This window comes from Coffea eugenioides, chromosome 2 (genome assembly GCF_003713205.1).
Source record: "Coffea eugenioides isolate CCC68of chromosome 2, Ceug_1.0, whole genome shotgun sequence".
Lineage (NCBI taxonomy): Eukaryota > Viridiplantae > Streptophyta > Magnoliopsida > Gentianales > Rubiaceae > Coffea > Coffea eugenioides.
The window spans coordinates 1,445,955-1,581,809 of NC_040036.1; the positions used below are offsets into that span (position 1 = coordinate 1,445,955).

Here is a 135,855-nt window from a genome sequence, read left to right on the forward strand (position 1 = left end):
TTCCCTTTTTCTTTTTTTTTTTTTGGGGACTCAAAAAAGGATATATATATATATTTTTTCTTTATTGTCATGTCATGGGGACAACATCAATCAAATAATTTTAGCTCACTTCATTCTCTTTTGTAGCCTACTATACTAGTAACTAATAATAACAAGTCGTAGTTGTACATCGTGGATGCTCCTCCCAACCACCGCTTGGGATGTATCAAAAATTAGAACTACCCTTCTATACTCGGATGCTAAAAAAAGCAAGGGCGGCTAAGCAAGGCCATTGGCCCCTGGCCCAACTTGGAACTCTTTCTTGGGTTGGACACGTTTTGACTCTTTTGCCTTTCCCACCCAAGCACCCCACTCAGGATCCTCGTGTCTTCAGCAATCGCAGCTCAAGCTAAGGCAGCTGACACATAACTACCAGCGACTATGATTCCCATTAATTCTTGAAGTAAGTAATTTAACTAATTTTTTCTTTGCTTTTTTTTTTTAAAAAAATAATAATAATAAATAAAGCGAGTATGATTAATTTGGTGATTTACCAAGTCCACTTGTGGATTGATTATCGATTCAATCCTCATTTTTCTCTTCTAGAACAGAACCTAAGGTACAATTGTAAAAGACTTTCAAACAAACGCATTTCATGTATGTCCAATGAATGGATTACCTGTTAGAAAGGGTTATCATCCGTTTGTTCTGCCGCAGAAACTAGTCTAGTCAATGGAGCAAGTCCGTGTCCGCTTGTTGACTATCAAACAAATGGTACTCAAGTGCCAGTCTCATCCGAACAAAGAGTGGAAATAACGGATGACAAAGGACCTACCATTCCAATTCTAACCCAAGTTGAATTCGCGGTCAATTCTGCTTTAAAAAACCTTTCTTTACCGTAAACAACGAGTCAAGTAATTACAAGAAGAGGATTTTTTTTGTTATGCATCTTTTTCTTTTTTTTTTTTGGGTTAGGAAATTAATTGTACGTAGTGATGATATTAGAGGAGTCGGGTTTCCTCACATGGTTGCTAACAACTATATTACCAACTAATTAACATATTCCCTTTTTCTCGCCCAAAAAAAATAAATAAATAAATAAACGATGAGTTAGTTACTTTTATTGCAAAAAAAAATCGACTCTTGTCCAACCATGCAATACATTTCATCTGTTAAACATACATTTCATGTACGCCAAGGAACGTGAGAAGAGCCGCCCAAAAAAAGGTAGTACTACTTTTCTATATTTCTTGGGCGCGGCAGGCAAATTGCATGTGTTGAATGCATGCTGAACACGTTATATATTTATTTGAGAGTGATAAATTGAAGCGAGTTTCAACTCGCCTAAAAAACTTATTAGTTTTATTTATTTAATTCAAATGTTCTATCTTTTGTTATCAAATGCATTTCAACATGTTAAAATTTGAATTCATTAAATTTAAGTGATGGAGTAAGTTATACCAAATAGTGTCTTAGTGCTGAATAATTCAATATGTTAGCGGGTTCAGATTTCAAATTTCAGACAGATTTCAGTTTTATCAAACAAATCCGTAATACAGCTAGAAAATTAACAAGCCATAGGAAGGACTTATCACCTATATAAGTCGTCTGGTGCATGAGGTTGAGGAAGTGATTAAGGAGTTTCAGTTTTTGTAAAGTGCCTCGTGTTTGTGGGATTGAAAATCTTTCATCCCATTTACTTGCTTAATATATATGCCTTTGGAGTTGGTTGTGCCATGATACGGTGATAATTTTCCTTCCCATAAACGATTCGATGAAAGAATGGACATCTGGTTTTTCCTAAAAAAAAAGAAAAGAAAAATCAGTAATTATTAATACATTTAATGGCGCACTTACTAATAATAATAAAAAAATAGTATTGATACAATAACGTGTCAACGGCGCTAACAATGTGGTACCTGCTTAAAAGGAGCATGCAATAGCCTTCCTTTAGGAACAAGGAAAAAATAAATAAATAAAACAGAGCACAAGTAATTCCGTATTGGTGGAGCGGGGATAGGGATTGGGAGAATAAATATGAAATACAACTAACAGCGGTAGAGCGTGGCAATCTCAAACTTAACGCTCTCGGCGGCGGAAAACGACAAAATGAGCTGCAGTCCCCCCGCCGCCCCCGGGGGGCTGGGTTTGGATGTAACCGTAACGGTGAATAATCAGAATGAGCCAGCCATGACCACGAGCACGAGCCAGCCAAAAAAAGAGGAAAGCCACGTGAACCGAAGACGTAAATACAGGGCGAGGTCGGGGTTATTTTGGTCTCCATGAGATTTAATCTCAATGGCAGCGCAAGACGACAAAAACAGTGGCTCGCCTCAACAGATATAAAGTGTATTAGGAAGGTATTGAAGGGCAAAACGGGGAAAGGCAAGAAAAGCCGCGGCCAGTCTCTCTATCTCTCTCCCTCCCTCCCTCCCTCCCATACAAGGAAACGGAATGGATGATTGTGGATTGAGTGAGATGAGAAGCATCGGCGGCAGCAAATACTGCTACTACTAGCAAAGACGACGGCGACGATTTATGCATAAGACTCGACCACACCAGAGTAAGAAGTATATTATTATTCATTCTCTCATATAGAATACTAACGAATGTGTAGTAGCAGTCTGGTATTATAATCATAAATAAAATAGTATGTATCCTCCAATAAAAATTTCGGTCCCGTTAGTTGAATAGATATTGCTGAGTACATACATGGAATAAAAAATATATATATTTTGATAAATAAAAGCGTGATTGCGTGAATGTTATTGAGTGCCCGCAATTTATATATTTTTAATTCCTGAAGTGATAGAATAATAATGATAATTTTAAGCAGTTAGTAGCAAGTATTATTGGGAATTGGCGATGAATTGGTGAATTCAATTACAGATTCAAGTCCTTGCTGCTTACTGCTGCTGCTGAGTTTGCAAGCCTTCGTCTGAGTTGAGTTGACTCGTCTCCTCTGTTCTCGTCTCCTTTGCAGCGTCCAAGATTCAACCGTACTTTCCTCCTCAGTCGTTTCTTCTTTAGGAGCAGTCTTTCGGCTTCGTGCATTACGGATACGGAATAATTTCGCCGGCGGGTCGTTGATTGTTGGATGTCAAGATGAACGCGGCCGAGAACGGATTTAGCGGAGCCGAGAGAGAGTACATTAGGAAGCATCACAGTCATCAGCCGGCTGACAATCAATGCAGTTCCATTCTCATCAAGCGCATCAAAGCTCCCGTTCATCTCGTATGTTTTCCTTATCCTTTTAAGTCCTTTCTGTCTTCCGTTATAGGACTCTTGTTTGTTTGTCTGCTCTGTGACTGCTTCTTGTTGGATCGGCTGATTGATTAGTTTGATTTCTAGATTGAGCAGATTCGGATGAGGCTTTGTTTTTTGTTCTTTTCGACGAGATTTCTTCACGTTTTACTTTGCGATTCGTGAGTTTTGGATGATTTTCTTGTTCTTGAGTCTTGATGTTTGTGTTTCATCCGTTGACCTACTTTTACCCGGTGCTCTCTGTTTGCTAGAACGGGTTTGATTAGAACCTGCGACCAATTGGAATTGAAAGAAAGATTAGGAAATTCTTCTATCCTTTCTATTTTTTCAATATATTGTGATAAAGTTAAAATAGAAGCCAAGGATTTGGATCAAGTGCTGCTAATCTGAAATTATTGCTTTCCTCTTTTGTGTTCATTAAATTCCGTAAAATAGGAGATGAAGGGAGAGATTCAGAGTTCGTGTACTTATTAAACGTGATGAGCGGCATGCATTGGCTTTTTCTACGGGGACAATTACAAATTCTTGACACTGTACTACATTTCATGAAATTCATACGAAGACAATATTGTAATTTATATCAAAAATAGATTGAGAATTTTTACCATGATATGCCATATTTGTTGAGAATCACTTATAAATTTGTTGAAGAAGTGCAGATGAAAGTCGTAGTTCATTTGGAAGGCCAATATGTGTAATTTTCAAATTTGTTACCCTGTGTATTTAATTTTTATCTAAACATGAATAGATATTAATCTTTTCTGGTAATTCTTTTCTTCCCAGAGTCTCTTTTATGGTCTAACATTTGGTATATGCTGGTTTCTTAAGGTTTGGTCTCTGGTTAGGAGGTTTGATCAGCCCCAGAAATATAAACCATTTGTCAGCAGGTGTGTTGTACGGGGAAATCTTGAGATTGGAAGCCTTAGGGAAGTGGATGTCAAGTCAGGGCTTCCCGCCACTACCAGCACTGAGAGGTTAGAGCTTCTTGATGATGAAGAGCATGTGCTCAGTGTGAGATTCATTGGAGGTGATCATAGACTCAAGGTATAGTTCCCCATCTCTGCTCTTGAATTTCTCTTTCTTATGACCTCTTCACAATGACTAGATGTTTTACCATTATGGTGATTGATACATACTCTCTTGATGGAGTGGTCACTTTTTCTTGAGCGTTATGGTGATTGATACGTACTTGTGTATCAGCTTTCTAGTGGAGTGTGCAATAGTTTGGGCCTTATGTTGATGCATTTGTATAACAGTTTTCTAGCACAGTTTGAAATGGCTTGAACATAATGATGATTCATTTGTGTATCAGTTTTCCTACTTTCATGAAGTTCATTGAACATAGTATTATATTTACAGAGTTTGTTAAAGGAAGAAGAAAGGGGGGGGGGGGTGGTTGGCCTTCTAATGCTTAAGTGTGAACGTTTTCCTTTTTGTATTCTGGCAACTTGTATTAGTTCCTTGAAATTCTGTTAGACTTCAAGTTGCTTGCCTTCCTTCTTCAGTAATACATCCATGGCTTAACACATAATTTCATGTTCCCTGCCCTCTTTCAGAACTATTCCTCAATTATTTCAGTCCATCCAGAAGTCATTGAGGGACGACCAGGAACCCTCGTCATTGAGTCTTTTGTTGTGGATGTGCCTGAAGGAAACACCAATGATGAGACTTGCTATTTCGTTGAAGCAGTGATCAAGTGCAATCTTAAATCACTTGCTGATGTTTCAGAGAGGCTTGCTGTGCAGGACAGGAGTGAACCCATTGATCGGGAATGAGGAAACTGGGAAGATCTATTTTAGGCTATATTCGCCAAGGATGAAGCTTCTATCAAGAGTTATGATTTTCTGAGGCTTCGGAGGCTGACTGGTGGAAGCTGGTTGTCCATATTGCAGAGGCTTATGCTGCTTTCTCGTTCCTCTTTTGTTCACTATGTTACACTTTTTTTTATTTCAAGTCTTATTGAACTCTCTGTTTGTAGTAGCCCAAGAACCACAAATTTTATAAAGGTTTCAAACCCCAAAAAGAATGTCAAATGCACGAGCAAAGCAATGCTTGATGTGTCTGTCTTTCTGGTTTTGACTCTGTTGGTATGTCATACTTTTTAAGAGTTGTAAATATAGATGTATGTGGCGGAGGGTACTAATGTAGCTATATTCTCTCTGCTGAACTTTTACTTCGCGTTACAATTGCAGTTTGGAGGAAACTATTCTGGGTGTCGGAGTAATGTTGTACATGCGTCTACTTGCATGCAATTTAGTGATTTGTGGCACTATGTGAACAGCTACATCGTCGACTTGCTGTACCCGTGTCTTATAATATCCATTCTTTATCAGTAGCTTGAGACTCGACTTTTAAATTTTTTTTGTACTTGAATCAATTTAAAGATCATGCACTTTATAAACCCTAAACCCTTGGGGTTATGCTGGATGAAGAAAACAGGCAACAAAGGGCCGCACTCTCTTGAATTGTCCTCGATCTTATTAGCATTCGACTAAAAAATGTAATTGAATCAAAATAACCAAAAAAAAAAAATTTCCGAAAAAAAAGACGAAAGAAAAAGTAATTGAACCAAAATGACAAAAAAGGCCCAAATACTAAAAGAATTAGTCATCTTCTCCCTCAAATACTAAAAGAATTAGTCATCTTCTCCCTCAACAATCAACATAACTAATTAATGCTGTAACAGTTAACCATTTAATCAACCGCAATAGTTGTTTATCATCCCTTGTGATTGTGAAAAAAAGACTTATCAACAAAACCATGAAAGTCAAGTCAAATATTTCACGATTCTCTAGATGTCCGACCACTGAACTCTTTACTCAAAGGCGAACAAAGTAGAGATAAGCTCATGTAAGATTCTATTCTTAGTAAGAAGAGGTTGAAACATTAGAGCACATTTTTTTCAACTGTAAAGCTAGAGAAGAGGCTTGGAAGACATTCCCTATCAAACGGGATGGTATTCAAGAAAGCTCGTGGAATTTCTGGAAGTGGTGGGAAGCGTTACAGGGTGCTAGAAATGGAGTTAACGGCATCAGTCATATAGAAGCCACAACAAACTTCTTGTGGCAATTGTGGAAAGCAAGGAATGCCTGCAACTTCAACAAGGAAAGTATAAAAGGTAACCTGATCTCAAGTAGAGCTCTAGAAGAATGGCTGGAGTACAAACAGATGTGAGACTTGGAGAAAGGGGAAAGCAAAAAGGATGATCCAGAAGCACCAACGATGACCATCACAAAAGAACTTCAAAATCAACATGCCATTCTAATGTTCACGGATGCAGCAATGGACAAAAAGAGAAGTAGAGGGGGATTGGGCATCGCAGCAAAGGACCATAATGGAAAACTTGTGAAAACTTGGGCAATCCCTACTGGAATGATGAAGGATGCTGCCATACTAGAAGCTGAAGCAATCAGATCAGCCATGCTCAAAGCTCTGGAAGAAGGGTGGACATCTCTACTCATACATTCAGATTGTAAGTGTCTAGTGAGTAAAATTAATCACAGATGTTTTGGACTATCTCTGTTAGATGTGTTGATAGATGATACGTACATCTTAGTCGATCCTTTTGGCGATGTTCCTTCATATTTATTGGAAGGGAATACAATCGCACTAGTTATGGTTTGACAAAATTTGCCATTAACCTAATTGATGAAACAAGGTAAGAGCTTGACTTCCCTGTGTGGCTTAGAATTGAAGCCCAAAAAGATGTCCTGGCCGTGTGCCAGTGGTATGTATATACTAGGAATATTGTAACCTTGCTCACATATATATTAAATGATGACATTTTGACAAAAAAAAAAAAAAGATTCTATTCTTAGTAAATAATTTCAACTTCGTCAAACTGTAAGCGTCAAAATTTCTACCCTAAAGGTGGGCGTATTATAAACGAATATCAAAACTCTATCAACCTAATCGTTCATTTACAATTTTGCCATGAAGAAGTTCCTTAAATATGCTATAACAACAAAGAGGGCAGGAACAACTATAGACGTTTTATATGAATATTGCTGTGGGGTTTCTATACGCTGTACACGTCTGCCTGCCGCTGCAAAACAACCAGAAGAGATGCAGTGCCCAATTAAGCCAAAACAAGCTCCTCTTCTTCGTTTTGTTGCTGCTGCTGTTGATCTGTTAACAATCCTTCACCATATGGAAGGAGAAGCCGTTTAATTTGCTCAGAAGTTAAGGTCTCGTACTCAAGAAGTGCATTGGCTAGGACATGCAATGCTTTCTCATGCTGGCAAAAAGAACATCGAGAAAGATCAATTAATGTCCAGTTAATAATCAGATAAAGTTGATGCTACAAACAAATACACATGCAACGATATGTGACGTAACATGCAATTCCTTGGGTGACAATGTTTTGGCCAATCAGTTTCAAGGTACTGACTACTTATTTTCAGTCGTCTCTTGACTCTTAGATCTGCAGACAGATTTACTATGCCAAAAGAATGTCTCTCTTCCTGGCTCTCACTCTTTCGATCAGTTCAAACACATTTCAAATATCAGAACTTCACCTTTGACTCAATAACCGCATCCGTGCAGGAAGACTACAACTTTTCTCTTAATTACAATCCTGAAACCTGACAAAAGGATTCTACCAGTTGAAGTTTGACTGGCCAGCAAGATGTAATACATGGGATCAATCATTGCTGCAACGTTGTTGTCAACATTAAAATATAAGCTCTTTTTCCTCTACATTAGTCAATGAAATTGTTAAGACTCGGACATCAAAAGTTTTCCAAACACAAATATAGCATCTCTTTTGGCCATCTTCCCCCAAAACTCCCTTTCACAGATACAGAGACGTGAAAACCGTACCTTGTTGGCATTGGAAAAAAGCATATAGCAACCTAGAGCGTAACCATCCACTCCCTTATCCTACTTTTGATAAATGCACATGTTTTTGTTTTCTAATCTTAAAAGAAATAGCCCATGTTTAAATGCTCAAGGATATTTACTACTTCCCAATTAGGCATTTTGCCATGATGGTGACAAAATTACTAATTTGACTACTACAGAGATTCAGAGTGAAAATTTGCTAATGTGTAATGCATTTTGCATGAAAAGCACTTTACAACGTTTGCAAGAATCAAAGAAGAAAGGTCATATAGTCATATGTATCTAAGACCAACCTTTTTTAGCAGTGCTTTTACACGATCATAAGCTTCTCTCAAGAGCTTAACCACCTGTAAATGACCAAAAATACAAATTGATTACCAGTGAAAAACATTTCACTACACCCTAAAAGCATCAAAATCCAAAAGCATACTTCAGCATCAATCCGTGATTGCATTTCTGAACCCGGCCGCTCTTTGATGTGGATTGGTCCAATTGCATCACTCATCCCACAGGTAGATACCTGAAAAGTAAAGGAAGTACATCTCATACAGAAGAACAATGGAGCTTTTTCTTAGATGAGGCAGACAGAAGAACAAAACTAATATTAGCCACTAAGTTTGGAGAGAGATAGGAACATGAAACAAGCATCAACCATATATTGAGCTAATTCTGTAGCTGTGTGGAGGTCACTACTAGCTCCAGTAGTAACATGGTCCTGACCAAAGATAAGCTCTTCTGCAACCCTTCCTCCCATACAAACATCAAGTCGAGCTAACAACTGCTTCTTGCTGATTGAGGTCTCATCATTTGATGGAAGCTGTGTAACCATGCCCAAAGCAGATCCACGAGGCATGATTGTTGCTTTGTGAATTGGATGTGCACCTTCAGTATTAAAAGCAACAATTGCATGGCCACTCTCATGATATGCAGTGAGCTGGAAAGATAAGTTCAAAATAATGTAACATTATAATGCCACATAACCTACATCATTCAAGCATTAAAATAAAGGTAAAGCAAAAATGATAAATTCAGGCCTTAACTGATGCTATTTAATATAAGTCCACCGCAACGCATCAAACAAGTCTTTTAAATACTCCTGTTTTCAACAAATCCTTCTTTACCATATTCTTTGACCATTAATACTTTCTCTGTACCATCTCCAATTTATCCAGCAAAAATTAATACAAAGAATCTGCAGTACACTTAAGCTGTCTATGTTGGTCCTGAAGCCTAATCCAGAACAGATACAGGAGGAAGCAAGAAGCATCTTGAATTTCAAGTACAAACTAGCTTAAAAGAATGAAAAGCTAAACTTCAGAAAAGCTGTCTATATTCTTAGAACCTACTGTTTGTAATAGGGATTTGGCACACCTTTTTTGACTCTTCAGACAGATACATAGTTTTCCGTTCCGTACCCATGATGATCCTGTCTTTAGCAAACTCCAACTGCGTTGATGTTAACTTCTCAGCACCTTCAACTGCAGCCTTGATAGCAGCAATGTTAACCAAGTTTGCAAGATCTGCTCCATAGTCATGTTTTAAGAAATAAGATCAGATGTAGTTCCTCAAGTGACTCACATGATCACAACCCCTTCAAAAGAAAGGGTGAACCAGACCAAATTCACAGAAGTAAAATTCAAACTATGTCCAGGTAACTGATTTTTATACCCTTTTTAGACAGATTATTAGCAAAGTAGTTGGGTTTGGAGGCAATTGACAGAAATTAAAGGATCAGGGATGTGATCAAGCATAACTAGTTTTGTTGCCAACGAACCTCAACCATGTCTAGACAGATAAAATGACCCAGATCAAGCAACTGGTCTCTTATGTGGCCCTAATACCACTATATGGTGAAAGTAACAATGACATCATTGGCGAGATACTGACTTTAGGAAGGAAAAGTAATTCAGGCCCAGAACTTCAAATTAACTCAAGTTGCAGAGATGGTTCACCTTGCAGAACTTAGTGAGGAAAAAAGAAAATGAAAAACATGAACAAAAACATGCCTGCCCCATTGAACCCTGGTGTACCGCGAGCAATTGCTTTCACATCAACATCATCAGCTAATGGTTTATCCTGTAAGTAAAGCTCCAATATCTCTTGGCGACCCCGCACATCTGGACTTGGAACAACAATCTAGAAATATTTCATCTCATTGTTAGTTAAAGAGACCTGAAGATAATGATTTAATTGTATCTCACTTTCATTTTTATTTTTGGTAAATAAAATTACTAAATTCAATACAAACATCTAACAACGTTGCAAGGTGGTTATTGCTGGAGAACTCAGAAAGACGAGCCTAACAGTTCCCTCAACAGGTAAAGAGGGTAAAACCAGAATGCCAATTTACTGCAGCCCAATAAATTGTTCAAGAGAGATGCTCAATAAAATAAAATACCTGAAGAAATAAAATTTTGGAACTTACATCAAGATTTCACTGTCAGAGCAAGGAAGTAAAAGAAATTTTAATGCAGTGAAATCTTTTCAAATAACAGGTACGTCAGTAGAGATTACAAGTCATTCTTGAAATGACAAAAGATGGGCTAATGAAATAAAGATAAAGAACTTTTTAGAATGACAGCAAAAAATTTTCGGTGTACCATCTTGCAGATGTAGAACAAAACAGATATTGACTAAACTTTAAAATTGACCTGACAATGCCCTATATCAAGTTCGATAGTAATCAACGATGAAACAAGAAATACTCAAGATCTCATGTCATCGTCTTTGTAGGTTTATTAAAAGACTTGCATGACCAGGTTTATCAAAAGACTTACATGACGATCAAATCTACCAGGTCTTGTTAAAGCTGGATCAAGTATATCAGGCAAGTTTGTGGCAGCCATCACTATTATTCCCTGTAATGCACAAGGAACATATTTGTACTCCACAAAGGATGGAAAGAGCTAAATTTCTTAATGTCTAAATCAGTGTACCTCATTCTGTTCAAAACCATCCATTTCAACAAGTAGTTGATGAAGTGTTTTCTTCGTGTGACCTTCCCATTGCTTTCGAGTTGATCCAACGGCATCAATTTCATCAATAAAAATAATGCACGGAGCCTGGTGAGCCAAGAAGTTAAGGTTTAAATTTTGGGAAATTGCACATCTCAAAAAAAAATGTTTCACATGTTTCTCATGCAGTCAAAGGGATTTAGCGCATCTCAAAGTAAAACATTCAAACGGTTTATTTAGAGAAAGAAACACTTTTTATGATGATTAGTTTCATTCATATATCAAAGAAAGAAGCAGAGACAAAATTTACCTTTTTCTTAGCTGCTTGGAACAAGGATCTTACACGTCGGGCACCAACTCCGACAAACCTAGGATAAAGAAGAAAAATGAAACTTTTTCCCAATAAAATGGAAATTAATTAAACCCAATCACCGGAAATATTGGAATACATGAATTTAAAAGTCCTGTGAAACTGATGCATGTAGTAATCCAGCAATTGGCGGCATTCTTGTCTTCCATAGTTCCATTAACTGAAAATATATTCCCATTGTTGGAATGACTTAAAAGGAGGCTATTCCACCAGATATGGAATTACTTAATGAATGATATTCATTTTCATTTCCAGTAAAGCATCAAAAGTCGATGCTCATTCCTTAATCTTTAATTTTTAAGACAGATACTATCGAACATGGCAACAAAATGAAAACTTAAATTCTGGGACTCATACAAAACATCCAAAACGCATATGGCAACATGAACAAGCAAGATATCAAGGGTCATTATTGAATGGTCTCACTAAATCATCATGACTTACAAAAGAAATTACTCCAAGCCACAAAGACATGTAAAAAAGAAAATAAAATAATCAAACAAGTGGCTTACATCTCTTCAAATTCAGAGCCTGCTCTATAAAAGAACGGTACCCCCGCTTCTCCAGCGATTGCCTTCAATTGAGACACACAAACCAAAACTCTTAGAAGGTAATCAAAATATCAAGAAAAGGACGATAGAAATTTCAAAAATGGAAGTTTTGATTAAGTATCCAAAATGAGAACATGAGAAATTATTTTAGCACCAATAACAAAGTAAGGAAAAAGCATGTCTCTCAACTAAGCTTGAATAAATGTGTTACTCCAACTCCAATTTCTTGCCATTTACCACAGATAAATTTTTAAGCATACACTTGTAGTTTGAGATTGTGGTTTTTATACAAAAATAATCTTGAATTCCTTGCACTTTCCAGAAAAGTGTACTTTGTTTCAGAATCCTCAAATTAGCAAATCTTAAGCCACATAAGTTTAACTGCTTAAAAATGTACTGTGTTTCAGAATGGTAAAAAAAGGGAAAAAGAAAAGAAATTACTCTAAAAGTGAAAAAGACAAAGCAAGATCAAAAATTTCAATTGATAAAATGGGTAACCTTGGAAAAAGTTCTTACTCTAAAAGGGAAATAAACAAGAGATTTGGCATATCAAAACTTTCAAAAATATAAATAGGCATGCACTAATTCATAAAGCACGAGCAAAGGAACAAAAGGCAGGGAGCAAATAACCCGCACATGAACACTAAAAGAAAATACCAATTGTATGAGCTAACAGTTGCTACCCTAAATGGATCACAATAACACTTTGGCAAAACACACACACACACACACACACTTGGCACTGATCTAAGGTCATGAAACACACACACACACTTGGCAGTGATCTAAGGTCATGAAGTCTAGTAAATATTTTCATAAGGTCATGAAGTCTACACTGATTCCATATACTTCTTCAGGAGTTCCTATCTTTTTTTATATTTATTTTCATTATTTCGGGAACATGATTTACACTGATACGAGAATTTCAAATTGTTCAAGTGTAGATAAAGCAGTTCTGTTTTTTTTTCTTTTTCATACAATAGTTCCGTTAGCCAAGAATAGATTCCAAACACATAAGATCCTATGAATTGAAATTGTAAAATACCATGGACCAATGAAACATCACAAAAAAGGCAACTGCACCAACGTATGACTGAAGCTATATCAGGGGAAAGCAGGAAGCTGAATGATAAACCTAGCGATAGCCGCATCCAGATGTTCAAGCACACACAATCCATTATAAACAAAAATTTCAGGAATGCAACAGCTTACCTTGGCCAGTAAAGTTTTTCCAGTCCCAGGTGCTCCAGTTAAAAGAATTCCCTGAAACCCATTGCAATCTAGTGGATAACAACTTAGACAGACAGCTTTGATAATGGACAACAATATACAAATGGACAGACCTTTGGCAATTTGCCTCCTAGTCGAGTAAACTTTGAGGGGCTCTTGAGGTACTCAACAACCTCCTCAAGCTCTTGTTTAGCATCATCACAACCTTTAACATCCTTGAAAGTTTTAACATTCTGCAATTAAAAGAAATATGGAAATTTGAATTTCAGTTTAGTAGTCCAATACGTGCTATAAACTGAATTAAAATCCCATATCAATTCAGATCACATGCACTACCTTTGCAAATTATCAGATGCAATGCAGTACTTTATCAAATCACCATGAGCAGTAGAATTCGTAAGAGCAAAAATTTTGTAATTTATTATAGAATAGAACCAAAAAGATATGACAATTGTCAAGTTAAGAATCCACATGGCATAACATGCTGTGCAATCATCACATTTTAAGATATTGAAGCATGCCTTGCTGTGAAGCATTTTCAAGTGGAAAGTGTAAATGAAAAATCAGATCGAAAGAAGGGGGAATTTTAAACAGGTGAAATTTCCAGCTCTCTTCTGCTACTTTCATATATATATATATATATATATATATATATGTAACTATCAAGAGTAAAGAAGGAATGAAAATATTCCTTTATGATAAATAAAAGCGAGAAAATTCAGGTCAAACCCGAATTTTCTTACTTAACTTTAGGTTAATTTACTTTGACGAAAGGGCAGAAAAATGTCCAAACCCTTTTTTAGTTTAGTTAGGTTTAAGTCTGTCGAGAATAATATTCTACGACTAACAATTCATTTATTTTCAAACCGACCCATTTACTATCTATTATTTGATTGACTAATCCTTTATATTGGAATGGGTGAAGGGTCAAATGGCTTGGCAATTCCTCTTGAGGGGATGAATCCAGAGATTTTTGAATCAGATCAGTTAAATTACCAAGCAGTTCTCTTATATAAAATACCAATAATTTAAAATAATGTGAGGCAGTGGACTCTGCCAAAAATGGAAAAGTAGACTTTGACTTCATATGAATTGGATGAAGGAAACAAGTGAAGAGAGTTTGACAATAACAGGTCCAAATACCCACCTTTTCAGGCATTACTTCTTTATTCAATTCTTTCGGGGCATAGGAAGAACTAGATCCAACACCTGAAGTTCCTATCCCACCTAAGCTCCCAATATATTTCTGAAGCGCAGCAGCACCCATCAACCTAAAACCAACTCAAGATTCCATAGACATTATAATTGCGCATATATCAAAACAAATTTGAGGAATAAACACAAAACCTTACCACACCAAACCAACAGCTATAGTGAACAAGATAGTAGAGATAAGCTCTTGTGCAAAACGTGATGATCTGTTGGAGACTTTAGGATCAACCTACAACAGAAAGCAGTTACAACCAAGATTCAATATAACAGATAGTGAAATGTAGATCAAAAACTATGTGGAGCAACTAGAAGGAGAACGAGGAAAATATAAGAATCCTACTCCAATGACCAGAGTTATGCTAAAGAGTTCTTTTAACAACACAAAATGCACAAGACTTTGCTCTTAAATGAAGAATTGGTGACAGGAAATTCCTGCAATTGCACTCATTATAATCATTACCATTACAACATGTAGTGGCTGCTTATCAGATATGCCAGGGCTAAGAAAAGGTTCATCCATGTTGCCTGAGGCACGTTGTTTCAGCTCTTGCAACTACATAAATTCAAAGGTAACCAAATGAGAGAAAACTGGCAGATAAATGGAACTAGTTAGACGAACAACAATGGAACATCTTCGGCTAATTGAATAGGAGCAATGGCAGCAGTGGAAATATTAATTGAAAATTTGATGGTTTCTATCCAAGGCATTGCAACAAAAGCTCATAACTGAGACACATCAAGACACAAATGGACTTTGATTTAGATGAGATTGGGCTCAACGAGCAGTCCCTATCACTTCCTTCCACTTTTGACGTTGCCATTAAGTCAGAGAAAAGGAATGGAGTGACTGAAGCAAAAATGGAATAGACAATCTACAAGCTAATACCAAGGAAGGAAGACTAGAAGGCTTTCCAGATTGCTCATCAGGAAGATAATCAGCAATGGCATTAGTTGCCACAAGAGCTCGGATGTACTCTGCAACCCCCCTACTATCAACTGCATGATCTCTTTGCTCAAAACGGCGAATAACTGACTCAGGGCTGAAATACCAGAACAGAAAATTACCACCAGAACCTAAGAACCAAATCAAAGGGAATAATATTCTAGCTGCAGGGTATTTGCTTTCGCTCAGTTTCTTTGTCCAAACATCAAAACCAAAGTAAATAACAAAAAAGGATATGCAGTCAACATAATTCAACACTTGATCCATGTATTCATCATCCTATTAATGTAAGCAATACAATACTCCAGTTAAATTTTTTTTTTTTTTTTTAAAAAGTCCACCCTTAATTCAAGCTCCGAAACCAATAAGTAACAACAATATAGAAAAGCCAGGGGCCAAACCTGTGCTTATTGAGCTCGGCTAACAAAGCACTCTGCTTGGCTGCATCCTTGGGATTTGAGTCCGCCTCTGCAATCAAGCGCTCGAGGCGCTTCTCTTGGCGCCAGAAGGGCCACCAACTAAACCAGGCTGGCAACATAAGCTTCTCGAGCCCTTTCCTCGCCGTTGCAAAAAGTCCCATGAAAAACACCACAATTGGCAACTTACTCCTCACCCCCGTGGCGCCGCTGGCATTATCATCAGGTGGCCCCTCGGTGGCCTGAGGCGGTGCCGGTTCAGTCCCCGTAGCTTCACCAGAAGAAAGTTGACTACTAAATAAGGATTCATTACTACTAGTATTAACATTAAGTAGTTGTTTTTCAGAACCTGAATACAAATCATTCTTATCGGAAGAAGAAGAAGTTAAGTCAGTAAGGTCATCGGGATGAAACGCACAGGCGACAAGCAACGGACAATGGCGGCAAAATCGAGAAGTTGAAGCAGGATAACGATGAAGATGATTAGTGAAATATAGTTTAGAAAGTAGATACAAATGATGATCAAAAGGAGGAGGAGGTAAGGGACTAAGATGGTGGAGGCGTTTATAGGAAGATGACGAAGAAGATACGTTACGGCTAGAGGGGATAGGGAGAGAAGGGGGTTTGTAGAGAATAGAAGCCTGAAGCGTAGTGGTCATGCCTAGGCCTTCACTTGTTCGTAGGTTTTTAAATTAGTTGAATGCCGGAATAATTAATGTGATTACCGACGGTAATTAGGGTTTTAGGAAGAAGAAGAAGAAGAAGAAGAAGAACTAATAGGGTGGGGTCACTTAATTGAATTCCCAAAGCAATAAATAGAATTTTGGTTTCACCAGTGGAAGTATATAGGAAGCGAGTGGAGGAGGAGGAGGAGAGGGTTTTGCAGTGCGAGCCAGACGACCCACACGAAATATTTTCTTTGTTCAACGCTTAACAGGCAAAGTGGAGTGGGGACTGGAGGCTGGGGAGCGGATCCGGTGAGGAAAATCTTCTACTACTCGCTAGTCGCTTGAGAATTGAGATGGACAGCCAGAGAAGAAACCTTATCCCCTACTCTTTTAACTCGACTGACTGAAATTGGCGGTCTGCCTTCGTGCTCCTTTCTCTTTACTTCTTCATTTTCTTTCTGGTTTCCTTTGTCGTTTCTTTAACTTAAGCTAATCCTACCATTGATTTCCAAGCGCACATCGCTGCTACCTCCAAAATCCCTTTTTTCCCCCCACCCTAGTGAATACAAGAACCTCGCCACATGATAGTCCCAGCCAACTCAATCAATTAGGTGATGGGTACGTCCCATTTGTTCTATTCTACTCTTCTTTTGTTTTTTTATTAAGCTTATTGCGTTCTATTTAACTTGTCCTTTCGCCTAGTGATTAAAGGAGAGTTCTTAGGGTTTTCTTTTATGAAGTTCAAGTTCAAATCCTGTGCTTAACAAGAGAATTAAAAAAAAAAAAGTTGAAAAAGGAAAGTTGCCCTTGATTTTTTTTTTTTGGTGTCAATTCTCATCATATCCTTCGATTTTTAGACTGTAACAATTAACCGTTGTAATGTATACAACTGTTAGTCTCAACCCCTGATACTTTGGTACTTCTCTAAATTTTACCAGCGGCATTTTCTTGAGTCTTCTTCTGAAGTTAAAACTCGGGGTTCTTATAGCTCTGATTCATTCACCTCAAGGCACAAGTGATTTAACTGCTGTCTACTCGTTAACACTACTATCACAATGAAAGAGTGTTACGTAATTTCTTTAAATGTTAAAGTCAATCTTACATCTCTGCTTACACAGAAAGAGGTATTGCATAATTTTTGTAAATCTCAGGAGTTGTTTGGTAAATGAGTTTCAGGTCCATTAATGGGGTATCAAAGGCAATGATAGACGGAATTTTTGTTTGGTTAATGTCGATTGGAATGAATTAATCGGATTGATTACCCTCCACTGTGGGTTTTTTGATTACCTACTTTTTTGTCTACTTTCAACCTCATTCACCTTACTTTATAAAATATGAAAAACAAAAAAAAAATTCAGAAAAAGCTCCCCTCTTTCTACTCTCTGATCCAATTTATTTTCTCCCTTTCCCTCTACCTCGATCTCTCTCACCCCATCGCCACTCTTCCCCAATCTTTATCTCTCTACCCCTCTCCTCTATTTCCTTCCCTCTCCTCCAATCTCTCTCTCCCTCGCCTCCTCTCATCACGCGATTTTTATTTGTTTACTCCCTCATTTTTTTTTAAATTTTAGTATTTTCTCCCCTTTCTCTATGCCACTCTTGTTGACCTTCCTATCTTTTTTCTCCCCTTTCTTCCACTTGTGAAATTCCCCCCCCCCCCTCTCTCTCTCTCTAAACACCTTCGGGTGGATGACAAACAAAATTTTATCAACCAGAGGCAAATTTCGCAAGCTTGATGGACCGTTGTTTTGGTTTCAAATTTTTATGATTGAATCTTATTATTTGGGTTGATTTTGATGCCTAATTGGCTATGGATTTTACTTTGTACGGTGAGGACCATTTTTGTTCGAAATTTCAAGAGTTTGGTCTTAATTTAGTTGGAGCGTTAGTGATGCTGCTGAAATTCATGATTGTGTTAAAGATTTTTATTTTTTTTCAAGAAATCAAATATGTATATCGAAGTCAGAATCGATGGCGTTGGGAAATATCCGACGATCTATGGCCGCCACTGGTAGTTGCACTTGTGGAGGTTATAGTACTTGTAATGTTTAATGGTCAAAGGGGAGGAGGAGGAAAGAGAATAAAAAGGCGGGGAAAAGAGCAAAAGCAAAATCAAAACTCTTGAAACTTTCTCCTGAATTTATATAATTACCAAACACTTTATGAGTTTTTATGCAAAACCATTGTGATTAACTAATTAATCATACCTATAGTGATTGTGATTGAAGAACTTTAACCAAACACCTCCTTAGCATCAATCTTACATCTCGACCGAACATTCAGCATAGCTACGTACACAAAACGCACACAAAGAAAACTTCAAGTGCCCCGTCATGATACTCAATTGGTTCACCAATGAGCCAGAACGAGTCAGAGCATAAAATTAGAAACAGCAGATATGCCGAGGGACTAAGAAAATTTGAGCTTGCCAGCCAAGGTCTACCGCTTTGTCAAGCACTATGAACCAAAATGCATGCTTACTACTACTTGGAAAGCTGAATCTGGGAATATAAATAGGAGAATTCCCTCCCAGAAGCTGGTCCAAGTAACAAATGCGGCCGTGCGGGGACTACAACTAAACGTAGCCGGGAAGAGGCGAAAAGTAATAAATTAACTGCAAACTAGTACGCCTGACGGCGAGAAAGTTATAAAAGTTAATATACATTACACCCAAGTCTACCGAGAGTTTTCAAAACCCATTTAAATCCACAAGAAGTTGAAGAGCAGAATCTTGCCGTTGAAATCCTAGATAACAGGTAAAAAGGAAAAAATATTTTATATTTTAAATTGACATCTCCCCATATCTGCCAGGCTTCACTTTACCTCTTCGAACTCTGCTTATCAGACGAATCACTTCAGCCTGCTCCAAACAACACACAAATCTATGATATCAAGAAGATGCAATTAATTGCAATGCTACTGTGGATGATAAGGAGGCATTGCTGCAGAATGTGGCAGACCGTTCTGGCCGTGCAATGGCATCATCCCAGGGCCCATTTCAGGTGGCATGTAAGGGTGATTATGCATTTGCATGGGCATTGGTGGAGGTACTGCCGGGGCAGAAGTGTTCCAGCCTACTGAAGGCTGCGGCATTGCAGTACTTTCAGGAGGTGGAGGATAGTGGGCTCCATTATATTGGTGAGCAGCAGGACCACCCATTGCAATTGGCTGCTGCCCCAAAATTGAAGGCTGAGAGCTCATCATGGGGGCATTTGGAATTGTGTAATCTCTACTGCGATCGTTGTTGACCTGAAATCAGCTTACGCAAAATTTAGGTACCAAGGATCGTAACAAATAAATTGAAGTTGTAAAGAGAAGGCTTTCTTTGCCTAAAGATTTTGCACCACAATTCTCCATTATTAATTTAAACAATAATTTATAATGCCAACAATTCACTTTCATGCAGAAACAGTCGTAGATTATCCACGTAAGCCTGAGCTCAAATTTTGCCATGCATCTGTGTGAAGAGCTAGACATGATTATGTAAACCACACCAGAAAGATGTAAGCAAGCTGATTTGTTTGCCTAGTCTTTTATTGAACCGATAAATCATGCAGGAAAACTATCCTTGATCGTGATATTTAGATGCTGCATCTCAGGTGGACTAGCATCAAGGTTGACAGAAATATTCCCCTACTCAAGATACATCTCATGAAATGACACTGTAAACCTCCCGATCTGTGGATTATCTGGCAACAAGATCGAGGAGGAAGAGTGATACATATGAGATGCAGCATCAAACTGCAGTGTATCTGAAAGAAATGTTCTGCTCATTCAAGAAAAGTAACTCTGGGGAAACAGTGAACAGGTAAGCCTTAATTCTTTCAATTTGCTGGAGATGAGTCAGATTTACAGGCAGAAACAAAATTCGATTATTAAGTTGTCATGTCATTTATTATCAAATCCTAGGCCACCTGAATGTAGCAGCAGAACAAAGTCTGACAAAAATTTTAACCAAAAAACATCTAGGACACATGGAAGATCTCGCTGATGTAACTCCATATCCTTCTCCTAACAGCAAAAGAAACATCTGACTCTAATTTCCCTTTTCCTCCTTTCAATTTTCTTCTTTTTTATATATTAAGAAATTTTCTGTCTCTTTCCCTTCTTGTTTCCTTTTTTGTTGGGCAGGAGAAGAGGAATAAGGATGAGGGGGAATTCTTCTTCCACTTTAAATAAAAAAATGCAAAGATAGAGCACATAAAATTCTAGTAAATTGTTGCTGATAAGAAACAAGAATAGCCTAATCAAAACTCCAGGCTACTTCCCCAGTTTAAGAAATATAACACAGCATGTTCACTACTATATTGCTCAAATATGGAGATGCAAAGCCATATCATTAAAGCTTAATTGTAGTACCATCTCTGAGGTTTCTTGCCTTCATGATAAGAACTAGGTGCAAAATGCCAACCATCGTAGGATGTGGAGACCAGAAAAGGAAATATGCATCAAGTGCTAACCTTTCTCTCATAGGAAAAGCATTTCATAAAGGATTTTCATGAAAGATGAAAATACTTTCTTGCTGACTAATGGATTCAAGATAAGACAATTGATCTAACTGTTCAGCCACCAAAAAAAATGGAACGAAAGAGAAAAGAGTGATGTACCTTTATACTGAGATCAGTGTGGCGAGAATAGGAAATATGAAGCTTGCAATACCCACCATCATATATGCAGTGTCCCTCTAGGGCTTCCTTTGCAACAACAGCAGTCTGGACATCTGGAAGACTATTGGTTAGTACTTACTGCACAATCTAAAGATATGCTAGCAATCAAAAAACAGTTTTTGCATTTTATATGTTCCTTTTCTTTCTAAAGTTGATTGGACCAATGATTGATGTTTAAGAAAACATGATATTCAGATAAAAGTACCAAGAGTTTTAGACATCAGAAGAATGAAATAAAACTGACAAACTGAAGTTAGATGATCAGATTACTCTGTTAATATTTTTCCCCTTAAAGCAATCAAGAAACCATAATAACAAGCATCTAAGCTCTTTTCTCAGGAAAGCAACCATGAAAATAGGAACTAAACACATCATCTTACTGAAGATTACTACTATTTCAAACTCATTACGACCTGTGCAGACTTATTTGGTTAGTCTCAATGCTAAAGAGAACCAAAGAAATCTAATCCCAATAACCAAAAGAATAAGTATAGGCTCTATGTTTTATTACCAGGATACTGTATCAATGCCTGAACGCCACCATTCTTATCAAACATCGCAATCTTTAACACAGGGCCAAAAGCAGAAAAAACCTGAAAGCAGATTAAATACAACAATCAACAATTAAGCAAAGTTGAAAGTTACGAATTATTTTAAAGCTTTCTCACAGCCATAGGGCTTACCATATGCAAAACATCCAAGGTCACAGCATATTGCATGTTCTCAATGGAAGCAAGAAGAACATTACTCTCAGGCTCTAATTTCTTCCCATCTAACCCTAAACTGAGCTGAAGTCAGAAAAACATTAATTAGATTATAGTACCAATGGAGTCCAATATTGAAGAGGCCATTTGCTATATATACTTATATCACCAAAAGCAAGCATGTAAGTTTAGAAATTAGAAGAAGACATCCAAGGCTGAAAGAATAAGTGCAATTAAACTACTGTATCCAAAAAGGAAAAAAATTAGATTACCAATTTAAGTTGGTCGAAATCTAATTTTGCAAGTATGCAAAAGTAATAAAAATAACATATGATGGTTATTAAGCCTGTTTCATGCTACAACGGGTGGACAAAGAGGCAATAAGACGCAAAATAGAGGGCATAGTCCCAAATGCTATCCCCCAGGTGATACTTACTATCCATGACTAAACAAACTTCAAGTATTGTAAGAAACAGCTCTTCCAATTGCTTACCTGACCACTAGCATCTATTGCAGAAGGTGCCACAGGGAGGTTAGGATTGGTGTAATCCCTGAATAAAAGAAGTTATGGTGCAACACTTCAATCAAGAGACATCCAGCATAAGACAGGCATAAGAGAAAATAAAAAACATGAAACAGGATGAAAAAAGTATGAAATGATTGACAGAAGAAATTACCATTAACAATACCTGCTACGATGGGACTGAAATTTAACACTCAAATCAGTATGTGCAGAATATGTGATTCTAAGGGTACAAGGTCCCAGCTGCGGAATTAAATACCTGATACATGGAAAAAAAAAAAAAAGAGTCAATTAATGCACGTGTCAACAGGCTGAGCATTTACTAGCAAAAATAAGGTTAAGAATGTACTCTGAGCACATAATTGGGATGCAGGACGCAGATAAGTTAAACAACAGGAAAATGGCAGTTCATTTTCAAGCAATGAACGAAAATCACTTGGATAACCTATCAGGTATATTTTCCACGGAAACATGATGATGGAAGAAATGATTTATAATCAAGATCATTCCACACACAAGGAGCATGCACAAAAGAAGGCAACTGTGAAGACTACATCAACCAGAAAGTTATAAAGGCCTCTCTATCAGTTTACCATAGCAGAAATGTGGAGTTACAGGGCAACAGGGGGTATGCTAAACCAATAATAATTATCATTACTCAATAAAGTGATGTGAAATGATAAAAGAGCAAGAGGTAAAATGGGGTAAGGAGCATGCATGTACCCCGTTATGGTAGATTCTTAAAAAAAGCTCCCGAAAGATGTCCAGCCCCTACACATTAATGATCCACAAGACTGGGCTACACCCCAAGCCCAAAATTAAATTCAACATCACCTGGGAATGCTTCTTCCATCAAGGGCATCCTTCGCAGAAGAAGCAGTTTGAGCATCAGAAAATTGGACTAAAGCCTGGAAAAGAAAATAATTCATAAATGTGACAAGTTGGAACCAAAAGTACCTAGTATTAAATTCCAAAGTCGTAGCAGTTACGCAAACCTGAAATCCAGCTGTCTTCTCAAACGTTGTAATTTTGTGCACAAATCCAAAGGCAGAGAATACCTGAAAGATAAATTTAACTTTCAGGAGAATAATCCAAGTTGGAAATTTTCGAGAGAATAAAACAACCAGAAGTACACAACACATCCTCTGCAGTTAAACAGGTTTTTATCCATGACCACGCTGAGGATATCGTACCCAAAGAAACCAGAAAACTTGTGGAAGTTCCAATTTCAGTGCCATAATCATAATTGAACATTCAGCTTCCACAAGAAGTATTAACTACAACGGAAACAGAAACAAGGCAGAAAGCTGGTAACATGCAACTGGAAAAAGATGAAGGGCAAATAGACCAACTTAACTGTACCCAAGCCAAAGGAAATGAAAGAAATTTTAAGTTTCAGGAGGGTTATCCGAGTGGGAAAAATTTTCCAGAGAATAAAACAAGAAGTACGAAAATATCCTCTGCAGTTAAGACAACTTTTCATCCATGACCATGCTGAGGATATAGTACCCAAACAAACCAGAAACTTGTGGAAGTTCCAATTTTAGTCCCATTACCATAATTGAACATTCAGCTTCCACAACAAGCATTTACTACAATGGAAGCAGAACAATATAGAAGGAAGAACACATGAAACCGAGAAAAGGCAAACAACAAATAAACCAACTTAACCATACCCAAGGAAATGAAAGAAATGGTTTTAACAAGAAAAAAGAAGCGATAGTAAGAAATTATTTAGACTACCAGAGAGAAGAAAAAAATAATTCTCCTTTACAAATGTTAAAAGTTAAGAGAATAAAGTGTTGAAATATTCTTTTTCTGTATATAGTTTTTCTTGATCGAAAAAAGATTTATTTCAGTGGCATTGGTAATGAAGAAAATAAAAAATTTCACTAAAAGACCAATTTGTGTCTCATGACTTCTCTTCATTAGATCTTTTTCCCTGTTCCTAGTTCTGTCAAATAAAGTTTGAAACTTGAATGATAATTAATCCAGAATCTAAGGATAACACTGCACCTGGATCATTAAACTTAACAGCTGCACAATGAAGTCTATCAAACTAAAGAGCAAGAAAATTGCAACAAAAAAGAGGACTACGACATTACCCTACAAAGAGATGGAACAATCACATTGTTTATATTCAGCATCTAATAATTCTGCAACGAGGTGACGGGAGAGACAGGGCGTATACAGGAAACAAGAAAAAGAGTTAAAAGTATTTCACACCCTTCAAAAGAACTAGTCACGGAAATATGAGTAGGAAGTAGGGTAGAAAGAGCCAGGAAAGAGAAAGAAGACAAACACACATTCGCTCTTTCTCCCGATGCAATAAGCTGCCATTGAAGATATTTCCTTGACATAAGCCTGCTGATCCATTCACATTCTAGTCAAACAACAGCTTCACAAAGCAGGACATATACTACAGCCAAACCACCAAAAACCCTAGACATTTGGTTCTACTGAAGATAAACCTTCTAATCAGGAACTAATAACAAAAGGTACGTTATTGCTTACCAAGTGAAGAACATCAATGCTTACGAGGCGTGCATCATTACCCTCAATTGTCACCAAGAGTACATTCCCAGCAACATCTGCAGTAGTTTTGTTGTTCACTATTTCTTGCCTGTTCGAATACTGTAGGTAGACGGTTTTCCCTCGTACCTGAGCTGGTTCGGAAGATGAAGCATAGTATGATATCATTGCAATTGCTTGATTCAATTCTGCCTGCACCATTGATAGAGAGAAGTAAGAAGATTAAGGTCGAAAGTAGAGCAGAAAGAACTAGGGCAACCAAAAAAAAACAATGAGTGGGAAAACTTACAAACTCTATAAAAGCTTGATTACGATTTGATCCAACATTACACTTTGTATTGACGACTTTACCAAATGGCTTCCCCAATTCAATCAGTTCCTCCTCTGTACACTCCCATGGTAAATTTCTTAAGTGGAGAACCTTGGATGGGGGCTGTGTGTAGCGGAATTGAGGCTGACTGGAAACAGATGCCATTCCGCACCACAAAGCCTAGCTACAAACAAGAGAAATTCATGGTTTTATCTTACTTGTACTAAAGATCGTTAAAACTCATATATCATCCATGAAAATTGAAACTTAGAATCGTTTGACCAATCAATAAATCAATCACAAATTACATCGCAAGTTATGCATTACAGATTCTCTTACTACAGTGACCCCCACCAAAGCCACCACACTCAGATTAATACGAATATGTCAAAGTCGATGGTATAGTTCAGCGGTAAAAGAAGGACGAAAAATGAAAATCAGACCACGTCAATAACCTCAAGTAGAGAAACCAAAAAACTAATTCAAAGAAAGAAAGCAATCGACACATAAAACTGAACAATAAGCAGCAAATTACTTCGGTACATAGCAAATATTTAAGAATTGACAGATTATCGACGTCAATCCAAAATCGATCTTGGATAAAGACTTCCACATTCAACGGCAAACAATATACAAGTCCGTAGACGGGACCGGGAGGCGGTGCTTAGGCGGAAAGGAGAATAAATTGGAATAACTGAAATTAGGGCACCAAAGGGGAGAAAGGAGGAAATTGGAAAAATTCGGCTGAGGGAACTTTTACCTGAGAGATTAGAGACGAACGTAAAAGTCGATGGAAGCTGCGAGGATATAGACGGCTGTAAATCGGTAGGTCGGAATTGCCGAATCGGAAGTGGGAGTCGAGATGCGAAACTTGGCGCCGGGTGGGGCGTAGGTATGCACCCTGCGGAGGTTAGCGCAATGAGATAGGAATCTCGAAGCTGGAGTTTCCAAGCACAGGAGGCCCGGCCTTATGGAATGAGAGTCCTAATACCTAATACCTAGTTGTTTCTTGGGATAATTTCAGAAACCTCCCTTGAGATTTCTGACAATTTCATTGACCTCCCCTGAGGTTTCCACAATTACACTGACCTCCCCTGACAGAACTTGGAACCCAATTGCTGACATCATATAATGCAAAATTACTATTATACCGAAGATATTGTGTGGTGTTATGAGACTAAAATCTGATAAATAAGTCATTAGGGTACAAATTAAATCTTTCAATTTCATTAACCAACTTACCAGTTAGAGTTCATCCTTTCCATGTTCTGCATATTAACAAGATGTTGTCATTTGTTGGGTACTTTTATGGGAAAAAATTGAAACAGGAATTTTAACAAGATGTTGTAAAATCAATAATATATCGATCGATACTGTAAATTGTTTCATTTCACACGCGCTCAGCCATTATGGATATCCCTCTTACTTGATCTGCTACAGCTTTGCTCGGCCCATTCCCTGTTAAATTTCTCTAATTGGGCTTCAACGAGCGGAAACCCAAAATAAGGAAAAGGGTTCACTTTTTGCCCCGAACTCAACCTATTATTAAATATTTTTTTTTTTTGTCAAAATATTATTAAATATATTATATGCAAAAAATACTAAGCTTATATATTTATGAAGTATAATTTTAAATTTATTAATTATATATTACTTAATTAAAAGAATAATGCTTTAAGATAAGCACACAATTATTTTACACACTCTTATTTATTTTGCAACATGTATAAGTATTAAACATATGAAATATTTAATTCACTATTATTATTTGAGTCTGACATAGTTTATGTTGAATCCACTATTATGCAATAACTTCAATATTATATTGAATCCTAAACTCATCAATTATTTTTTTTTCACAAATAAATATGAAGGAAATTAACGAGTGTTCTCATTCTCGCCACCAATGGCACATTACGAAGAGCCAACTTGGAGAAGCATTCAAATGATTAATCATAAGGAAATTGCATGTACAAACGAGCGCTAGGAACAAATTGGGCAGTATGATTGGTTACATATTTCTAAAATATTACTACTTCAGAATCATGCGGAGAAAAAACAGGTATAGACAGACGATATTGAAGCACCAAATACTCAGGTCTGACTAAGGAGAACATCTTTGTAAGGAGTTGCAGGGACAATAGCAATCTTCCCTTCCTCCGCAGGCCTTTCCCTCCTCCTAGAGGACTCCTCTAAGATGAACGGCACCTGGCCTTCTCTCAAGTCAAGCAGTCGCTCTTGTGCTCCACCTCGCAGTTTCTCCAACTCTAATCCATCACCTTGCTGCATCTTGAACACTTTTACAAGATTTGCTAGGCCCCCAGCGAAGAATAACAGGCTCCCAAATATGCCAATCCATACCCACGTCAAACCCTGCGAACCAATACGTGAAATATAGAGATCAACTTCCCGAATAGAAGCAAAGCCGGAAGATCAGTCAAAAAAGTTTCAAGCATGGGTACTACTCTTGTCTCTGGCCCAGGATTTTGTGCTCAGCCATAAACAATTTGACTTACCAATAATTTCATACCGTGATGGATATGTCCTGTCTGCTCTCTGCTGTTAAGGATTGCTCCTACCAGAAACAACAAGCTTCCCATCAAGAATGGAATCTGGATGCTCTCTTGCAAGATCTGAACATGCCCACCAGCTCTCTCATAGATCTGACAGGAGTTTTGGATTGAACCAAGTAGCCATAACGCTGAGCCAGCAATCAGCATGTTCAACGCATGCCGCTCTTCCTTGTAGTAGTAGCCATAGCCTCTTTCATCCTACGCTTGTGAAAAGGTTTCCACACGAAGGAATTACCAAATTAAGTTATCGAGTACAGAAGCAATGTGTAATAAACGTCTTCGACCTTTATTATAACCTTCACACAGCTTCAATATAATTAAAAATGGTTACGAACCTAAAAAGCAGCTTAATTAGCTAACATTTACACATGCCTTTCAAGGCATAAATTGTGCGTATGAAAAAAATCAACGAAATGCAGTCTCGCAACTCTTCAAGAACTGAAAAATTGTGTTGCAACATTTATCAACAGTCACCACGCATTGGATGCAATAGACAGGAGCTAACAGTCAAATGTAGTGTAAGGGATTAGCTTGGAAAAAAAGTTGATAATGCAATTATATGATCGAATTCCAGGAGATCACTGAAATTGGGAATCAATATTGCAGCTATATGTTCCTACCGGCCAAAAAAAAAGCAGCTATAATCAGAAATGATAAACCCTAAATTGGCAAATTTCCTCCACATGTAAGCCCATTATGGGGTTCGAGTTGGAATATAAAACATCTCAATCCCAAAAACTATTAAAGCTGCAAACAGAAATTGATCTAATTGATCCTAACTAGCAACTGGAAAGGCTTTCTCTGCTTAAAGAAAAGCTGATGATCTTCTCCTAGTCGTAGTATAACTTCTTGATTTACCCCGTCAGACAGTCTGCTCTGCTTACATGTAACCAGACTGTAGCGTCAGATTTGATGCTTTTGACGCTGAAGAAAGGGGCATCTTTTAAATTCGAAGCCCTTGGAGAATAAGATGTCCATGCATTCCTCAAATGATGAGCAATAAAAACAGGAAGTGCAGTGAATTACAGTGCCGTCATTTTGGCTGAAGCCAATCGGTATTTGCTAACCAATTCACCGGCAGGGAGAGTATAATTGGTTCCCTATCCTTTGGATTTACCAAAACAAACAAACAAATAAATAAAGACGTAGCGAAGTCGGAGAGTTACCCGCAAGAAAAGAAACAAAATTCCTAGGAAAAAGAGAACGGTCCCGAATGTCTGAAGTACAGGTGCAGCAAACTCCACAGCTGCGAACTGGGTATCAAACTTCAATATGTTCAATCTACAATCGATCCCAGAAAGGTGAGCAATAAGATCGTGTACATTCACTAAAGCAATAACCGGGAGGGCTACGAGTAAAAGAACCAGCCCTGATCTGGGCTCTCCGGAAAGCTGAGCGGCAAACCCACTCAAAAGCACGACGGTAGCAAACGCGTATAGCCCAGCGTTGATGTACTCTAGCCTGTTCCGGGAAGATCTTGGCCCGTACATTCGGTTCTCCCGGGCTGATGCAAGCTTCACCATACTCAGTAAACACGCGAGGGATTGTGAATGTGAATTCGCGAGGAGGAAAAAAAAAGAGTGCGGCAGATGAATGTAGAATTAGTCAGAGATCGAGTCTTGTGAGCCAGAGGAACTGGAATGCAATATCCGCTTCAAATGGAAGAAAGAATTGAGAAGCTTGGGGGGGGTTACGTGTCTTCGTGCATGTAGTACATCAAAGCATCCTCCTCCTCATCCCTCACGGTTTTTTTTTTTTCTTCCAATATTATAAATCGAAAAAAAAAAAAGAAAAGAAAAAACCTGAACCCGGGATTCCGATTAAATACTACACCAGTACTTAAGACACTTATGTTATGTGTTATCTTGAGAATTTTGTGTTTAGATACACCAATTAACTCTACTCCTCTCTTGTCTCAAATTCATTCGATACTTCTCCAAGCTAGCTTTGATTGACAATATTAGTTCATGGATTTCTTAAACCATGACTTCCTTTAAAAACCGAACGAACGTACACAGTCATCATCTTCTTAGTAGTTTAGTAAACTTTATGGACAAGCGGTACAAAATTCTTGAATCCTTAACATTTGAACTGAATTTCACATAGCCCTTATTCAGGGAGAAGTAGCAGTAGATTAATTTCATATCTTGGACTCGGCAACCTCACTGAGCAGAAGCTGCATGGAGTTGCTCTTTTGGCTTCTCAACATCTGTCGCTTCACTTTTTCGCCATCCTTTTGCTGCATCCCGTTTCAATGCTTCTTCCATGAATCCATTTTTCCTGTACTTGCAGTAGAGCAAAAGCTGAAAGATGCCTAAAGGGCTGCCAACCAGATTTGGGGACTGCAAATATCATAATTGAATTACTTTCTTAAGTAACAAATTCGGCTGGAAAATCCATAAGGAGAAAAACTATTCGTTGAGCTCCTGATATTGAGACAAACCGCGAGGAAAAGATCATGGCTCAGTAATCCGTAAGTCATCCAAAGGGAACTGGCAAGAAACGAGAAAAGGGACAAGTAGAACGGCATAAATTCAACGCTCTTGGTTTGTATCACTTGTTTCTGTCGCACCACACAACAAATATTAGTGGTCAAATTAAATACTAATGATAATAATAATAATAACAACCCAGCTGATAAAAATGTGCCTTGTTTCCAGAACTTCCCTTGAAATGAACCCCCCCCCCCCCCCCAGCCTTTTCCAAAACAACAACAAAAAAAAAAATCGTTAAAACCACTATAAACATGTCGATTTTGAAGAAGCTGAAAGACCTGAAACTGGATTTTGCATTGGAAAATGACTCACCACAACCACCAGAGGAGAACCATACATTGCCACTGATGCTATCAATCCAATGGTTCCTACGAGTATCTTTCGGTGGGAATGATCGTGAAATGCAAAGACTGATAGTAAAGCAATGACGCAGAATCCAAGGATAACTGATGTTGTTAACATTGCAACCTTCTTCTGCACAGCGCTCATCAAAACAAAGAAAGATCAGAACTTTGTTTGTTTCAAGAAAAGGCCAAATGTTACAGTGCAAAATCATCACAATGGAATTGTGTTGTCGCAGGGTGCTTTCCATTATTCCTGGGCTAGAAGTAGCTTGCCTTGGCATTTGCGGGGGCAAAACAGAAGTATATGAATACGAAGGAGAGCTCCAAAAGAATTCCTAAGCCATTGATCGTGACCACAGGGACGTTTTCCCAGCCATTACTCACAACCGGCAAGCCGTACCATGTATAGAGGAAACAGTTCAATAACGCAATGGTGTATGGAATGCAAGAAAACTCTTCAGTACTTCTCTTTCTCATGACTCGAGAAAAAGTCAATCTGCAAGAATAAGTATGAAGATAAAATATATATCAAATCAGTAGAATGTTATAAATTTCTTGAAATATTTTGGAAACTTGTAAAAAATTAACACATGCACGAGCATGTTTGGATCTTTCAAACAAAAAGAATGGTAAAACTTTATGAGATTCAATTTGCCCGTTGAAGCTATTCTTTCCCAAACCAAAATATTAACTTCAAATAAACATCAGAGCAAATCAGTTTGAGTTACATAGGAGCAGCATAGAGTAACATGGAGGCGGCATTCCCTGCAATAAGAAACACCGTGCAGCCAATAAATTCCTAGACACAAAAACCAATTGAAATTCCATGTCATAATAATTACCTGGAAGACAAGATGAAAAAAAAAAGAAGATACGTAGGTATACCCATAATTCCCACAGCCAAACGCAACCTATCTCCCATGTTATAATCTTTGGAAACGAAAAGTCGAGGAAGAACAAACACACCAGAGGAAGCTGGGCAAATGGCAAGGTATGTTGGAGTGTTGCGCCTTCACAGTTTCAGTGTCAGGGTCATATATATATAAAACCATGAAAATAATATATTATCCAAATACATAAATAAAAAAGAAATTAAGTAGAAAAAATTGTGGATGGAAATAATCAGTGTTTTTGCATCGCCCGCCGAATTTATACATGGAAATGCTCCATAAGCAATAGTGTTAGCTTTTGATAATGAGACAGAGAATTTATTTTGTTGCTAGCAGTAATATTTTGGTTGCGTCAGTGGAAGTGTCACTGGACTTCCCCTAATTTTTTAGGTTTTGTTTGGCAGATATAGCACAGGAAAAACTAGAGACCCAATACTTAACCTTTGTCATGGCACTGGTTAGCATGTTAAACATTTAATTTCAAACAGCTCTTCTACAACTACAGGATCAACCTCTAGTAAAACTTATACAATTAAATTGGCAAATTCCGCGTGTTGAGGTCTAATATTTGCTTCAATTTTCCCAATATTCAGAACAAGCATCATAATTGAAGATGTAGCTCTGAATTTTCAGAACAGGTATCATCCTCTAATGTTTAATTTATGTTCCTCCATATTGTATAGAGAGATCCTCAGATGCTTGGCGGCCAGGAGGAAACAGTTGTCGTGGTTCCTCAGATGCTTTGCGGAATCCATTTGATTCTGCAAGTGATCAAAGAAGAAATTCTACAGCAGCGGATCAAACTTCTGGTGGGTTCTATTCCATGGCGAATTGGATTTAACTTTTGGAGCAGAAAATCAATCAGAATGAAACCAGAGTAGTAGTCTACTAGTATTAATGGGCTATTATTCATTTACAGGGAAGAAGCAGTTGCTAATCAAATTCTATTATGTACTGTACGAACTGCGAAGATGGGACACCTTTTAAGGATGTCTTTTTCATCACTTCGGGACTCTGATGCTATGCAGCATTTCTTCTGATGCCTGTGAGGACTAAACAAAGGGAAAAAAAAAAAAGGAGATGATGAGATATGGTTCCCTTTAGTTCTTCTACCAATAATAAAGAACATTCTCTATCTCTTCAAGCCAAGCATCAGCAGCAATCAGCTGTTCTGATGCTTGATGCCAACATTATATTTAATTCTGGTGCTTGAATGTTATTCCAAGAAATAGACATATTAACTTTTCTAGTAATGATATTGTTAATATCCCCTTTGGGGCTCAATGTCATTGTCAAATCTACCATAGTGATTCCGGGTTCAATATCGTTAAATTACAGCGTGCTTTTCTGCAATTTTGTGGTTCTTGACTGGCTGAACCATGTCCGCTTTAAAGTTGTATAGGTGTCATGCAGCAGTTAGTTGAGTCAACCACACTCCAATTGATATAAAAATGTACTAGTAAGGGTTGGCACAGCCAGTGCCCGCCTTGAAGCGTTTTTTTTTTTTTTTTCCAAACGCTTGAAGCCTTGAAGCGTTTAAGGTTAGCAAAATTTGATGGAATGTTTGTCAGTAGAGTCTCGAGTGTGAAAGAATACGTAAAATATGTATATTACTGAAATTGAGAGAAATTGGATTATCAGTATTTAAATTTGAACAAATTAACTTTGTCATTTTTTTGTCAATTTTTTTGAGTCATTAATATATTAATATTTAGTTAAAATATGAGTCATTAATGCTAACTGAAATTACCACCAAGTATACCATGCAAATTTGATGAGAAAAATATATACGTCTTTATTACATTTCATTAAGATACTTTTTTTTCCTCTTTTAATGATAGCTTTCAAATATACATTTTTTTGTCATTGTTACTGGATTTATAATTGGCTACATTTTTCATTTAACAAATTTAATTCAGTGTCCAAATTAATAATATACTTATATACTCTTTTGTTTTAAAATTATATATATAATTTGTTTAGCAAATATACATTGAGAAATTGAAAAACAGTAGGATTAATAATGGTTAGCATTTTTGCAGAAGTTTTTTTTTTTGTTTGATAGAGGGACATCTATATATGAATTGGATTTATAGCTTATCAGTAAATTTGCTTTTCAAGGCAAAAGAGAATAAATTGAAGTACATTAACATAAAGGATAGACAAATACAAGATAACAGAATTAAAACATACGATAGGTAGCAAGTCAAAGCAGCTAAGTCGAAGTACATTAACACAAATGATAAATAGATACAAGATAATTAAATTAAAAAACAAGTAGTTCAATTATTAAGCACATAAGCATTATATTGTTCGAAACTAATTTTATGCATAATCATTGTGAAGGTTCATTTAAGTCTTCTGGCCAGCTGGGACTTGTTCAGCTTCATTAGGGTTAAAAACGAATCGAGCCGCTCGTTCGAAACTAATTTTATGCATAATCATTGTGAAGGTTCATTTAAGTCTTCTGGCCAGCTGGGACTTGTTCAGCTTCATTAGGGTTAAAAACGAATCGAGCCGCTCGCGAGCGGCTCGATTCAAGCTCGAGTCGAGCTCGAGCTGGAACTGGCTCGAGTCGAAATCGAGCTCAAAATATTAAGCTCGTTAGCTCGCGAGCCAGAGTATATATATATAATATTTTTTATTTTTTTATTTTAAGTATATATATATTTTTTATTTTAAGTATATATATATTTTTTATTTTAATAGTAAAATTATATATATATATCCTTAATATTTTTATTATTTATTAAAAAAATATTATTTTATTTATTTTTTAAAAAATAAAATAATTATTTTTTTTTATTTTTTCGAGCTCGAGCTCGAAATTGCCGGCTCGTCGAGCTTGGTAAAATTTAGTCGAGACTCGGCTCGATTAGCCCAAAACTCGATTCGACTCGGCTCGTTTGCAGTCCTAGCTTCATAGCTTATGACAATGGTAAAAGATGTTCCTTTGATTACTTTTTCTCTTGGAGTTGTTTTCTTAACAAAGCACAGGAGTCTCTTTCTTTGGAATATATTAAGTGGCAATGTTAGTTCAATTGTATAACTTTAAATGACAATAAAAACATGAATAAACATAAAGTCAAATGTTACTAAATATTTGAACATGAACAAATCAAAATAAATTTGACACAGAAAAATGTACATTGCATTAAGCAAAAATAATAATCTTGTTCTTTATAATAGGATAGAATAAATTTTAAATAATATTTTTCTTTACATTAACTTTAAACGATAACTTATTTTGACAAATATAATTTTAAATAATAAGGTTGAAAACTCGAATAGAAATAATTAAATCTTAAGTTAATTTGTCAAATATAAGTTGAAATGTTAATGTAAATAGTAATAAATATAAATTCTAATTGAATTATATGTGTTCAAAATAGAGAGATTGAAAAGTCTACTCAAAATAATTCAACCTTATAAAGAAATGGTAAATGCAATATAATTTGGATCATTGAGCACATTTAAAGCAATGCAAATCCATAGAGAAAGCAAAAGAGAAAACTCAAAATTCAGACAATAAAAATATGAATAAACATAAAGTCAAATGTTACTAAATATTTGAACATGAACAAATCAAAATAAAATTGACACAGAGAAATGTACATTGCATTGAGCAAAAATAATAATCTTGTTCTTTATTATAGGATAGAATAAATTTTAAATAATCTTTTACTTTACATTAACTTTAAATGATAACTTATTTTGACAAATATAAATTTAAATGATAAGGTTGAAAACTCGAATAGAAATAATTAAATTTTAAGTTAATTTGTCAAATATAAGTTGAAATATTAATGTAAATAGAAATAAATATAAATTCTAATTGAATTACATCGGTTCAAAATATAGAGGTTGAAAAGTCTACTAAAAATAATTCAACCTTATAAAGAAATGGTAAATGCGATCTAATTTGGGTCGTTGACTACATTTAAAGCAATGCCAAGTCCATAAAGAAAGCAAAAGAGAAAGCTCAAAATTCACGCAAAGTGCCATGTGTCAGCAAAAGGGATTGCTACAGTAACTATGGCCTTTTGTTTATGTTATAGTACTAGGAGGTTATTGGCTGTGCTAAGCACAGCCTAGGCCCCTATAATCTGTTGTCATATCCAAACTTTTTGCATGTTTGAAGAGGGTTGTTGACCTGCTGGGTTTGGTAGCATAGGCGGCTGGAATTGGACTTGCTGAGGATAAATGTGCCGAATTTGTGCTCAGAAAAGCCGTGTGGTAGAGAGAAAGAAGGAAAAGGGTTCAACGGCAATTTGGGAAAGAAACAGTGCAATGGCAAAAGAAGGAAAAGAAATAGAAGGCTTGAAGAGGGGTGTTGACCTGCTGGGTTTGGTAGCAAAATCTCCTCTTCTCCGTTTCTTCCACTCAGATAGCCGAATATGAACCTGCAAAAGATGCTACTGTTCTACCAATTTTCTGAACAAAGCATTGTACTTTCTCTCGGTTAGAACCACAAAAACCCTCCACATGCACGTGATTGCACTTGCCCCAAGAATCAGCTTCTTTTAGGGATTGTACTTGGTTTGAATTTACCAGTGAATTCGTCCTTTTTTCTGCTGCTACGAAGTGATTCAACGGCAATTTGAGAAAAAAAACATTGCAATGGCAAAAGAAAGAAGAGAAATAGAAGGCTTCGGACAAGAGAAGCTTTAGATTCAGACAATTTGCAAGAAACATTTTACCCTGCCATTCCTTAAAAAAACAAAAGCATATATTTTTTGTCATTTAGAAATTATTGCATTCATTTGCTCAACAAAAATTTTTTTTGTCAAAATAAAAGACAAATGTTCACATATCAATAAATTAAAATAAAATTGATTCGAAAGTGTGTATTCTAATAGTTGGCTATTTCATTTTTGCATTTATAACAAATTGGAACCAATTTCTTTTCTTCTTTTTTTTATCGTTTTCCCACTTTGAAGATATCTTTTTCTTTTCCTCCGAGTTCAAAAATAGCCAAGGTTTGATTAAGAAAGTTTAAATATTTTTTTTAGCATGTAGATTAAAATAATAAAATTCTTGCTATCAAATTTGGATATTTCTTTTAATTTTTGAAAATGTGACAATTTTTCTATCATTTTTTGACGGCTTCTAAAATAGCAAAAGTTATATTAACAACGTAGCAAAAAAATAAAAAAAAATATAAACTTTCAAAAAGACGAATAGAATTCTATGATTTTTAATAAAGTCAAGTTAATCTGTGAAATATAAGTTTAAATGATATTTCAAATCGTAATAAATATAAATTCAAATAATGATAATGATAATAATATTATAATTGGATTACATCTGTCCAAGACCTAGAGCTTGAAATCAATTTTAAATATTTCTTTTTGTTTTTGAAAATACGATGATCTGAAAAATACTCTCTCAAATTGGCATCATAATAAATATAAATTGAAATAATGATAATAATAATAATAATTTGTAATTGAATTACATCTATCAAAAGCTTACAAATTGAAAAATTCAATAAAAATAATTGGACCTCATACTTGAATGCCAAGGCCAGACCAAATTTGATCATTGTGCAATGCAGTCCAATCTATCTATCTACCGTTGCCTATAAAAAGAAAAGGAAAGAATGAAAGCTCAAAAATTCACCAAGGATACCATGTGTCAATGAGACAGCATGCTACAGTAACAGTGCAATGGCAAAAGAAGGCAAAGAAATAGAAGGCTTCGGACAAGAGAAGCTTTAGATTTAGACAATTTGCAAGAAACATTTTACCTTGCCACTTGTCAGATAATTAAGAAGCCATGTGGCAAGAGGAAAGAAAAACACTAAACCTTGCTCTTTTCTTATATACAAGGTAGACTAGGAAACCATGCTGTGCAAGGCACAGCTTGGGCCCACCTGAAATGTTGTTTAAAATATATATAGAAAAATAGCAGCAATATAAGAATTAAATATATGGCAAATATAGTTTCAACATGATAGCGCTTTTGTTTAGCATTGCTAATTCGAAACATTAGCCCAAAAATAAGATAGTCCTAAGTTAAAAATTAACTAAAAAAATAAAGCATGAATTTTTTTTTTTTGTAAAATTAATTCTAACAAATACATATACCTTCACATGTCCTTATTTGAAAATATAATAATAGCATGAAAAACTGTGTCGATATCGTTAGAAAAAAATAACTCATTCAACTCGCAACTTAGAGTCTAAAAGTATCATTTAACATATAATGTCCCACTGAAAAGTATAAATGAGAATACATTGACCTCATTTAGAAAGAAAATTAACAATATGAGTTATGTTAGCAAATTCGTCTCATTTAGAAAAAGAAAAATGAAAGAGAAAGGTTTAAAGCATGGGAACAGTTACAGAGATAAAGGGTGGAAAGGAATGAAGGACGAAACAGTGGTACATTAAGATTTGTGTAGGTTTTTTTCATCGTAAAAATGGAAAGAGAAAATAAGGAAAAAATTAAAAAAAGAAAGAAATTAAATCACCTTCCTCAAAAAGAGTATGCCACTTGTCAAAAAGAAGAGGAGCCATGTGGCAACCATTGGGACTGCTACAGTAACTTCCCTTCTCTTTTTATTATACTCGAGGGATAAGTAAGTTCCAGCGTGGTCTTACTTTCTCAATGCGCAGAACAAGAAATCGAAGTCCATTTTACAGCATAACTAGTCACATTTTTGGTTCATTTCTGCTTCAAATCAACTATATTATAATCCGAGTCATGAAGACAGCAAGGGCACCCCACGAATCCGACGATGGTCCTCGGTTGCGCCAATCACTTTTCCTGCTGCCACAATTGCTCCTATTGAATTGAGAGTTCGACGAAAATTTGGCATCCTCTCAAAAACCCTTCAGTTGTGTGGATGACTTAGGAGATATTTGGATTTATAGCCCCTCAATTATATTAATAGTTAAATGTATTTAAAGAATTGATAGATTACATACCCAAATGCCTTTTAAAGTAATCAAAACAACTTAGTTGCGATAAGATTGAGGGATTTGATAATTGATTTGAAAATTTTCTCATATCTCTCATGTTGTTGTTTTGATTACTTGAGAGACATGGATTTGTAATTTGTAATTCACCAATCATCCAAACACCTTTTAAACACTAAAACAATTGGTGAATTACAAATCCAAATGTCTGTTAGACAATTCAAACAATTAAAACGAATTGGTTGAATTCCAAATCTTCCATCAAATTTTTTCATCCAAAAGAAGCCAAAGAAATTTAAGAAAATTCTAAATATCTTCACGGAATCCATCAAAATGAGTTTGTTTGGACAAAGAGAATTTGGAAAAAAAAAATTTGCCTCACAAATCTCAATCACCTTTTTATCTCACATATATCACATCACAAAAAGTACTACAATAAATATCTCAAATAAATCATCCAAATAAACTCTTATCCAAACAAAATGTAGGAGATGGAGAGATGACGGAAGCTAGCACTGCCAATTATTACTAGGATGATGGTCTCAAACTATGCTACGAGTATACATATATTAGGGATAATTGCAGAAACCTCCCATGAGATTTCTGACATTTTCACTGACCTCTCCTGTGGTTTGAAAAATTATACTGACCTCCCCTTAGGTTACTAATCCTTTGCAAATTCAGTCCAAACGATTAAAATATTATTTTAGGGAGTGAAATTAGAATTTTTTACCAAATTTGTCCTTTGTACTACATGTCCAATGAATGACAAAATACTACAAATCAATTAACAATTAATAAACTTTAAGGAGTATAGTTTATAGGTAAATACGCATTACCTATTTAAAGTACCGGCTCTTTATGGGTATTTTACTTTCAAACATTAACCGTACCTGATTAGTAACCTCAGGGGAGGTCAGTGTAATTTTTCAAACTACAGGGGAGGTCAGTGCAAATGTCAGAAACCTCAGGGGAGGTTTCTGCAATTATCCCTATATATTAATCCTACACGACCAACTTGCATTAATCACTTTTGTCTGTCAGAACCCCTCAAAAGTTATCCAGTGCCATTTTGAGATTCGAGTATTGAAACAGCAAACACTTGACGTAAAATCACTATCAGGTAAGGATAATGCCGTATACGATAAAAATGCACCATTCTTCCTATCTTTGAGCATCAATCCCCGAAGGAATGTAACAGAATTAGCGTAGCCTTTGTCCAATTACTTCTTTACATATAATCTAAAAGTATGAAGAGAAAAGAAAATGAGAACAAAGAAATATATGCCACCAGAAAGAAAATAAGAAATTTTTGTGACTATGATACAAGTGTCTAGTGTACAACAATTAGTAGTATACGGCTACAATGGAAGACTGCAACGACGTGGAGCAGTCTCTGCGTAGATGGATGGAGGTGTTCTTCTAGTAAACGTAACGGCGAAGATAATCCACTCGAGCTGGATGCTTGAGCTTCATGAGAGCCTTTACTTCATGCTTCCGAACCATTTCTCTGGAGATATTCAAGTTTCCTGCAATCTCCCCCAGTGTTCGATCACCTTTACCATCAAGTCCATATCTCTGTCTGATTACTAAACTCTCCTTAGGCTTCAAAGAATCAAGCTGTTGACCGCCAAAAAAATAATAATGATGATAATAAGCAGGACATTTAGTATCAAGAGGTGGAAATCAAGCAACAACATTTCCAAATAAAGAGAATTGAAGGAGTAAACTAAATGCAATGTAGGTCTAAATACAGGTTAATTAATTAAGATTTCAGTCGCTTGCAAGGAGCATACAAAGCAAAATTACTGATAAATACGCTACATCAACCACGGTAAGTAAATCCCAAGAAAGAACATCCAGTCTATAATATCATTAAACCCTTTCTCCACAGGAAATACAAAATACTCTATTAGTATTATCTTGAGCAACACATTGATAGAGAATGCAAGTACGATCAATCTGGCAAAAGGTGATGAATTTGATCAAATTAAACCCAAATGACTAGGCCAAAAAAGATAAAATTACCACATCATCAAGAGCAAGCCTGAGAAGAGCAGGTTGCCTCCGCTTTTCTCCTTCAACACCATCAACATCCGTAATCCCATTGATGAACTCTTCCTGAGTTGTTGAATGCCTTGCATGGAGCGACAATATAGGTTTGGACACCCTCATCACTTCATGGTATCTTTCAGGGGAAATTCCAACCCTTTCTATTATTTCGTCATCTGTTGGCATTCTCTGAAGCTCAAACAACAATTCCAACTTGGCCCTTTGTATTTCTATTCTGACCTGCAGCAAAGGATACCTTAAGGGTTTGTTTCATATAAGAGGTAGTGGAATATACAAAGGAAAAAAAAAAGAGGCTGACTATCTTCTACAAAATTTTGAGAAAATGCAAACACTTCATGAGAGTACAGTGTATTATATCTATAGAGAGATAAACAAATTCCTTCTCAATTTCAATGTTGATGGGGCCATTTATCTGTATATTTCTTGACTCAGGTGGTGAGAACCAAATTTGATTTTTCATCCGAATAAATATTAGAAACAGTTTCATTTTCTCTCCCGCACCATCCACTCATGATTTTAACCACAAAAAGAAACCCCAAGACGTGATTTTGTTTACTTAAGATGAGATGACTGCCCAAAGATAGAATGGAAACTGATATATCATGTCTAACGAAGAGAGTATTTGACCATTTCAATCAGTCATGACCAGAAAAGAGAAGATTAAAGAAACTTACCGAATCAAGACCAAAGGAAACCTTGGTGAAGCTTGAAAGTGTCATTGAACGAATGATGGCATGTCTGATCCAAAAGAGGCCATACGTTGAAAGGCGGAACTTTCGTTTCGGTTCAAAGCGGTCGATAGCCGTGATAAGTCCCTTTACTCCTGCCTGACAGAGGTCTTGGAATTTAGGCCCATTCGCAAAGTCTTGAAAATATTTGTTCATTACAAACAAGACGAGGCGGAGGTTATGCTGCAATCAACGAGGAATGGTGATCATGGCTTTTCAGCATTACCAAAAAAATATGATTCATAGGGCACGTCAACAACTATTACAACTGGCTTTATTTGAATCAGTTATATTTAAAAGTAATGTGGAGGTTCAAATTTAAACTCAAACAGGAATAAAGGTCTAAACAGATTTGCATCACAAGCTTTTTCAACTATCAGATATCCTGTTTCCTGACTATCATGATACCTAATGTCCAGTATTTTAAACTGAAACCTGTTGAAATTACAGAAAGATATCAGAATCCAAAATCCAGTAATTGACAACCAGGTCGAATGCTATACTAAAATATGTTAATGGCTTTGCTTTACTTCAAAATAATAAAGTCAAAAAAGTAGTCCACTAAGCATCTCAATGTGATACCAATGGAGTCACGACTGGTAAATGCCCCGCTAGACCACACTTTCCTAAGCAGCTTGTACAATTGCTGACGACTAGATGATTCACATTATTTCTGATAAATAATTGAGTAGAATTCGTATCCCATCAAAAATACGTGCAGCACACATCTCGATTTTCATTTTGAAAAGGTCAAATTGAGAACTGTGTCGAGACTTCCCCAGGATCTGCCAAAAGTTTCCATATTTGGCAGCTACATCTAATAAAAACATCATGCAATGCGGAAATGCTCCCCAGAATAAGTAGATACCTTAATCAATTTGTTTCTTGCCGCTTGACCAACTTTGATGTCTTTCCTCAGACGAAGAACGTCCAAGTTTGTTGCCTCAGCTAATTCACCATCGGTTGGTTCTCTTCCCAGATCATTTGGCAAGTTCTCTTTCACTTGAATAATTGCCTAGATTATTGTAAACCCAAGTTCAAAAATATCAAAATCTTGCGCTCATATACTCAAGGCTTAGATAGTTCTTAGCGCGCATTTCTGTTTCTTGCATAAAGAAATTTGTTCTCACCTTCATTGGTTGCATCAATTTGAAAAGCCACGAGTGCTCAGAAGAAGGAAGAACTGGCGGAATCTTCATCTTCTTCCAGTCTAAGCTAGTAAATTCAGTAGAACCCGAATATTCTCTTAAAAGTCTATTGATTTTTTCATCTTCATCATCCTCACTTGATTTTCTATTGATTTTTTCATCTTCATCATCCTCACTCGATTTTCTTTGCTGGGATGAAGTAATCGCTTCACTATCTCTTTTCTTTCTCATAGCAACTCTTTTATCGAGACTCAATCTTTTTGACTTCTTCCTCAGACTTCTTACCACGGTGTAATTAGCTCCCTTCTCTGTCTCCACATTGGCTTCTTTCATCCTCTTTCTTCTCTGTTGGTCTCTTTTCATGCCGAGGTCTTTAACTTCCATATCTGAAACTTTAGTTGCCGGACTGAGCTTATAGATATTTTCAAGCCTGGCAGCAGCCTCATTGTAGTCTAGTTCTAAGGTACTTGAAGCGGCTTCCTGAGCAGAGACGGCCTTTACTCTTTCAGGACGCTTTACCACTCGCTTTAATCTCTTCTCGTTTACGTTAGATCCCTCGACAGGTAAAGAAAGAGATTCCCTAGGGGCAACCAAAGCAGCATTTTTTGTTTTACCATTTTTGAATGACACTAGTGATGGTCTTCTGGGCTGAGATATGCGTGTTGCCAATTTTGCATTCAATCCCAATGGACTTCGTGCAGCAGAGCTAGAAACAGTCACAACTCCCATGAGCAGTGCAAATTAACCTGATAGTTGGTACAGAGACAGAAGATCTTCTCGAGATTCCTCAGTCCTGCAACACCATTTACATCGAATTACGAAAAAAGGAAAAGCTTTATACTGAAGAAATAAATGCCAATGCCAATTTTCATTGAATATTCTAGGACTTAAACCAGATAACTTGCCCCCAGTGCTAGAGAATCACCAGCAGCAGAATCATATTAGTCACAATACCAGTGGGTGTTCCACTGGAATCCTTAACAACTTTGGTTGCATATAATTTGCCGAGCAATTTGAATTGATAAATAAAAAGTATCTGCACTCAACCTGCAAACTAAAATATTGCTGTAGAAGTACTGAATTATGACATCAAACCTCGTGCTCTAACACATAACGACCTATCTGCTCTTCTCCCTTGAACCCATGAAAGATCAGACAACAAGAATAAAATCAACAGCTCCAGTCGGATTTGCATTCATCTCAAAAATATCCCAGACATTTTCCTTCCTCCTTTCTACTAATTAGAAGTAACTTACGGCAAGTAAACAACGCTACAAGAATATCAAACTGTCCTACACCGCTCCGGAGGAGAACAATGGTAGATCAGACCCAGTTAGTACTTGAGTAAATAACTAAACATCGCATTCATCCCAGAGGTTTGTGTGACAAGTAATTGCAACCAAATACTTAATCCCATACAGTATTTTTATCAAGATTATATTAGTTCTTTTGCTACTATTGAAAGATTGTAGTATTTATCAAGACGGATGCAATTAAAGCAAACCTTTGCAAGAAAATAATCACAGAGAAACAAACCTCTGGGAAAGAAAAATACTATCGCGCGAAAGAAATGTTCTCCTGACTTCTGAATTATCGCGCGAGTTGAAGCAGTAATTGACTGGCGATAAGAGATTCCGGTCGAACTTGGTTATAGAACGAAGAATCTGGACATTCTTGCACTGGAAAAATACTATCTTAAATCGAAAACACACGCCAAATTACGGTATCCACAAGCACTTTCCGTGGAAAAATCGACGGCGAGAAATGGTGGGGGTTTAGGACAAGCGGTAAAGAAAGTGTCCACGAGGGAGGGGAGTAGGAGTGACGTGGGCAGTGCCACAGCAGAGAAAGATGTGTGGGAATTTCGTCGTGGCAAATTGAGAGTGGAAGTTGAGATATTTTGTGGAAGTTCATGGATATTGTTCTTCACACGTAGATAGTCCTCGCTCGGGTCAAGATTCTTCCAAAACACCAGGTAGGACCTACCTCTTGTATTATGGTGGTCTGGTTCATTCGTACGTTGAATAATACCAGCCACTTAAAATTATAGAAGACAGGTTCAACCTTTTCCTATTTGCTATTTTTCCTGTCCTGGTGGACAGAACTTTCAACCGTCAACCTGTTTGTCATGCAAAATTTCCCCAAAAAAGAAATATAAGGACTAACTCGACTTTGCATACACCAAATTCTATCATTTTCCTGCTTTTTGTCTTAAATTTTAATTTTAAACACTTTGTATCTTAAACTTCTAATTTTTGACAGTTTGCATTATAAACTCTCAAGTTTGTCTCGATTAAATCTAATTAATAACAACATTAGCAAGGTTAAGAAATTAATTATCATAGAAATCAATAACAATATGTTAAAAATGATCAAAAGGAGCAAAGGGATTGTAATCTAGAACAAATTGGTCAAAAGTTTGTCCCATTCAATAAAAAAAAAACAAGACTAACAAGATAATGCATTTTTTTTATAATGTACACGTTTAATTTAATGTATTTTTTATGCTAATTGCAATTCCTTTGCACTATTTGACCACTTTAAGAATGTTGTCATTGATTTTTATGATCCTATGGCGTTGTTTGGCATTTGAGTTTTTTGCCAAGTTTGTCTGCCACAAGTTTTTTAAAAACTTTAGCTACAGTAATCTCAAAAAACTTCTTAAAGTACAATAAAGTTTTAAACAAACATCCAAAAAACTCACTTGTCAAACGGGGCCTATGTTTCATTAATTTTGCTAATGCTATTATTGATTGGACTTAAATAAGACAAATTTGAAAGTTTTTTTTTTTTTTTTTAGCTTAACGGCACATCTAACCTAGCCTATCCTACTCTATGGGGTGGCCCAACTGAGCCGGGGGAACTTTGATGGGGACTGAACCACCATCAGACCAGACGAGTGCACACACCCGTATGGATTTAGAACAAACCTCATATTGTAACGGATCTTCTGTACCACACCATGTCTCACATTCTATCCCACTCCTTAAAATCTCGCCAAGTGTCCCTTAATAAACCAAACCCTCAAATAACTCAACTCAGACCATATTAAGTTAATTAATCGATTAACCGGACAAAGAAATTTAATCTCTTTAACCAATATAACCAAAACCAAGAAAAATAAAAACTCTTTAACCAAAATCACAATTTTTCAACGGAAAAAACCCTAAAATATTAAAAAACCTCTGTCCGAGTTCATCATCTTCACCATTCAGCTTTGACGAAATATTCACGGATAAAACTTCGAAGCTCTTCCCAGAGGTGAGAAACAAGTTATTTCTTAAAAACCTTGGTGGGGTTCTTCCAAGCTCGTCGCAGGCCAATTTGATGTGATTTGCTAAGCTTAGGCACTTGATCTAGTTTTCAGCTTCAAATTGGTCTGTTGATACACACCTTTGAATTAGTTTTGCTATATCCTCAATTGCAGGGAAGAAGTAAGAAATTGGTTATATTCTCTAGTGTCTCTGTTTTAGTGTTTTGGAACTTAGGTGTAGATGATTTTGGGAGGGTAACAAGTTTGCGTTTATCTTTTGCTGATTGAGGGAATTTTTCTTCTAATTTGCAGCTTCCAGTCTGAATGTTTCATCTGTTAAATTGTCTGAAAATTCGGTATCTGCTGGACGAAGCACACCACCTGTTCGATCAAATGCCTAAGAGGAAGATGAATCAAACTGTAAGGTAAAAGTCTGACTTGGTTGCGCCCATATTTTTGCTAGTAGAGCAAAACCTCTACTTCAAATGTTGTCTACCATTTTAACCTTTTTTTCCCTCAAATGTTAAATATGTGCCATTTGGATAAATTGCCATTTTCATATTTCATTTGTTTCAATCAATGTTTTCCGTAGCAGATTTTTTGGGTTCGTCTCGAACTTTCTTTTCCTCCAATCAGCTCTGTGTTCTCAATTTTTTCTAGTTTCATCTTGCTAGAAAGGAAAACGGAGTGCAATATTGAAAACTCTATAAACTCTGAGAAAAAGTGATCAAGCTTTTAAAAGAGAAAAAAAAAATATGGTCGAGTTTACATTATTTTTTTTTTTGGAAATTTAATTTGTTGAGGAGCAAAATATGTGCTGCTGGCATTCAATCCTGAACCTGATAAAAGTAAAACACGTTACACGAAAGCGACAACGTTGGATTATTTAGTCACTCTGCCTTGCAAAATGAAGCGCAGAAAACACTAAGGAAAGCCCATTGATCAATAGCCAGAAATTTCCACTTCTTCTGAAAAAAGTCTTCTAGGTGATTCAAATGTAACCAAATTCGTACATTGGGAAAAAGCAAGAAGAAGTGAAGTGATGGAACAATGAGCATGATTTAACAATGGACCAAAACAGGCTATAATTGATATTTTGCAGATCTTAAATGCCTTTCTTCTCATTATACTGCACTTGAGGTTCAAACATTGTTATAAATTTTGTGGAAGTAATAAGAAGCAATATATCTCAACATGTTGAGTAATTTTTTCTCAATTCTGGACATTTTTTTTTTACTTTTGTGTTTTTGATTTCCCGTTTTCCTGTGGCTGCATTATTCTCAAAAATTACAAAGGTTATGTAACCTTAGGAGTAGATGTCTAAATACAAATTCTTACATAGCAGTTGTGAATATGTTGGTTTTGTTCAAGATCTTCTCCACTTTTTTTCTGGATCTTTGCAAGGTGACATTTTTTCTTTTTATTCCTAGCCGTTGTTTAGGAACAAACATGGCAACTTTTTTCCAGGGAATTTGTATTCATGCAAATAGGGCTGTAATGTTCTTCAGTTGCATGTTGATTGATGGATGAATAGTATTGGTCTTATTCCAGTTTGAGAAATTTTTAGGATTTTTAGTTTGGTCTTATTTTTCTGACAGACGTTGGACCCTAACTTCTACTAAGGCTATGATTTGATGTCTTCAAGTTCAATAGCACAACAGCATGCATCAATAAGTTTTGTCCAAGTAAGGAAAAACCTTGATTAATTATTTAATCTTATATATATTAGTTTGATAATTTACAATTATAATTCAATATATTTGCTAACTTTGGGTCTGTTTTTGTAGGCGCAAGAACTTGAAAATAATGATGATTCTGATCAACAAGTTGTTGAAAATGGGAAAATTGAATGAAGATGCTTATGAAGAAATGGAGGACAAGACTCTGGGATTGCGCTCATGGATTAATTAGACCTTTAAGTGGAATAATACTTTGTGCTTATACTTATTGATTTTGATATTTTTGTTCAAATATCTGTTAATAAACGTTCTTCTGACTAAACTGTAGAACATGAGATATATTAGTTGAGCTGCCCTGGATTCTTGATGCATACAAGAAATCGTCTTTTGAATGTTCCTCAGCTTTGCATTTGTTTAACCATACAATAAGAAAACCCAGATTTTTGTTTGGCTTTTAGATTAATTTTGTAACTTGAGTAGACAGAAATTAGAAAAAACCAGCAAAATAAAGCTGCATTTCGTTCCTTTTTTTTTTCTTCTTCTTTAATGTTTGAGCTACCACGCTATTTTTTCAATGTCAGTAAGATTTTGCATCGGACTTTATTCTGCAGGAGAGAGGCTTGTCTTAAGATTGATCCTTAGACTCACAAGTCAAACAGCTAAAGCTTATAACCTTACCAAGGTACTCCGAAAACTTGTTCTCTGATTCTAAACAACTCGGGACCAATCTCGTATTTGACTGTTGACACCAAATTGTATATATAATCCATATAACAATGCTGAAATTCCCGAAATATGTCCATAAACCAGGCCCTGTACACCTTTGCACCCTTCTCTTTAGCACATTGAGCCATCCAACTCAGAGACTGGCTCTCATGGTCAAACATATTCAACAGCCTCTTGTTCGAATGGGAAGGATAAGATTCAACAACAATTTAAATGCAGATCCTCTACTAATAGTAAAAACAAGTACAAACTCATTCTCAAGAATGTTCAAGTAATCCATAATTTTGGTTTTAATATCATGCTCCACAGTACCTTCCTCTGCACCCCAATGAAGTACATGATTGCTCAAATTTGCAGTAATTTCCTTTAAGCTAAATATAGATGAATCCCAATACTGTAGCGTTTGAAAACAAGAAAACAACCCGTACAAAGTCAATTCTCAAATGGTCAATTGTTTCTCAACATTGGAACTTTGGGTACAAAGTCAAGAACCAACAAGAAGGCTTCATTAAAGCCATGAATGGATTCTTCAATGCAAAATGTCCTTTCAGACAAAAGAGTAGTTGCCCTCAAGAATTCCTTCTGGGCATTAAGCCTTGCAAGAGATATTGACCTTCCCAAGCAGCCATCTTGATTCAAAGACTCAGAGTGAATTTCATGTGTTTTTACGAAGTGACCCATCTTCAGAAGCCTCCTCGAGAGCCTCCCTTAGTTTGTTCTCTGGCGAATTCTTGAGAGTTGATGGCTCTGCCTTACCCCACTCCTCCTCCTCCTCCACGCAAGAACCTTTTCCTCTCCTGCTCTTCTTGTCCATCATCAAGGTTGCACAGAATGATATAGGCTTCCATAGTCTCAGATGCAGTAACACGAATCAGTTCCAGTTGACTGCAAAAACCTATCATCATATCAGATACCCCTGCAGTATTAGGGAAAAAGTTACAAGCTTTACATGATTGAAGCTTCATTATGCATAACATTCTGCAAATAAGAGATTACAATTATCTAAGTTACATAATTTTCATAAACATTGAACTTTGTAGACAGTAACAATGAAGTGAATGAATACATAAACCCTGTAACTAGTCACACTAATGCATGTCAAGATGGCACCTCTATCCATATAGACCAAAACCAGAAAACCATTTGAGAAAACAGTGATCACACATGTTTCTTGGCTTTAATTCATAGTTACAGAATAAAAAAAAGAGCTTTTTTTTTAGAAGCACTTACCTTTAGGCCTTATCAGGTTTTAGATGATCTCATCTGCCAAAGACAGAGATAGATTTCCCAAATGAAACCAGCAGGTTGACCAATAATACTACTACGACTAATCAAGATTATGAATCAAAGACCATCCATTCATTGTTGATCAATAATACTACGACTAATCTAAGATTATGAATCAGCATTTGATAAAAATTTCAACTCATGGACTAATTATCAAATGCATCAAATAAAATTGCGACACGAAAGAGTAGAAGGGAGACAAGGATCGCATGTGCCAGCACAAAAAAGTAACCATCATGCAAACTTTAACATATTTTCTAACTACTAATTACAAGCCTACAGGTAGTCCTAATAAACAAAATCAAACGTATAAAACGCAAAACACCCTCCTAATAAATATGGGCTCAACCAAGTCAGACTTTTACCTTATAGTTTGATTCATCTTCCTCTTAGGCATTTGATCGAACAGCTGGTGAGCTTCGTCCAGTACATACCGAATTTTCAGAAAATTTAACAGATGAAACATTTGGAGTGGAAGCTGCAAATTAGAAGAAAAATTCCCTTAATCAGCAAAAGATAAAGGCAAACTTGTTACCCTCTAGTTTCATCATCTACACCTAAGTTCCAAAACACTAAAACAGAGACACTAGAGAATATAACCAATTTCTTACTACTACACACATGCAGTTGAGGATATAGCAAAACTAATTCAACGGTGTGTATCTATACCGATTTGAAGTTGAAAACTAGATTAAGTGCCTAAGCTTAGCAAATTACATCAAATTGGCCTGCGTAGCTAGAAAGAAAATGCCCTGAAAGCAAATTATTTTTTAAAAAAAAAGTTGCAAAGATTACCGGAACCGTTCAAATTCTGGAGGTAGCAAAATTAAATCGCATGCTCAAACAAAACTTCGGAAGCGGAAGTACCCATTACCCAGTACAAATTTACACTAAAACTAAATATTTGTTTCTCACCTTTGGGAAGAGCTTCGAAGCTTTATCTCATCCTCGTAAAAAAGTTATTTCTCATGGGAAGAGATGATGAAGAGGACAGAGGACCTTTGGGAAGAGCTTCGAAGTTTTATCCGTGAATATTTCGTCAAAGCTGAATGGTGAAGATGATGAACTCGGACAGAGGTTTTTTAATATTTTAGGGTTTTTTCCGTTGAAAAATTGTGATTTTGGTTAAAGAGTTTTTATTTTTCTTGGTTTTGGTTATATTGGTTAAAGAGATTAAATTTCTTTGTCCGGTTAATCGATTAATTAACTTAATATGGTCTGAGTTGAGTTATTTGAGGGTTTGATTTATTAAGGGACACTTGGCGAGATTTTAAGAAGTGGGACAGGATGTGAGACAGGGTGTGGTACAGAAGATCCGTTGCGACTTTCAACCGTCAACCTGTTTGTCATGCAAAATTTCCCCAAAAAAGAAATATAAGGACTAACTCGACTTTGCATACACCAAATTCTATCATTTTCCTGCTTTTTGTCTTAAATTTTAATTTTAAACACTTTGTATCTTAAACTTCTAATTTTTGACAGTTTGCATTATAAACTCTCAAGTTTGTCTCGATTAAATCTAATTAATAACAACATTAGCAAGGTTAAGAAATAAATTATCATAGAAATCAATAACAATATGTTAAAAATGATCAAAAGGAGCAAAGGGGTTGTAATCTAGAACAAATTGGTCAAAAGTTTGTCCCATTCAATAAAAAAAAAAACAAGACTAACAAGATAATGCATTTTTTTTATAATGTACACGTTTAATTTAATGTATTTTTTATGCTAATTGCAATTCCTTTGCACTATTTGACCACTTTAAGAATGTTGTCATTGATTTTTATGATCCTATGGCGTTGTTTGGCATTTGAGTTTTTTTGCCAAGTTTGTCTGCCACAAGTTTTTTAAAAACTTTAGCTACAGTAATCTCAAAAAACTTCTTAAAGTACAATAAAGTTTTAAACAAACATCCAAAAAACTCACTTGTCAAACGGGGCCTATGTTTCATTAATTTTGCTAATGCTATTATTGATTGGACTTAAATAAGACAAATTTGAAAGTTTTTTTTTTTTTTTTAGCTTAACGGCACATCTAACCTAGCCTATCCTACTCTATGGGGTGGCCCAACTGAGCCGGGGAACTTTGATGGGGACTGAACCACCATCAGACCAGACGAGTGCACACACCCGTATGGATTTAGAACAAACCTCATATTGAGGGACATTGATGGGAGGCAAGGTTTAAACCCTTGACCTCCCACCCCACAATTAATGTGATGGCCAACTCCACTAAAGGAAGTTGGTTGACAAATTTGAAAGTTAGAGTGTAAAGTTTTAAAATTAAGAATTTAGTATAAGTTTAAAAGTGCAAAATGAAGTTAGCCTGAGCAACTGTAGGTTATGTTGCGAATAGCAAGGTTGAAAATAGAATGTCAAGGGGGTTTTGGTCAGCATAACAAAGATTCTTTCCTTCTAACTTATTAGATAGTAGGCCTCATAAATTAGAGGTTTTGGGTTTTAATTTTCCTGCCTTCTTCCGCTTTTTAAATGACACATCTTTTTTGATAGAAAAAAATTAAAAGAAAATGTATCAAATAGCATAAGGAAGAGTAATTTGAGTGCATATCAATATCTATATTCCGAATGGAACAGATAAAGTTGCTCAAAAAAAAAACACAAATAAAGTAACGTCGGACCAAATTATTAATACCTCAGAGAAAATTAAAGTTTTGTAATAAACGCATTCATTTGGCCCGGAGATTATGAATCACTAAAAAGTGGCGTTTACAGCATAAGGGTCTTAACCATGAAACAATTAGTCTGGATTAAAGTTTTTTGATAGAAAATATCATTTCATTGAAACAAATCTGCACTAATGATAAAAAAAATACATCAAATAAACATGACATAGATACATATAAATTTAAAATCAATAGATATAACAGATCTAAGAAAATAATACAAATAAAGATAAAATTAATGCGCCTATATATTTTTCATCCGAATGAGTCACTGTAGCACAATACATCAGTGCATGTCTGCTGACAATCAGATCTGTTTAAAACTGGTTCAAGTTCAAAAAGAAATTTCAATCTGACAATAATGGAGAAATTACAAATTTGAGAAACTAGATTCTAGATATACACAATCTCAAATTTCATAAAGATAAAAACTTAAGAGAGAAGAAACTCTCACTAGGAGATCATAGGAGAGAAAAATCTCTCATTAGGAAATCTTAGAAGAGAATTTATTCAAATAAGATAAATTAAAAACTATAAAGAGTAATTTCTCCCATGGAAAAAGACCAGATTTGGTCTCTTTGCCCTGGAAGAAATGCAGAAGATTTTGATGGAAGAGTTAAAGAAAAGGGAGAGAAAAGAGTTTTAGAAAGAGAAGGGAGAGGAATGAGTCAGTCACGACTCACGACTCACGACTCATGCATTATATAGTTAGATATAACAGAGATATAATAGAGATGCCTAATCCTCTTGTTAGTTGTTACTGTTGTTCTCGTTTAAAATAAAACGTAGGCGTAACTTAAGAAGTTAGACCTTTTTTGGCATTGTAATCTCCCGGAGACGTTGGAATGTAGCGCATTAGGTTACATATATCGACAATCGAAATTCCTGTCCCACAGAATTTCCGACCTCTTGAATCGAATGGTTGGTTACATAGTAGACACACCTGTACTCAATGTTATCCTTGTTCCTTTCCTTCCCCAAACAGATTTTAACTTTCCCCATAAATATTAATTTGTTGACTCGGGTCATTTTGACACTGAAGTTACAATCAAATTCCACCAACCACAAGGGAAACCAAACCAAACCAAAAAAAAAAAAAACAGGAGGATACTTCTATCATCAAAACTGAGGAAGAGAAAAAAAAAAGAGTGCAACCATCCATGGCTTGTTGTCCCGTGAAGTACTTCCGTCTTTGTACCAAGTCAATGGAAATGAATTTACGTCTCTAATTTATCTTCAAATGCTGTGTTTTTGTTTTGTAGAAGGTCCGCTCCGCTGGTAGTGGCCCACGTTTGGATTCTGCATCCTGTTTCATTTCAGACCTTTTTTTTTTGAATTTCCAGAACTAACGACCGACCGGCATTTTACTTTTCAACTTTGAACAAGTCCAACTGCCAAATGGTAAGTGGTAACAACAATCAATTCCTTCTTGTTGCCAATTAATAGACTGGTGCTAATATGTAGTCCTAATAATAAGTATTCTGATTGCAAATCCTTCAGCACGAAGAGTACCCGCTTCTAGACTCGAGACACGTTAGTTAGCGCAAAAAAAAAAATGCCACGTGTCATTTATTCTGATTGCAAATCCTTCAGCATCATCATCATCATCATCAATACGCCCGTGGAAAAGTCATCCCCCAATTTTTTTTTATTTTTTTTTAAGTGGAAAAGTCATCCCCCACTTAATGGAGTAAGTTGTTAACAACCCTTCACAGAGAAAGCTACTTTTCGCCCTACAGACGAGCTCAATTTGTTAATTTTCAAAATTCCTTTTTTTTTTTTTTTGGGGTAGCAAGAGATAAAGAGCCGTCATTGTCGATTTCATCAACACAAATATGATGATTAGCAATCAGCTAAGTTTCATAGTTTTCGTCTCAAGATTAGACACCAAGCACTCTTTTGGGTTTTATTTTTTTTTAAAAAAAATTGTAATAGTAGAGGGTGAAATTTAAAAAATGAATAGGAAAAACGAGAATCCAGAACTTTTAAATCGAGCAAACACTCGATTAAGAGGATGGCGGAGCTTTGTCTCTTGCAAGTAAAATAATCTTCAGTCCAAGAAGAGAGTTCTGTTAGTCATCTTGACAAATCCGGATTTTATTGCAAGTTCATAATTCTGGGATTTGTTACAGTTTCTTGCAAGTTGAGATGTTTTGTCCATGATTTGTATTTGGAGACCTGATCAAACTTCAAATACATGCACAGCGAGACAAAAAGGGTCCAACAACCAACAAAAAAAAAAAAAAAAAAAAAAAAGAAGAAAAGAAAAAAAAGGCTCAAGCTGTCAACCTCAACGTAAGCCCGGGGGATCGAGTCTTACGCCAATTGCGCGTCATCGCCCTCAATCCTTCTTTACTCAGGAGTTGCTAACTAAATGTGTTGGTTTGTGGCATAAATAATATGGTAATGGTACCAGCAGAAGCAGCAGTAACGCGGAAATCAAATTGAAAATTCTCAGTCGTCCCCTCCGAAACACTCCCCTTCTTTCGTTTCTTCCTCCTGGTCTTCGGCTCGCTACTTCCCGGTTCCTACAATTGAAGAATCGTGGTAACTTTTACTCCTCATCATTGAATCCATCCTAATTCAGTCCCACAAAGAAATGAATTAAGTGGAAGAAAATGGGCACCGTACAATAAGCAATGGAGTACCACCACGAACAGCAAGTAGAATGACACTCTAATGCATGTATTAGAGCATGCATGTATTTCAGGTTTTTGTTGAATTAGTCAGCAATTGGACTCCCCCATAGAATTTATGCCCTTATTAAAAGGCCTAAACCCAACAACACTTTCGCAATTCTCACGGTTGACCAAAGACCGCTGTTTGAACGAAGAAAAATCACTCGCTTTCCTCGGTCAAATTTTCAATTCTTCCATTCTGCTTCTGTTATACTACTCTACTCTTTTCCTCAATTGCCTTCCTCTTCCAAAAAGCTCGTATGTATATATATACATATATATGTATATATAGAATAAACCTCAGACTCCTCCATTCCACACCTTCGAACTCACAATCGTCACCTTAAAAGATAGAGCGCACAATCTGATCAGCATCCCATAAATTTTCTCTCTCTTTCTATCACTGTTGGTTCCCACAAAACAAAATAAATTTGCAAAAATAATAACTTGAGCATTCCTTTCCTGCCTGGTTGCTCCTTTCTGCTACTAAGTTCCGGACGCAGATTGCATGATTTCAAAAGCAAAGATCGATTTTCCTCAACTCAGAGGCTTCCAGCTTTTCTTGCATGTTCATTTTGCCCGCAATCGCGCAAGTTCTGGCATTAAACACTGGTTGACGTGCCCGCTGCGCGGTGCTGGACTTGACATACACTTAAAACCTTTCTTAGCGTGCACAGCTCGCTTCTGCTTATTGGACAGCATTCCAGAAAGAACTATACTGGTGCTTCTCTCTTTGTAATTTGAGGATGGAGAATTCAGCAGATTGGGAGCTTGGGAATCTGATAAATGAGCTAATGCTAGGGAGGGAGTTGGCTAAGCAGCTTCAGGTTCGTATCAATGCCCCATCTTCTTCACCCGAGAGTCGTGAATTGTTGGTTCACAAGATAATCAACTCCTACGAGAAGGTGTTGAACATGCTCAAAAGTAATGCCGCTGTCAGAGTGGGAGAGAGGGAACAAAGTACAGGGACAACCATCGCAATGTCTGAATCCCGCTCCCGCCAAAATACAGGGTTGGCAATTGGAATGCCTGATTCCCCAAGATCCTTGAGCGCAAGTCCGCACAGTGATGATTCTGATAGAGAATTCAGGGATCAGGACTCCAGAGACGTCACCAGGAAGAGGTAATCAAATCAACTGTTGCTCTCACTTCAGCTGTTTTAAGAATTTGTTTCACAAAACTTTGTTGTATCATCACTTCCTATTGCTGCTAACACTCCGGAGTCCCTGTTGCAGGAAGACTATGCCACGGTGGACAAAACACGTTCAAGTTTGTCCTGGGATGGGACTTGAAGGGCCTCTAGATGATGGCTTCAGTTGGAGAAAGTATGGGCAGAAAGATATTCTTGGAGCCAAACACCCAAGGTAAGAAACATTTTCACTGCCAGCATCTACCATTGCCCCTTCTAATTTGCTGATTTCCTGGTACCATTGAAGTACAAAGACCAGCATGTTGTCAGAATCTACCTTTCAGAAAGTTGCTAGGATACCCCTTCTTGAGAGGGAAAAGCCAAAAAATGCCCAACTATATGCAACTTCATTACATCAAACAATAGGCTTCAGTTCACTGACTTTTGGCTCGATGATCCCAAAATATTTGCCCAACTACCCTGCCACTCCTACCATGCAGAGTCTTCTTTCTTTCCCCAAGCTGTCATTCTTTTGCATTGAACATCTGGCCTGGTCATTAGGGCAGTAACTGGAGGTAAATGCTGGAGAATAATCAAAAAGGCAAAATAGATTTTACAGCAGAAAAAAAAATGTTCATCCATGACTTGATGGAACTGCGAAAACACTTTCTAGGGTATTAAAATTAAGCATACCAATTATTTCTCATGCTTTAAGTTTGTGTAACCTTGCTATCTACAAAGAAAACATAGCTGACTTCACCATATTCTTGCAGAGGTTACTACAGGTGCACTCACCGACACGTCCAAGGCTGTCTGGCTACAAAACAAGTTCAAAGATCTGATGAGGACCCAACAATATTCGAAGTTACATACCGTGGAAGGCATACATGTAACCAGGGTTCTGAGCCAAAACCACCTTCAGCAGCAGCTGAAAAGCCTGAAACTAGCTCGCAAGGGAAACATCGACAGGTGACCTCTCAACCGCAACAAAATCAACAGGGAATACTCTTGAGTTTCCAACGAGACCTAAAAGTTAACACCAAGGACCTAGACTCCCACAACCAACATTTCCCTACATTTGACTTCGCTCCAACATCAACTACAAAGCCAGAAACTCATCCTTTCTTGCCATCTCTGACTGATAACAACTTTGCAGGAGATTTGTCTCCTCCATTCATGACTCCCCTAACATCAGGGTCAGACTACTTCCCGGTTTCACCAACTCACATAAGCAGTTATGCAGAAAACCAAAACTCGTATGCTTCGGAGTCAGAATTTACAGGCTTGATCTCAGCAGCAACTTCCACTACAAATTCTCCCACTGTTGGCTCAGACTTCCCATTCAGTCAGATTGGCTTTGACACGAACTTTACATTTGATAATTCAAGGTTCTTTTCCTAGTCGTCACAGTAAATTTGAGAAGAAAACAAGAGTAGAATCGTATGAAATTGTAATTCCAGGTAGTGGACAAAGAAGGCTTTTATAACATCATCATGTGAAGACGTAGTCTGGTGGAAACCAGCTGAGTAACTGGCATAGAAAGAATATTGTAAACTTAGAGTATCTAGACAGAGGTTAGTGAAGAAACGGTAACAATTTTGTTGGATTCATGACCCGAAGTCCTTTTGATTTTCGTCTCATGCAGTTGTCTGCACTCTGATCAAACTCTGAAATCAATTAGAATTCAGGTAAGAACTTTGTATCTGACATAACATAATCTTGTTGCAAGCTTAAATACCTAAATACAAATAGTTGGCAGTCTTTAAGAGCTCAAAAATTCAATGGGCTCTGTATGTTTTCAATCTTATATTCAAAGTTAGCGCTAGATGCATATTTTCTTCACTTCTCAATATCATTAGATAAACGGAAGTTAATCAACAAATAAGGTTTCCCCACAAAAGACTTCCAAGGAAATCTCTTAATTAAGCCACTGAATTTGCTTCATATTTTTTTCCCAAATGCGGAACCATGCACGTCCTGGGTATCTGTCAAATCTGTATGCAGCAGGACGAAATTCAGCCTATGTAACTCCAACTTCAACCATACAAGTACAACAAACAGCGAAATTAGCGTTTTGTCTCATCCACTTTCAATTCCAAAAAAACTAACAGTAAGCAACTGTCAAGCCAACAGGAAAATCACACTAAAAATCGAACTAGTCGACTTCTCAAATTAGTTTCAATTTAGTACGGCCGCCACAAATTCCATCTTTAAAAATTCGTGATTACAACGGCACCCAACATTTTCAGGGCAAAAGTCTTCATATGTGTGTGAGTGAGAGAGCGGAGGCAAACAAAAATTAATTCTAGATTTTCGGTCGTCAGAAAAGTACGAAGCAGGAGAATAAAATTTACAAGAAAACCAGCGGAAAATGGAGAGGAGAAGATAGGGTAGAGCTAACCCTAACTTTTTCTTTCCAGAATATCGAGCTTGGCCCTGCCCATCTCCGGCTCATTGTCGTTGTTACGGTGCCGCTGGGCGGGGTGGCGGTGGTTGCTGGAGCCACATGGAGCAACTTGATGCGACGTCAGCTCTAAACTCTAGAGCAATTTATTTGGGGCTCAGCAGAGTCCAAGATGAAAACCTTTCGGCTCAAGGACTCTCAGTGAACTGGACGGCCCCTAACTTGACCCAATCCAATGTGGATTTTTGCCCATTCTTAAGCTCTGTACTCGGATCATGTAGCGCGGGAATGGACAGGGGCAATTTGGAAAATCAGGAAACTCTCGAGTCAGCGATTAGGTTTCATTGTAGGAAAGAGTAATGAAGGGATTTTGATATATGTAAAAGTTAAAAAATCTGAAATACATCCGTTTCACTGTAAGTATACAGGTCAATTAGTAGTTTAGAGTATATATCGGGTCGATCCTACGAGCTTGGTTTGAACAATTATCGGTACTACTAAAATTTCTCTATTATTTAGACTATCAATGAATTATAAGAAATGAAACCTACTGAACTTATGCAAAATAACAAATGAAAGCTCATTAGGTTATGGTATCCCTAATTACTCATGCAAGTGCTATTTTTTGATTATTGAAAATTACTATCTTGGCTAGCTATGATGTAATTTCCTTATGCATATGAATCCTACTTTCATAATGAATAAATTATACTCATAACTAATCCATACATATTCTCATGATTATGAAATTAGCTACAAGTTTATTTCTTCTGTGAAATTACATGAAATGAATCACTAAAACCACATAGGTGCACCTCTACTCTCGTGAGTATACTCCCTATATTTAGTACTTATTGAACCAATGTTAAATCTCAATTTTCATTGCAGAAACAACACCTTAGATAATCACAATTAATGGTACCAGATTAATCATGATTTAAAGAATTAAAGTGCTAAATAACTTGCTCAAATAATAGCATCAAATAACCAAATAATAAACACTAGCAATTATAGAAAATTTAACCAAACCCAAGGCATAAACTTTAGAAACACATAATAACATATAAATCCATAACTTGTATATTAACTAAACTTAAAATTAAGTACAAAAGATAAAGAGTTGGAAAGGAATGTAACCCTTGTCACATGAGTTCATCTCCTTGCCTTCTTCATCCTCCAACCTCTTCTTCATCTAGCTAATAAACAAGATGGATGAACTAACTAACTAACTATCCTATACTATACTAACGTAACACTCAGAAAATGGAAGAGTTACATTTCTGCAGACTTCAAGCTTTCTCCCGTATGTCTCTCTCTCAATCTTGCAATGGTTTTGGCTATATAAAGATAAAGATGGTCAAAGAATGAGGCTTACACCTCTCTTTTACAGCTGCAAAGTGTTTGTCACATGTCTAGCATTACATGTGACTTGTTGGAGGTGAAAACAAGCTGTCCGCGTAGAGAGCAGCCTTTTCTGAGCACAATCCGACCAGAAATCCGGCCAAATTCTAGCCAAATTGCTACAGTGACTTTTTTGTGCAATTTCTGTTCAATCTTCACTGCTGCTCCGATTTTGCTTCAACTTCAACTGAACTTTTCTTGATGATAGAAGCTGATTTAACTATTGACCAAAACATAAAACTTGTAGCTCTTTGAGTTAACTTTCCAATGCATTAAGAATCACCTCATTTGGACTTGTGTAGGCTGAGAAATGACTGAAATACCCTTAATTGCTCAATGCCCTGTTTTAGTTTCGACTAATAGAAATTAGCTACTATAATTCAACTTTTTGACCTGAAAAACCTTCAAACTGGATTTCGATGTCTTCACCAAAGTTGTAGGTCTATCTCTTATCTTCGAATTGGTTCAAGAATCATCTCAAACCAATCACTGTAACTCAAGTTATAGCCGAAATACGAAAATGTGTCAAAACTGTAAAAAATGCACAAAATACAAGTAAAAAGTGATAAAAGCCTCATTAAATCACTTAAGACATTTTTCCCCAATTATAGCCAAAATGATTCATTTTCTTCCAATAATATAACCAAAGTGATTAAAAATAACATAAAATGTCATTCAACTATTACGTAAATTAGTCACTTATCAAGTAACAATATCAGTGGCCAAAAAAAATGACAACGAAAATTATAAGCCAAAATGATGATCATAATTTGGTAATCTCAGGGCTATATTAGAATATCGAGAGAGCAAGATGGTGAATTTCCAAATGGTGGATAGTAAGGAATATTTTGTGTTGGGACCATAGCTCTTGTGAGTTTTTACTTCCTCTTTGTCATTTGTAGCTTTTGCAGTCATGTTTACGAGACTATGGGAATCGGGAATTAAACCACCATCGAATCATACGGATGCAATAAGCACTTATATGGATTTAAGAGAAATCATATTAAGTGACAACTTTGATGGGAGGTAAGATTTAAATTATTGACCTCCCACCCCACAAGATATGTGGTGGCGGATTATTGTAAAGATAGTTGGTTAAGTTATGTTGTCACTTGCCACAGCAATTTTGCTCTCAGTATCTATATTCTATAGTACCTTTGCTGTGTGAAATTTTGTTGCTCATATTTCGAGATTCTAACTTTTTTAGAATAGCAATTTTGATAATGATGTTATTGGATTTATTTTTAAAATTTAAATTGAATATAGTATAAAATATAGATAAAGGTAAAATTAAAATTAAAGGAGAGATCAAAAGTAACTTTCACTTCAATAAAATAAAAAATATTTTGAAATATTAAAAAATGAAAACGTCACACTTTTAATTGACTGACGTAGGAGTAGTATTCAAAACAAACAACTCTAGCATTAAAACTACAGGAGCTATTGCAATATCATTTGTCAATAAGGACTATTACGAGCCCCCCACGGGCAGCTCAGCTGGCTTGTGTAGCCTCTTCAGGTGAGACAGGTCTGGGGTTCGACCCCAAGGCTGAGTGTCTGGGGTAATACTCTCGGGGATCGGTGGGGCCCGCTCTCCCCGGACGATGGGAATAGTGGCACAGACGGTATTATCAGTCCGGAGTGACCGATACCCAACGATAAAAAAAAAATTTAAAAAAAAGGACTATTACGATCCTATTTATAATCCCATTACTACCCCCTAAATGTTACTCACAAGTCTCGACAATAGTTGATTTGGTCCCCTTGGGAAGTGGGAGCAGTCCTCCGTAATAAATTGGTCGGACGGCCCAACACAACACTTGCATCCCCACAACTCAAGTCCATGCATTTCATTGTGTTGGCCATTCTGATTCATCTATGTGCTATTCTGCACCAAGATTTATTAAAGCAAAAGATATATAGGATTTCTGGCTTGATTCTTAATGTGTTCCTTTTTAACACGTACCCCCTTGTACCTTATGATACACTGACTAATTAAGGAGTAGGCCAAGCCTGGATTGGACCCCGCATCCTGTTGTGGCTTTTCATGCAACAACCGGCTCTAGCAAGAGCTTTTACGGTCTCAAGAGTACTACTGCTTGGGGGACCATTTTTTTCTTTGACTTGCTTATTAACTTTTTGGGTCTGGCATAAGGGTTCTCAGACGCCACGAACTATGCCCGCTCGGTAAATGAGTTTTTTTGATGTTTATTTAAAATTTTATTATAATTTATCATAAAAATTATAGAAAATTTTTTAAAAGTGTGTAAATTTTTAAATATTTTGAAATATATAGTTTAAAAAATTTAAGAAATATTTTGAGATTACTGTAGATAAAATTATTAAAAAACTTACAGCAAACAAATTTAGTCAAAAACTTGCTTGCGAAACAAGGCCTATATTACTAAGATGGAACCACTAAAAAAGAAAAATAGTTATCGTCTTCGAATATATATATATATATATAAGGCTGGCTGCATGCACGTTCATGCCTTGCCTGCCAACCCTAAATATTTTTTCGGGTAAGCTAACCCTAGAATGAGATGCCAAATGCATTAAGAGAGGTCCAATCTTGGATTGTATCTATTTGCTTATACATATATAAGAGCATCTCAGTCCATTTCCTTCAAATTGAAATGATGCAATATGTGTCTCAGCCCTGAAAATATACATAAGGAATGCAGAATCTCTTAATGGTAACAGTAACAGTCCAGTTGTTACTTGCATTCAAAGATCCTATTAATTACCAGTTATAATTAGTCACTCGTATCTCATTTCATGAACATCATTCACAGAGTTGTTATTCCCAAGTATGATGATATTACCTCTAGTAGAAGTGGTACAAAGTGAGTTAGTTGCTGATTTATGATAAGCTCATGCCAAAAATTGATTCCTCGGTGTGTTAATTGCATTCATTCGACGGGATGGATCACTTCATGAGACAGATTTCTTTTGGTTCTGGTCATTATTTTCGCAAAGTGTAAATCCGCATGACCATCATCACTCTTGAGTATTCTCGTGAAATCATTATAATTTCTTCATGAAACAAGGTAGTAAAACGTGGGGCATCCAGTCTTGTCAATGGGAGACTGGGGCAACAAAGTTGCCCTTCCCTCCCGAGAGTACAATAAAGAAAGGACTTGGCACCCTTGACGACCTCTGCGATTTTCTGTTTTGAATACTTGTTTTTCGAATATCCTTCATCTGGTGTGCATCATTCACTTGATCTTACGATTACATCGATGAGGCAACACTTGAATTAATCCGCTCATGATGCTCTTTTTTTTTTTTTTCTTTTTTTGGGGGGGGGGGGGGGGGAATTACTTAAGCGTACCGTACAGGATTGTGACTCATCATCTTAAAGAGGCAAGAAGAGATGCTCCAGAGTCCAGACCTTGCATTGCTTGCTCTTATTTCATAGGATTTATATAGGAAGATTTTATAGGCCCTTTTAAATAAATGTATTTTACTGTTAGCTTGTAACAATTTTAATTAAAAAAATATAGATCAATCTCATTTTTGAAGGATGTTAATTCAGGAAATGATTCCCTAAAGGGATCATAGAATATCCAGTACGAAAATTAAATGCCTCTGCAAGTCTTTTTTTTTTTTGCCTACTCTATTCTCTTCTTCATTACTTGGCTGATTTCAGATATTTTGGAGTTAAGATATAATTGCAGCTTTACAATATGAGGTATATATCCAAATAGAAATTTCCAGACCAAAAGTGAGAACTGATATTTAACCATGGTGCAGCAGTTTTGCTTGTGCAGTAAAAAAAAAAATGCTCTAGCGCCACATTTCTCACGTTATAGATGATAATTAGGGAATCAGGGATTGCTATATCCTTCTTTCAGCGTAAGAGAAAGTACGAGAACAGATGTCTTCAGTCTCTAGCATGCATCACCGGACCAGTTCCCATTGTCTCCGGCATGCAAAGCCACTAAAGCTGCTATTGAATGGACATAAATATCGTAGTCCAAACTGTTGCTTCCCGCTAAGTTCGCGGCCTATATAGGCAGAAAAGACCTAACGTTCTTGGTGTCCAGTGCCATCTAATTACTTCATTCCTTATGGTAATAATATCCATGTTAGTATATTAAACTTCTCTTATTCTTGTAACTGGAAGAAACACCCCATCTAGAACTGAGATCCGCCATACTACGACGACAACAACATTTACAATAAGAATACTAGAGGAGGTTGTTTCTTTATTATTATTATTATTATTATTTTTTTTTTGCCAACTCGGTAACAGAACTTTCGTTAAACCAAAACAACTGTACAAGAGTTCAAATATCTGGAGCAACTGCTCCTACATCTTCTTTGACTAAGGTCACTAGCCAAACTGGGAAGGAAAACCTCCACTCAATCTCAACTGTTATGGTAATCACATTCCCTTCTCTATGATAAAAGGAAAATAGACAGTTACCAAAACCCTTACTCAGCTTTAATATATCTTCAAGAAGCACTCGGGTAGGAAGAATTATTTAGTCATTGAAAAATTATTTTCGTCTCGAACTCTATCCATCCTATAAGCATCATATTCATTTGTAGGTTCTTGGGATGGTTTGATGTTGTCGGGTAGTACTGATTTGAGAAAGAAAAAGAGAGTGCTGAGTGTTGTACAAGGGCTTAGAGCCTCTACGCAAGTGTTACTAGCAAAGCAAGTGAAAGTTGCAAGATTGCTCTATGACAGATTAGGGAAGTGGAATTTATCTAGTACAACAAGTATATATATAGAGAAGAAGTAGGACCATAAAGAGTGTGGTCGCTTTTTATCTTGGTCTATTTACACTTTCGTAGCAGTTGCATAGTCAGTCGTAACTAGGTAGTCATCTTCCTTTGAGGTTTTTAGGTCCAAGTTGCATATGTTAAGCATATTTCATTTCTAACCAATTTTGTACCCTAAAAAATCATTCGTCCCCTCTTCGCTTCAAATTTTCGTGTGGGTGTGCATCAAAACTCTCCACGAGCAACTAGCCACGAGGGTACATCAACTTTAACAGTTCAAACAAAATAAAAGGGCAAGCTAGATTTAAGAGACAAATTAAGCTAGAGAGATACTAGTACAACTAACGAGCAGCAAATCCACTAGAAAATATTAGAAGTCAAAGTTGATCAGCCAGTTGCTCTATGTCAACCGCATATGTTTCAATTATATATGTATCTTTTATTGAGAGAGATCCAGAGAGCATAACTGTGTTAGAGTTACTGAACGAAATGCAGCAAGACAATTAACCTTCTGTTAAACGCTGAAGGAGGACTGCTACCCGGAGGATTTGGGGGAATCTTAATTAGCAAAATGTTTGCTGAATTTGTTGAGCCAATTCCTCCGCGCTAAGTTGGCACTCAATTCCAATCTGTGAAGAAGAAAGATGAAAGGAACGCGTACGATCACATCAGTCAAGCGAGTAACATTTGTTGGCAACAAAATGCTTGTAGTAATTATGGCCCCTACCCAATTCATTAAAAATTTACTGATGGAAATTAAGGACTGCAATGGTTTTAAAATTCAGTTTTAAGGACCATTCAATAAATTGCATAAACATTTATAGCATAACGTTACACAAAAAGGACCATTCGTGATTTACTGATAGAGAGATAAGATTTGATAAGATTCTTTGTTGAATTGGAAAAAGTAATTTCTGGTAAAGCTTAAAAGATTACTTTGACGGTCAGTACATGTATTCACCCTCGCCATGTACCGTCAAGGATTAGAAGCTAGAACCCCAAGTGCAATCTCATGCCAAAAAACAAGAAAAAAGAATCCCAAAGACAGTGCTTCTTTAATCCCGACGAGCTGAACAACCACAAAAATCTTGGTTCCACTTTTCCAATATTGGAATATTAACCAAGGTCTAACAACTTTTTAATCTACAGCAAAAGAATATTACGTAAAAGGTAAACAGATGCATGATAAATAGCACCAGGGTTCAGTGTTTGCAGACCTACCTTAATGGTGAAAGAATTAATCATGGTTTGATCAGTAGCGCTCATTTCCACCTGGAGGATTTCGAGGGAGAGGTCTTCAATAGCAGAGACTATCTTAACCACTTGGCCCGGTAAACGTGGGGACAAGGTCTTTAGGAGGACATTTGGGCCAGAGAACTTCACCTCCACTTCGGCAATTGCCGATTTGGAATTTGCAACCAGCTCGTTAACACTGTCAACAGTGGAGGAGGTACTGGAAGAGCATGGAGATGGTAAACCATGCTGCTGCAACCTTGGCTTGTAGGGGCTGCTGGGTTGTGGTGTTCTTGGGCTTATGGGTAAGCTTAATCTGGGGCTTAATGGTGGCTTTCTAGGGCTCAGCGGCGATGACCGTGGACTAGAAACAAGTCTAGGACTTAAAACCTCGCTGTAAACTTTTCGTTGCTTCTTGGCCTCGAGGGATTGTAGAACCTGCTGCAGCTCGTTGATGTAATCCACAACCCCACCTATGATTGACGCTTGGTCACCCTACAGTATGCACACAACAATAACATATAACCAATGAATAAAATACTTCAGAATATCAACTTTCTTGAGCCCTCCAAAAATTAGACGCACGCATCATACTGGAAAGCTGCCTTGAAGAAGGAAGTACCAGCCTCCTGGACATGCATGCATATGTGGGATGTGTAACACGATTGCCAAAAATGAACTACATTAATTGGGATAAGAAGCTCAAATCTGGAGAAATTATTGTGATCAAATGAATGAAAAAGAAAAGAACTCACTTAGTCTTGATCTTTATAATTTAATAATAAAAGTAGTACTACTTAGTTTGTCAAGGAAAAAAATATAGAGGAAAGGATAGTAGTAGTACTATCACTTACTAAGAGAAGCACTTACCCTTTTGACATAAAAGCAAGGCATCAAAGAACGCAAGACGGTTAAGTGCTCGTTCATCTGCTTCCTCCGATTCCTCTCCACTGTTATATGGGACATCCTTTGCAGTCCATCTATGTTGGCTTCCTCGGAAGAAGCCGTTGCTGTTGGCTCTACTGTGAGCTTCCGCCTCTTGCTCTTTTGCGAAGTTTCGAGCTCATTCTCGGACTCCTGTAGAGCACTTGAAGATGTGGATTTCTGGGAAACCAACCTGGTGCTGCCCGTCTCCTGATCCCCACGATCTTTCGGGTTCGAACCGCCTGCAGCTTCATCCAGTGGGGTCATCTCATTAAATTCCGAAACCCCTTCCAGAGCCTCAAGAACACTAAAGATATCATCAGGAGAAGTTGGACCAGCCAAGTTGGTTTCGTCGAACTCAAAAAGCTCAGACAAATTTTCTCCATCCATTTCGAAAACGCCCCCCAGGAAAACAGCCTTGTTAGGCGCGGGTGACTCAACTCGAAGACGGCGCTGAATGCTAGAACGCAGCAGCTACGGCAGGCAAAACTTTAAATTTAAAAAAAAAACAGAAGAAGAAGGTAGTGACGATGCTTTTGTTGTCAAGATCATGAAAAGGCAATTTATTAATATAGTAATAGAGTTGAACGTACTGAATGGGACTAAACTATCACCATCAGCACTCACTAGCCTTCATGTGGGCCTGCTAGGAGCTGGCTGGTTACGGATTGTGTAGACGATGATGTTCCTAAATCTGATGTCCCTTCTCCTTCGAAGTTCGAAATGGAGGAGCAAAGAAACTGGAAGAGACAAGGGAAGCAGCAGCAGCAGCAGCAAGGGGCACTGACACTCAGGGTTAGAATTGAAGCAGACTGCACGATGGGAAAGGATTAGAGAGCCGTTAGACTTGCAGTCTAATGGGTATTTCCCAAAACGAAATTGTGAGGCCTGATGGGGAATGAATAAGATGGGGTTTATAAAACCCGATTTAATGTGCACAGGGAAAAAAAAGGTTTGCCTACCTGACTGCTAGAACTGGGTGAGAAGGTATTTAATGTTAGTTTTTCGGGTGAGGCGAAATTAAAACAAAAAAAAAGGTATCTAAAATGGAATAGGAGTAATAAATATGACTTTGTACATTTAAACATCAAATTAAAGTATGAAATGCATGTAGTAAAGACTAACCGGTGTCCATTGAGCATCCGTTGAAAAATTTTATGAAAAATATAAAAAAAATATTTAGATAGATTGCAAAAGTCCATTTGCTCTTCTTCTTCTTTTTCTATCCCTTCTATCTGATAAATCCCACACAAGATATCTCTCAATATATAATACTGAAGCAAGAATGATATGCATTGTTTGAAACTTTTCAATGCGCCACTATCCAGCAATAGAAATTTAAGAGGACAAAAAAAAATGGTTAATCGCAAAGTATATGGTACAAATGCCAAATTCTTCACAACAATTGTAGGCAGTGATATTTGATGAGAAATTATACGGTACTTTTAAAGTACCATTCCTTTCGTTTCAAATTCTGTCTCTTTTATTTTATCCGTTCCATGTTTATATAGCTGTCACGTGTATTGATGCATTCATAATAGGTTTGTTTGAATCATGAATGCATCAATACAGACGATAGCTATATAAATACAGGATAGAAGATAATTTCGGAACAAAAGATATGAAGTGCATTCCTTTAATATCTATTTTTGAATGATGATAGTAGTTTAAATTTTAAAATTTTGATTATTACAATCTAAAGATGAAAAATACTTATTTCACCATTCATAGAGAATTTAACTTGAGTGAATGATACCCAAAAGTGATGTTAGAATCTCTCGATTATTGGATATCCTTGCATTAAATTGTTTGACGTTTTAAATATAGCTAAATGCAAAAACTCTCTCCAATAGTGATCAGTTTTTTATTTTTTCAAAATTTGAAATAATCTAATCATAATAACCAAGTTTTACTGCAGAAAATGGTTAAGACAATTGGTACCACAACCTTTTTTTTTTTGGGTAAATGTACCCAACCTTTGAGCATCTATTTCAAATTTAGCCAATAGCATGATCACATGTTGGACCTTCAAGACTTGAGCACATGAAACCCACTTGAGATCCTCAGTGACATATTTTGAGTGCCAATCCAATGCCACCTCTAATATTGTGCCAAGTGTCATAGTAATTCTTGGTCATTTGAAGCAGTACAAATAATAACAAGACACTTGGCGCAATATTAGAGGTGGCATTGGATTGGCACTCAAAATATGTCACCGAGGATCTCAAGTGCATAAAACCCCGACAGACGTAGGGGATGTATATATACCTTGTAGGATGTATATCTACCTTGAACCTTCGTTCTCATCAAATGATACTTTCATATCACGATGACGGATTACGTCGAACAAGAATCTTTCCCTCTACATGTTTGAATATCTTGTCACATACAAACCTAAGCTAACAAGAATCTTTTGGGCAGCGGCGGAGCTAGAAAAAAATTTCAATAGCGGCAAAAACAACTCTAAAATTTTTTATCTACTTTTTTTTTATTTTTTCTTTAAAAAATATTTACCAACAAGTATAAATGATGCATATATTCCATAAAAAACATAAAAAGATAAACTCAAAATTATAAATGTAATAATAATTTTATTTCAAAAAGTAAATTAAACTATTTACAATTGTTCATGACGAGTTTTCATATTTTGATAACGGTTTACAATTTTCTCATTTTGAACTTCACGAAATACATTTTTCTTAATGTAAATAACTAAACAATCATTCATCCAAGTGTCTTTCATTTTATTTCGTAACCGATTCTTCACTTTATTCATAACTAAAAAAGCCCTTTCTATGGTAGTTATAGCAACAGACAAAATTAAAACCAACTTTAGGAGCATATAAATCAATGAATACACAAAATTTTAAGAGATACACTTAAAATTATATCAAAATTCTATGAATATTACAGAAATTCAAGAAAAAGCAATGGCGCCCGTGCCTTCAGTGCCCCCACCGTAGATCTGGCCTGCTTTTGGATACGCTGTCCAAACCCATTTGTACGGAAAATGAATTATGGATTACCTCGAAAAGGAATGTACGTCTAACGCCGTTGGCATTTTGTGACTCCCTAAATACAAATTTTTATATTTGGCAATGGTTTAATTTCTACTCATATGAAGCCTATAACTGGTTTCTTTTTTTTTTTCTTCCCTTTTTTGTTCCAAGGAGGCCAAACAATCAAACAAGCAGAATTATCATAGTGATAGTTTTTGGGTACAAGTTTATGTTGGATTCGAGAGCTGACAAAAGTATCCTATCCCAATGTGTATACTGCATAGCTAGTTAGCCACTACTGCATGAAGAACTTCACAACTGCAACTCATGATGGCTGTGGAGAAGACTGTCATTAAACTTTAAAGAAGAAACAAGAAGAGGAAGCGGACGGCGATACGTTGGCATTTAAAAAGAGAGATGCATGTCTTGGCACTTAAACACAGACCAACGCCAAACAGTGAGAGATAACTGCATCTGAACTGAACGTACGTGGGAGCTGGAAGAACTAATATTTAATCTTGAAGCCATGGACCTGACGGAACATATATATATATATATATATATATATTTATCCAATTTGGCAATGGTCATGAAGTTGTACGATGCAAGGTTAAATGTCGCTTCTTCCAACGAGGATTTAGTTTGCAGAGGATGCCCGAGAGGCAGGGGTTGCAGGAAGCGCAGTCATCAATCCATATATAACCCAACATATAGATTGGTATATGATCCCAATGAGCAGCTTTAGCCCTTTATGTGGACCTGAAGAGGGGCAGTTTTAAGAGGCGCTAAACCCTACATAGGTTTGATTATTGAACCTCAAATGCGTGCATGTTCCTATCTCTGAGAAATGGGAATTACGCTAAGAAAAGTTCAAGTTCATATATATATATATATATATATTCCTACAAGAACTCAACAATTAATGTTATTTTCTTCTTTAAACTTTGGTTGGATGAGTGGTTAACATGATGACAGGAAACCATGATACGATACTTTTAAATGCAATGCGACAAAATGCCAAGCATGCTTCAAATTCATTTTAGTGTGTGTGTGTGTGTGTACTAGTACAATACTGAAAGGGAAGTAAATGGACATGAAGAAGGCAGATGAAGGAGATGAGAACGGGGTACTGGGAAAAATCTGCAACTTGTCTCCTACTACTGCTAGCATACTATTACTAACAACTTTTAAGAGAGAGAGAGAGGGTGTGTGTGTGTGTGTGTGTGTTTTCTGAAGGAAGGTAAGAATGCAGCAGCAGGGTTGGCCTTGAATGCGCAGACACGGCATCTCCGTGCCTCGCATGATTTGCAATTTAATTTGAGGATCAAGTGGGTGGGTTCGATGCATTATGTGCTTCACTCCACATACATACAAATACAAAAACTAGAATGTGTGTAAGGCTGCTGCAGAGATATAAAGAGTGAGGAGGAGGAGGAGAGGAGTAATTGCATATGTCTGTCTGCAGGGGGAGTGCATTGCTTTTTGTGAAGGAAGCAGAGGGCTTCTGATTTTATGATGAACACAACTCACCAGCTCCCTAATGAATCCAATTTTTGTCTATGAACAATCCTTTTTCACATTTACCATCCTCAACCAACTCTCTCTGACACCCCCAACATCCGCAGACCAAAATGTTTTCCCAATCACTTCAAATTATTATCAGATTCGCTCCCTAACTACTCGAGCAATTAAATCGCACCACCATTTATTCCTATGGTGAAGTGCAAGACAGTGTCACCAACCTTCCTTTTTCAAAAAAGGCCTTAAAAAAAAACCTTTTTCAAAAAAGCAATGATATAGCCTCCGACTGGTTCGATAACCTGATATTTTTCAGTAGGTTTCGTGGTCGACTCCGTGTGCTACATCACTGTGTGTATTCTTGGGACAAAATTCTACACGGCCTTAGAGCGGAAAGAAAAGGTTGGGATACCTTTAAGCGCAAAAAAAAAAAAAAAAAAAAAAAAGAAGCAATGATATATATCACGAGAGAGAGAGCGAGCAAATTATATTACAGGTAACATCACACTAAGACGTCTACTTAGGATGTGATACATCGGCGATAAAATTAATTGAAAAGATATTACATGTATCACCAGATAAAAGTTTAGCGGGAGACGAAGACATTCGTTTTTTCACTCCTAAGCTTGAGAATCATTTTCATGGATGGATTTGACGAACTCTAAATATTGTTCATTCATCGAAGCTAAGCTGTTACACTGAGTATTATTTAACTCTTTATGCATAAAGTTGGTATTTTTAAGAAAGTTTACAAAACTTCGATGAAAGTTCCTCCCATTTCTCTCCGGCTTTTGGAGAGAATTTTTTGTTTCATCCAATCTATGCTTCCATTTCTTTCCATATCTTTTCTTTTTCTTCAAATTTAAAACTCCCAAACAAGGAAAAAGTTTCTCTTGTTTTCTTTCCAAACTTGAACTCTCAGCTTTTTGTTGCTATCCTATTCAAAAATAGAAAAATATTTCAAATTCTAACAACACTCGTCGGTCTCTGCGTGTATATATTTGCTTCGCATGTTCTAGAAGGATCATTATTGCCGGTGTACCATAGACTATTAGTAGTGTTCCGTAATCATGCATCCGTCCCTAATGATATCATCATCAGTAAGTTATCTTCCCACCTTTAATTCTCCTCTGGACTTTGGATTTTACGCATTATGCAACCACATATTTTTCTCGTGAGCTCATCAGCCGTTGCATCAATTTATTACTATCAATATTATTTTCTTCTGAAAAACATCAGAAAATAAGTCATGCACGAAAAAAAAAAAATCAGGAGGAGCAATTATATATATACTAATAAGCAGGGGATATCCAATGCTCCAAATTAAGATCATTCAAAGGTGTTTTGGCCAGATTGTGAGGAGGAGCAAATGTTGAATTTTAAATTCAAATTTTGCATAATTGGCGTTCATTTGACGTTACTGAGAGTGTATAGATTGTCAGTGTAGGAAAGATTAATCCAATAAAAAAGATTAAATCTTATATCCCGTTAAATTCACGAAAACAAGATTACTTTGACTTAATTTAGTTATTCTCTACATGAATAATTAGCAAACATGAGTGCCAATCATTAATGATATTGCTCGGTGCCAATTTCTTTCTTTTTTTTTTTAATTTTGTTTAGAAAACAAGAACGGGCTTTATTAATGAGATCGCGGGGACACCATTTATTTGACAAAACTCAACGAATTCTGCAAGATTGCACCGATTTTGCAGAATCAGTGCCAAAGGGTGTGGCCGTGCTGTATTAACTACGTAGCCTGTTTCCACGGGACATTGCATATTTGATTAATTACTCCACTCCGTATACGCGATTCAGTAGATTGACTACTTACGTTACGTACACTTGTTTAACCAGCCATGCACATACGAATAACGAATCCAAGGCATTCAAAATGAAAACTCGATCGGAATCTAGTGCGCGCAATTGATTAAAGCCCAATTGTCCTCTGTAGTCTGGACACCATATGCAATTAAGGAAGAATGTAGGACAAATTTTCAAGCCAAAGATGAATTCAATACGTGGGTCCTTCATACTTCATTCATTTCCTTCTGAAACACCATTCAATTCGACCACGAAACCTATGAATTAGTGTTGAGTACTGTGGCACCAAGCATTGGTTCTTCTTCTTTTTCCTTTTTTTTTTTTTTTTTTGCTTTTTCAGTGCCTGCAATAGCATTTAACGATAATTAATCTTGTTGAATCTTCCTCTCACCTCACGCTACCTGCTAGGAAATTGGCTTAATTTCTTTTAGGTAGGTTTCTTGTTTTGTGTAGAAGTAATTAGTTTTCTAATTGATTTTAATTACTTGAAGTAGTAGGTAAGAAATTTCCTATTTTGTTCAGGATTAGAAGTTATTTCTTATTCTATACAAGTTTAGAAATTAGATTTGGTTTCCTGTTGTTGTTTGAGCTTTTGGTTAGATAATGTTCTCTATAAATAGGTGGGTTGGCATACTACACAAAGACACGCAAGGGCGACATGTAGCCTTATACATGGGTGGTGAGAGAGGGTTTTTGGGAGATGAGATGTGGTATACAAGAGTTGGGTTTGGTTTCAAGTTATATTCTTGTATAGGGTTTTCCTCTCAGAATAAAGAACATGTTTCTCTTTGTGGACGTAGGCTCAATGGTGGAGCCGAATCACGTTAAATATTGTGTGTCGTTTATCTTTCATGCTTGTGACTTGTTTGTCATTAAATCGTTGAATACTTGATATCTTAATAGTTATTTATTCCGCGCTTGGATCCTAACACTGCCAACTCCTTTAGTTCCCTGAGCAGTAGAAATACATGGCAGATCAGTTAGCATTAACGAACAACCATTCCTTGCATATTTGCATCGTGGAATTTGTAGAAGTCACCGAGGACCCACCATCAATTGGTTTGATTGCCAAATCGATTTGATGTCCCATTTTTGGAGGTCAAGTCCCAATCCTGACGTATAACGGTTGGGAGGTGGCTGTCGATGTGGATGTTGGCCCTTTTGGGTCTTGGTGCAGCGCCCCGGCCCTCCCTTTCGTTATTCCTCCGTTTTTCTTCATTATTCAAGGCACCAAATAAATTCAGATATTATTGTTTAGCACATCCGAAGCCCGACCATGCTGCTTCCGGCTGTTAAATTTTTGGCCCTCTTAAAACACTTTCGACAGAAAGGAAAGGTTTTCGGGAAAAGCTGTGAATGGGATGGTCTTGAAAACTATGCACGACTCTCCTCGTACGTAGTTGCAGGCCTGCAATGCGATATTTTGTTACTATTTGCTATTGTTTATATATATATTTTTTTGATGAGTCATACGCAATCAATGGCGTCTTCTAATTTCATATGTACCTGTACTAATAAAAAAAGAAAAAAGAGACCGCGAATTTGGAAGGGTAGAATGTTACCGTTCTTCTTGAAAAAAAAAGAATGAAAGGTAAAATCAGTAGGATAATTTGCATTTTTTCAAAAATTTTTTTTTTTTTTATTGATAGCGACTGAAGAGGAAGCGAGGTGGTTGGCAAATGTAAATTTAAGCCAACTGCATATGTTTCTTATTTTAGGAATTTCTGAAACTTTATGGTCCCCAAGGAAAGGAAAAGATTCTCTTTCTTTTCCAATTTTTTTTTTTTTTTTTGGGTGTTCGCTCTATAATTTGTTTCGTTTTTTCTTTGAAAACAAAAACGTTTGGCAAGAAAGATACACAGATAACACAAAGTCAGTCAGTTATTCATGATTCATGACAAATAAATGTCTTTATCCCTGTCGAGAGCCCAGCACGGCTGCTACAATATGCAGAGATCCAGTAACTACAATGACTCCAGTTTGACATCCAGAACCAGGCCCAAGCATCTGACCTCCAGCTTTGATAGAGGCCATTAAGGATCCCTCAGCAAATAATATGGGCTGGCGTTCTGATCTCTCAGCGTGATTAAGATTTAGATCCTTAACCTCAGGTTCATTAACGTAATCCCGAATATCAATTCCCAGCTCCCTTGATGCTTGGGTCCAAGAGCCTCGTAATGAGGATGCTGATGCTGTTCGAGATTTTTCTCCAGCAATGCTGGCTTCAGCAAAAAACACAGCCTCCAGATATCTAGCTGCCAAGTAGAAGACAGAAAAGGCATATATGAGGGGAAGCACATCCAGCTGTTGAGCGGTTAGTTTTCCCTATTCCAGATGTAGTCAAACCTGAAAGCAGTTCTTTTGCAAAACCCAAATGATCTTTGTCATTTGCCATGGCAACAACTAGAACTAATCTTGCTTTCGGAAATGCCATCTCGATGGTGTTGGCTAAAGCTCTAGCAGATTCCTTGGTGTGAGCTGAAAACGATAAGGCAGCACAGCACCATCATCATAATCCTCAACAGAAAAATTTAAAAATCATAACAGCTTTACAAAGAAATATTTGCAAAATAAAGTGAAGACTTCACAAACCAACCTCCATCGAGCAGTATGGTTGCTCCTGATAGTCCTAACCTCTCAGCTTCATTTTGTATCAAAATTTGGCTTCTTCCAATCAAAAATGCATTTTCTAGACCAGCACGAATAGATTCATCTGATAATTCCCATCCTAGAATCACAAAACAAGAAATGCGAAGAGAAATGATTGGAAAAATGAGCATATGCAATCATGAAAAGCCTGTAACAAATAAGATAATATTGTCTAAAGAATCAGCTTGCGACATTGCAAGACTTAAATACTCAAATTTTAAATCTTAGAATGGACGTGATCCTATTATGTTTTCTATTAGAAGCTCTGAAGTCTCAATGATTATGTTACTTTTGAAACAAGTGGGTCATTTCAATTACATTCATTGTTTCTCACCTTGACCACGAAGACATAGTGCGGCACAAGTGGCAGTTGAAGCGTTTTTAAGTTGGTGATGACCAAGCATGGATAGCTTAACATTGAATAATTCAATAAACTGCACAATTGGAGCAATGAGCAGATAAAATGCACAATTACCACGAAGAAGTAGATCAGATGCTAGAGCACAATGATTGATGAGTCACATAAAGCAGCTAAGGAAAGGCAAGTGAGACTTAAAAACGAGTAATCAAATGAATGCAAAATTAGTAACTTATATACCAACTGAAGATCTTTCTCAATCTGAAGCACCAAGTCACAATATTGGAAAGGTCTGCCGCTCATTCTGTCAAGGCTTTTGAGAGTACTTCTATTTCCAGTATCAGATGCTGACACAACAGGAGAAGACATGGAGCATGCTTTATCACGAAGAATACGCTCAATATGTGGAAGGAATGGCCCACCTAGAACCAACTGAGATTTCCCCATAATCAGAACTCAGGTGTCATAACTAATTGCGATGCAAAGGGTAACAGGAAAACATATTCAAGCAAGTACAACACTAACTTATGATTGAAAACCATAACTGAGATTTCCCCATAATCAGAACTGAGATTTCCCTATAAACGTGATTCAACTGAGATTTCCCCATAATCAGAACTCAGGTGTCATAACTAATCGTGATGCAAAAGGTAACAGGAAAACATATTCAAGCAAGCACAACACTAACTTATGATCGAAAACCAGAAGGCAAAAGTTTATAATGGACAGGAAAAAGTTTCCTCTATCATACTACAGTTACTATGAAAGTATAAACCACCTTAGAAAAACAATGTTCACCGAACAACTGATCTTGTATTGAAAATTTACAACCAAACAAGGAAAAAGAACATCTCTTACAATATGTTAGGCAACTCAGGTTGCAGTTAGAAAACTATTTAGGTGGTCTATCCACATAATGAGTCCCTGTTCTTAACTATCTGCTATAGATTTTACCTTACTCTTCTTAAACCAAAACACAAACTTTACAAGCTTCAAAACAGCAATGCAGTGCTTCCATTACAAGAAACCACTTACTCCACAACAAATGCTTAACCAAAGAATATTGTGAGAATGGTATAGTCACCTAATGCAACTCAAGTTTCACGAGTGTAAATCTGGTAAAGTCCACTGCTAAACTAGCATACAGAAGGAATGTGTAGAAGAACCACCTAACTGGTCGCCCATCTTTAATAATTCCTGATTTTGCAACTGCAATACTTTCCAAGGAACCTCCAAGTGCATCCAGATGTTCCTCACCAATTGATGTTATGATTGAAGCAGCAAGAGTAGACCTTGGAATTACATTAGTTGCATCACGTGCTCCACCTAGTCCTGCCTATGTGATAGATGAAAGGGGGGGAAAAAGTTAATACCAGTTCAAACAAGAGCCAGAAGCATTTTATTTGAAGATCACTTTGAAGAAGAGACAGGTGGAAAGGGAAATTAACAACCTGTGAAATGGTTAAGATTTCCAAAAAAACAATTCCGAAATAGAGATAGTATTTGGGACAAAAAGAAAGAGGCATGGAAAAAAAGTAAAGACTCCAAAACATAGGAGTCAAAATAAAGTCGGATACCTCAATAACTGCGATATCAACACTCTCTCGAGCAAATAGGCTGTATGCCACAGCTGTGAGAACCTGACCAAAAGACAGAATAAACACACAGCCAACAGAAATTGGAGTACACAACACAGAAACTCATGGAAAGATCAAGACTGAAATATAAACTCAGGCACCAACTTCAAAATTGCCTAACTGCTCGAATGCCTAAAAAGACATAATCACTCTTCAAATGGTCAACTAAAAGAAAGGTGTTGTACACAAGCTCATACTTCAAAATGACTAAGACAACCATTTTCAAGTTCTATTGCTTTTTCAAGAACCATCCTCAAACTTTGGAAATGATGATTCAATGTCTTTGCAGGTATAGGGTCTCCTGATGCACCCAGTGTTATGCGTTCCCTGATAGTTCGTATATGTGGACTGTTCAAAGAAACAATAATGACTCGTCAAATCCAGAATTCTGAGAGACAGAATGGATATCTGTTCATCTTAATCAGAATGCTAACGTTAGGAAGAAGGGGAAAAAGGGATGAACCGCACCTAGTATAGCAACCGACTGAATACCCTTGTGCCCGTAAAATGCTGGAGAGGAATGCAGCCGTTGACCCTTTTCCCTTTGTCCCAGCAACGTGAACAGCCTGTTTTACATATCAAGCCAATCAAAATTCTAGCATGGTACAAATTAGTGGACGTTCAAAAGGTGCTGTAAGGAAAAATTAGTAGTGCAAAGAAACAAGTATCCTCCGCAACAGCTAAAAACTACTAACACAAAGTATCCGTAGTCCATCAAAGTATCCAATCAGCAGATGTAAAGCTTGCAAAGGCAGAATTTTTCGCATTCGCCAATAATTTCAAGAATTTCAAAAAGAAACAAATCAAAACGTCGTATATTTTGATAATGATAGAGCATTACGGAATATAATTTGGGGGGTTTTTTTTTGTATACCAAATTATATTGATACCTAAACAAAGCAAAAAGAGCGGATAACAGAAGCTAGCAGCTGTTCAGCAAGAAAAAGAGTTCAAGGAATTAAAAGAAGGATGGTAAAGCGAGGAGAAAACAGACCTTAAAATTGCACTGAGGATTACCCAGAAGTTGCATTAGCCGCCTCATCCTTCCAAGATCGAACCCATCATCAGAGTCAGTTCCTGCGCCTTTAGGGACACCAGCCTTTTCATAGTTCTTGAGGTTGTCAATAAAATCTATAAACTCCTTCAGTTCTGGTTCCTCTGAGAAAATACACATGGGTTGCGTCTGATCTAAATTGTAGGAATGCTTGAGAAATTTAACGGCTGGAGAAGCTGGGATTTGTCTGTGAATTGTGCTTAATCTATGAAATAACCCAACAGATTTCATCTTCTTTGTTCAGCTTGCTTCGTGTTCTAGTGCTCTTTGCTCCAGGCTTTTCTCTTCTTCTTCTTTTTTTTTTCAAAGAGTTATTTTTAGGGCTTTAAGGAGTAACGATCTGAACCCAAATACTACTACACAAGCTAAAAGGAAGCCCCGCAGCCCTCTAGGTAATCTCTTTTCGAAACACAAGTACTTCTTGGTAGAAGTGGTAAAATGGATATATGGTTGATAAATGGTTTTAGTTAAATGGATAGTGGATCAAATTGATCCAATCCAATTAAAATTATTTAATAAATGGATCTAAATGGATGTCATTTAAATGAATAGTGTAAATCATGATCCATACATTTATCCATTTACTCTCCCAAATCCTAAATTTAAGATCCAAATGTTTTTTTCCAAAAAATACAAATCCTCAAAGTTCTAACCTTAAATCACCTAAAACCTTTTGGTAATAACAAATGCTTGTACTACTACTCTATTTCAGTACTTCATAAAATTAGTTTAGTTCCAAGAAAATTTAACTGCTGTGGTCAATTTAACCTTTCGTTATTACTTTAAGTATCATTTTGTAAAATAATGAACAATTAAGAACTTGGCTACATTTTTATAACTTTTGAATGAATTGAATACGGCTTTATAGTGAAAAGAAGTTTACGTTTCCATTTTTTTGCACTCCTGTTCAAGAGTGATGTCTTGAATAAAAGTGGAGTTCTAATAAGAAATATTATGTTATTTGACAAGTAAAATATTTTCATCATATGTGCACGTAGTACCTAAAAATGTATGAAACTCCTTATTGTACCGTTGATATACAAGCTATCTTATATTACTTAGTAAATTAGGTGTCTTTTTTTTTGGATAGTTGGATTAGGTGATAAGGGGAGAGGAATTGCGAGTACGAGGATTTGGAAAAAAAAAAGGTGTCATTTACATATCTTAACCAATGTTGCGGAGACACTTGTTAGAAAAATTCTTTTTATAAATAAAAGAATTAAAAAAATAAAAATTATTTTGACATTGCATGCTGCATTCTCGCTTTTTCTTTACTTAAGAATATAAATGTTTGCAATCATTACATGAGAGTTTAATTAAAAAAAACAAGAGTAGAGACTAAAATATAATTTTGAAAAGGATGGAAGAAGTCTAGGAACTATAAGCAAATAAAATGCAATTAATGTTATTGGCAGCTTGGCATGTGAGGAAGTTATGAAGGAAAAAATAGGTGGTCCCACAAAATTAATTTGACATATGAGGAAGTTATGAAGAAAAGAATAGATGGTCCCACAAGATTTTATCTCACATTTTTATAAATGTGTTTTCTATTTTTAAGTTAAATGTATGTATATGGATAAGATGGATAATCCATTTAAATCCACCAACATAATTGGATTTAAATGGTTATCTATTTAAAACCATTAAATTTATATGGATCATCCAAATCCATTTAAGGTTAGTTTATATGGATGGATTGATGGATATGAATCCATTTTGTCACTTCTACTTCTTGGTATCTAAGCTAGGAAAATACACTTGCTTGCTATGATTATACGGAGGAAAATGTTATTCGCACTCACTCTCATTTTTATTAATTATACTCTTATTATTATTTTAATTATATAATTTTTATTTATAGACTATATGATAAAATAAATAAAAATTATTAATTATACTCTCACTGTTGTTTTGATTACATAATTTTTATTTATAAACTATATGATAAAATAAATGATAGAATATAAATAATAAAAAATACAATGGAAATAACATTTTTCGTATACAAAACCAACAATTAATAAAAAAAAATTTGTAATCGGTTAATCATGGTACTTGAGTTTTGCGCATAAAAGAAATGACGTGTATAACTAGTTATCTCCTTTTTTCTATCTTAATTAAATAACCAACAAATTTCCAAAAGTTTCGAAATACTTTAAACCTACTAAGTGCACTTTTTTTGTGTGTGTTTTGGGTGTGGGGGTTGGGGGGGGGGATATGCGTTTAAAAATCATAAAAATGAACTTGCACACCCTATTATGTATTTTGAAAAAAAAAAACACTCAAAAGGTGTGAAAAGAAACTAAACAAGGTCATGATTTAAAAAAAAATTGTGAATAACCTACTAAACCGAGTGTGCTTTAATAGGAGTTAATTTGAGATATTATTTGCAAAAATTACTATTACATTTTTTATAATATGATATATGTAAAATAAAAATATATGTTACAAAATATATTTGTAATACAAATAAATAATTTTTTTAATACATAAATGCTATCCAAACACTTGCCAACTTTTGAATAAGACGAATCAAATATGTGTGTTTGGACAGGAGATTATTTGTCCAAATTTATTTGCTTACATCACCATTACAATTTTCAATACACCTTTTTATTTTTTCAATTACCTTTTTATCTCACATACATCACATCACAAAAAGTGCTACAGTAATTATTTCAAATAATCTCCTATCCAAACACGATATTTCTATTCCAATTTTTGCCTCTTTTTCTCCTGTTGAATCAAACTTTTCTACTTGTAAAATATGAGAAAGTCGTACATGAATATTCTACCAGGTATTCAAGAAATATTTTGTGTTTGTATAGTAAATTATTTGAGATAATTTTGTAAAAAAATATTGTAGTATTCTTTTGATGTGATGCATGTGAGATAAAAAGATGATTGAAAAATATATTGATGATACAAACAAATTAGTATGTTTAAATAAAATGAAAATAATATATAACACACTGATAGCCAATATTACGTTCAAATTTAATCAATACAAAGGGTTTTTTTTTTCTTTTTTGATTGGGGTACTGAATTTCAACTGATAGCCAATATTTTTGTCGCCAACCGGTGTGGATTATACTAGTAAAACATTTTACTCTTGGTGATAATTGAAATTCCCACTTTCACTTTAGCAATTTAGCCCTAGCAATTATTCCCCGCTGCTGCTCCTCCAGTCCTCCCCCTCCCTTACCCTGTAAGTAATTCAGTCTTCTAAGGTACGCCTTTTTTTTTATGCTTTTTTTTTTTTTTAAAGTTTATCTGTTTTGATTTCTTGCCAATAAATTCGTTCCTAATGCGCAAGTTGCTGCCTGGCTTTTAGTATGAAACTGTAATATGAGTTACAGAGATAGAAACAGAATTGACTGGCAAAACGATTTTAAACACTAATGCAGAAGCAAACTTCGGACTAGCTTGCCCTTCTCCGGCCGTCCGCCCCCTCCCCTGTATGTCTCCTTTTTTTTAATCTGTCTTGGACGGGTTCTTGGTTTTAATATCTTATTCTACTTAGTAGGGCATGTTTGCTTGTGGGTTCCATGTGCTTGGATTTTCAGTCAAAGGGTTTTTAGTTTTGTGTACAAACTAGAGTAAGTAGTAGTTTTCTGGAAACCAGGGTTATATGGAATCAGGGTCTGGTCCTGAAAGTAGTTACTAATAGACAACGTATCAAAAGGAGGTTGTGATCCAGACATAAAGAAGATGATGCATATAGGCGAAATACTACCCACGGCTGATGCTGGGGTTAAATTAGAAGTAATGGAAAACAAAGAAAACAATCATGATACTTCGTCTGTAAAGAGAGAATTAGAGTGCTGCAGTAACTGTTGGGGATGGGAAAAGAAGTTCAAGCAGGCAGAAGAGAGGCTCGTGGCGTTGATGTCCCAGTTTGAGAAGAAGATAAGTGAGCTTGAATCTCTGGAGGGAAAGCACAGTGCACTACAACTCGAAAAGCTTGTGACAGAAGATGAGGTTCAATCTTTGAGGAAAAGAAACCAAGAGCTTGAGGAGAAAGTTGCTTGTTCCTCGAATGGTAAGAGGTCTATGGATGGAGTGGAAAAGGGGGTAGAAGGTTTTGTTGATTTAATGGAAGATGCAGGGGCTGACAAGGTTGTGGATTTGATGATTGAGAATCAGGTTTTGCTCTGTGAGAAGAAGAAGGCTGAAAGTGAGGTTGAAGTTTGGAAAGTAAAGTGCAGAGAATTGGAGTCCCAGGTATTGGAGTTGGAAGAGCGTTTGACCTCTGTAGAAGGGGAAGGTAACTTGAATGGAACAGCCAAAGTAGGCATGGCATCACCTGGAGCATGCATGGAAGAGATTACTGGAGCAAAAGGGTTTCCAGGTGGAGTCAATGGTGCTGCCACTCCTAGAGCTGATGCATTTTGTACAAATTTAACACATGTAGACGAAGGAAACAGAGGCATTCCTTTTGAAAATCGTATGGGATCTGGTAGTCGAGCAAGGAAGCAGTTAGTTTTTGGAGACGAAGGGAGCCCCAGTAAGAAGATCGCTCCTACAACACCAGGTGGTGTTAGATCTTCTTCCCTTAGTATTATTGACATCAGTGACAATGAGGCTGAAGAAAATGTCTCTTATTTGAGTACTCTTGATTTGCACACAAGTAAAAAGGCCTGCGAATCAACTGATTACGGAGGAGCGATTACTCTGGATAAAAAGCAGTTTCCTTGTACAAAGAATTTGGCTAGTGCTATTGACCAAACTAATGATGATGATGTGTCTTGCCAAGTTGGAATTGCCCCCTTTATGTCAACTTCTAAAAGGAAAAGAGCTGCCAAAATAGTTGCTAGTGACAGCGAAACTGATACGGATGATTGCTTGCCTATTAGTAGGCTAAGGACAAATTCTAGGATGGCTACTGCTTCCCCAGACAAACAGGGAGAACCTGCAGTTAGGCGGCGCTTGGTGACGTTGAGAAATTTGAAAGAGAAAGGCACTTCAAAGAAAAGCTCGCCTAGAATTTCAAAGAGAATCCGGACTGAGCGACTTTGTGGAATACCAACAAATATGATTTCTTCAGATGATGAAGAAGAAGAGAATGAGTCAGACGGTGAAGAAGATGACTTTATTGTACATGACTCTGAGTCAGAAGGAGGCAGTGCTTCTAAAGATCCTAAAGATGATGACAACTGTGATGGTTTATTGTCTGGTGGTGATTTTTCTGGTAAATCAGATGATGCATCTGATGACAGTCTTGACTATAAAGCTATCATAGCCACCATTGGAAGGCACAAAGATCATAAAGTGAAGTGGGAATTCCAGGCAGATATGCAAGCTGCTTTTGGTAAGGACATTCAGCTCTGTATGAAGGCTGTCTGTGCTCTTTATCGCCAGCAGACCTCTGAGGAAAAGTTTCATAAAGCAACAATAGTGCGTAATGAAAGAGGATTTAACCAGTGTGATGCACGCAGGTATGCAATATGTCAATCTCAAGATATGAATTGCTCATGCTTTAGGAATTTTTCACTCTCAATATGCACATTTTTTGTTCCTAATGTACATTACAGACGTGCGAATGTAAATATACATAATGTGTTTGCTGTTATATATACACACCCGGGCAGATACAGAGCTTGCATTTGGGTGTTAAATTGTACACAGATAGTAAGTTGGGGAGCCACCTGATAGATAATATATATTGGTCATCTTTTCATCCTGGGAGGGTGCAGGTGTTGAGACATTTAGCTGTCTATGTATCTATCTAGGAAACTTTGTTATGAATCTTAAAATGAATCTATTGCATGTATTTGGTTTCTGGTTCTTGAGTGTGCTTCTTTTGCATGCTGGCATGTATTTGCAAAGTAAATTTTTTGCAATAAAAGGTTCTTATATATTTTGTGCTTATTAGTAGTCACTGTGCTAAGGTCTACCAAAAGAAACAAACTAGAGCCCCTGCCACAAGGAGTGCTTCTTACTGATTGAAAATGTAAATGCTGATGTGTTCTCGTCGTCTTTGCTAAAATTTCTAATTGCCTTGAATTTGATGCTACAGGATCCCTTGAGATCTACAGCACGTCAATATTGAGTTATATAGTTTATTTGATGAATGAAGAAGAATGATAGGTTGTATAGATTGCAATAAGCTGTTTACGACTTTGTAGGGGTACGTCATTGGGTGAATTTCTTACTGACGGGGATCCACAAGGTGACCTGGTGAAATCTGTAGAAGAATTGGAAGCACGTGATCCAAAATGGCTCGAACAATGTAGAACGCTGGCAACACGTTATGCTAAACAATTGTATGAGATATATCAGAGCAACGAGGATCCTCTTTGGACGGCCTTAAATGGCTGAGATAAAGGCGTTTAAAGTTGTGCATAAGCATCAAATGTTTTAGACGATAGGGAATTGGAGGCAAAACTACTTTTTGAGGTATCCTATGTCTTGTCAGCTGTTTTGTAAATGTTTTATCCTGTTCGTTTTGCATATGTTCTGCAGATTCTCATGGTTTGCTGCATGTGATTAGACTAGAAAGTGTTTTTTCTCTTCTCTGACGTATTATCTTGATGAGTTACAGAATACCCTGACTGTAGTGCGTAGTACTAACTGCAGAAAATGTACTATCGGCCACTGGGGTTCTAAAAACTTTTTATAGTTCTTTGTGGCAACTTTTTGCATCTCTGGCAGCTGATTCCTGAACTAATATACATGGGTGACGAATCTTATATTTGCAACATGGATAGGTGGATGCATTCTAGGCATGACCTTTGTTACTGTACTATTACGCCTTTGTGTTCCCTTGGCTTCATTTGCACTTTTACTCGAGGAATAATTGCCCTTGTGCCAATCACCATCTCACCAAGGATATAGATTTCCAGGAGAGGTTCGGTTGGTCACTTCTACATCTATGAGCGATGCTCCGGTTCGCAATAAGCCGAAGCCTTTTTAATGGTACATTCATATTTCACCCCTTGAGTGGACTGTCATGGACCTTGTAAGAAGGCATACCTATATTATCCAGAGTGTATTAATTCTATTTCTACTATCCTTGCACATTCACTGAAGAGTACAGACCTTTAGTACTTGCCGTATGAGCTCTAACGTATTGTGGTTTCACTGTAGATTGGTTGGGTTTCTCTGTAGATTGTGGTTTCTCTAACGTAATTGAACTTCAATGTTTAGCTATTTAATCTTTACTGCCTAGTTTGGGAGATGAGATTTGAGCAGAAAAGAAAAGAAGGGAAGAGAGGGGTAGCATCTCCCACGTTTGACAGTTTTAAGTGAAATATAAAGGAAGAGAATCTAACAGATTTGGAAGGAAGAAGAGGCAGCTACAGTTTAAAAAAATTTTCGGCCCAAATCGGGCAGAAAGCAAAGTAAAGGCTGCAAAAAATTTTTAAATTACCCATTCTATCCTTAAAAAACTATTGAATAAATATTTATTGATCAATATGTCCAAAATCACCTCCTTTCTTTCGTAAAACTCCCAAACAACATTAAAATCTCTTCTCTTCTTTTCTTATTCTTTCTTTTCTCTCGTAACTTAACCTTTGTCTTCTTTTCTTTTCTATCCTCAACTCACAAACTAGCTACACAGGTTTGCTTGCATCGACATCTATGATCTAACTATCTAAGAAATGCTTTGTTGATTTGCTAGTCAAAGACGTTAGGCTTCCTCTCTGGCCGCGCCACAATTATCGTTGGCGGCTGTATAACAGTGATAAACACCTATCACACCCAACCCCCAACCCCCACCTGAAAAAAAAAGATAGTGATTGATTCGCAGCTGACAAGTAAGGGGTTCAAAATAGATGATTCGGATATATTTGAGTGGGACATAATTGGGTAATCGATATAATAGGCTCAACCTATTTATGTCCTATTTAAATAAATGGATCTCATTTATATCCATTTATTAAATGGATATGGATATTTCCAATTATCCATTTATGAGTTACTAAAAATTTAACTTTTTTTTTTTTGTATTTTATTGTTATTAGATTGGTAAGAAATTCAAATTTATTTGCTTAATATTCACTAAAAGTTGAGTTTAAATGCATAATTGGGTATAAATGGGTGAACCGAGTGAATCCACTATCCACCAATTAAATGGGTTTAATTGGTTACCTCTTTAGACCCATTAAAAATTAATGGATGAATTTTAACAAGTTATTAGTGGACGAATTTGGACGGATCAACATAGTTGGATATACCTCGATTTTGACATGTCAATTCAACTTTGGGTGGGAAATAGAGGAGGTGGGGAGGGTTTTAAAAAAAAAAAAGTAATAGTTTAGCTAAATACTTCATTTTGGTTTAGGATCATGAACTGCATATCAGTTGTTGGAAGGAGGATCTAAATATATATGGGCATATGACCCAATTTTTCGCTTGTCTACTAATAGAAGCGTTGTTTTGGACGAGAAAGGACTTACTTAAGCCAAGGATTTTTTTTTTTTTTTTTTTTACAGCCATTGTTTCTATCTATTATTATCTAAAAATAATCTAAGTTATTAATGATTAGACGAAATTAAGAAGTAACTTGTCACGTGCAAAAATATATAAGATTCTTCTAATAGAAACACATTCTCTTGCACAATTTTATTTGTTTGTATCATAAACACATTTTTCAACTACTTTTTTTTTTATCTCACATAAATCAGATCAAACAAATGTTGTAATATCTTTTTAAAATATTATCTCAAATAATCTCCTATCTAAACACACTCAATGCTTTGTGTGGACTAGTGATCTTTCAGAGATTACCCATTTGATGAAAGTCTCCTCGGCACATTTGAGTAATTTGGTTCCATGGTTTTGACAGTATTCAAATTCACCCCTCCAAAATATATGCATTCTTCTTCTGATTTTGGAATCCTTCACCTCGTTTTGCATTTTCGGGGCGGCGGCTAACAAAAACAATATGATACAAACCTCTAAAGAAAGAAGTGGTAGCGTTTTCAAATTTTGGTAAGAATAATAAATATTTTATGATTGGGACAGCAATAAGATTCTTGAAAGCTTAAACCTCTAATTAATCGGTTAAAAACAGAAGGTTCCAAAAAGTGGGGAAAAAAAAAGACAAAGAAAGGAAAACATGACAGAGTGGCACTCAATAACAACGCAGCATCAAGTGCTGTAATTCAAAGCGCCACCCAAATTTTGTAAAAAAAAAAAAAAAAAACAAAGAAAGAAAGAATGAAGTTAGGAAATATACAAACAACAATAAACTTATAAAGAAAAGAAATAAAAATTCAATGGAGTTGTCTCAAATATTTGAAAGAGGGGTGGATGGGATAAAAAAAATCAAAAAAAAAACAAAAAAAAAGAAAAGGAAAAATTCAAATAACGGTCACATGGGAAAGTGCGGTCCAGTGCACGCACTGCAATTGCGGGGGGCGTGGGTCCCACAACGGGAATGGAAGGGTGATGGACATCGTTATGCGTTATGCGAATTGGGGGGCTGGCCGCCTTCCTCTCTCAAGTCTCAACCTCTGCGCTGTCTTATATATACTTTGGGGAATCTCATTCGGATGAAGTAATTGAAGCCGTAAATCCCTGGAAGGAAACATATAGCCATATACGTTGTTCCTGTCACCGCTTTCTTGTCTCCCATACTCTGCGGCTGCGGCTCCTCCTCCCCCTCCCTCAACCAAAGGCGCAGCCGCTGTTCGCAGAGGAACGGGTGTAAAGAAATCCAATATTCTTCTGTTCGCATCGCACAGGAACGGAAACCAATATTCTTTCGGAGACAAAACTACTCTACCCAACAATGGAGGTGGTGTCAAGGGCTTCAATTGCATTGGTGGCTGTCATCTGCCTCGTCTTAGCCACTGCTTTCCCCACCGCCGCTGCCATGGCTAATGCCCCTGCTCCTGCTCCCACCAGCAGCGACGGTACAGATTCTTTAACCCCATCCAACATTTTACTTACCTTTAATCCCTCCTCAGCAACACTAGTAATATATTCAATAAATGTATTAATGGTTTTTTTTTAAAAAAAAAATTAATTTTGGCAGGTACAGCGATAGATCAGGGGATAGCCTACTTTCTGATGCTGCTGGCATTAGCGTTGACATACATCATTCACTAAATAATCTTTGACGTGCTTCTTCATCAATTATCATCTTTATCACGGCCTTCATTCAAAATCACTTGTACAAAATCTGAAGGAAGAGGGAAAGCAAATGGAAGAAGCAAACATCCAGTTTTCAACCAAATTCAACATTGATTTTTTATGGCACATTAGACAGAAGAGGCAACATTCATTCAAAAATTTGGACTCGGTTGATGATTTTTATTTTATTTTGTTTATCCTTTATCATTTTCCAGAGTAGCCGGATTTTTTTTTTATCGGGTTTTTGGTCTGTATAGTTTCTTCGTAGTCTTCTTTCCTTTTTTTATTTGATTTCTGGGATTTTTTTTTTCTAATTTTTATCGGGTCTTTCAATTTTTTGTTTAATTAGAAGAGTATATTTACTCTTTTTTTTTTCCTCTTTTGTTAGGGATCAGCAGTAGTACGGACTTTTATTTATTTATTATTATTTTTCCATTTTTTTGGGTTTCGCATCCATCAATTGACATAGTTTTGTGGCCAAGAAGCGTTGGAGTTGGAGGAAATATGAACATTCCCATGTTGAGCTAAGAGAAAAAGGATTCAGACTTTGTCAGACAAATTTACAGATATCTTCAAGCCAAAAAGTACATATATTTTGATTCCAAAAAGAAGAAAATTTGTTGCATAGAAGCTATGTCGAATATTTCACTTAACGGTTGATGATTTAGCTGAATTCTTCTGCCTCTGCTTCTCAGCTGGCTTTAAAATTTTGGTCAAACAACAAAAGATAAATGAAGGGAACCGTACAAATTTTCTTCTTCCATCGTACTCCGAGCACAACAAATTCGCTCATGTACCAGGAGCACATTATTAGAACAATGTCGCCAATAACTAGTTTGGCCGGTCACCAAAAATTTAATGGGGAAAAAAAAAAAAAAGAAACCTAGCCCGCTATTTTCTTACCCTTCTCTTGCCACACATGAGAAACAAATAATCTGGTTAGGTGATGGATTTTAGCAGTATTCTTTAGTTCCATAGATGTTCATATTGCTCTCATGGTTGATGTATTGTGTTCGAAATTTAAGTTAGGTTGCCAACCATTCACCATTTTATTAAAGAGTAAATATTATATGTATTGATAATATGTACACAATCGTTAGACGAATGTTGTATCAGTAAAACTTACTGCTAGTTTATATTACAATTTTCCAAAGAAAAATTACTACGTTTTCTGTAGACATATTTTTCAATTATCTTTTTATCTCATGTATATCAAATCGTTACAGTATTTTTTCTATAAAAAATACAATCCAAACAAAGCCTTAGATTTGAAATTCAAATTCAATATACGTAATATTCATTTAAACATAATAATGTATGCAACGTTCATAGAATATTAATCCTTTATTAAATCAATTAATCTTTCCTACAGTAACAGTACATACACTGTTAATGTTGGATGAATGACAACTGTATAAAATTTGAATTTAAAATTTAATTTTTGCATATATGTCATGGATCCAATGAAAATAGTATACGTACTATTAGTGTATATAAAATTTACTCTTATTAAATATTACTAGTTTATTTAAGTTGTAAGCATGCTATCCACAACTCAATGGGCTGGAAGGAGACCAAAAAAGTCCTCTATCCCGAACCACATTCGTTTTGGCTCTTGCTTACAATCCCCGATGAATCAGTAAGCATTTTCCTTTTGGCACACTGACTGGAAGCGTTCTTGATCCGCAGATGGACCTTTTAATAGCCTCTCCCATACGAAGCGTCAATAGCATCCAACTGTATTGATGGATGCTTTTATGCTTTAGTTCAATTTCAAGTAGGGTCGAGGCGGGAAATTGGGGACTCCCCACGTCTCATAATGGAATCCAACTAATCCCTCCATTACATAGTAAACTTCCACAGCTCAATTAGTTGGAACAAATAAAAAAAATTTTCCCAAGCCCGGATCCCCATTGAAGACGCAAGACAGAAAAATATGTTTCCTGCTAACTGAGATGTTTATGAATCCCAAGAGAAACCTGCTAACCGGCCAAAATTTTTTTTTACAAAATATCATATCAGTTCCTAAACCACCCAAGAAGGTAGAAACATAACTGAGGAGATAAATTATTTGTGGCATTCGCAGGTTGGACGATCTAACATATCACCAAAACTGCCTGTAACGTCTTAGGGAGTTAGCTTCAAATAAGTCAGCAACTACGCTCTTTCAACAGCGGAGAACCAACCTTCAAATGATAAATAGGATTGTTCTCTGCATGTTACACTTCAATGGCATACTGTCGATGAAAAACATATTTAACGACTTCATAGAATGAAACCACAATTCCAACTGAAGGGCCAGCACGAGCAACACGAGGACCCACACCAGTAAACAGTCCTTTAATTCCCCAATCTCTGTGCGATCAAATTTACAAATTCAGACTCCGAAACGTCAGAAGCGAAATATGAAACAGATTTTGGCAGGAAGATGGTCCAACAGATATTTCTACTGAGACAACCAATTCTGCTGATTCCCTAAATTTTCATAGTTCTACAGATGCAACATAATTGACTTTTACATAGTCCAGCAAATTCCCAAACCCAACTTCTTGCAGACAGCAATCAAGAAGATTAAATGGGTTAAAAAAAAAACCATATAAGAAGATGATAACAAACAACAGACCGCAGAAAAGTTGAAATCTGTGAATCATGCTCTAGGGAAATCGAGCTTCTGGTTTCTTTAAACTGAAGCATCTATTCTATCTGTCTTAAAAAAATGCAACATGCCTAAATGGATTTGCATTTGATCTAAACAGGGATAATGTCATGAGCTACGTGTAGCAACGAAAAAAAAAAAAAAAAAAATTCAAAAGTCAGAAGACGCTACCTCCAAACCTCCAGCAGTGTTTGTCTAGTGGTCATCCTTAGTGCCCTGACAGGATCCTTCTGTGTACACAACAGGTGCAAGGACAAAATGAGTATTTATTATTGGCCTAAGAATTTAGAGAATAGAATTAGATAACAATGAACTTAAACTTCATTCTCAATGATTTTTCTCAGAGAGCATATATTCATTCAACAGGCATAGACAGGTACTACTATCAGAAAACAGCCTGAATCGTACCTAAAAAACCACACATATTCCTACAGCTTGATGATCAATCAACTAAGTGGGTCATGATACTGTGAGCATTCTAAAAACTTGTCCCTCTGAAGCAAAGAGTGAATTTTCTTTTAAATTAGTTTCAAAGGTGCCCTCCTGACACACAATAGAATCAGGTCCACAACTCAACTCTTCTTAGACATTTTATATGGGAAAGGATGCTTAGCCATCCACCCATTTTGATGCACTATAGATAGTAAAAGAGCGCATACCAAGTTCATGTGACACCACATAAAAGTAATGCGGTCCAATTATATTTACTACTATGGATCATACAGTAAAACATGTTATATGCTTGTGATAAGTGAATAAAATTGCTGACGAAGAGCATGTTTACCACTTCCTGTCAGTAAATTTTTATCGTCATTTGGAATCTTCATTTATGTTTGGGATAGTCCAAACAAAAATAAATGTTAAAAGATGAATTCAAGTGGTACAATGATTTATCTGAAATAAGCCGTCAAAATTCCAATTATGTAGAATAATCATTCTTTTTTCTTTTCCATACCTCAATTTGTCTTCGTGTTTTTGCAACATCAAGAGGACATGTAGCACCAGCAGCAAGGCTTCCGGCAACAAAACCAGCGGAAAAGTTTGCCCCAAGGACACTCACAACATTAGCATCATCTTGCATCAAACCAAGAAGCCTCCTCCTTACCTACCCAAGTGTCATTTTCAAATTTAGCACCTCGTATCATAGCAAATGAGTTGTTATAAGAACCAGTATCAGTGAAGAGTCAGAAGAAACCAAGAAAACAGAATCTCACCGGCTCAAGTGTTGACCAGCAGATTGCGGAGAAAGGAACATCACGTGCAAGCTGAGCACCAAGGCCAGTCCACAACACACGGTAGCTTTGTACTGTAAGAGTTTATAATACATTGAGAAGAACAAGACTACAAAAGCTTGTAACTGATAGAATAAGCAGAAGGATTAGTTATCATTGAGAAAGAAATAGGATGAACTTGTATAAGTGCTAGTCTAAAGCTTTGAAAATAAATTTACAAATTCATAAAAACTTTCTAAGGGTGTTACAAAGTAATCCAACTCTCCAACATTTTTTTTTTGTTCGACAAAAATGAATATCGATTGCAGAAACAGAAGCAGCGCATTCTCTGAAGAAGTCAGACACATACAAATGAAGGATAATTAATTCTTAGGGAAAATTCAAAAAGCAAAATATGACTGACACAGCTTACATGGATGAAAGTTAACACCTTAAAAATAGACATGCAGCTCAAACATCATGAAATAGGCATGAATCCCTCCTGAACAATCTGAAGAAGCACAATTCTACTTACAGCTCTGGTTATTAGGAGTGCTCTTGACATTGGAGATAAGCTCAATTAAAGTCTTCCAAATTCCTGGAGGCTTCTTGGTAATGTGGGTATCCTTGAATGCCTGAACTGACAAAAGGAAAACATGGAGACACTTCTTGCAAAGTAGGGAAGCAACAAGTAAGAAAACAGGAAACTTAAGAATATTGAGCCTGTATATAGCAGTCCAAAGCCCTACAATCCAATTCTAGGTATATCTCTTTTGTTGTACACTCAAAACCATTCAATCCTCCAATTACAGAAAACACTCTCCAGATTAAACAAAAGAAAACCACATATTAGCTAATATGACTAATCATACCTGCATCCGCGTTTTAGCAAGTTCGATAGGATAACAACTTATGCAAGCCAATGACCGTGCTAATGAACCTGCTACTAATGGTGCATATAATGTAAGGCTTGGCGCATTCTGCGAAGTGAATTCCTCTAACTGATTGCGGAAAATATCATAGCAAGGAAGATAGATCCCAACCTGTTGAAAACATTGATGCACTCACGTTTATTAGAAACAGAACTGCAAAGATGTTCATGCTGAACCCAAAAAAAAAGGGTATCCAAGCATCTAAACTGAGCTGCAAACCACTTACTGTTGGTACAGCCAACGCTAATCCTGCATTTGTTCCTCTCCATAGCCTGGCAATTCCTTCCTGCAAGAGAAATCTACATTAGATCTAAAGGATTATAGAACAGAAATGACAAACAAGAGGACGAGTACTTTTATGGAACATGAAGCTATATCATGTCCTCATAGATGCTATGCACCAATCAGAACCTCTCAGTTCTACCAATTAACCTTTGTAGACAGATTCAATCATCACATACAGCCATCTCTCCAGACATCAAACAAAGGGAAAACTAACCTGTCGGATTATTTTATAAAACACATCCAAGGTCCCTTTATAGTGGAAGCAATCAGGTGGGCATATTGATACCGTACCATGGACACCAGCACGAGTGCATGAAGGAGAACATCTTAAATCTGCAAACATCTGAAGAAACAAATCTCAGCAAACTAAGACAAGCAAAAAGAACAGAATTGACAAGACAAAAGCAAAAAGAAAGCTAGGAAAGCAAAGAAATTTCAATCAAACATGTTAAACCAGTTACTAGTATTAAGTCAGGAATCCATCAATTTAAATAAAGATTATGCCAAACAGCAAGATGACCTGTAATGACATACATGCTTATACTTTCTGTGGACTCAAGTACAAAATGCAAAAGGAAAAATAAATTCCAGTTACATGGTGACTTGGAAAGGAGGAAACAACAATTATGAGAAATAGGGAAAAAGAAAGCAGTTAATTCTTTTTTATTTTTATAATGATAAAGTTCCTTATAAGTACAATCTCCCCTCTCCAAAACACTCACATAAAAATTAAATAATAAAAAAAAAACTCTTGTGAACAAAAAGATAATCCAGAAATCTACAATTATTTCTCTGAGGTTCAGATTACTAAGGAATAAAAGGTCAACACAAGGCATAACCAAGAGAGGGGTACAAAAGTCACCATGTTTGGTCCAAACACTGCCATGCGACTTGTAAGGTTACTTAGTGGATGTGAGTATGGAACCCCGGCCGCCTGTGCTTGCAATCTTGTCTGAAATATGATTGAACAACAGTGAGTAAACAAAATGCATGAAAACATAAACAAACAAGCACTCAAAGATAAGGAAAAATTATTCAACTACTACACATTATACTTTCAACCAGACATCCTAAATATATTTAAAAAGGAAAAAAAGTTAGAATGCAACGGATTTACCAGAATCTATAACATAAAATGAAGACAAAATGTAAAATTACACTATTCAACATGACTGCCTCATCAAACAGAATTCATTTCCTGTAGCCTCAAAGCTACATTGACTTAAACACTAAGCAAAAAGTCAATTCTACTAAAGAACTGTAAAAAAATAAAATAAAAAAAAATAAAATTCCCACAATCATAGATTACAGCGTTTGCTGATTATAGCACAAATTACAGAAATATAAATTAGATAACACCCCGTGACTGGGTTCTCCGTGACCAAATGACTTATGCAGCTATTAAAAGAGTATAACATGCAAAGAACTAGTACCTTGGCAACATCAAGAGGGTTGACAAGAATAGCCGAGAAAACAGCAGCTCCTGCAGCAGAGAATGCTCTCTCAAAGAAGTCCATCTTGCCATCAGAGATAGTCGTGGAATGTTGCAGTTGATGTTCCTGAGGCTGAAATGCTTCGATGTCAACTATGCTTGAGGACTGCGCTGCAGTATTCAACCATAGATTCTGGCTCTGCTTCAATTCGTCTACCATCTCCTATCTCTCCCTTCCCCTCTCCCTCCTATATCTCTAACCAAATAATCTTTAATCCTCGAGAAAAAAGATTGATCAGCCTGAAATAACAAAAATCTAAACTTTTTTATTTCTCAGCTGAACAAACTATAAGGACAACAATGCCTAATTTTGAACAATCCCACCTCCCAATCAAACCCTCTGTATAAAAGAGGCGATCTTCTGGTCCTAGAAATATTGCTTGATTTTGGCCAAAAAAAAAAAAAAACTAAAAATTTGGCGAGCCCTTCTGGATAGACAATCGTGCAGCTGACTAATACAATATGCTCTACATCATCGAGTTTCGAGTTCTAAACCAAAAAATAAAACTAAAATGCAACAAAATGATTTAAAGCTTAACCCATTTATAATTCATTCAAAGAGTTGTTAATATGTCACGGGCTGTTTATAATTCATCATTTTGGAAACTGAATCATGAACAATCTTTTAAAAATAAATTACACCTTTATTCTGAAGCAAAAAGACGCAGTAACATGCCCTAAAAAAAGGCAGGGATTTACCACCCAAAAAAAAAAAAGAATAGACATAAAAGAAAAAAGAAAAAAAAAGGAAGTGAAACCCTCCGACCCTGACTATGATGAAGTGCTAGTGCGAGGGTACGACGAACACCTTACGTACTAAAGCGAAGTGGAAGGACTTCCAACTTCCAAGTTGCTTGGAGAAGAGGATACAGCGAGAGACAAGTCTTTTTCCGCCCACGAGAGCGAGAGAAAACTGCTACAGCCTCTACAGAATCCAGAGAGAGACCGAGAGCGGGGCAAATACCTATCTCACTTAGGGCTGCGTTTGGGCCACCTGTATTTTTCTAGCCTATAAATCGACTTTACATGACTCCAGAGCCACATTGTATGGTATGGTGTAGGCGAATTATAAACCACGCCTTCCTGGTCAAGCACTTCGGACTCCGGAGGCAGGACTAGAAATACTTTTTTTTAATTAGGTTTTTTTAATTAGATTTAATTATGAGTATAAACACTGTGTCAACTTAAAAAAAAAAAAATCTCTGGTCTTGTGAAGAAAAGATAATTTAATATTAAAGAGAACTTTCAGGAACTTTTAAGAATTTTTATCAGTTAATCCATAATACAGTCTTATTTTACTTTTCCAATTTGTCAAGCGAAATGGAAGAGTACTACTAAAAGGTGTGACAAACCTTTTTGGGATAATTTCAGAAACCTCCCCTGAGGTTTCTGATATTTACACTTGCCTCCCCTGTGGTTTGAACAATTACACTGACCTCCCCTAAGGTTATTAATACTTTACAAATTCAGTCCAAATGATTAAAATATTATTTTAGAGAGTGAAATTAGAATTTTGTACCTGATTTGTCCTTTGTGCCACATGTCCAATGAATGGCAAAGTATTACAAATTAATTAACAATTAATAAACATTAACGAGCGTAGTTTATAGGCAAATACGTATTGTCTATTTAAAGTACCAGCTCTTTACATGAATTTTATTTTCAAACATTTACTTTATCACAAATATTTATTCTCAAATACATATTTGTATTTACTCTCAAATATTTAATTTTTGTTAAATACAAAACTTACCAGTTTTTCTTTCGTAGAAATACTAATATAACTTTTTAGGATAATTTCAGAAACCTCTCCTGAGGTTTCTGACATTTACACTTATCTCCCCTGTGGTTTGAACAATTACACTGACCTCCCCTGAGGTTACTAATCCTTTACAAATTCAGTCCAAATGATTAAAATATTATTTTAGTGAGTGAAATTAGAATTTTGTACCTGATTTGTCCTTTGTGCCACATGTCCAATGAATGGCAAAGTATTACAAATTAATTAACAATTAATAAACTTTAACGAGCGTAATTTATAGGCAAATACGTATTGTCTATTTAAAGTACCAGCTCTTTACATGAATTTTATTTTCAAACATTTACTTTATCACAAATATTTATTCTCAAATACATATTTGTATTTACTCTCAAATATTTAATTTTTGTTAAATACAAAACTTACCAGTTTTTCTTCCGTAGAAATATTAATATAACATTTTTTCAATTTCAGTTACAAATATTTATGTATTTAACATAAATTAAATGATTCAGAATAAAATACTCATAAAGAGCTAATATTTTACTCATGTAATGGATGAAAGCCATAAAAAATTAACATTTATAGGCCATTTCTTTTTTTAAAAAAAAAATTAATTTATATTAAATAGATTATCTATCGATTTTCTTTTTACAAGAATATTATTGTAACACCTTTTAATTTTTAATTACAAATATTGATATATTTATTGTAAATTAAATATTTAAAAATAAAATACCTGTAAAGAGCCGGTACTTTAAATAAATTATAGGAGTGTAGTTTATAGGCAAATACGCATATCCTATTTAAAGTATCGGCTATTTACAAATATTTTATTTTCAAATATATAATTCATGATAAATATATTAACATTTGTAATTAAAAATTAAAAAGTGTTAAAGTAATATTCTTGCAAAAAAAATCAGTAGGTTATCTATTTATTATAAATTAAATATTTTTTAAAAAATAAATGGCCTCATAAACTATTAATTTTTTATGACTTTCATCCATTACATGAGTAAAGTATTGGCTCTTTATGGATATTTTATCCTGAATCATTTAATTTATGTTAAATACATAAATATTCATAACTAAAATTAAAAAAGTGTTATATTAATATTTCTACGGAAGAAATACTGGTAGGTTTTGTGTTTAACAAAAATTAAATATTTGAGAGTAAATACAAATCTGTATTTGAGAATAAATATTTGTGATAAAGTAAATGTTTGAAAATAAAAATCATGTAAAGAGCTGGTACTTTAAATAGGCAATACGTATTTGCTTATAAACTACGCTCGTTAAAGTTTATTAATTGTTAATTAATTTGTAATACTTTGCCATTCATTGGACATGTGGCACAAAGGACAAATCAGGTACAAAATTCTAATTTCACTCTCTAAAATAATATTTTAATCATTTGGACTGAATTTGTAAAGGATTAGTAACCTCAGGGGAGGTCAGTGTAATTGTTCAAACCACAGGGGAGGTAAGTGTAAATGTCAGAAACCTCAGGGGAGGTTTCTGAAATTATCCCAACCTTTTTTCTAAAAGCCTTGCATCCTAATTCCACGGCTTTGAATATTACGGTTTGTTTGGATTGAGGATTATTTGTCAAAATTTATTTGTTTACATCATCATTATAATTTCCAACACATCTTTTTATCTTCCCAATTACCATTTTATTTCACATACATCACATCACAAAAAGTGCTACAGTAAAAATATTTCAAATAATTTACAATCCAAATAGAGCCTTAGATATTTAAAGATTTGAAATTTAGGACAGAGAATGGCACTTACTAGTGGAGGGATAGCTTCGAAACTTTGTATAAAATTTCTCACGTTTTCACTTGGCTTAGTTTTGGTCCTAAAATACATCTATTTTCCACTTTCCATATGAATGCAATGATGTCACACCATATCCATGAAGAGATTATACTAAATGCCAACAAGTTTTGCAAAATATCTTCTCATGATTTATATATATAGTAAACTTTATATACATCAACTCAACTGCGTATAAAAGCTGAATTTCAAATTTAAATTTTATATAGTTGTCATTCATCAAACGCTGATAGTGTATACACTGTCAGTGTAAAAAAAATTAATCATATATATATATATCAGCGTACCAAATCTTAATTGAAAAGAAAATTTGAAAATGCACAAAGAAATTAAATCACTTTATCTTGGAGACTTACACACAACAAGCTACACAAAGAGAATGATAGGTTAGTTATATCAAAACCATCGAAAAAGCTAATATTTAAAGTGTAATGATTGAAAGTAATAAGGCTCCCAAAACATTGAAATAACTAATTTAACTTTCAAAAAAGACTTGAAATTGCAATAGGCCGAATGATCATGCTTAACACTATCTATGACTTAAATCGTCTGATAAAAAAGGTTTGGTACTTTTCTAAAGTATTTTTTAAGCATTGAAATTTAGATTTTTAAGTCTGTCTAGAATTATGTCATCGTTTACCTTATTAGTTTGTCATTAGTTAATTTCTAGGATCAACTTAAATGTTTAGATTAATTTCTCATATGAATATCTTAAATCACCGTTTAGCACTTTGTATTAATTTTCTAAAATAAATGGTCTGACTTTATTACAATAAAAGTAAAAAATGAAAATAATTGAGGGGAGGCTTCTAAAATCTACTAATAAATTATCTATCCCTCATCCATTTATTCCATTGTCAGTAGTTTGTGGTGTGGACTATGCCACTCTCTAGAGCTTTCCCTGCCGTATCAGGCGTGATCAAAAGCGTCTGTAAGTATAAGCCCGCCCCATGGCTGACTCCGAACGAGAAGCATAAACTGATTTATCCTCTATGCATGGCCGAAATTTCGGTCCCTTGTTTGCGGATTATTAGGTTCAAATTTTTAATGGGTCTTAATCTTTAGGATCCTAGAAATAATTTGATGTAATTTAATTGCAACTTTAAAGTCTGGGTCTCGTGGATAAAATAGAGCAGAAAATTTGGAGTTTTGAATTTCTCATTTGATCCTTTGATTTATGTTTATGCGATGATTTTTTTGTTCGACTTGAAGCTTATAACACGTTCGAAATAATTTGAGAGCTTGATTGACATCAAAATCAAGTTTTAAAATTTGTCGAAATAACTTTTCAATGAGTTAGATAAAAAAATCTGCAAAACCCAATGGAAAGGTGAAGGGATCCAGAATTCGGCCAAAATTCAATCAGAAAAAAAGTTGATTAACAACCAAAAGCGAGCGTTTTATGTTTATTAATGATTAAAATAACTCATTTTAATTTTGAGAGATTAAAATTTTACATATATAATGCACGAGGGACAATTGGTGTAATTTTCCCTCCTCGTTTTACTTCTTTACATTTGCTTTTGCTGCAGCTATCACTCCGTGCTTTTCCAGTTACCGTCCGACAACAGTGCGTGCATCATGAAAATTTAGGGACCGACCCGGCCAACTTGTGAAATTCCAAAATGTTCTGTAACAGATTCCCGCCAATTTGGCGGGCGTCAGTCACCGTACACCAAGCATGCATCGCATGTTGCGCAACCGCTAACTATTAGGAAAAGTTAAAGTATTAATTGCAAGATGACCCCTTAGACTATGGGCATTTGAAGATTATGCCCCTTATCTATGAATTACCGTTTGTTGAATATTTTTCATTCTCCGGTACAAAATAAAATGCTATTGGCAAAAGATCATCAAAGGGTGTGATTGTCTTAGTATATTGGGTTAATTGTGATTTCACCCATCAACTATATGCGTGCTAAGCACTTTACACCCAAAATATTGATCTCTTCATATTGTTATCTGGAATTTTCAATTTTTCACACTTTAGTTTAATTACCCAAGCTTAATCAGTTTAAGGCATTGAGTAAGAAATTTTTCCTTCTCAATGTTTTGGCCTACTTCCTAAAATACACTCAAGAGGCATGGTTTCTCAAAACCTCATTCGTTATCCCAACTACCATGTTCTTCATTTATCTCTTATTTCTAAAAAAGAAAAAGAAAAAGATAAAAAAAAAAGAGAATAGATTGGTGTCAGAGTTCCATTGAAAAAAGTACGATTGATCGGATTGAGCAATTTACCATAGGAGCTCAGGTCATTGAACCAGAGCACAAAAACTTGGACGTTCAAGCAGCTAAGTGCTGAAATTGATGACTTGGGCTACACAGTGCTAAGTGCACACAGTTGAGTGGTGCAAAATACAGTGATCGTAAGTTTTGGGCACTTGGCTTTTGCATTTGGAAACTGAAGGTGGCTAAGTTGTAATTGTTCAAACTGATTACACAGGTTAGCCTGGTGGATTATTGTGGGTGATTTGGGAGTTGTGATTCTTGAGTTGAGAGAGAGGGAGAGAGAGAGTGGAAAAAAAGAAGGGAAAAACGTAAGAGGCCCCCCACAGTCATTGCCCATCATCATAGACAGCGACTACACCCCAGAAAAAAGAGGAAAAAAAGAAAAGAAAAAGAGAAGGCCAGAACCCTAAAGACACCGGATTTTCTTTCCTCCCTTCCCCAACCCAGAAGCTAGGAATCGAACGAGGTTTACTGCTAGTAGTGATAGTATCTAGGGACAATTACAGATACGACTACTAGATAAGTTCTAGGACTGTAAACTGCTGGTAGTATTTTTTTTTTTTTTGTTTTGGGGTCTTTTTTCAATGAAATGGGAGATGGAAGTGGAAGAGATCGAAGCGGTGCTAGAGAAAATCTGGGACTTGCACGACAAGCTCAGCGACGCCATTCACTCTATTTCCCGAGCCCACTTCCTCAGTTCCATCAGGTCCCACAACCGCAAATCTAACGACGACGCAGCCTCCTTCCAATTCCACCCCAGAAAGAAAACCACTCCTGATGCTTCTTCTGCTAACGGAGATCATAACTCTGACAATAATCGAACCACTGGATTCGTTTACATTAAGGATTATAATCTTGGGATGGGGGTCGATGCTGATGACGCCGCGGCGCTTCAGGAAGCCAAAAGCCTAAATGCTATCCGCACCGCCCTTGAGAACCTTGAGGACCAGCTCGAGTTTTTCCACGTAGGTCCTAGATTTTTCAATCTCCATTTCTTTTATTTTTAACTACCATACGATGATTTTGTTTTTTCAAACAACTCCTCTTAATTTGGCCTTTGAGATAAGAATCGAAAAGCAGGTTTCTTGCTGTTGTCATTGCTTACGGTGAATAGGTTGATTTATTCGGAAAGTGCTAGATTACAAATATTCTACATAACAGGAAATTTCGTTACTATCGTGCTATTGTAAATTTCCCCTTGTTGAAGCTATTTTAGGTTATAATTACGTATTAATCTCTTTGGAAATCTGTAATGTATCGCTGTTTTGTGCTGTGGATGTTAGCTTAATCTCAGACTTGGTTGCTCCTTTGAGATAAGAAGAGGAGTGGGGTTTGGTTTATTTTCGAACTTGGGCGTTTAGGATATTATTACTTACCTGGCCCTTACTGGGGAGTGAGCAGCTGAGGAGGCGAATACGCACAAAAAAGAATACGTGGACTTAATAATTGCTACATTTTGCAGCAATATGCTTCCTTGTTTTGCTGCTAGCTTCATTCGATTGGTGAGTCAATTGACTTGTACAGATATAGTTGCTGTGTGTGCTAGAGCATTTTAGTTTCTGCCCAATGATGTTTAGAAGGGTGAATCATTTGAACTCTTCGCATAGAACCAGCCTTTCAAAAAGGCATGTTATAAATTTTACCAATCATACCATCTTTTACGTATCACATTGTGAAAAATCACCTGGGGATGACCATCTGATTCAGTTGGCGTAGTTTAGCTCTCAAGAGTCTGGGTAGATAACCTAGAAGCTGTATGCATTATTGGTTAAGTGAGGAAAAGTTCTGATGTTTTTTTGATTCTTGAGGTTGGAGTCCTATCTTCATATGCTACACCAATGATAATTAAATTCTTCCTTGGTGCTGCGACGTTGATTGAAAAACAGAAACTGTGCTTTTGGTGCTGTCTGACTGTCGAATTCTGTGCTTACCATGGTTGTGCTTTTATAGAATACAAATTGTTCCTCTGTTTTGGTGATGGGTTGTTTCAAGATTTTTTATAATGCAAAGTAACAGGCTTGCTTTGGAGAGAGACGAGGCTATTGTTTGTAACAAGATGTTTTGGTTCTCAGATTTGTGAATGCAAATTTGGGTCTCAAATTCTGGAACTTCGTTGTTATAGCTGAGAGCTCCATTATGCGGAGAAATCAAGAATATGCTTTTAGAAATTCTTTGGACAGATGGATCTTGTGATGCCGTGCCTTCTTAAGAATCTCTCTGTTCTTCTATTCCGTAAAACTGTTTGTCGTTTTCTCATTATAACGTCTTACATCCTGGTTGATTTCCTTGTAGTTTTTATTCTCATGGTGCTGGATATAATTGTGCCATTGTTTGTAAGTGATCATTACTATTGGGTATTAAAAAGAATTTAGAATTCCAGTTGGCAAGGGGCATTTCTTTTCAGTAGACATGGAAGCAGTTTTATTCAGTTAAAAAACATATTGTCTTGAGAGAGTATCATTCTTGCTTCGAAGGAACTTTCGGCTGACCTTCATTTTAGGATCGTTGCATGAAAAACTTGTCATTTTAGAATGGTTGTGGTGTTGTTCTGTTTTGCAGACTGTACAAGCACACCAACGGGCAGAGAGAGATGCTGCCCTTGCTCGCTTAGAGCAAAGCCGCGTTGTTCTTGCAATGAGATTGGCTGAACACCAGGGCAAGAAGTATAAAGTCATTGAGGAGGCACGAGCTCTGGTGGGAGATGTCTGCAATGCTAGCTGCTTTGTTTCACCTGAAAATACACCAGTGGCATCTCCCACTGGTGAGAAATTTGCATCACCGAAAGGGGATAGGTCGAACGCATTCGTCAAGGTCTTTCTGTCTGGTTTTAGGTTTGTTAAAAAATCTCTAAAGCTGGATCAGGTGGGTGGGATTCTAGGAAATGCAGCTCTGGTGGCAATGAGCATGCTTGCATTAATGCATCTGCATCAAGTGGGCCTCAAGGACAAATACATTATGGAGTTCCCACAAAGGCAGGAAGATCTGTACAACAGAAACATGACCAAAGTTTCTCGACAAGAGGGTTCCCGTAGTGGTCGTTCAACCCAATTGGATGTATTGTTGGCGAGGGGCTAAATGAATGGCGGGGGGGTTGGACTTAGTTGATAATTGTGAATCTTTTAGGCGTGCACATGTGTAACACGGAAATATAATAGATGTTACGGGAGAGTCAGTAGGATATATCTTGCGCTTGGTTTGGTTAGCAGTCCAAAATGTCGCGGCTCCAGCTTTTTTTTAATTTTTGCCTGCTGAATTTTGGTCGTTGCGTTCCTTCTAAATTGTCCATTGATTGTATACGGTATAGCTTTGCGTTCCTAAATATGTCTGTGATATAAATACTATATCCCTGAAGGTTTTAATGGTTGGATGCTATATGTATTTATGTTGGCGACTGAGAGTGCGCTCCTGGAGACTGTCTTTGTGATGATATTTGCCTCGATTAACCAATTACTTCTAGAGTAGTTGGTTGGCCATCACGTGTTCATGTTCTTGTCGCAGTGTCCTAAATCTGTCCCTGGAAAAGGTCCAAGGCCCATTGACAGCTCTTTGTGCGGCGAGGCTAGTAGCAGTGTACTAAATCTGTCCCTGGAAAAGGTCCAAGGCCCATTAACAACTCTTTGGACCGTTGTCTTTAAATGTCATGTTTAAGCCATGAATTGTGAAGCAGCACTAATGGGTAAATTTGTGATGAAACTTTTCTGAAGCGGAGATTTTTTCTTAATTGAATCTTGGCAAGCTCAGCTACTGATTTGTTTCAAGCTATCTGGCCATTGAATATTATTGAATAGAAATTTCCAAATTTGGGTTGCTTTGTTAATGTTGATTATTATCTAATGGCTACTAATTGCAGATGGCAAATGCAGAAAGAAAAGTGGGTCTTAGCGAGTGTCCTTTGGAAACTAGGAGTGCCGAACAGAAGTCTCCTTTTGACTCGCAAAAGGAATGTTGAAATAATATGGAAAGGGGGCGGGGTTACGTTTTCCATTTTTCCCCGTTGTTGGTTGGGGCATCATCTGTGATGTGGACACGGACCGAGACGACGCTCGATCGACGGCCACACATTCGCCTTAGAAATATAATAAAGAAACGAGAATTTGGGATGGGGACCAGAAAAAACCAGCAGGAGGCTGTCCTTTTTCCCTGTCTTCTCTTCGATGAACGATGCGATGTTGGTGCGTTTTCTTCTTCTCCGAGTGGCCACCTTTTTCTTTCTTTTTTTTTTTTTTTTTTTTTAATATTTCGAACTGACAACTGGAAACACCTCGACCTTAGAATTTTGCTATCGTCATAAGATAAGAGGTCAAAGCTATATTGCTTATTCTTTGCTGGTAAGAATTTACTGCATGCACAGTGGTAAGTTTCTCTGTCAAAATATTACGAAATGCTTGCACGACACACAGCCAACTTGTGATGCCGTCTTAAATCGAACTTTCCAGTGTGAACACGACGACGGTCCATCTTCCGACCTCTTCTTCTTTTTTTTTTTTTTTTGGTTTAGGAGATGATGATGGGAATCATGCTACAACAGAGTAGTGTGATGTGCAAAATGTTCTAGTCAAGAAGTCAACAGGTATGCAGCGCCACACCAAGTAAAAATTAAATAAAGCCAGTAAAATAGTTGCGGATATTTTGAATGTGAAATGCCAGTTGTTACCTGGAGGCACCCTTTCCTTCATCTTTACCTGAAATGCCAGTGAAATCTCAAGTATTCACATCAGCAGCTTCATGATCTGCGACTAATCCTGTTCGAATCGAATCGATCTCCTGCAAAAAAAATTCTCCTTCTTATTTTCACGGCTCGAATTCGAAACCTTGAAATGTAAGTTCCTTTCACTCACACCAGCATGTGTTTTTTCAAACCGATGAGGCGAAGCACAATAGGAGATGGTTGGGTCCAGTCCACTACTATGACTAGGTGGCGCTTTGCACCTGATGGGCCATACATGCTAAGAAGGCTTTCAACGTTTTAATCACTCAGCCGTAGATGATCTGCTTGACTAAACCAGCAAAATCTGACTCAAGCCACCACGGTGGTCATCCTCCACGTATTTAGACAGGCATCTGCATTTGTTGACCCGTGAATCTCAAAACCACTAAAATCATCAATCATTCATACTCTCTCTTCACATGTAGTAAATACCAAGACAAGACAAACCACAGATTTAAACACCAGGACAATAACCTGTAAGAACACAGCACGATAAATTTTATTACCCATCAACAACAAATGTCTTTCACAATCAATTTTATTCATCCAAATTCGAATTAAGCCATCAATTAACTGTTAGGGAGGACCCGTACGCGTATCACCGTCCCACAGAATCCAAGAGAGGGGCAGGATTTTGCAATTAAGGTGGAAATAAAGTACACATTATTGTATGCACCAACAAACGCATTTTGTAAACTACACAATTGATTATGTGGCAATCTTAAGCGAGGTGCACCCAGCGAGGACTAAACAAGTCTCCCATCGTTTGACCTGTAAATTGGTAGAGTTGGCTGAAAAATTCTTAGTATAACTAACTAATAATCGTCCGCACGTTTTCTAAATTTTGCGGGTTTGATTGCGTTTCTTGAAACTATGCGGATGTGATTCATTAGCTGGAAGTGTTTGGATATCCAAACATTACAGCACTTTTTTGTGATGTGACGTATATGAGATAAAAAGATAATTAAAAAATATGTATTTATGATGTAAGTCAAAAAATTATACTCCATCAAATAATGGGATATCCTTACAATATGTAAAACCAGAGCAGTGACAGTTGGTGTAAACTTGTTTATATTATTATTTGTTTGAGCTTCCAATTTTATCCTTGAAGAAACTAACTTTACTCTAATTATCTAGTTACATTTTGCCAGCATAGCTACTCATAACCATCCTGATTATTGTAACTACAAATTTACTATAACTTCATAAACCAAAGTTCCTTAATAAATTTAAAGTAATTGTATTTAAGTGAAAAATAAAATTTATATAAAATTAATTTATTTTAATCATTTCTAAATTGCACACGCGCCTTTAAACACTAATTCCTATCAATCATCATTTAGGCGTCAAATGTTGCAAGGGCAAAAATTTCAGGTGGAATAATCTATAATTTGCACTGACCGTGCCTTCGGCGGGAGAGAAAGAGGTGACAACCGGCTGGAAAAAGGCCAAAACCGCAAACAGTGTCGGTCAAATTTGGAATAGTGATGATCAAGGCAGCGAGGAACGCTAATAGAGGGGCGGAAACTGGAAAGTGTGGTTGGCGTCGGTCGTTTTCGTCTGACATGGTCGGCAATTAAAGCAATGATGGTAACCTCCGGGGATCTGATTTTGCCGAAAGAAATATCATTGCCGTTAGTTTAGCATGATTTGATGGCGTTGCAGGTTAAAACTAAATCTTGAGTAAAAAATGATATGTACTACTCTTCGCCAAGGACCTTTTTCGTCTCATCTTGGATTTTTCTTTCTTTTTTTTTTTTGGGGTGTAAATCCTAGAAATATTAAATTAAACATAATTCAAAGATACAACAGCTATGGGGAAACAAAACAATTAGATTTCTGTAAGCTATTGTATCTTAATATAAGGGGGGGAGGGGAGTCTAAAGAGATAAGAACCAACTAGACTAAAGAGATATTATGACACCTCTTTTGAATTTTTTTCATTACAAGTAAGATTCGAACTCCTAACCTACCGTCCAAAGAGGACCTTAGGCCTTTTTTTGTGACCACTGAATCAAAGGTCATTGGCTTACATCCCTGTAGTCTTGTTCCTAAATTGGGCGAGGACAATTAGCAAAAGTACAAAAGCGAGCTACACGGCAGGAGACTGAGGCTCCATGTTTTGCTAGCGAATCAGCACACTCATTTGCTTCCCGAAAGGCACGTTTGACAGAAATCGGATGGAAAAGCATCAAAGGAACTTTCAGATTGAATAACGTGTTAGAGTTCTTATCTTGGATGATGTACTGATATTTCCATTTTGCTCTTATCTACGGTAGAGTTTCTATCTAATTTCCCCTATTGATTTTGAGTCTTTGAATAAATTTTGTATACTTAGAACAAAAAAAAAATAAAAATAGAAGCAACAGGCATGTTTATGTTGGGACTATATTAAGTGGAACGGATGAGTGTGATAAGATAAGAGTAAGACATTGTGTAGCAAAAAGGTCTAAAAAAAATTAGGTTAGAATCCGAAATGGTTGTGCTGAAATACTTTTTTTTTTTGGTTAATTATACTTATGAATTAATTATTATTAATTACTAATATTGAAGTTTCAAGAATTAAAGGTTCTGAATTCGAATTCCCTTACTCTTACGTGTAAAATTTTTTGCATATGATAGGAAAGATTTACCCTTTTTCTTTAAACATATATCTATTCCCAACAGTTAATTAAGTTTTTGATATATTAGCCCCTTTTTTTTAGTCAGATTTAGAAACTTAAACGAGTCTTCGAGTTGATACCTGTATCGAGCAAGATAGGGGGACTTGATCCTCTCCAAGAAAGAAGAAGAAGAAGAATCAATAAATAAGAGGATAGAATAACTTGAAATAAATGAGCAGCATGTGTGTGTGTACATGCAATATACTACGCATGTTAACGCAGCAAGCAACTACCAAGAAGAAGCAGAATCTATGAGAAATGGACGTAAGATTGTGGGATGGGGACCTCCAGGCCTTTGGCGGTTGGGGGAGGATGATGCGTTGACGTGGAAGTGGGGACCGAAACCAAATAGATGAGCTAATGTTTTAGGAACCGATGGACTGGGATTGAATTGTCATTGTTGTTCATTTAATTGCATTACGATCGAACACTTTTGATGAGGGGGTGCTCCTGTTTCCTTTATTATTTTTTTTATCAGACTTTGTAAAGTCGGCTCTGATCATCACAATTCATATCAAGTATTCATGTTCAACGGTGGTTCAGATCTCTCTCTTCTTCTTCTTCTTCTTCTGGTCTTGGTTTTAAAAGCCTGTAGCCAGCGGTCTCCCAACACCAAGACCAATATATCAATCTACACGGCCAACTCCTGTGGCCTTCCTTTCATCCACATGATTTCACTCCCAGGAGGATAGAGGGTCTGCCAAGAAGTGTGTGCCTTGAGCTCATCTTCTTGCTGCATAAATGCTCTCTACAATACCTTAATTATCCCTACACTGCAAAGTTTTGCACCTGCTTATCTTTTCCATTGAGCTGTAAAATAAGGAGTAAAAATTCTGTCAAGAATTTTCTTCTGCTGCCAATGCACCAAGTCGTTCAAGCATTACAAGGCCTGCAGAGCATAAAAAACTATTTTAAAGAAATTTGAGTAAACATATGAAAAATTAAAAACGAGTTACAATGGCGCAGAAAATCCACTTCCCAATTCATTGATATGCAACTAACTTCCTTTAGAGGAGTTGACCACCACCTTTAGCGTGGGATGGGAGGCCAATGGTTCAAACTTTGCCTCTCATCAAAAAATTATCACTTAATGTGGCTTTGCTTAAATCTACGTGGGTGCGATGGTGGTTTATCACTTATGGTCCGATGGTGGTTTAGTTCCCGTACAGCCTGTAGGTAGGTAGGACATGTTACTATCAGTTATTCACATGATTAAGGAAGAGATACCGAGTTTAGATGGGACCAAAAAGTTGCTCTAATTCCTACTTGTAACTAGAAAGTGTCCTAGGAAAAGTGTTGTTGTTGTCCTCTTGAGCTCTTGTAATTCAAGATTTCTTCTCTGCCAAATTAAAGTAGTGCGCTGCTGTGATTATTATAGCCAACTTGCATAACCTATACCCGGCAAATTAATTAAGGGTAAAATATGGTACTAGTACAGATACTCTTGTATCGTTCATACTTATAATTTTACCGGGCAATGGGTAAAAATTATGAAAGCCAGCTCACGTGAAAGAAGATTAGAACGACATGATGACGACAATTAACCATATATGGCAGGGCAAACAGGCTTTAGAAACTAGCTAATAGTATAATCTAAAAATCAGCACAATCATAACGTGATGATTTTGCACAATGGTGGTGTCTGGGTAGCAGCCCAACAGCTGGGGCATTTCCCCGTGTGAGGATTGGTCCTCTTGTTACGTCCATGATTTTTCCCTTTGCCTAAGCAGTTTTAATTATGAGATGATGGCCCAGGCCAGGCCATGGCCTGCTCCGACACTGTAATCTTTAACCTTTTCCGGCTCTATGACCCGTAAGATGCCGACGTCTGTTAACTTGCCCACCATTCGCAAGGACGCACAGACAGATAATGGTCAGAATTTTTTTGAAAAAAAAATTACTACAAAGATAACACAAATGGTTTTCAGTTTGCGGCTATCTACTGAGAAGTTTGCAAAGCTACACAAATGGTTTTCGTGTCAGGGGATGCCTGCAAAGCATGTCCCCTGATCGATATGGTGGAGGGTTGCCTTTTTTCTAATATCCTGTCTTAGGATATTGACGTTTAAGAGCAATCTTCGGGCAAGATGGATATTTGATTTTCGAGGATTTGTCTTTTGTTGTAATAAAATAATAAGGGTGCGGTGGTGCATTAACAGGTTTTTCTGAGATGGGGATTGGGATGTTCTCGTCTTCTTCCACGGTGGGATTTCCGTCTTGTTACCAAACTATCTAGCCAACTGGACTCAAATAGGAGGAGCTGTGGTCCTGGACTTTTTGGGACAACGTTTTTCTCGTCATGTGTTCTTGAATCAAGAAGATCCAAATTGCAATCCGGCAGCATCCAGTCAGCGACGACGCCACGATCGATGATCAATTTTACTCAACTATTTAGGAGTAAGAGTAGGCTAGGTTAGGCTAGACTAGATGTACCGTTAAGCTAAAAAAAAAAAAAAAAAACTATTTAAGAGTTTTGCCAGACTATTGATTTTGTTATATATATATATGAAATGAGAGGCAAGTAAATGCATTGCCAAAGTTAATTCCATTCCCTCGAAGCAAACAGTGACTTAATGTCAGAGTCATACTATTACTACGCCCCAAGTATGTCTCTATTGACCAACTGCCTATTTCTAGCCAATTTCAAAGGCAGATCTAACCAAAAAGCTAGAGAACCTCAAATCATAATTATTATTTCCAGACAAGATCTCAATTAAGATTATTCTACCCCAACGGGTATCAACTTTTTCCAAGGCTTTTGTGGCGTTTACATTCTGCTCAGTACTCGCACGTAAAAGAAGTAGATCAAAATTCATAATTTATCAGATGAATCGTCTCCAACCAGCTTTAATGGAATCCCTCTCGGTCCCATTAACTAGGAGGACGACGGGATTTAGAGATTTGCTGAATAAGTTGAAAGGGCACAAAAAGGCAGATCGTCGTACAAGTGAATTGCAAGAATTCTGAAGATTTGTCTCAACTTATATTTGAGCAACTACGACGCATGACTTGTGTATTTATCTGAATCGTTGTGCTCATTTGGTCCCAAATCTAGACCAATAATAGCACGCCCCCGGTACTGTTTCTTCAGAGATCCTGAGAAGGAAGCCACATACGGAAGTTGAGACAACGCAAAAAGTATCCTATTACTAGGCTGTCCAGTTACTTGCCAGCCAGTTGATTTGCACCGTCATAAAATTTTTCCACTCCCAACATACTGATGATGATATAGCAAAGGTGGCTGTCCGCTCTGTTTTTGACACGCATGTGCATGTTCAACGATTTGCAATCTTTGCTGCCTAAGGCTACTGAATCAGCCGTCCGATCCTACCCAGGGTGGTATAGTAGAGGACAATCGAATGTTGGATGTCCAAAAATCATCTGAAAATTCCAGGGTCAAATATTTACATTTACTCGTAGCTTAATTGCCTAATTGACACAATACCTACAGGCAGTCGCGGATTTAAGGTCACTGCCCCCTTAAATTTCTATACTATTCATAGGATATTAATGTAATTTTAAGTGTGCTTTCGGAATTTTCTTATGAAAGAAGTGAAAGAATTGCGTGATCCTCTAAGTTGGTTCGTAAACTAACATTTTAAAAGGATATGTGGGTCACAAAATTTCATTTGAAATAAGTTAAATTTTTTTTTTCATTTCAATTTGTTAGTGAATATTTTTTTACTTAAAAAACTAGAAAATGAGTAGGTAAAAATTTTTAGTGTTGCTTTTACCTTCACTGAAAATTTTTTCTGACTCCGCTGATTCCTATAGGCAACAAACGGGAGGGAGACAAAGCCTAATTCTGTCTGACGGTCAGCTACTTCCTCCTTACTTGTTATGGTATATTATGTATGCTTCAGAGCATTTGCAGCAAGGAACCAGAACACATAAATTCCAAAGTTTCCAATCCATTGTATACTGTTGAGGCTGTTGATTTCCTGGAACAATTTCTATTCAAACGGGTGCATTGTTACAGAAATGATCTGGACGCATCACATTAGATCATACCCGTAAAACACATACAGAAAGAACAAATGAACAGAAGAAACACGCTACTTTTGGAAACTTGGCTTAGTTTAGACATCAAATCTAACAGTGGTGTCTGACTTTTACCAGAGAATGGAAAAATTAATAGCGGCTGACAATGACAAATAGGAGTTGTTTTCCAATTCTAGTGCAAGGTGATGTTGATAGGGGTGAGAACTAATTAAAGGATTTATTACATTCCTTGGGAGTGTCACTGTCCGAACACTTTGTTACTAAATCCCACATGAGCGACTTCATAACTTCCTTAATTTTTTTTCCTCGGAGAAAATTTGATTTTTAGCGAACTAACCACTTATGAACCTGAAAACAAAACAGAAAAACAAAGGGATTAAGGTTGGGAGGGAATTATATATAATTTGTAGCACCTTTTTCTGAATTACTCCTTTCGTCATATTTTGACAGTCCTGGTTTTTTTTTTTTTACACATTTAAGAAAAAGTAGTTAATTTTGTTGGAAAAATAAATTTACTTTGTTATTTTTCTAAAATACCTTTAAATTAAATAAAGTACAACTTTATATTAATTATTCATGAAATTTTGAATTAATAATTTATGGAAACTTGAATTGATGATACAGAAAAAATCAATCCTCATTCATATATCAATATGTTTTGGAAAATCTGAATGTTTTAAATGAGGTAGGTTATATTCAATAACAATCTATATTAAATAAGTTAGTTTATGCTAATAATAACTTATACTGAATAAGGGTATTTTAGAGAAATTAAAATATAAACTACATTCTTTAATTAGAAAGTGGATTGTAATTTGAAACAGATGAAAAAGGAAAAGGTGACTGTAATTAAGTTTTTTTTTTTTCTTGTAAAAGGTGACTAACTAGTAGAGCATTTAAGTTCAAACCAGGGATGAAGAGTGAGTGCCTGAATAAATGCAAACGGTTAATGCCGGCTGTAAAAATGATAAAAGCACTCTTCAAGCTAGCTAGCAATAGCAGCATCCCCCTTTCATTTCTTTTATCTTCTCCCTTTTTCACTGCTAACTCAAACGTCCATCAAACTTTATTGCTTTGAATAATTGCCGTAATCCGCACAAGCCCTTTTCAGCACAAGTGGGGGACGGCCGTAGTCTTTACACGACGCCATACTTCTTTCTCCTGCTAAATCCTGATTTAGCGTTGCCAAATCTCTCTTTAGTTTTTACTTTTTACACAACTCAAAATGGATTTCACAGCTTTGACTTTCACACGGCCAAGGCCAAAATCCAACGCCGACCCCTCCCCGGGGGGGTGTGTGGTTGGCGCTCGGTCAAATGGACAACCGCGATTTGCGCCTGCCCGTGTGGGCAAAAAGAATGCCACAATAATGTCTCTACCATACCAAATAAGATCAGATCTCAGTTGAATTAACACGTTAATTAGTAATTAGAGATTCTGTCCATGAAATTAAACAACGAAAAATGAGAAATAATTCACTATCAGATAGATTTTATTTAGCCGCAATATATAGTTTTTTACACTCCTGGAAAGACCTATTATTACTCATAAATAATACTACAAAATCTCAACCAGCTTCCTAGATAGTAAATCTCCACTCTGTTTCTAATGGCGATCCCCCCCCCCCCCCCAACACTATACTTTGAAATTATTTTGGAAACTAATAAATAGAATGCCACAATAATGTCTCTACCATACCAAATAAGATCAGATCTCAGTTGAATTAACACGTTAATTAGTAATTAGAGATTCTGTCCATGAAATTAAACAACGAAAAATGAGAAATAATTCACTATCAGATAGATTTTATTTAGCCGCAATATATAGTTTTTTACACTCCTGGAAAGACCTATTATTACTCATAAATAATACTACAAAATCTCAACCAGCTTCCTAGATAGTAAATCTCCACTCTGTTTCTAATGGCGATCCCCCCCCCCCCCCAACACTATACTTTGAAATTATTTTGGAAACTAATAAATAGAATTAAGATTTTTTTTTGTTAAAAAAAAAAAACACGGTCCGATGATCGCCTATGACAAAATTTGCCTCGAAAGATGGCAAGCCGGCGAAAACAGGAAAACCCAAAAAAAACTTGATACTGGAGTGGGCAAGCATCTGGTGATCATACTGCCAGAAGAGCATCTGCGCTAGCAAAATCGTTCATGTCTTGGAAATAATCATCCACATTCAGCTCCACTGAACCGAAATCCTGAAACGAATCATTAAACTCTCCGAATCCAGCGCTCGCTGCTGCCGTGTCAGCAAAGAGACCCGGCAGCACGTCATCATCGAATGACACGTCCAATCCCAGGTCAAACGTATCATTCGAAAAACTTGGGGGAACGGTGTCGTCAAAGGTTATCCGCTCCGGAGATTGGAAATTGAAGAAATTGTCTAAGAAAGGAACGTCCATGGGCATGTATTCGTTCGAGTAATCCGGTATCATATGCCTCGTTTCACCCTGGCACTCCTCAGCTACTTCCGGGACCGGTTCTTGCCACGGCTCACCGTCCGTCTCCTCCTGAACCGTTTGCTCGTCCGTACAATCAGCAGGAACCGGGCCTTCCACACCTTCGGACCGGCATTCCGGTTCAGCTTCCTCGCTAGACTGACTGCTTCTGAACCTGAGAACAGAAGTAGGAGAAGACAGATTGTGGGACTCCTCGCCGGACTCGTAGCAGGAGGTGGACGCCACGTTGACTCGGGGCTTTTCCTTGGCCGGAGGAGTGATGAAGTTGGTTAAAGCGTCCGGACCACGGAGCTTAATGGCGGCGTTGTCGTAAACCATGGCAGCCTCCTCGGCAGTGTCGTAAGTGCCCAGCCAGAGCCTGGCACGTCTGGAGGGGTCTCTGATTTCCGCAGCCCATTTACCCCAAGGCCTCTGCCTTACGCCGCGGAACTTCCGTACAGCACCTCGTGCGGCGGCGACTGGCGGCTCCTTGGCCTTCATCGGCCTCTGCTTAGCCTGGAGTGCCTCAGCAGTCTTCTTCTTGGGATGATGATGAGGAGCGAGGGCGTTGCTGCTGGCGCTGATAACATTTTTGCTGTTTTGTTGGCAAACTGCAGCAGTTTCGATTTTGATTTCACTAATGTACCGCTTCACACGTTGCCTTCCGAAAAGCTCGTCTTCATCGCTGGAGGAGTCTGTAGCGTCCGGGTCGGTAACGGATATCCGAACCGTCCTGGGAACAATGGAGCTACGCTCAGAGGATTTTTTGGGCTTAAGGGCGAGTTTTTTGGTAAGGCTTCGATGCTCGGTGTATTTTACCGGACATAAAAAACCGCGATCCACCATTTTCTTTCTTTTTCTTTCTCTTTTCTCCCCTACCCCCCACACTTTCGAGTGTTGGATTCTTACCAGAGTAGTTGCAGTCGCTCTACTATTCGAATTGAAGACGACATAAAAGAGTAAGGGAAAGTCTATTGGGAGTGTAAAAAAGAAAAAGGCAGAGGAATAGAGAGCGTGAAGATAAAGGAAGATTGCTTTGAAGTGGCCAACACACATATATATCACTCTACAACTACAAGGAAGGATAAAGAGGAGAGGAACCGTCAAAGAGAAGAACCAAAAACAGATGAGAGAATCGAAGACATGTTGCTGATGCCACCCCACCCCACCAAAAAAAAAAAAAAAAAAATCTGACAAAAAGAATGCCTACGTTAAAAGATGGGTTTTGAACACACCCAGAAAGCAGCAGCACACGAGAGCTAGCGAGATACTCCAGAGCTTTTGAGAAAGCGAATGAACCTAAGAAAGAAGGCTAAAAAGCCAAAGAGAGAAAGAAGAAGAGCAATTTCTGAGGCTTAAAAACTTGAACAGACGTACTTGAATATTTTTAGGCACCCAAACCAGTGCTATTCTTTCTATCTATTTCTGTCGTTGAGGGAAAAAGCAAACGTATACTCTCTCTCTCTCAATCTTTAGATTCTCCCGTCCTAAGAATCTCAGTTACTTTCTTCCTTGAAACTCTTTCCAAGAAAACAAACTCAGAAACTTTCAGCTGAGCAAAGCAAAGCAAAACAGCCAAACTCGAGTAGAAGGACGAGAAGCAGAGGAAGAAGAAGAAGAAGAAGAACAGTCCGGAGCGTTCACAAGAGATATAGGACAGAGAAATATGGAAGAGAGGCAGAGGTATGTTTCGGTTGGCTGCGATGGAGGCCAGAACACTGAAATCGCTGTTTTATAGGATCCCTCCAGCCGAAATTGGAAACCCCGAAATACGCAGGGCACACCCCTCTCCAAATCTTTTTCAATTACTACTACTATAGTAGTATTCTTCTCTTCCTTTCTGCCTTTTCCCACATTATTTTATGTGTTCTCATTAGGCAATAAAAAGTGACGCAATCTTTTTTTTTTCTTTTCTCTCTCTCTAAATAAAAATTTCTGGCTGTCAATTTAGGAAACTCTATATTAATCTTTAATGATTTAATCGGGCTAGTCGCCGGCCGTCGGCGATTGGTGGCCCAAAGATTCCGGCCACTGGCCACGGCTCGCGGCGTCATTTGGCGGTCTGCGATTTGGACACGTAATTCAAGTGGCCCCGTTGATCGACGTTGGCCCAATGAGTGAACATCAAGTGGTGCTGAATCAGCACATGATTTTTTTTTTTCCCTTCTCGAATTACGTGTGGCCGGTCACGTGAGGCCCAGGATGCTCGGCACACTTAAAATATGTCGGTCAAATTATAAAGCCAATTACAGCAACTCACTGCTTTGACCAATTGTACAGAGACTCGCTCAGCACTACTACGACTACTACCATACCAGTACTAGTAGTGCTGCCTTACTTCTTGATGATCAATCGGCTAATAATTTCGGTCCCTCCCTTTGATGCCCTAATTACCCCGATTCGACGCTTAATGGGCGTTCGGACCAAAGAGGTTGGTCAGGGTATTGTGGTAATTGCACATATCCGGCATTCCTTTTGGAAATCTCTTCTGTTTTCTTTCTATATATATATTTTTTTTTTTTACCTTCTAAATTTTGCTGTACCAAAATATTATTAGCAGTACAGTATTTGTTTGTGAGATTTTAAAATTTACTTTTTTTACAGCTGCAAATAACGTGGCGGGCAACCTAGGATGTGCCGCCATTTATAATTCGGTAATGTACGGTTCTCTGGGGCTTACCTTTCTCTCGAATTCCTACTCTCGAGACAGGCAACACCACGCGACCTTATGCAATGTGTCTGGGACTCTCTCCCGGCCACTGACATGGTGAAACACACGCGAGAGGGACGGGAGTAATTAAAATTATCTTGTGGTGTTACGGCCAGACCCAGCTATCATTTATCACAACTTGGCCACCCCCGCTCTGGTGAAATTGTTGCCCAACAACGATCTTTTTACCGCACGTATCGCACATGATTACTGTCGAGACACTTTGTGGTTGGTCCGATTCAGTGCGGTGATCCTCCTCTGATGTACTGGTGGACACTCATTTGTGAAGCGGAATCATTCAAGCTTCGTAAAATGGGGGAATTCACCAAGTCACACAGCTACGTTCGGAATTCTTCAAATTGGATAGAAGATTATTTCGGAAGAATTTTTTTTGACACCCTTTCTAATATGATATATGTAACACAAAAAAAAGATTTGATGTAATATACGTAAAATAAAAAAATAATTTAAAAAACATGTTTATATATTGTTTTAGCACTTCTCAAAAAATTTCAGGCACTCATTCCCTTCTTTTGCATTAAATGAAATGTAAAGAGTGACTGAGATTTTTGGATTAAAAGAGTGTACCTGTAATAATTATTGAAAATATGAAAACAAAGTTTGGATCTGAGTTCGAGTATTTGGAATCCTCAAATGCTACTTGCATAATTGCGGAAAAACAGTTGAAAAGGGCGAATATTTGAAATCCTAAAGTTTTGCCGACCTTGATGAAATAGTGAGTTTTGTTTCTGAGCTTTTGCTTCCGGTCTTTTTGTCTCTGCTCTGCGTGCTCTCTCATTTTTCAAGAAAAAAAAAACGTTTTGCATCTCACTTTTAGGTTACGTTGAAACTTCGGATGATTTTTTTTGTTCGCATCATTACGCAGTCAATAACTTGATCTACTAGTTCTTTAGCCATCATTGGCTTTGTCAAATTCCCCAATTAAAAGGATTAAACTGTTTAGAACTTACTTGCATTATGTTCATTTTATTGAATTAATAAAATGCATGTTGAAAATTTGTTGACGCGGGACTAAATCTCAGGGAAGATAGGAACATGTAGTCCATTGTCATTGATGATTCAGTATCCGAGTACTTCTTTTTTCTCCAAGATGGACAAAAATTCCTCAAGTCCATGAATCAATTCTTTCCTGTGGCTGGCAAAGATTGTTGTAATGCTCGCACAAAGAATGACGACATGGCGATTTTGTAGGTAGATATAATACTAGTTCCATTGGAAACTTGAACGTTAAGTTTCTTAGAAACATCAGAAATGATGGGTGTTTAACTCAGAATTCGTTCAAGTACGTGCAGTCGATGAGGTATATATAAATATATATATTTGATAAACCATAAAAATTGTCCAGCAGCCCCCAGCCAGTTTGTAATCAACTATTTTGACCTTAATCAGAAGCACTTGGCCCTCTCACCCACCATTCCTCCCCTTTTTTCCGGAAGTGTATGTGTGCTTCATGTTGCTTTTCAGTTTTTTCACAGAAAGATCGATGCTAAGAAAAAAGGTTCAGCATCCACAAATATGAAGCGGAGCAAAGGAAAGAATTGTGGTTGGCCAGTCATGAGTACTTAGCACGTAATATCATTCTGATATATGAAAGCCCTCACATGCAGAAGAAAGAAAGAAAGAAAAGTTTCACAATTTTCGGAGTAAGGAATGCTCAGTGGTAGATATTTGTGTTATTGCAAGAGAAGAAAAAACAGACACGAATATGTTCACGTACCATTCGAGAAATGACAGACCTTATACATGCAGCATCTATCTATCTTCTTCGGATAAACGTAAAATGCTAGTAATTACTAAACATCGAATGGGAGGCTTAATTAGGAAGTCAATGTGCAGATCCCATGTCATGTTTAGAGAGAATTGTGTGCGTACGTATTTGGATTTGCAAAGACAATCAATCAAAAAGGGGTGGACTGTGGAGGTCTCTTGGGGTTTGAAATTTGGCCCCCAAAGGAGCCAGGTGAACCACATCACATGACAATCGACAAACAAGGAAACGATACATCGAGTTCGACAATATGCGCGCCTTGGGTCTAAGTTGGAGTGACATGCGCAAGTAGCAGTAAAAACAAATTTTTTTATTTTTTTATTTTTTTTTATCTTTCTACTGACGATCGACGTCCTTCTTGGCTTCTTTCTCGAACTTGGATTGGATGTTGTCTTTTGGTTGTAAGCATCCGCAAAAACTAGTTTTATGGAGCGGGAGGTCAATTAATGAACCAAATGCGCGCAGCATCAAGTCCAAGAAACTATTGCTAACGATATTATTAATTCTTTAATCTCCATCGTCATTCTGGCTCTTAATCATCATTTAGCTTAATACTAGACGTTCTTGATTCAAGTGATAACCAGCGTAAATGTCTCCTACGGTCTTCAACACTGTGCAGTGCAGTACTTACAGACAGGAGACATGAAGCACCTTCATTTGTATGTATATATATGTTCTTCCTCTCCAGTACTGCAGGTTTATAGTCCTCCTGCATTTACTCAATCTCTGCTGTTGTTGGTCGACTTTGGGTATGATTAGATCGATAGATGTCCGACTCGTATAGGTCCACAAAAGAAGTTAAATCCAAAAGTTGTCAGGAAAGTAATCAATAAATTTGAGCCTAAATATACATCTACAGCAATAAGTATCTACAGAAGGGGCCATGATCGAGCCACTGGATTAAAAATGATCGGCGGGAAGAAGTCAGTCGGTGCATGGGACAGTGAACTCAACCATGCTAAAATAACGGAATGGCTCACCAATGAAGGAAGCCTCAATTCCTCCTGGTCATGGATCAATTGATCCCGAGACATAAATTCTCGAGAGAGAAATGCAGTGTAAAGAATTTTAAAAAGGAGGGCTTCAAGTAGTCACCAACCAAACCAAACCAAACCATACCCAGTCTGATGCTTTGCCACTACCGTGGACGGTGGTGGCTTTGATTTCAGCAAAGGGACGACGACACAGCAACAGACATGATACTTTATTTAGCACGGATTTCCATGTTAAGTAAGTGATCCTTCAATGAGGATGGTAATGAATAAATGACCCCAATTAGTAGTAACGGTGTAAAAGAAAAAATTCTTAAAAAAAACGATAATATCCAATCAATTAAAAAAATTTTGCTATCTCAAACAAACAAATGGTGCACATTTCACAAGCGTCTTTCAGAAGCGACAGATGTTGGTTTGCTTCCTCTCTTCCATGCTGTTTCAACATAAAAGCAACTCTCATTTGTGCTTCACGCCAAAAGAAAAAAAAAAACATTGGTATTATAACATCCAAGTCAAGAGGAGGAAAAAAAAATAGAAAAAAGAAAGGAAACAATTATGACTCCAAACCAAAAAGAACCAAATAGTAATAATAATAATGTAGCGTTGGGTCAATTCTTTTAAAACTTTTAGTACTGCAATGTGGCTATTTTGAGAACCGGATGCAGTATCTTGTACGTACTAGTAATTATGGGGTTTCTATTTTCTTCTTCCGCTGATTTATTCATCTTCACTTGCAGATTTATTTCTGCAGTTTGAATAAACTAGCTTCTTTCATAAATATATATATATATATATGATCGTATTAAATTTATCTCCTCACTCTTATAATTTTTACTTCCACATTAGTTAGGTAAATCTTTTTCTACATAGTCAAATAAATACTAATTTGCATCCAAATATTTATTTATTTTTTTTTTTTTTTTTTTTTTTTTGCTTATTTGGGCTAAGAATGCCTTTTACTTAATTAAGGTACCAAAAATATATTCCACATTATCAAATCAAACACACAAATTCCCTGCTCGCGCAAGTGTTTCTAAACCTTCATCTAAGTAAAAGGATATTTAGACACTAATTACATACGGTTATTCTGTTATTTAAATCAAACTGGGATTCACACTTATTTAATGGCATCACACGGGCTATGATTTTGAGAGTCACACACAAGTAGAAAATTTTGAAATGTTAACATTCCAACTATTGACATTTTAGTAAACCGTGTGAATATCTATAAAATAGGGGAGCGTTGGGTTGGATGGTAAAGTCGAAGGTATTATAGGTAGGAAATCCTGAATTCAACATCTTCCCCTAAAAAAAAAGAAGAAAACAAAATCAAACTAGGGTTCACACTTATGTAAGGACTTTAATGGCATCCCACAGGTTATAATCTTGAGAGTCACACAGATGTAGAAAAGTTTGAATTTTTAACATTGATATTTTAGTAAACCGTGTGAATGTCTATGAAATAGGGGAGAAGTGCCTAAAATTTAGAAAGAAAAATAAAGATATCTTATGTAAGTATTCTTTTTCTTTTTCTTTTTCTTTTTTCTGAAGGAGCTATTGAGTGAGTAATTTTATCACATACAATTCTCAGTGCATGTGAGTTTCCTTTACGCAACAAACCAAAACGTTAACTCGAAGCAGGCTTGCTTAGTGCGAACATTCTCCAACTCGAACGAAATTTGATTAACAAATAGTTCCTATTTTGGTTCTGTAACGTTTGCCAAGACATGTTTCTTTGGAACTACGTACGGTCAACTGCTATATATATATATATATATATGACTGTAATTCCATATAGTTTTTAATTGTTCGGAAAATCTGAAGAATTTTAAAGTTTTTTTTTTGCCCTTTTTGCATTGAGGGTTGCTAGAGAACAGGCAGAATCTGCACCTCTCCCGTTGGGAAATTTTTTTCTTTTCTTTTATGTTTCAGATCGAAATATATATATATGCTGACCCACTATATAATATATATCCTCAAAATCCAAGCTATAAAAAGCACAAAAAAAAAAGGGAGTGAAGATTTGAGAATATTTACCACACAAAGAAAATTCATTGCAGAAGAGGAATAACCAGCTTCATTTTTTTCTACACTCTCCAAGTTACAAATAACCAGCTCATCTAATTAACAACAAACGAGCTTAATTTGTTGGATGTGAAACATTATAATGGGCGACTAAACAATAAAACCAGAGACTAATTTAAAAAATCACCAAAAAAAAAAAAAAAACTTGTCTCAAATAACATTATTGTTGGAAACATTTTATTTTAATGGAGCTTGGTTTGATATATGTAAGCAAGGGAAAAATGTTAGTAATTCAAAAAGCTTAATTAATTCTCATTTCGATAAGTTACTTATTTAAAGAAATCTAAAACTGCTTAACGAATCTACTATAAACTTAAAGCAAATAAAAGAGGGAGTAGGATTAAAGCTGAGGAGCATATCATCGTCCGTCGTGGACGTGAAGTGCTTTTGTCTGGGCACTTGACGACAGACCGGGCCGGCTTGATAGTTGATAGAGGCCGGTGAGTGGTGAGCCCCCCAGGCCCCAACTTGACCAATTACTTTTCCGAGTTACGCCTCACCGGCGTCGTTCACGCCTTCCGGCTATTTTCTACAATGCACGTGTTCTTTACGACGTGGAGGTGACGTGTTTCCTGGTGGCTTTATATACAAAGATTCTTTTGGTTTCCTTTTCTTTTTGCTGCTTCTTTTTAATTTTTTTTCCCTTTTGGAAAAGAAATGCATAAAATATTTGTATGATCTTTTTTTTTTTTTTTTTTGGCATGCTTCTTCCAAATGGATTAAATTAGTTGCCCATTATTAGCTCTGCCAAGATAGTGCAACTTTTCTCAAGTATTCTACATTATAATTTTTTTTATTTCAAAAAATATATTGTAAGTCCCAAAAAAAAGAAAAGAACATAAAAGATACAATATATACAATTTGAAGAAAGTGTATACAATTTCTAAAAATTTCATATATATATATATATATATATATAAAGATCAAAAAATTTCTTCCCTTCCCGGCTGGCCGGCTATCAGCCAGAAAACACGCAAATTGGATTCGTAAAAGAAGATGCATGACTTTTGAGGGTTAGGCGGTGAGACGGAGGTTTTGATTTTCTTTGTATTGCTATTTCTTTTCTTTTCTTTTTTTTTCTCTGGAAAGCCTCGTGGATTCGGATTAACATTCTGAGGTGGCATGATTTCTGGGCAACTGACCACCCTTTTTCCTGTCTTTAGCTACAAAATGCACGTGGTGCGTAGCAGACAACGTTTAATGTCGAAGCAACTAAAAATGTTTGGTAACTATAAATAAAAAAAAAAAATTTTGTTTTTGGTTGGATGATTGGAAGGCAAAGTAGCTAGCTAATCTAATTTGTTCACCATTATCATTTCCCAACAATTTATTTTATTGTCGAATAGCTACTCAACTTTGTCATTTGTCGGTGGAGCACGTCATCCCACCTCTGACCTCTCCGCGACCACCCCTTTTTAATTTCTTTATAGTAAAACCTCAGGGAGGGCTTTTCCATATTTTGAGACCAAAACTATGTTTGGCACTTGAGTTTTTTTGCCAAGTTTGTTTGTTACAAGTTTTTTAAAAACTTTAACTACAGTAATCTCAAAAAACTTATCAAAGTTTTTAAACTATACATTTCAAAATATTCGAAAAAAAACACGCTTCAAAATTTTTTTTTAAAAACTTCTACAGTAAGTCACAGTAAAGTTTTAAACAAACACTCAAAAAACTCACTTGTCAAACAGGGTCTTGAAGTTCGCCGCGTAATTTTGGATTGTGATTTTTTTGATAGAATGCATTCAACACTTTTTTTAAAAAAATTTATTTCCAAACACTTAGAAACCTTCACGAAAGAAAGTACAACTAGACAAAAAAAAAAAAAGAAGGTACAACAGCTACACTTGCAAAAAAATATTTGTAATGATTAATGAACCTGAATTTCAGGGCCCCTGCAGGAGTTAGTTGCATGCTCAAATCTCATTATATTTCTTTTTTGCATGTCCGCCCACTCATGGCCACGACCCTTTCCTGGGATTTTTCACAATATCTTTTCCTATGCCTTTTTAATATCTTAATTAATTAACTTGGCGAAGCATTTTGTGTGGGTCAAATAAAATAATTTAAAAAAATAATTTTTTTTTTTTGAATTGTGGGTGGGTCACTTGGTCCCGCCCATGCCCTATCGACAGTCACTGCAGATAAGTGTGGGACATCGATGATCTACCCACTTCAATTAATTTAACAAATTGAATTGAATCCTTTCTTCTTCTTCTTCCCTTTTTTTAAAAAAAAAAAAAGAAAAAAATTGGGAACAAGAAGACCAGTGATCAATTGGTTTCGGGATTCCTAGGCGTTGTTCTTCTCTTCTTAATTTCTGAGCTTCTCCATAGATAGTTGCAATCATAAAGATACTAATAATTACGGGGAATTTCGAACCCAGGGGCACAGGATTTAGCAAAATTAAGGGCTCGAGGGACGTCTAGATTTTTTAAACCAGTATCACTAATCCAACTCAAATACGACACGCAGATTCTGTAGAGAACTAACTATTCCCACTCTTTTTTTTTTTGGGTTTGGTTTTTCCTGGAATGGTGGAAAGAAATGTTTCTATGTACCTAAATTAATGAGATGTACTAAATTTTAGTGGAACTCGGAAAGAATAGTATTGATACTAATAATTACGCCGGGGACAACCTAAGAAAAGAACAAAAAGGAGAAAGGGATCCATAGTTGTGGAACATATACTACTTATGTAAATTTTTTTTTTCTTTTTGTCAATCGTCACTTTTTATCTATATTCCATTGTATCATAATCTAACTAAGGGGAGGTCTAACTAGACTTACAGGGGATCGATGGAGACATAACCACCATCGGATCAGACGGGTGCACTACGCATCCATCTGAATTTTTTTAAGAATCACATAATGTGACAATTGGTGGGAGGCAAATTTTGACCCTTGTCGCTTGGTGGGGGCCATCAGCCTATAGTCTTCGTTAATTAGTAAATATTCATTATTATTCCTTTGATCATGTTTGCATTGGCTAAGTTGGTCAAGGAAACGAGCGAAAAGGCGCAGCAGCATGGGTCAACACAGGAATCTCAACTTCTGACGGAATTACCATGCAAGATGAATCAATCCTTTCTTTCTTCTTTTTTTTTTTTTTCAAATAATAGACGCAAATCGCTAATTAAGTTAACTGAACATTTGCATCAGAGGTAGCTTATATCAATAACCCCACGGTTTTAATGCACCAAATTGCGATGTTGTTGATCCTATGCAGGTACTTGGATAAAATGATTCTTTTTTTTTTGTGGTGATTTTTGGGTCCGGTGAATTGGGCCAGTTTAAAATCCATCCTCTAGCTGGAGCTTTTGATTTCTGGACCCTCTTGGAATGGCGGTGGCGTAGGCTGATGGATTTTCGTAAGTTCATGGAACGGGCTTTCCTGAAAGTCTGGGGAAAAAAGGTTCAAGTTGGTCCTTGTTCTATGGTTCGAACAGATCTGTTCAAGAGGACTCTGGCCCGGAGTGGCCGGGTAATGCGGTTTGGACTAGAAGGACTTTAGGCTCACAGGCCCACTTCTTTTATATATATAGCCCGTCAACATTATGGCAATGCCAGAAAATTTATTAGATTACGGCAATGCAAATGTCGAGTAATTATTCAACCAGAAAAAAAAAAGTCGAGTACTTAACTAAATTAGTAATCATTGACATTGTTGCCTATACACCATAAATTGACCTCTACATATATTTGTAGTGCACTTACTGATATGGCATCAAATTTGTGACTGAATTGGTTAGCACGAGTTATTTTCTTATAAAAGGTCGCGTGCTGTAAAAAAATTTTTATAAGCGATCTATGATTTTGAAAACATATGCTCTTATCCCATTGTAGTTACTGAAGCCGAGAGCTCACTTATGCTTGATAGTTACCCCAAAAAAAAAAAAATCAAATTTGGACAACCTCATTGTTCACAAAAAGGTACAAATATTTTTCTGGTGTCAATTTTATTTGAGAAGTCGGATTTACAAAAAAAAAAAAAAAAAATCTCGTTTCTATGCATCAGCAACGCTCTAATCAAAGAAGAATCAAGAAGATAGCAGAAATAAGTGATTCACAAATAAAGAAGGAACAACAAACAATACTGTAGAATTGATAATTCTAGAGCCAAGTGCTTCTGCTTGGAACTTGTCGCAAAAAATTAAATTGCAAGTGTTAGTTAACCTCGTGCATGTTTTTTGGGAACATTACACACTTAGTTTTGTGGAAAATCTCGTATCAATAGTCTAATTTACGGCAAGTGAAACAGCTCGAATATACTGTTGGGCAGAGGGGAAGCCATAATTGTAGAGGGATTCTTTACATTTGGACATGCATATCAATAGTCTAACTTGAGCTCTTTCCATTCTTTTTCTTTTTTCTTGTGAAGGATTAAAATTAGAAAACAAAAAATGCAAACTTCTCGCTGGTTCTTCCCGTCAAAGTTTCAAAGGATGTTATTTTGGGAATGTATTACAAGACCATCCTATTTTTCGCTACCCTTAATTCCATTACCGGTGGAGCATTGCTATAGTGCCTCCTCTGCTGGCAAAACGATTCATGACCCAAGAATTGAACAGCCTGATTCTAAAGACTGTCGAGTTTTAATTGTTAGATTATTACTACTAGCTCATAGGCGCTCGTTTCGAAAGAATTCTTGCTGGCGGTGGCAATGAGCCACACGAGGAGGAATTCTTTCGTTTAATATTCTTTCATTTGATCTTCGCAACAAATATTCAAGTCATGGCGGAAGATCTCGAAATGCAGGGTAGCGATGCCGGCAACAACAAGGACTCTGAAGGGCCAAATGAAACGAGTACCAAGGGATCCTTCCATGGGGACCTGATTCTCGCAAAGAAATATCAGCCTTCGCTGCGTCGGCGAAAAGTAATTAATTTGTTTCAATTGTTGATCATCATAAAATCTGTTGGACTAGTGACAATCATCTTGTATTTTATGATCACAGAACGCAACGATGGGAGAGTCCTTCTAATTTCCATCGATCCCACAGTTGAATTTATGGTTACTAATTCAGACAAAATGCTGGTGTTTGACGTCTCAGGAATACACGTTGGTGCAAACATTGTTGTTAGCGTATCAATCTCTTGGAGTGGTCTACGGAGACATTGGCACTTCACCTCTCTACGTGTTGTCATCTGTTCGGCTCGACAAACCTACGGAAGAAGACATGATCGGAATCCTCAGTCTCGTCTTTTGGACCTTGACCATAATCCCGTTGATCAAATACGTCTTCATTGTCCTTCGGGCTGATGATCATGGCGAAGGTGGAACTTTTGCTCTGTATTCTTATCTGTGCAGGCATATAAACTTCCGAAGCAAACTGACCATCCAAAGCACAAGATTACAATCTGATGCAAACATGAGTTTTTACACCCAAGGGAGTGCAATACAGTCTAAGACCAAACAATTCATTGAAAACAGTCGCGCAGCACAGAATCTCCTCACGTTCGTTGTACTTTTGGGTACCTCGATGGTGATCGGTGATGGCGCCTTGACACCGGCCACCAGTGGTAAGCAATCGATCATAAACCCAACATTCGTAGTAATGAATGATAATACTCCAATCATTAACGGTTGAAATTCTCTTTCATTAACGGTATGTTTCTATGGCACTTAAAACATTCCTTCCACGATTAATAATCTTTCCGTACAGTTCTTTCGGCTCTTGCGGGAATTCAAACACTTTCCTCAAAGATAACAACAGGTACATTTTTGTTCATCTGCATATCATGGTATTTGATTAATAATGAAACTACCAAAATTATACAAATGAGTGATGTTTGGTCAGGGTATGTTGTGTTCATGGCGGTTGTGATACTGTTGGCTCTATTCCTTTTCCAGTCATGTGGGACGAGCAAAGTCGGGTTCTCATTCTCCCCGATCATGTTTTTGTGGTTTGCTGCGAATGTTTTCATTGGCATTTACAATATTGTCGCCTATAATCCTGCTGTCCTCCGTGGTTTATCACCTCACTACATTTTCAAGTTCTTTGGAAAACAAGGCAAATCTGGCTGGGAGGTTTTAGGCGCCGTTTTCTTGTGCACAACAGGAGGAGAAGCCATGTTTGCTGATTTGGGCCACTTTAATAAGAGAGCCATTCAGGTGTTTGCCATTACAAAGTTTAAATGCTCATTACTCTGCATCGAGCAGCCCATAACAAATGTTTGCAAGTTTAGTTAACCAATCACAATAATGCTTTTGCAGCTGGCTTTCTCCTTCTTTGTCTATCCATCTCTGGTGCTGTGTTATGCTGGTGAGGTAGCTTTCTTGTCTAAGCATCCCGATGCCTTGACCAACGCTTTCTACAGCTCCATTCCTAAGACAGTTTACTGGCCGATGTTCGTGTTAGCAACCTTGGCCGCAACAATTGCCAGCCAATCTATGATATCGGCCTCATTTTCTATTGTTAAGCAATCTTTGGCTTTAGGTTGCTTCCCCCGGGTTAACATAAAGCAGACATCCCCCAAACATGCGGGGCAAATTTACTCCCCAGAAATCAACTACATCCTGATGATCATTTGTATTGCTCTCGTCTTGAGATTCAAACAAGGGGTTGAGATAGGAAACGCATATGGTAATTAAACCGCCTTTTTCAACTATATGAAGTTCGACTCGAGTGAATAATTGTATATATGTTGGATATTAATCAATCTTGGCCTAATCAACTGCAGGTGTGGCTGTCATATGGGTGATGATAATAACTACATGTTTGGTGACGCTGGTGATGTTGGTCATTTGGGATACAAAGTTTCCTCTCATCCTTGCATTTTTCATTCCATTCATATTCATCGAGGGCGCATTCATGACTTCCTTGCTCAACAAAATCCCTCAAGGTGGATGGGTGCCATTTGCAATCTCCGGTTTCTTCCTGGTGATCATGCTGTCGTGGACTAGCGGGAGGAGCAAAAAGACCTCATTTGATGCAGAAAGGAAGCTGAGCCTAACGGAATTCACGAGCATGCTGTCGAGTAATGATCTCTATCGTCCCCCTGGTATTTGTCTCTTCTGCACCGACCTTGTCAATGGGATTCCGCCCATCGTTCGCCATTATATTCAGAGCACAAACTCTCTTCGTGAAATTACCGTGATCATCACAATAAGGACCCTACCAATCAAAACAGTCCTTGCAGAGGAGCGTCTTGACGTGGGAAGATTGGGAATAGATGGGGTATACAGGTGTTTGATTCAGTTCGGTTACAAGGATTTGCAGAGCTTGGAAGAAGATGACATTGTTGCTTCCATTGTGGCAAAACTCCGCGACACTGCTGAAACGGAGGAAGAGGCAGAAAAGCTTGGAAAAGCTTTGAAGAAAGGCGTGGTGTTCGTGGCTGGTCGGACTATTCTCAAATCGAAGGAGAGCAATGGATGGCTTTCTCATTTGGTGATAGATTACTTGTACAGATTCCTGCAGAAGAACTGCAGATCTGCACTCACTTCACTTAAAATCCCTCCTGGAAAGTTTTTACAAGTTGGGATGCACTATGAAATTTAAGGAAACCTGCGCCATCCTTCAGCTTCACTCTACGATTCTTTCTAATTAATCTTGTTCACTCAACGATTCTATCTAATTAATTTGATGATCGGCTTGGTTCGCTCTATGATTCTATCCAATTACTTTTGTTCGATGTCCTTCACGGCAGCACTAATAATTTAAGTTGCCAACTTTGTCTTCTGCAAAATTAAGCACAATCCTACGGTTCCAAGTCATTGAACTAGGGGTGGGCAAAATTACCTGCTAACCCGAAAATCTGTCATTTCCGATCCGATTCGATCCGAAAATTAGGATATTCGATTTTTATTATTTGATCGGGTCAAAAGAGGGTCGGGTATCCACTAAGATGCGGGACGGATTAGGGTCACATAATTAAAAACCCGTGAGTACTCGATCCGCCCCGCATATATATATTTTTTATTTTTATACACACACTATAAAATGATAAGTTAGAACTAAATAAGTAATTTTATTGAACAAATTGCATTACAAATATGAGAGACTATAGTTTATTTACAAGATTCATTTGTAGAGGCCATGATCGTATATTTTATAGAAAAAAGTTTAATTAATGTGGAACATATATATTAATAATTGTGCTACTTATTTCAAACTTTTATTGATTTTGAATTCTTTTAATTTTTTTCCTTTATCTTATATTCTCTTCACATGCTTGTTTCTTGGTGGAAACTTTTGTTTAGAAAAAAAAATTATTAAATCTTAGATGAATGTGTAAAATATAAAATTAAATTGGTATAAATCATTTTTTTTTAAAAAAAATTAAATGATAAATGGGACGGGACGGGTACTCGCTGACCCGACCCTATCTCAATGGGTACCCTATAATCTGGTACCCGTTGATATGCTGGACGGATAAGGGTCAGAAAATAGTTGACCCACAAGGTACGGATCGGATCAACCAAATGATGAATGGGACGGGTACCCGACCCGTGCCTACCCGTGCTTTGAACAATGAGTGAGACCGAGGAGACATGGTCAAGCGTATTGAACGAGTATTAGATGGATACTCACCTCTCCTGGCCTTATGCATCATCCATCACAAGCATAGTGCTTTTTTCTTTTTAAAAAGATTCATAGAGTACAATAAATGTAGGTTAGCGTAGCAAATAGGATAGTAGGGTACATCACTCTTTTTATGATCTCCTTCCTATTTCCATGTTTTTTAACATTTTGTAGCACCACAAATCTTGTGGACCGCCTCCTCACTTGGAGAATTTAATTATTTTTCTTGTCTCAGTCCGTAGGTGGAACCATGAATCTTAGCGTTAAAAATGACCCAAATAAATTATCTTTTTAGCACAAAGTAGTACTTACCGACAAAAGAGCGATTCTCAGCGGGCATGGTGGAGCATGCACTTCCATCTGTATCCGTCTAAACATCGATGCCCACCTCACTCACTTAATTGGTTTTGGATTACTAAAAAAATTGAGATGGACGTTAATGGGCATCCTCCAAGTAAAACCAATTGGTTTGACGTTTTTAAGTGGATGATGACCCACATAATCTGTCTAAATCCATTTAAAAAAGTAATAAGCAAACCCGGCACGTTTTGGTAGTACTGATGTTTCTTATATGCTGTGCTGCTATATTCCCAGAGTCCAAGACGTCGTTCAGCTCTTTCCACTCACCCGGCCAAAGGTTTCTTCTCAATCGGGCCGGGGTATTCCAATTGAGTTGTCAGAACTCATCCTAGGAGTGTCATTTTAAGCTGCCTGTTAGTTAAAGAAATTAACTTTGTGTTAGTTAAATGGATTTTAAATGAACAATTGAGTATACATCATTCATTCATTCATTTGGATCCAATCCACATATATATAACCGCTTATTATATAAATTTAAACGGATTGGATTATTTAATCTATGATCCATTTATATGAAACCAATAATTATTTTTTAACGTGGGATCTGTTGTGGAGGCAATGCTAGCTTTTAAATAGATTCCCGGAACACATCATTCTGTATTTCATTCATCGAAGTTCGATTGCAAATTCCGAAGCACTCACTATATAGCCAATTAATTGTCAGGTTGGAGGCCGCTCTACAAAATAATACTACAAGCATGGAAGGCAAAGTCGCTAACAGCTCCGTGCTAGAAGACGATCTTGAAAATGGTGGCACTGGAGAGGACGCGGTCGGTTTTCGCCCACCTGGTGCTGGAAACATTATTGAACTATCATCTGCCGTGGACAGAACCCTGAGCTTTAGTCGAGTTTTCAAGTCTCCCCCGACGCCAAACGAGCCCAAGGTCTACATATACCATATATGCTTGGTCGATTGCCATTTCTCATCTTAGGTTGTTCAGTCACATGTATATGTTGCCTTTCTTCAGTCCATAGATTAAACACACGACCGGCATGGCATGTACACTCAACTCTAAACTAAGTGTCAGGCTACGTACTTTTTAACATCTAAACACAATTTTTTTTAACTATCATATGATGTGATCAGGAATATCCAGCGGTGCAGACATTGTTGTTGGCTTACCAATCACTTGGAGTTGTGTATGGAGACCTTGCTACCTCTCCTGTCAACGTGTTTTCCGCTACAAACTTGACAAACGTTACTGCAGAAGATCTACTGGGGACCTTCAGCCTTATGTTTTGGAGTTTGACTATCATAGTTTGGATCAAATATGTTTTCATCGTCATTCATGCCGACGATCATGGTGAAGGTGGTACTTTCGCTTTATATTCCTATCTCCGTCGACATATAAATTTCCGGACCAAGCTTACAATTCGAAATACAAGGTGGAGCACTGATGAAAGCATGAGGTTTTCTAACCGCGCCAGTCCTCTACGTTCCAAGACCAAGGAATTCATAGAGAGAAGTATCAGAGCTCAGAATTTTATTACTGTAATTGTTTTGCTTGGAACTTGCATGGTCATTGGGGATGGAGCACTGACTCCAGCTACTTGTGGTAATTTCTGCCTCCGAACCATTCGAAGGAACAAATACATATCTTGACAGTCAGCGTTTCATAACAATCTCTTGCAAAACAAAATGTATTGTTGCTCCGTAAGAAATTCATAGCAGTATTTGAAATGCTCCTCGTGCGACTTTTGAACTAACAATAAACAGCATCTTGGGTCCAAAAAAATCAGGGTTTACAATTTGTTCGGGGTCTTTGCTTTTTGTTTCTTCTTTTTTTTTCAAGCTCTTTTTTCCCCTTTTTATGGGCAGTACTATCAGCGGTTCAAGGTGTCCAATCCCTCTCTCCAAAGATTACCCAAGGTACGTACTTCTTGATTGAAGTTTATCTTCTTGAGAGTAAAGCAGTCCCAGGATACTCATATTAACTGCAGAATTTTCCCTTTTTTAACTGCCGCAGACCATGTTGTGTTCACGTCCGTTGCTGTTTTGATACCACTCTTCCTCTTCCAACGCTGCGGAACAAGCAAAGTCAGCTTCACCTTCTCTCCAATCATGCTACTCTGGCTGGCTACCAATGCTTCCATCGGAATTTACAACATTTTCAAATATTATCCGTCCATTCTCAAGGCTGTGTCCCCTCACTACATAGTGCTGTTCAGTTCAAGAAATGCCAAAACTTTATGGAATCTCCTTGGTGCTGTATTCTTGGGCATAACAGGTACTGTCCTAGAATTTTCTGGAAAAGTTTTAAGGATTTTCTACTTCCGAATTTAATGAATTTGAAAGCAAAAAACTCTGAAAAGGATCTGCCAGTAAAGCTTCACTTGAACTACAAAAGGTTCACTTGAATTTCATATATTGATTGGGACAGGAGCCGAGGCCATGTTTGCTGACCTGGGTCACTTCAACAAGCAAGCAATTCAGGTGAGGAATCACAGAACCATCCATGATTGCATTTCCATCGGAAGGAGAAAATACAAATAAGACGTGTTTACTCGTGAACCCAAAGAATATACATATGCATATTGCGTCACAGGCATATTTAGAGTTAATAAAAAGTTAGAACGCTGTACAAATTAATGCATGATCATACTATTATTTTTACTGTATACTTTTGTGATGAATGAATTTATTGGTAAGTATTTATTCGTCTAATTTCTGGCAATCATAGTTATTTGGCTACTTGATGGCAAGGCAACTTAGCTCATTCGTTGTTTTGTGCAGTGGGCTTTCTCATTCGTTGTTTATCCAGCATTAATCATCACCTACGCTGGTGAAACGGCTTACCTAATCAAGTATCCAGAGAAAATCAATAACGCCTACTACAGTTGCCTTCCGCGCCCAGTATACTGGCCTATGTTTGTTATCTCCACACTAGCCGCCGTTGTTGCTAGCCAGTCCATGATATCTGCAAGCTTTTCTATCGTGAAGCAGTCACTGACCCTCGGCTGTTTTCCTCGAGTCAAAATGGTTCACACTTCTTCCAAGCATGAAGGGCAAGTTTACTCCCCAGAAGTTAACTACGCCCTAATGATTCTCTGTGTTGGTCTTGTCATTGGATTTAAAGGTGGCGTTGCACTAGCAAATGCCTACGGTAAGCCAACCTTCCCTTCCCTCAATTACTGTCGATGATGACCGTACTTACATATATATATATATATACACACACACAAATTAACTAGGGTAATTTAAAAAAAAAATGAAGTTCTGTTGGCTTCTATCTATACACATTGCAGGTGTGGTTGTCATCTGGGTCATGCTCATAACAACTCTTTTGACCTCGTTAGTTATGCTCGTCATCTGGAACTCCAATATACTTCTAGTCCTAGGTTTTCTCGTACCATACGTAATAATTGAGGGCATCTTCATGACGTCCATGCTTAACAAAATTCCACAAGGAGGATGGGTGCCATTTGCTATCTCAGCTATCCTTGGGACTGTGATGCTGTCTTGGACGTATGGAAGGAGTAAGAAGAGCGTTTATGAAGAAGAAGGAAAGATGAGCATTGGTGAGTTAAACCAGAAGCTATCAAGCACTTGTATCTTTAGAACGCCAGGAATTTGCTTCTTTTTTACGGACCTTGTCGATGGTATTCCACCAATTATCCGGCATTATATTCAGCACACTAATTCAGTTCGTGAGATAATGGTGGTAGTTACCATTAGAACTCTTCCCATCAAAACTGTCCTACCAGAGGAACGTTTCGTTGTGGGAAAGTTGGGAGTTGAAGGAGTTTATAGGTGTTTGGTTCAGCTAGGATACAAGGACTCGCTAAATATGGAAGGTGGTGGTTGCACTCGAGAAATTGTGGCTAAGCTACGAGGAAATGAAGACACTACAGCCGAACAACGAAAACTTCATTCTGCCTCAGAAAATGAAACTGTTTTTGTCATGGGCAGGACAATTCTTGCTGCAAATGAGAACGATGGATGGCTTGCCCGTTTCACCATAGAGTATTTGTACAGTTTTCTTCAAAAGAACTGCAGGTCATCAGTTTCGGCACTTCAAGTGCCACCGGAAAAGACAATGCAGGTTGGAATGCTATATAGACTGTAAAGCAAATCTAGGAAGTCGCCTAGTTTCTTAGTATATGCATGCTAGTACAAAATGAAGCCCTTCAAGCTAATATGTACATGAGCAGAAGAATCTAGCCTACTTTCAAGCAAAGGAATCTAGCACACTTTTCTTGTAGCCCCTAAATTGAATATCGATTACACTTGCTAACTAGAGATTCCCAACTTCTATGTGACCATCTACAAACTTTTGCCATCGTCTAATTTCAAGCTCGCACCCCCACTGATTGAAGTAGATTGTAACACAAAATTTTCATAAATATAAATAAAAAAAAAATTAAGTTGACATACCATGTAAAAAGAAGGGCGATTGCTTGGTTACTTTCGCACATCAAGTTACAAGCATCTATAAGTATATACAAATGAGGTTACGAAAAAGAAGATTATAAGTGTGCTTGGATAGTAAATTATTTGAGATAATTTTTTGAAAAAATTATTATAGTACTTTTTGATATGATATATATGAGATTAAAAGG

The 135,855-nt window shown here is 36.8% G+C and overlaps 14 protein-coding genes and 3 long non-coding RNA genes across 25 annotated transcripts; 8 read left to right on the top strand and 9 right to left on the bottom strand.

Moving 5' to 3' along the window:
• Nucleotides 1-2,382: 2,382 nt before the first annotated feature.
• On the top strand, nucleotides 2,383-5,410 carry LOC113763831 (abscisic acid receptor PYL8). Of its 4 annotated transcripts, none has more exons than XM_027307790.1 (4): nucleotides 2,383-2,549; nucleotides 2,869-3,213; nucleotides 4,072-4,287; nucleotides 4,800-5,410. In XM_027307790.1, exons 2-4 carry the CDS (start codon nucleotides 3,085-3,087, stop codon nucleotides 5,016-5,018), a joined length of 564 nt encoding a protein of 187 aa, XP_027163591.1. In that variant the 5' UTR covers nucleotides 2,383-2,549; nucleotides 2,869-3,084; the 3' UTR covers nucleotides 5,019-5,410. The 4 variants fall into 4 exon arrangements, with proteins under 4 accessions (XP_027163591.1, XP_027163593.1, XP_027163590.1 ...); XM_027307792.1 differs by having other exon boundaries at nucleotides 2,963-3,213; XM_027307789.1 differs by having other exon boundaries at nucleotides 2,383-2,542.
• Nucleotides 5,411-7,040: 1,630 nt separating this feature from the next.
• On the bottom strand, nucleotides 7,041-17,087 carry LOC113763830 (ATP-dependent zinc metalloprotease FTSH 11, chloroplastic/mitochondrial). Of its 2 annotated transcripts, XM_027307788.1 has the most exons (18): nucleotides 16,111-17,087; nucleotides 15,747-16,032; nucleotides 15,289-15,442; nucleotides 14,863-14,955; nucleotides 14,543-14,631; nucleotides 14,338-14,461; nucleotides 13,304-13,423; nucleotides 13,173-13,223; nucleotides 11,922-11,983; nucleotides 11,350-11,407; nucleotides 11,022-11,147; nucleotides 10,863-10,943; nucleotides 10,092-10,221; nucleotides 9,457-9,605; nucleotides 8,738-9,019; nucleotides 8,516-8,605; nucleotides 8,379-8,432; nucleotides 7,041-7,480 (listed from the first exon to the last, which is right to left on the bottom strand). In XM_027307788.1, the coding sequence occupies exons 1-18, from the start codon at nucleotides 16,418-16,420 to the stop codon at nucleotides 7,322-7,324; spliced, it is 2,418 nt and encodes an 805-aa protein (XP_027163589.1). In that variant the 5' UTR covers nucleotides 16,421-17,087; the 3' UTR covers nucleotides 7,041-7,321. The 2 variants fall into 2 exon arrangements, with proteins under 2 accessions (XP_027163589.1, XP_027163588.1); XM_027307787.1 differs by having other exon boundaries at nucleotides 15,747-17,087.
• A 1,924-nt stretch (nucleotides 17,088-19,011) lies between these two features.
• Nucleotides 19,012-29,261, bottom strand: LOC113761017 (polypyrimidine tract-binding protein homolog 2). The gene is given in 13 exon segments (XM_027303809.1): nucleotides 19,012-19,678; nucleotides 21,037-21,149; nucleotides 21,608-21,689; nucleotides 21,780-21,884; nucleotides 22,294-22,351; nucleotides 22,490-22,582; nucleotides 23,158-23,231; nucleotides 23,319-23,381; nucleotides 24,838-25,047; nucleotides 25,145-25,345; nucleotides 27,236-27,538; nucleotides 27,682-27,936; nucleotides 28,905-29,261. Coding segments are annotated over 13 exon segments (2,247 nt in total). The 3' UTR covers nucleotides 19,012-19,345.
• Nucleotides 29,262-29,749: 488 nt separating this feature from the next.
• Nucleotides 29,750-31,596, bottom strand: LOC113763489 (bidirectional sugar transporter SWEET3). The gene is made up of 6 exons (XM_027307317.1): nucleotides 31,463-31,596; nucleotides 31,306-31,342; nucleotides 30,851-31,073; nucleotides 30,546-30,707; nucleotides 30,182-30,301; nucleotides 29,750-30,080 (listed from the first exon to the last, which is right to left on the bottom strand). Exons 1-6 carry the CDS (start codon nucleotides 31,497-31,499, stop codon nucleotides 29,901-29,903), a joined length of 759 nt encoding a protein of 252 aa, XP_027163118.1. The 5' UTR covers nucleotides 31,500-31,596; the 3' UTR covers nucleotides 29,750-29,900.
• A 7,934-nt stretch (nucleotides 31,597-39,530) lies between these two features.
• LOC113763891 (RNA polymerase sigma factor sigE, chloroplastic/mitochondrial) lies at nucleotides 39,531-44,100 on the bottom strand. The gene is made up of 6 exons (XM_027307874.1): nucleotides 43,876-44,100; nucleotides 42,322-43,132; nucleotides 42,060-42,206; nucleotides 41,138-41,374; nucleotides 40,419-40,682; nucleotides 39,531-40,010 (listed from the first exon to the last, which is right to left on the bottom strand). The coding sequence occupies exons 2-6, from the start codon at nucleotides 43,066-43,068 to the stop codon at nucleotides 39,813-39,815; spliced, it is 1,593 nt and encodes a 530-aa protein (XP_027163675.1). The 5' UTR covers nucleotides 43,069-43,132; nucleotides 43,876-44,100; the 3' UTR covers nucleotides 39,531-39,812.
• Nucleotides 44,101-45,490: 1,390 nt separating this feature from the next.
• Nucleotides 45,491-47,692, top strand: LOC113763488. The gene is made up of 4 exons (XR_003467352.1): nucleotides 45,491-45,600; nucleotides 45,905-46,017; nucleotides 47,191-47,277; nucleotides 47,380-47,692. It is a non-coding gene; the product is annotated as an uncharacterized LOC113763488 (long non-coding RNA).
• Nucleotides 47,693-48,194: 502 nt separating this feature from the next.
• LOC113763004 lies at nucleotides 48,195-50,386 on the bottom strand. The gene is made up of 3 exons (XR_003467292.1): nucleotides 50,200-50,386; nucleotides 49,650-49,762; nucleotides 48,195-48,913 (listed from the first exon to the last, which is right to left on the bottom strand). It is a non-coding gene; the product is annotated as an uncharacterized LOC113763004 (long non-coding RNA).
• A 3,744-nt stretch (nucleotides 50,387-54,130) lies between these two features.
• LOC113759480 (probable WRKY transcription factor 53) lies at nucleotides 54,131-57,481 on the top strand. Its single transcript, XM_027302058.1, has 3 exons — nucleotides 54,131-55,768; nucleotides 55,881-56,009; nucleotides 56,548-57,481. The coding sequence occupies exons 1-3, from the start codon at nucleotides 55,392-55,394 to the stop codon at nucleotides 57,173-57,175; spliced, it is 1,134 nt and encodes a 377-aa protein (XP_027157859.1). The 5' UTR covers nucleotides 54,131-55,391; the 3' UTR covers nucleotides 57,176-57,481.
• A 7,114-nt stretch (nucleotides 57,482-64,595) lies between these two features.
• LOC113763404 (transcription factor SPEECHLESS) lies at nucleotides 64,596-67,321 on the bottom strand. 3 transcript variants are annotated; one of them, XM_027307206.1, is made up of 4 exons: nucleotides 67,064-67,321; nucleotides 66,417-66,944; nucleotides 65,535-66,041; nucleotides 64,596-64,942 (listed from the first exon to the last, which is right to left on the bottom strand). In XM_027307206.1, exons 2-4 carry the CDS (start codon nucleotides 66,858-66,860, stop codon nucleotides 64,877-64,879), a joined length of 1,017 nt encoding a protein of 338 aa, XP_027163007.1. In that variant the 5' UTR covers nucleotides 66,861-66,944; nucleotides 67,064-67,321; the 3' UTR covers nucleotides 64,596-64,876. The 3 variants fall into 3 exon arrangements, with proteins under 3 accessions (XP_027163007.1, XP_027163006.1, XP_027163008.1); XM_027307205.1 differs by having other exon boundaries at nucleotides 66,417-66,959; XM_027307207.1 differs by lacking the exon at nucleotides 67,064-67,321 and having other exon boundaries at nucleotides 66,417-66,968.
• Nucleotides 67,322-74,674: 7,353 nt separating this feature from the next.
• LOC113764024 (dihydrofolate synthetase) lies at nucleotides 74,675-78,885 on the bottom strand. Its single transcript, XM_027308057.1, has 10 exons — nucleotides 78,450-78,885; nucleotides 77,924-78,021; nucleotides 77,653-77,803; nucleotides 77,396-77,458; nucleotides 76,993-77,154; nucleotides 76,059-76,250; nucleotides 75,795-75,894; nucleotides 75,408-75,539; nucleotides 75,158-75,289; nucleotides 74,675-75,066 (listed from the first exon to the last, which is right to left on the bottom strand). Exons 1-10 carry the CDS (start codon nucleotides 78,738-78,740, stop codon nucleotides 74,723-74,725), a joined length of 1,665 nt encoding a protein of 554 aa, XP_027163858.1. The 5' UTR covers nucleotides 78,741-78,885; the 3' UTR covers nucleotides 74,675-74,722.
• A 2,825-nt stretch (nucleotides 78,886-81,710) lies between these two features.
• LOC113760609 lies at nucleotides 81,711-85,210 on the top strand. Of its 2 annotated transcripts, XM_027303259.1 has the most exons (3): nucleotides 81,711-81,739; nucleotides 81,917-83,947; nucleotides 84,638-85,210. In XM_027303259.1, the coding sequence occupies exons 2-3, from the start codon at nucleotides 82,221-82,223 to the stop codon at nucleotides 84,828-84,830; spliced, it is 1,920 nt and encodes a 639-aa protein (XP_027159060.1). In that variant the 5' UTR covers nucleotides 81,711-81,739; nucleotides 81,917-82,220; the 3' UTR covers nucleotides 84,831-85,210. The 2 variants fall into 2 exon arrangements, with proteins under 2 accessions (XP_027159060.1, XP_027159059.1); XM_027303258.1 differs by lacking the exon at nucleotides 81,711-81,739 and having other exon boundaries at nucleotides 81,825-83,947.
• A 2,759-nt stretch (nucleotides 85,211-87,969) lies between these two features.
• On the top strand, nucleotides 87,970-89,030 carry LOC113762603. Its single transcript, XR_003467218.1, has 2 exons — nucleotides 87,970-88,372; nucleotides 88,495-89,030. It is a non-coding gene; the product is annotated as an uncharacterized LOC113762603 (long non-coding RNA).
• A 1,258-nt stretch (nucleotides 89,031-90,288) lies between these two features.
• Nucleotides 90,289-96,152, bottom strand: LOC113763567 (mitochondrial carrier protein MTM1). 2 transcript variants are annotated; one of them, XM_027307403.1, is made up of 11 exons: nucleotides 95,977-96,152; nucleotides 95,110-95,408; nucleotides 94,539-94,628; nucleotides 93,891-94,019; nucleotides 93,618-93,677; nucleotides 93,332-93,502; nucleotides 92,995-93,094; nucleotides 92,463-92,554; nucleotides 92,204-92,353; nucleotides 91,420-91,478; nucleotides 90,289-90,947 (listed from the first exon to the last, which is right to left on the bottom strand). In XM_027307403.1, exons 2-11 carry the CDS (start codon nucleotides 95,326-95,328, stop codon nucleotides 90,812-90,814), a joined length of 1,206 nt encoding a protein of 401 aa, XP_027163204.1. In that variant the 5' UTR covers nucleotides 95,329-95,408; nucleotides 95,977-96,152; the 3' UTR covers nucleotides 90,289-90,811. The 2 variants fall into 2 exon arrangements, with proteins under 2 accessions (XP_027163204.1, XP_027163205.1); XM_027307404.1 differs by lacking the exon at nucleotides 95,977-96,152 and adding an exon at nucleotides 95,493-95,921.
• A 5,156-nt stretch (nucleotides 96,153-101,308) lies between these two features.
• Nucleotides 101,309-104,460, top strand: LOC113761993 (plastid division protein PDV1). Its single transcript, XM_027305217.1, has 2 exons — nucleotides 101,309-101,969; nucleotides 103,564-104,460. Exons 1-2 carry the CDS (start codon nucleotides 101,589-101,591, stop codon nucleotides 104,077-104,079), a joined length of 897 nt encoding a protein of 298 aa, XP_027161018.1. The 5' UTR covers nucleotides 101,309-101,588; the 3' UTR covers nucleotides 104,080-104,460.
• Nucleotides 104,461-114,344: 9,884 nt separating this feature from the next.
• Nucleotides 114,345-116,693, bottom strand: LOC113762982 (ethylene-responsive transcription factor CRF4). The gene has a single exon (XM_027306651.1). The coding sequence runs from the start codon at nucleotides 115,886-115,888 to the stop codon at nucleotides 114,506-114,508; it is 1,383 nt and encodes a 460-aa protein (XP_027162452.1). The 5' UTR covers nucleotides 115,889-116,693; the 3' UTR covers nucleotides 114,345-114,505.
• A 10,449-nt stretch (nucleotides 116,694-127,142) lies between these two features.
• LOC113762340 (potassium transporter 26-like) lies at nucleotides 127,143-129,912 on the top strand. The gene is made up of 6 exons (XM_027305739.1): nucleotides 127,143-127,286; nucleotides 127,462-127,930; nucleotides 128,074-128,124; nucleotides 128,209-128,522; nucleotides 128,625-128,994; nucleotides 129,092-129,912. Exons 1-6 carry the CDS (start codon nucleotides 127,143-127,145, stop codon nucleotides 129,910-129,912), a joined length of 2,169 nt encoding a protein of 722 aa, XP_027161540.1.
• A 2,081-nt stretch (nucleotides 129,913-131,993) lies between these two features.
• Nucleotides 131,994-135,362, top strand: LOC113762352 (potassium transporter 26-like). The gene is made up of 7 exons (XM_027305761.1): nucleotides 131,994-132,179; nucleotides 132,383-132,851; nucleotides 133,115-133,165; nucleotides 133,263-133,523; nucleotides 133,677-133,729; nucleotides 134,030-134,399; nucleotides 134,542-135,362. Exons 1-7 carry the CDS (start codon nucleotides 131,994-131,996, stop codon nucleotides 135,360-135,362), a joined length of 2,211 nt encoding a protein of 736 aa, XP_027161562.1.
• Nucleotides 135,363-135,855: the final 493 nt, after the last annotated feature.

What these genes read in the sequence shown, in the direction of transcription:
- LOC113763567 (XM_027307403.1), bottom strand. Translation starts at nt 95,328, where the DNA reads ATGGTAGACGAATTGAAGCAGAGCCAGAATCTATGGTTGAATACTGCA. An exon ending in ACCCTCTTGATGTTGCCAAG is followed by an intron (nt 94,629 to 95,109) that starts GTACTAGTTCTT and finishes ATCATATTTCAG; the next exon opens with ACAAGATTGCAAGCACAGGC. An exon ending in TAGCGTTGGCTGTACCAACA is followed by an intron (nt 93,503 to 93,617) that starts GTAAGTGGTTTG and finishes TGTTTTCAACAG; the next exon opens with GTTGGGATCTATCTTCCTTG.
- LOC113762982 (XM_027306651.1), bottom strand. Translation starts at nt 115,888, where the DNA reads ATGTGTGTTGGCCACTTCAAAGCAATCTTCCTTTATCTTCACGCTCTC.
- LOC113763831 (XM_027307790.1), top strand. Translation starts at nt 3,085, where the DNA reads ATGAACGCGGCCGAGAACGGATTTAGCGGAGCCGAGAGAGAGTACATT. An exon ending in TCAAAGCTCCCGTTCATCTC is followed by an intron (nt 3,214 to 4,071) that starts GTATGTTTTCCT and finishes TGGTTTCTTAAG; the next exon opens with GTTTGGTCTCTGGTTAGGAG. An exon ending in GAGGTGATCATAGACTCAAG is followed by an intron (nt 4,288 to 4,799) that starts GTATAGTTCCCC and finishes GCCCTCTTTCAG; the next exon opens with AACTATTCCTCAATTATTTC.
- LOC113763830 (XM_027307787.1), bottom strand. Translation starts at nt 16,420, where the DNA reads ATGACCACTACGCTTCAGGCTTCTATTCTCTACAAACCCCCTTCTCTC. An exon ending in ACCAGGGTTCAATGGGGCAG is followed by an intron (nt 9,606 to 10,091) that starts GCATGTTTTTGT and finishes ACTATGGAGCAG; the next exon opens with ATCTTGCAAACTTGGTTAAC. An exon ending in TAAAAGCACTGCTAAAAAAG is followed by an intron (nt 7,481 to 8,378) that starts GTTGGTCTTAGA and finishes TCTTTTTGCCAG; the next exon opens with CATGAGAAAGCATTGCATGT.
- LOC113762340 (XM_027305739.1), top strand. Translation starts at nt 127,143, where the DNA reads ATGGCGGAAGATCTCGAAATGCAGGGTAGCGATGCCGGCAACAACAAG. An exon ending in CTTCGCTGCGTCGGCGAAAA is followed by an intron (nt 127,287 to 127,461) that starts GTAATTAATTTG and finishes TTGACGTCTCAG; the next exon opens with GAATACACGTTGGTGCAAAC. An exon ending in TTAATAAGAGAGCCATTCAG is followed by an intron (nt 128,523 to 128,624) that starts GTGTTTGCCATT and finishes ATGCTTTTGCAG; the next exon opens with CTGGCTTTCTCCTTCTTTGT.
- LOC113764024 (XM_027308057.1), bottom strand. Translation starts at nt 78,740, where the DNA reads ATGAAATCTGTTGGGTTATTTCATAGATTAAGCACAATTCACAGACAA. An exon ending in ATCCTCAGTGCAATTTTAAG is followed by an intron (nt 78,022 to 78,449) that starts GTCTGTTTTCTC and finishes TATGTAAAACAG; the next exon opens with GCTGTTCACGTTGCTGGGAC. An exon ending in AACCATACTGCTCGATGGAG is followed by an intron (nt 75,290 to 75,407) that starts GTTGGTTTGTGA and finishes TATCGTTTTCAG; the next exon opens with CTCACACCAAGGAATCTGCT.
- LOC113759480 (XM_027302058.1), top strand. Translation starts at nt 55,392, where the DNA reads ATGGAGAATTCAGCAGATTGGGAGCTTGGGAATCTGATAAATGAGCTA. An exon ending in AGAGACGTCACCAGGAAGAG is followed by an intron (nt 55,769 to 55,880) that starts GTAATCAAATCA and finishes TCCCTGTTGCAG; the next exon opens with GAAGACTATGCCACGGTGGA. An exon ending in CTTGGAGCCAAACACCCAAG is followed by an intron (nt 56,010 to 56,547) that starts GTAAGAAACATT and finishes ATATTCTTGCAG; the next exon opens with AGGTTACTACAGGTGCACTC.
- LOC113763489 (XM_027307317.1), bottom strand. Translation starts at nt 31,499, where the DNA reads ATGGGAGATAGGTTGCGTTTGGCTGTGGGAATTATGG. An exon ending in TTGCCCCCGCAAATGCCAAG is followed by an intron (nt 30,708 to 30,850) that starts GCAAGCTACTTC and finishes AGCGCTGTGCAG; the next exon opens with AAGAAGGTTGCAATGTTAAC. An exon ending in GTTCTCCTCTGGTGGTTGTG is followed by an intron (nt 30,302 to 30,545) that starts GTGAGTCATTTT and finishes GTGGTGCGACAG; the next exon opens with AAACAAGTGATACAAACCAA.
- LOC113761993 (XM_027305217.1), top strand. Translation starts at nt 101,589, where the DNA reads ATGAAATGGGAGATGGAAGTGGAAGAGATCGAAGCGGTGCTAGAGAAA. An exon ending in ACCAGCTCGAGTTTTTCCAC is followed by an intron (nt 101,970 to 103,563) that starts GTAGGTCCTAGA and finishes TCTGTTTTGCAG; the next exon opens with ACTGTACAAGCACACCAACG.
- LOC113763404 (XM_027307206.1), bottom strand. Translation starts at nt 66,860, where the DNA reads ATGGATGGAGAAAATTTGTCTGAGCTTTTTGAGTTCGACGAAACCAAC. An exon ending in CTTGCTTTTATGTCAAAAGG is followed by an intron (nt 66,042 to 66,416) that starts GTAAGTGCTTCT and finishes TGCATACTGTAG; the next exon opens with GGTGACCAAGCGTCAATCAT. An exon ending in TTAATTCTTTCACCATTAAG is followed by an intron (nt 64,943 to 65,534) that starts GTAGGTCTGCAA and finishes TCTTCTTCACAG; the next exon opens with ATTGGAATTGAGTGCCAACT.
- LOC113762352 (XM_027305761.1), top strand. Translation starts at nt 131,994, where the DNA reads ATGGAAGGCAAAGTCGCTAACAGCTCCGTGCTAGAAGACGATCTTGAA. An exon ending in CGACGCCAAACGAGCCCAAG is followed by an intron (nt 132,180 to 132,382) that starts GTCTACATATAC and finishes TGATGTGATCAG; the next exon opens with GAATATCCAGCGGTGCAGAC. An exon ending in TGCACTAGCAAATGCCTACG is followed by an intron (nt 134,400 to 134,541) that starts GTAAGCCAACCT and finishes TACACATTGCAG; the next exon opens with GTGTGGTTGTCATCTGGGTC.
- LOC113760609 (XM_027303259.1), top strand. Translation starts at nt 82,221, where the DNA reads ATGATGCATATAGGCGAAATACTACCCACGGCTGATGCTGGGGTTAAA. An exon ending in AACCAGTGTGATGCACGCAG is followed by an intron (nt 83,948 to 84,637) that starts GTATGCAATATG and finishes ACGACTTTGTAG; the next exon opens with GGGTACGTCATTGGGTGAAT.
- LOC113763891 (XM_027307874.1), bottom strand. Translation starts at nt 43,068, where the DNA reads ATGGGAGTTGTGACTGTTTCTAGCTCTGCTGCACGAAGTCCATTGGGA. An exon ending in AATTGATGCAACCAATGAAG is followed by an intron (nt 42,207 to 42,321) that starts GTGAGAACAAAT and finishes ACAATAATCTAG; the next exon opens with GCAATTATTCAAGTGAAAGA. An exon ending in TTTCCTTTGGTCTTGATTCG is followed by an intron (nt 40,683 to 41,137) that starts GTAAGTTTCTTT and finishes CCTTTGCTGCAG; the next exon opens with GTCAGAATAGAAATACAAAG.